The following is a 144,179-nucleotide window of genomic DNA, read 5'->3' as shown; positions in this document are numbered from 1 at the left end:
CGTGATTTAGAAAAAGCGGCTAACATGCAACATAAAGAAGCATGTTATGCTTACGGATTAGTAATGTTCGCTTCTCACCAAAGTGAGAACAAGAACATCGGGCTACAACTATTAAACAAAACGTTTCCACAAGTGACGGAGTCGATAATTGGGGTAAGAAATGAGGTTTTTAGATTATTACGGGACTGTTGGACATTACGTAACCCTCGTCCCTTTGACGACGTTACAACACGCTGTCTTATCAACGGCCATAACGGTTATGTTGCACAAGACCAAGGATGGGAAGTAGTCCTAGTAAAATCAGAATGCATGACTTGTTTCTGGACGTATGAATTACGTGTCTTTATTGCCTTTGCTGAACGACTTGTGTACTAGCTAGAATTATCTTCACAACTATCTTGTATCAAAGTTATTGTGTGCTATATTTCATGCTTTATGTAAAATAAGCGGTATTGTAAGTTTGTAAAATATTGTATAAAAGTTTGAACGCGAAATATTATTATAATCAGTTTTTCATATAGAATTGTAGTAGTTGAATTGTATATTAGCTACTAAGTATGAACTTAACGGGTAGGTACTACCCGAATTTAAACTTATAAAACGCTAATATGAAGAAAAAGCTTTTATAAATGAGTTCATATTATGCTACGAAATACTATTAACGACTCTTAATATTCTGTATGATTAACTTGTTCCATTTGACTATTTTGAAGGAAATGGCACCGACTACTCGACACACCGTGAATATGAATGAAGAGGAATTCCGTACTTTTCTAGCTTCAAACATAGCCGCAGTACAGGCTGCGCTACATACCAAGAATAACCTTGGATCTAGCAGTACAGGAAATCGTGTAGGATGCACCTACAAAGAATTCACTGCCTGCAAACCTTTGGAATTTGATGGAACCGAAGGACCGATCGGATTGAAACGGTGGACCGAGAAGGTCGAATCAGTGTTTGCCATAAGTAAGTGTACTGAAGAGGACAAAGTGAAGTACGCTACGCATACCTTCACAGGTTCTGCGTTAACATGGTGGAATACCTATCTAGAGCTAGTGGGACAAGACGATGCATACGCACTACCGTGGTCAGCATTCAAGCACTTGATGAACGAGAAGTACCGTCCCAGAACCGAGGTCAATAAGCTCAAGACAGAACTTAGAGGGTTACGAACCCAAGGATTTGATATTACCACGTACGAAAGACGATTCACAGAATTGTGCCTATTGTGTCCGGGAGCATTCGAAGATGAGGAAGAGAAGATCGACGCATTTGTGAAAGGATTACCGGAAAGAATCCAAGAAGATATAAGTTCACATGAGCCCGCCTCTATACAACAGGCATGTAGAATGGCTCACAAACTAGTGAACCAGATTGAAGAAAGAATTAAAGAACAGACTACTGAAGAGGCCAATGTGAATCAAGTCAAAAGAAAGTGGGAGGAAAACGGTGATAAAAATCACCAATACAACAACAACATCAATTACAACAATAATCGCAACAATTATCCCAACAATCGCAACATCAATCGCAACTACAACAAACGGCCCAACAATAACAACAACAACAACAACAGCAACAGCAACTACAACAATCATCCCAACAACAATAATAACCGCAACAACAACAACAATCAGAAGCAGTTATGCCAAAGGTGTGAAAAGTATCACTCGGGGTTCTGCACCAAATTTTGCAACAAGTGTAAAAGAAATGGTCATAGCGCGGCGAAGTGTGAGGTCTACGGACCAGGGGTTAATAGAACGAAAGGAACAAATGGTGTCGGAACGAGTAATGGCGGAGCAAGTAGTGTCGGAGCAAGTTATGCCAATGTAGTTTGTTATAAATGTGGAAAACCGGGCCACATTATTAGAAATTGCCCGAACCAGGAGAACACGAATGGACAAGGCCGCGGAAGAGTTTTCAATATTAATGCGGCAGAGGCACAGGAAGACCCGGAGCTTGTTACGGGTACGTTTCTTATTGACAATAAATCTGCTTACGTTTTATTTGATTCGGGTGCGGATAGAAGCTATATGAGTAGATATTTTTGTGCTAAATTAAGTTGTCCATTGACGCCTTTGGATAGTAAATTTTTACTCGAATTAGCAAATGGTAAATTAATTTCAGCAGATAATATATGTCGTAATCGAGAAATTAAACTGGTTAGCGAAACATTTAAGATTGATTTGATACCAGTAGACTTAGGGAGTTTTGATGTGATAATCGGTATGGACTGGTTGAAAGAAGTGAAAGCAGAGATCGTCTGTTACAAAAATGCAATTCGCATTATACGAGAAAAAGGAAAACCCTTAATGGTGTATGGAGAAAAGGGCAACACGAAGCTACATCTTATTAGTAATTTGAAGGCACAAAAACTAATAAGAAAAGGTTGCTATGCTGTTCTAGCACACGTCGAGAAAGTACAAACTGAAGAAAAGAGCATCAATGATGTTCCCATTGCAAAAGAATTTTCCGATGTATTTCCGAAAGAATTACCGGGATTACCCCCACATCGATCCGTTGAATTTCAAATAGATCTTGTACCAGGAGCTGTACCAATAGCTCGTGCTCCTTACAGACTCGCACCCAGCGAGATGAAAGAACTGCAAAGCCAATTACAAGAACTTTTAGAGCGTGGTTTCATTCGACCAAGCACATCACCATGGGGAGCTCCTGTTTTGTTTGTCAAGAAGAAAGAAGGTACATTCAGGTTGTGTATCGACTACCGAGAGTTGAACAAACTTACCATCAAGAACCGCTACCCACTACCGAGAATCGACGACTTATTTGATCAACTACAAGGCTCGTCTGTTTATTCAAAGATTGACTTACGTTCCGGGTACCATCAAATGCGGGTGAAAGAAGATGATATTCCAAAGACTGCTTTCAGAACACGTTACGGTCATTACGAGTTTATGGTCATGCCGTTTGGTTTAACTAATGCACCAGCTGTGTTCATGGACCTTATGAACCGAGTGTGTGGACCATACCTTGACAAGTTTGTCATTGTTTTCATTGATGACATACTTATTTACTCAAAGAATGACCAAGAACACGGTGAACATTTGAGAAAGGTGTTAGAAGTATTGAGGAAAGAAGAATTGTACGCTAAGTTTTCAAAGTGTGCATTTTGGTTGGAAGAAGTTCAATTCCTCGGTCACATAGTGAACAAAGAAGGTATTAAGGTGGATCCGGCAAAGTTAGAAACTGTTGAAAAGTGGGAAACCCCGAAAACTCCGAAACACATACGCCAGTTTTTAGGACTAGCTGGTTACTACAGAAGGTTCATCCAAGACTTTTCCAGAATAGCAAAACCCTTGACTGCATTAACGCATAAAGGGAAGAAATTTGAATGGAATGATGAACAAGAGAAAGCGTTTCAGTTATTGAAGAAAAAGCTAACTACGGCACCTATATTGTCATTGCCTGAAGGGAATGATGATTTTGTGATTTATTGTGACGCATCAAAGCAAGGTCTCGGTTGTGTATTAATGCAACGAACGAAGGTGATTGCTTATGCATCTAGACAATTGAAGATTCACGAACAAAATTATACGACGCATGATTTGGAATTAGGCGCGGTTGTTTTTGCATTAAAGACTTGGAGGCACTACTTATATGGGGTCAAAAGTATTATATATACCGACCACAAAAGTCTTCAACACATATTTAATCAGAAACAACTGAATATGAGGCAGCGTAGGTGGATTGAATTGTTGAATGATTACGACTTTGAGATTCGTTACCACCCGGGGAAGGCAAATGTGGTAGCCGATGCCTTGAGCAGGAAGGACAGAGAACCCATTCGAGTAAAATCTATGAATATAATGATTCATAATAACCTTACTACTCAAATAAAGGAGGCGCAACAAGGAGTTTTAAAAGAGGGAAATTTAAAGGATGAAATACCCAAAGGATCGGAGAAGCATCTTAATATTCGGGAAGATGGAACCCGGTATAGGGCTGAAAGGATTTGGGTACCAAAATTTAGAGATATGAGAGAAATGGTACTTAGAGAAGCTCATAAAACCAGATACTCAATACATCCTGGAACGGGGAAGATGTACAAGGATCTCAGGAAATATTTTTGGTGGCCGGGTATGAAAGCCGATGTTGCTAAATACGTAGGAGAATGTTTGACGTGTTCTAAGGTCAAAGCTGAGCATCAGAAACCATCAGGTCTACTTCAACAACCCGAAATCCCAGAATGGAAATGGGAAAACATTACCATGGATTTCATCACTAAATTGCCAAGGACTGCAAGTGGTTTTGATACTATTTGGGTAATAGTTGATCGTCTCACCGAATCAGCACACTTCCTGCCAATAAGAGAAGATGACAAGATGGAGAAGTTAGCACGACTGTATTTGAAGGAAGTCATATCCAGACATGGAATACCAATCTCTATTATCTCTGATAGGGATGGCAGATTTATTTCAAGATTCTGGCAGACATTACAGCAAGCATTAGGAACTCGTCTAGACATGAGTACTGCCTATCATCCACAAACTGATGGGCAGAGCGAAAGGACGATACAAACGCTTGAAGACATGCTACGAGCATGTGTTATTGATTTCGGAAACAGTTGGGATCGACATCTACCGTTAGCAGAATTTTCCTACAACAACAGCTACCATTCAAGCATTGAGATGGCGCCGTTTGAAGCACTTTATGGTAGAAAGTGCAGGTCTCCGATTTGTTGGAGTGAAGTGGGGGATAGACAGATTACGGGTCCGGAGATTATACAAGAAACTACCGAGAAGATCATCCAAATTCAACAACGGTTGAAAACCGCCCAAAGTCGACAAAAGAGCTACGCTGACATTAAAAGAAAAGATATAGAATTTGAAATTGGAGAGATGGTCATGCTTAAAGTTGCACCTTGGAAAGGCGTTGTTCGATTTGGTAAACGAGGGAAATTAAATCCAAGGTATATTGGACCATTCAAGATTATTGATCGTGTCGGACCAGTAGCTTACCGACTTGAGTTACCTCAACAACTCGCGGCTGTACATAACACTTTCCACGTCTCGAATTTGAAGAAATGTTTTGCTAAAGAAGATCTCACTATTCCGTTAGATGAAATCCAAATCAACGAAAAACTTCAATTCATCGAAGAACCCGTCGAAATAATGGATCGTGAGGTTAAAAGACTTAAGCAAAATAAGATACCAATTGTTAAGGTTCGATGGAATGCTTGTAGAGGACCCGAGTTCACCTGGGAGTGTGAAGATCAGATGAAGAAGAAATACCCGCATCTATTTCCAGAAGATTCGTCAACACCTTCAACAGCTTAAAATTTCGGGACGAAATTTATTTAACGGGTAGGTACTGTAGTGACCCGAACTTTTCCATGTTTATATATATTAATTGAGATTGATATTTACATGATTAAATGTTTCCAACATGTTAAGCAATCAAACTTGTTAAGACTTGATTAATTGAAATATGTTTCATATAGGCAATTGACCACCCAAGTTGACCGGTGATTCACGAACGTTAAAACTTGTAAAAACTATACGATGACATATATATGGTTATATATATAGTTAACATGTTTTTATTATAAGTATGTATCTCATTAGGTATTTTAACAATGAGTTATATACATAAAAATGAGACTATTAATTTAAGAAACTCGAAAACGATATATATAACGATTATCGTTATAACAACGTCTTACTAGGTACATATGAATCATATTAAGATATTGATACACTTGGTTAATTATGTTAAATGATAAGTAAATATATTATTAAGTGTATTAACAATGAAATACATATGTAAAAATAAGACTACTAACTTAATGATTTCGAAACAAGACATATATGTAACGATTATCGTTGTAACGACATTTAACTGTATATACATCATACTGAGATATATTATATATCATAATATCATGATAATATAACAATTTAAAATCTCATTTGTTAAAATAAACAATGGGTTAACAACATTCAACAAGATCATTAACCTAAAGGTTTCAAAACAACATTTACATGTAACGACTAACGATGACTTAACGACTCAGTTAAAATGTATATACATGTAGTGTTTTAATATGTATTCATACACTTTTGAAAGACTTCAAGACACTTATCAAAATACTTCTACTTAATAAAAATGCTTACAATTACATCCTCGTTCAGTTTCATCAACAATTCTACTCGTATGCACCCGTATTCGTACTCGTACAATACACAGCTTTTAGATGTATGTACTATTGGTATATACACTCCAATGATCAGCTCATAGCAGCCCATGTGAGTCACCTAACACATGTGGGAACCATCATTTGGCAACTAGCATGAAATATCTCATAAAATTACAAAAATATGAGTAATCATTCATGACTTATTTACATGAAAACAAAATTCCATATCCTTTATATCTAATCCATACACCAACGACCAAAAACACCTACAAACACTTTCATTCTTCAATTTTCTTCATCTAATTGATCTCTCTCAAGTTCTATCTTCAAGTTCTAAGTGTTCTTCATATATTTTACAAGTTCTAGTTACATAAAATCAAGAATACTTTCAAGTTTGCTAGCTCACTTCCAATCTTGTAAGGTGATCATCCAACCTCAAGAAATCTTTGTTTCTTACTGTAGGTTATCATTCTAATACAAGGTAATAATCATATTCAAACTTTGGTTCAATTTCTATAACTATAACAATCTTATTTCAAGTGATGATCTTACTTGAACTTGTTTTTGTGTCATGATTCTGCTTCAAGAACTTCGAGCCATCCAAGGATCCGTTGAAGCTAGATCCATTTTTATCTTTTCCAGTAGGTTTATCCAAGGAACTTAACATAGTAATGATGTTCATAACATCATTCGATTCATACATATAAAGCTATCTTATTCGAAGGTTTAAACTCGTAATCACTAGAACATAGTTTAGTTAATTCTAAACTTGTTCGCAAACAAAAGTTAATCCTTCTAACTTGACTTTTAAAATTAACTACACACATGTTCTATATCTATATGATATGCTAACTTAATGATTTAAAACCTGGAAACACGAAAAACACCGTAAAACCGGATTTACGCCGTCGTAGTAACACCGCGGGCTGTTTTGGGTTAGTTAATTAAAAACTATGATAAACTTTGATTTTAAAGTTGTTATTCTGAGAAAATGATTTTTATTATGAACATGAAACTATATCCAAAAATTATGATTAAACTCAAAGTGGAAGTATGTTTTCTAAAATGGTCATCTAGACGTCGTTCTTTCGACTGAAATGACTACCTTTACAAAAACGACTTGTAACTTATTTTTCCGACTATAAACCTATACTTTTCTGTTTAGATTTATAAAATAGAGTTCAATATGAAACCATAGCAATTTGATTCACTCAAAACGGATTTAAAATGAAGAAGTTATGGGTAAAACAAGATTGGATAATTTTTCTCATTTTAGCTACGTGAAAATTCATAAAAAATCTATTCCAACCATAACTTAATCAACTTGTATTGTATATTATGTAATCTTGAGATACCATAGACACGTATACAATGTTTCGACCTATCATGTCGACACATCTATATATATTTCAGAACAACCATAGACACTCTATATGTGAATGTTGGAGTTAGCTATACAGGGTTGAGGTTGATTCCAAAATATATATAGTTTGAGTTGTGATCAATACTGAGATACGTATACACTGAGTCGTGGATTGATTCAAGATAATATTTATCGATTTATTTCTGTACATCTAACTGTGGACAACTAGTTGTAGGTTACTAACGAGGACAGCTGACTTAATAAACTTAAAACATCAAAATATATTAAAAGTGTTGTAAATATATTTTGAACATACTTTGATATATATGTATATATTGTTATAGGTTCGTGAATCAACCAGTGGCCAAGTCTTACTTCCCGACGAAGTAAAAATCTGTGAAAGTGAGTTATAGTCCCACTTTTAAAATCTAATATTTTTGGGATGAGAATACATGCAGGTTTTATAAATGATTTACAAAATAGACACAAGTACGTGAAACTACATTCTATGGTTGAATTATCGAAATCGAATATGCCCCTTTTTATTAAGTCTGGTAATCTAAAAATTAGGGAACAGACACCCTAATTGACGCGAATCCTAAAGATAGATCTATTGGGCCTAACAAACCCCATCCAAAGTACCGGATGCTTTAGTACTTCGAAATTTATATCATATCCGAAGGGTGTCCCGGAATGATGGGGATATTCTTATATATGCATCTTGTTAATGTCGATTACCAGGTGTTCACCATATGAATGATTTTTATCTCTATGTATGGGATGTGTATTGAAATATGAAATCTTGTGGTCTATTATTATGATTTGATATATATAGGTTAAACCTATAACTCACCAACATTTTTGTTGACGTTTTAAGAATGATTATTCTCAGGTGATTATTAAGAGCTTCCGCTGTCGCATACTTAAATAAGGACGAGATTTGGAGTCCATACTTGTATGATATTGTGTAAAAACTGCATTCAAGAAACTTATTTTGTTGTAACATATTTGTATTGTAAACCATTATGTAATGGTCGTGTGTAAACAGGATATTTTAGATTATCATTATTTGATAATCTACGTAAAGCTTTTTAAAACCTTTATCTATGAAATAAAGGTTATGGTTTGTTTTAAAAATGAATGCAGTCTTTGAAAAACGTCTCATATAGAGGTCAAAACCTCGCAACGAAATCAATTAATATGGAACGTTTTTAATCAATACGAACGGGACATTTCATAAACCATGTTGCGGACATCCTCTTAATAACTTTCCAAATCTTGTCCATGCCTCATATAGAGTTTCATTTGGCTTTTGTGTGAATGTAACAATTTCTCCTTGAAGTCTTACGGCTTTAGATGCCGGAAAGAATTGTTTAAGAAATTTTTCAACTAAAACGTCCCATGTATCAATCGCCCCTTCAGGTAACGATTCCAACCAATCTTTGGCTTCTCCATTTAAAGTCCAGGGAAATAACATGAGATATATCTGTTCATCCTCAACTTCTCTTATTTTAAATAATGTGCAGATCCTATTAAAGGTACGAAGATGTTCATTTGGATCTTCCTTCGGTGCACCACTAAATTGGCATTGATTTGTTACCATGTGTAGAATTTGTCCTTTGATTTCATAATCTGGCACATTAATGTCTAGATGAGTAATTGCGTGACCTTGGCCAGTGCGTTTAGCTCTCATTCGGTCTTCCATACTTAAAGGTTCCAGATTTTCTATAATTGAATTTGTTGAATCTGAATCACTAAAGGATTCTGATTTAATGGTTCGTTCCTCAACAATCTCTGTTTGAATGATTGGTGGTTCCGGAGGAAAAATTAATGGTTCAGGATCTATGAATCCTCCCTGAATATTCTCCGAATTCTCAATTGTGAGGTCGGGTTCAAAAAATGGATTATCGGAAATTTGAATTGGAGTACTTGGTCGACTGGATGACGATTCTAAAGAAAAATCAACGGCGATAATATTAGCTAGATGTCTTGATCGAGTTACCGGTGGTGAACGTACAAAAGGTGGTGAACGTTTTACTCGGTGCATTCACTGAATATCCTATTAGTTTTTAAAAAGAAAGAAAAATTATATAAGTTATCCAATTCATAGACTTTTCTGATTTTGCCCACGTTTCGAATAGCCAAAAGATGCAGCAGAGGGGCAGGATTCGTTTGGTCTCAATATAATTGAGTACTGTTTGGCTCCAATAACCCGGTCCACTTACAAATCCAACTATTACTACGAACCAGAAAATTTTGATGTCTACCAATTTAACCACTTAAAATAAATTTTCGTAATTTAAAGAAATTTAGAGAAGAAGTAGAAAATTCTATGTCCTAAAAACTAGAATGGCGAGAAATAAGAAAGAAAAAGAGCGCGTCGGAATTAAACTTAAAATTGGAGAAATAAGAAAGAAAAAGAGTGACTTATAAAACTTTAAAACACTCGACTAACCCAACCTTATTATTATCACTAACTTAAAATTAAAATTGCAAATTGAGATTACTAATTGGAGTGATAATTGATACATAGGTAAAAGGCGTCGAAAAATAAAAATAAGAAAGTAGCGCGTTGAAACTTAAAAAGGAACTAAAAACTAAGAATTAAAAGTTGCGTATAAAAATATTAAAGCTTACAAGTAAAACTATATCCCAAATGGCAATAACTTAAAAAGGTACTAAAACTTAGAACGGCGTCGCAAAATTCTAGAGCACCTAAATCTTAGTCTAAAGAAAAAGCACTTAAGGGATTTTACGGCAAACCTTAAAAATCTATAAGTAAACACAAAATAAATATGGCAAAAACTATGACTTAAAACTAAATACGAGCAAAAAATACAAATATTATGCTAAAAACAAATAAAAAGGAACAAAATATAAAAATATACTAAAATTTGTAAAAAGTACAATTTTTATAAAAATATTATTTTTATATTATTTATTTAATAAAACTATTAATTTTATAAATTATAAAAACTAAATAAACTAAATATATAAATTAAATCTAAAAACTAAACTAAATAATAAATTAAGTATAACCTAATTAGGGTTTATATAAATAATTAATAATAAAACCGTATTGATTACTGTTTTCAGTCAGATGTGGCGTGTCAGCAGGGCTCATGCGATCGCATGAGTTCTAAGTTACCCAGTCATGCGATCGCATGGGCTAGGGTTTCGGGCCAGTGTCTGGGCTGCTACAGTACTGGACTCGAGTGTTTTTTTTTTTTTTGCTTTTTTTGTTTTGCTGTGTTGAAATAAATATATATAATATATTTTTATAATTTAAATAAAACTTATATTTTTATGAAATAAAGATAAAGAAACTTTTATAGAACTAAAATATTTAACAAACTCTTAAAAATATTTATATTTTTGTTTTTCTTTTTATATTTTAGAATATTTAAAACATATTTTTACAAAAGCGTATTTTTTTTTTATAAAAGTAAACTAAAAATTAAAAATCTTTTTTTTATATATATAGCGTTGCGCTTCCGGCTTTTAAGCTAGATTTGTTCCCCGACAGCGGCGCCAAAAATACTTGATGTTATGCGAGGTGTATATGAAATAGCTTATATTTTACTAGGAAAAACTATTAAATATGATACAATTTTTCACAAGATATTTATTTATTTATAGAACGGATATAACTAAACCTTGCTACAATACTTATAGGCAGTGTACCTAATGGTACAGTAGTGTAGTTTTTAGTAAGTCCGGTTCGTTCCACAGGGAAAATCTTTTAAACAAAGCTTAACGCTATATTAGTTTTAATTTATAAAAATACAAATATATATAAGTAATATTATTAATATAAAGGGGGGTTTTTACCGTTTAATGACCGGTTTGTCGATTTTAAAACTTTAGTCGCAGTTAAAACCTAATGTAAAATATTAAATAAATAAAAGACTTAATTTAAAGCGTAAAGTAAATAACGATAATGAAATTGCGATAAATAAAAGTGCGATAAAATAAACTTGCGATAATTAAAAAGTACGATAATTAAAAGTACAATTAAATACAATAACAATAAATAAAAGTGCAATAATTAGAAGAGCAATTAAATATGAAAATAAAGGAATTATGCTTATTTAAACTTCCGTAATCATGATGTTTGACGTGTTGATTTTAGTTTTATGCCCATGGGTTAATTGTCCTTTGTCCTGGATTATTTAATATGTCCGTCTGGTTTTTGTCCATAACAGTCCATCAGTCATAAATATAAAGTGCGAATGTCCTCATCAAATTATCCTTATACCCGAAGTCAAATATTCCAACTAATTGGGGACTTAAACTGTAACAAGGTCTTAATACTTTGTTTAATAATTACACCAGGATATCGACTGGGTGTAATCCAAGGTTTTAATATTTTGTTACCAATTATGCCAAGTGTCCTTGTACATAATTTCACCCTTGTTTTAATAAGTCCATAGACTATTAATCCATTCCCGTGTCCGGTTAAATGAACGATTATTCGTACATATAAATACCCCGCCCATCGTGTCCGATCGAGTATATATGGTTATTTATAGGTACGTCCAATTGTAAATCTTTATATTAAAATTAACAAACTATCATTTAGTTAAACAAATATAAAGTCCATTAATAGCCCATAGTCTAATTTCCACAAGTGTCGTTCTTTTGTCCAAACCCCAATTATGGTACAAAGAATAATTACCCAATTTTAGTATTTTTAGCCCAATATCATGATTACTTCGGCTTAAATACGCATAATAATAACTTAGCTAGGAGACATTAAATTAAAAAGGTTGAACATAACTTACAATGATTAAAAATAGCGTAGCGTTACACGGACAGAATTTCGACTTACACCCTTACAACATTCGCTAACATACCCTTATTATTAGAATTTAAAATTAAAAATAAAATTAATATATATATATATATATATATATATATATATATATATATATATATATATATATACGTTGAGAGTTGGATGGATGGATATATATTTTTGATGCACCAAACTGCGACTTTTATAGGCATGTGGGCTGGAAAAGGGCCTCATGCGATCGCATGGGCTTTGCCCTTCAAGGCCATGCGATCGCATGGCCAGCTGGGGAGGCTCAAAAGTCTTTAAAAACATGAGCTGCTTATTTATTTATTATATAATATAATATATATAATTAAATTTAATTATATATATTATATAATATTCTTGTACTCCGTTGACTTATAATTTTTAGTCCGTTGCGTCGAGCGTTGAGAGTTGACTCTGGTCCCGGTTCCGGATTTTCGAACGTCCTTGCGTACAATTTAATATCTTGTACTTTGCGTTTTGAATCTTGTACTCTTGTAATTCTGAGACGTTTCTTATCAATAATTGGAACCTCTTTGATTGTACTTTGTACTTTTGAGCTTTTTGGTCGTTTGCGTCTTCAATTCGTCGAATCTGTCTTTTGTCTTCACCTTTTATTATTTAAACGAATATCACTTGTAAATAGAACAATTGCAACTAAAAGCTTGTCTTTCTTGAGGGATAATGCTATGAAATATATGTTCATTTTTAGCATTATCACACCTCACCACCTTAAGACCACCACAAAACATCACCAATCACCACTTGTCGAGCTGTTTTTCTGTCGAGACCAAAACCATCACCAACTGAAGCTCCACCACCTCATTACCCCTACAACCTCCGTGAACCACCTACAACCACCATCAACTAAACAGTGGCTGCTATATATTCCTTTTTCTTTCAACTGCAGCTTCTGTTGTTTCTGATGGTAGCTAACGACGAAGAAAAAGACGAGGTGATGGAGGTCGATGACATGATGAGGATGATGGATGATCGTGATGGTTATGAGGTGATGATGAAGATGATAATGATCACGATATAGATGTTGATGCTCGATGATGATAGTTAAGAATGATGATGCAAGTTATGATGATGATCGTGGTTTTCGGTGAGTGTTACTGTTTCGGTTTACAATCGGACTGCACAACTTATATGTGTCTTTGCTACTGTTAAACGATGATGATGATAAGGGATTGTATATGATGATGATAAGGGATCGTATATGATGATGATATATCAATGATGACGTTATGAAGTTACTGTGTAAACGAGACAAAAGAATTAGATGAAAACAAGAATACGGGTTTCATATAGATATATAGTGAAATATTTTCAGAAATAAACACGCAGCTTAAATGGTTAGGAGAAGTGCTGGGCATACAGGAGATCGTGGGTTCAATTCTCGGACATGGCAAAATCTTTTTGTAAATAAAAAAAAAACAGATCTGTTGGGCCGCCAGTTTTGGTGATGGGCCGAGAGGTCTGATTAGACTGTTGGGTCGTAATTAAATTGGGTCGTGGAGTTAGTGTAGTGGGCCGTGATCCTGTTCTACTGTTGGGCTAGACGGGTTATAACTAAATCGGAGGAGTTTTATCCAGAAAATATTAGATGGCTAAATGGTTGGGTATATGGTTGTTAAGCGAGAGGTCTTAGGTTCAAGCCCTATTTGAGATGTTTCTTATTTCTTTTGATGAAAAAGCTTGAAGGTAGCCTAATAACTTTAATTATCGTTATCATTATCATTATTATTATTATTATTACTATTATTATTATTATTATTATTATTATTATTATTATTATTATTATTATTATTATTATTATTATTATTATTGTTATAATTATTATTGTTATAATTATTATTATTGTTATCATAATTAAGTGTTATTATCCCTAATACTAATAACATGCCTTTTATTATCAATAGTATTAGGATTATTATCATTTTTTTTTATAAATATTAGTATCATTATTATTATTATCACGAATAACATAAATATTATTGTCGATAATATCATTACTATTATCTATATGATTATCATTAATAAGTAATGCAACTTATTATTATTTTTGTAAATATTAGTAATTGTACCATTCTTAGTACTATTATTATTATTATTATTATGAATATGTTTAGGATTATTATTATTGTTATAAAACAATACAGGTTATTATTACTCTCACTAATATAAGTATAAATATCATTTTCGTAATTATTAGTTTTACTATTATTATTATTATTAACATATGTATCAATTTTAACAATATTGTTATTTATATTAGTATTATCAATATTAAGAAAGTTATTATTATTAGTAAATCATTATTATCAAAACTATCATTTCTGTTACAAATAACTATTTTGTACCTAAAATATACTTAATACATATATTATAATCATATTAATAGTTTATATACCACCTACCAATTATAATAACATTATTTATATAAATAATTATATATAACGAATTAAGAATATTTTCATATAATACTAACCATATATATATATATATATATATATATATATATATATATATATATATATATATATATATATATATATATATATATATATATATATATATATATATATATATATATATATATATATATATATAGAGATATATTAATATAACTAAATATATAGATGTTAAACATTTAAAATATATACAAAAACTAAATAAGTATAATATATAATTCAAGTTATAATATATAAACTTGTTCGAATACGGTTATACATTTTAATATATATACAAATGATATAGGTTCGTGAATCTGAGGCCAACCCTGCATTGTTCGATTCTGTTGTATACATATTTTTACTACAAAATATCGTTTGGTGAGTTTCATTTGCTCCCTTTTTAAATGCTTTTGCAATATATATTTTTGGGACTGAGAATACATGCACTGCTTTTATAACTGTTTTATGAAATAGACACAAGTAATTGAAACTACATTATATGGTTGAATGATCGAAATCGAATATGCCCCTTTTTAGTCTGGTAATCTAAAAATTAGGGAACAGACACCCTAATTGACGCGAATTCTAAAGATAGATCTATCGGGCCCAACAAGCCCCATCCAAAGTACCGGATGCTTTAGTACTTCGAAATTTATATCATGTCCGAAGGAGGATCTCGGAATGATGAGGATATTCTTATTTGTATATTGTGAATGTCGGTTACCAGGTGTTCAATCCATATGAATGATATTTTGTCTCTATGCATGGGACGTATATTTATGAGAACTGAATATGGAAATCTTGTGGTCTATTAAAATGATGGAAATGATTATTTATGTTAAACTAATGAACTCACCAACCTTTTGGTTGACACTTTAAAGCATGTTTATTCTCAGGTACGAAAGAAATTATCCGCTGTGCAATTGCTCATTTTAAAGATATTACTTGGAGTCATTCATGACATATTTCAAAAGACGTTGCATTCGAGTCGTTGAGTTCATCAAGATTATTATTAAGTCAATTATAGTTAGATATATTATAAAATAGTATGCATGCCGTCAACTTTCGATGTAATGAAAGATTGTCTTTTCAAAAACGAATGCAATGTTTGTAAAATGTATCATATAGAGGTCAAGTACCTCGCGATGTAATCAACTGTTGTGAATCGTTTATGATCGATATGGACTTCGTCCGGATGGATTAGGACGGGTCTTCACATGATCTCGTGTGGTTGCGGATTACTGAGGCTCGTGTAGTTCGGCCAACCTCGATGTTGTTGTGTTATTGAAGATAGTAGTCTCGTGTGGATGCGGATTTACTAAGGCTCATGTAGTTCGGCCAATCTTCATTTTGGTAGTTGGTTTTGGTATTAGGTTAAGGGGTTAACCTTGGACGTTTATATATTTATATATATATATATATATATATATATATATATATATATATATATATATATATATATATATATATATATATATATATATATATCGTCGTATTGTTGTGTTGTAGCTAACCCTCTGGGTGTAGCTAATCGGCGTGGTACATATCGTCGTTGGTATACTTACCTTGTTGTTATTATTAGCTTGTAGTATAGTGATCGTACGGTATGCTTAGCTTAGCTTGCCTTTATGCTTGGATGCTCCGGTATGCGTTATTTGTTTATTATTGTGTGGCATGTCCATTTTATGCATATATATGTATGTAGTATATTCTCACTCACTAAGCGTTAGCTTACCCTCTCGTTGTTTACATTTTTATAGATTGGCTTGGAGGTGGTGACTCGGGTAAGCGTGGGAACAAGTGGACTAGCGTAGTTTGCTTTAGAGGACATGCTTTTGGATGGATTAGGATTGGGTAGCGTATCCCCAATCACCATGCTCGGTTTTGTTGGAAATTAAAATAGTCGGGTCGTGTTTGCCTGTTCGGATATTTAAACTATGTAATAAAAGTTTTAAAAGTTTATTGAACTTATTATTGTGTTAAAGATGCTTTTGAAACATAAATGAGACCTAAATATTAATGTATTTAAGAAAAAAAAATTACGGGCCGGTTTAAATACGGGTTGGGTTGTTCCACTCCAGATGAAAACGACATGCTAATGAGGATTCGGGAGAGAATTAAGAGAAAGTATGCGAAACAATTGGAAGCTTCGGACGAAGACGAATAGTTTGATTATTTATTTTCCAGTTTTATTTTAATTAATGTCGTATTTTAATTATTGTAATTGTTTCCTAGTATTGTATTGTTTTTACTTTTTTAATAAAATTTTAATTTTATTTGAATAAGTATTTATAATTTAAATAATTAAAATTATTTGATTTTATAAAAAATAAGAATTAAAAATATTGAGTAAATATGTCATGGTTGGTAGTGTTTAGTTCTTAGTTAGTCATGATGAGGAGGAAGTGCTGATGTGACGTTAATGTGGCAGTTAGTTGTAACATCCTGAGTCCGGGTCTAGACGTATGATGACTATGTTGCCCTTATGTGTTATTAAATGAAATTTAATAATTATATATTTATAATTATTTGACTACTTGGTTGAGACTAATTTGTAACAAGGGTCACATAACAAGTTTGTTTGTTAAATTTGGACCCCGTTAGGGCTGCTTAACGAGGTGCGAAAGTTATCAGATAACCGATAAATACCCGTGTGATATGGGGGTGGGTTTTAAACCCATTTGGCGACTAATATTCTCCTGAGACTTATCATTTCCCCATTTGGATCCTAATCACACACACATACGTACACAAACACACCTTTTTCTCTAAATCTAGCTTTCGTTTCTTGTGGGTTTGCGAAAATCAAATTGTAGATTCACGTTCCTTGCGATTTCAGTAATCTAACAAGGTAATTACATAACGAATTCGTGTTCTAATTCATATGATATTTAGGGTTTTGTTCATAATGATAAGAAATGGGTTTTTGGCCTAAATCTTACATAAAATGTGTTTATACTTCTTAATTGATGTTAGACATACGTTATATACTTGTTATATGATGTTTGTATACCTTTAGATTAACCTAAAACAAGATGGGATCAATCTTGGGTGTGAAAATCTCAAAAAACTGGTTGTTGATACTGTTCTGACCCTCGGTACGAGGTGGGTACCACTTCGTACAAAGTGATGCCTTGTTGCAGGCGAAGAGGGGCCTCTTCACACGAAGTAGGTTTTCGTTCGCGCGAACGATCTATCAGATTTTTGGAAAATTGAAATGGCATTAACTTTCTAACCGTAACTCTATTTTGACAAATGAACTATCGTTGGAAACTCAATAAGATCTAATTTTCAATGGTATGTATTTAAAACACTAAATCAAACTTTAAATAAGGTTAAAAAGATTATAAACCTTGTATGTTTCGTTTTACACACGTATGGGAGTTACTATTGAAAGAGGGTTTGTGTAACTTGTCATATATGGGTTATACACTTATATGAGTTGGGTTTTTTGATGAATCTATTTATTCTTGTGAAGATGATGTGCTTCGTGCGAAGCCAGTTCCACTCCGTACGAACCCGTATCAATTCGTGCGAAGGGGTTTTGGTGAACCAAACCTGAACTGAAATGTCCCGTTCTTATTGATTAAAAACGTTCCATATTAATTGATTTCGTTGCGAGGTTTTGACCTCTATATGAGACGTTTTTCAAAGACTGCATTCATTTTAAAACAAACCATAACCTTTATTTCATCAATAAAGTTTTAAAATGCTTTACGTAGATTATCAAATAATGATAATCTAAAATATCCTGTTTACACACGACCATTACATAATGATTTACAATACAAATATGTTACAACGAAATAAGTTTCTTGAATGCAATTTTTACACAATATCATACAAGCATGGACTCAAAATCTCGTCCTTATTTAAGTATGCGACAGCGGAAGCTCTTAATAATCACCTGAGAATAAACATGCTTAAAACGTCAACAAAAATGTTGGTGAGTTATAGGTTTAACCTATATATTATCAAATCATAATAATAGACCACAAGATTTCATATTTCAATACACATCCCATACATAGAGATAAAAATCATTCATATGGTGAACACCTGGTAACCGACATTAACAAGATGCATATTTAAGAATATCCCCATCATTCCGGGACACCCTTCGGATATGATATAAATTTCGAAGTACTAAAGCATCCGGTACTTTGGATGGGGTTTGTTAGGCCCAATAGATCTATCTTTAGGATTCGCGTCAATTAGGGTGTCTGTTCCCTAATTCTTAGATTACCAGACTTAATAAAAAGGGGCATATTCGATTTCGATAATTCAACCATAGAATGTAGTTTCACGTACTTGTGTCTATTTTGTAAATCATTTATAAAACATGCATGTATTCTCATCCCAAAAATATTAGATTTTAAAAGTGGGACTATAACTCACTTTCACAGATTTTTACTTCGTCGGGAAGTAAGACTTGGCCACTGGTCGATTCACGAACCTATAACAAATATGTACATATATATCAAAGTATGTTCAAAATATATTTACAATACTTTTAATACATTTTGATGTTTTAAGTTCATTAAGTCAGCTGTCCTCGTTAGTAACCTACAACTAGTTGTCCACAGTTAGATGTACAGAAATAAATCAATATATATTATCTTGAATCAATCCACGAACCAGTGTATACATATCTCAGTATTGATCACAACTCAAACTATATATATTTTGGAATCAACCTCAACCCTGTATAGCTAACTCCAACATTCACATATAGAGTGTCTATGGTTGTTCCGAAATATATATAGATGTGTCGACATGATAGGTCGAAACATTATATACGTGTATATGGTATCTCAAGATTACATAATATACAATACAAGTTGATTAAGTTATGGTTGGAATAGATTTATTACCAATTTTCACGTAGCTAAAATGAGTAGTTTTTACCAATTTTGTTTTGCTCGCCATTTCTTCATTTCTAATCCATTTTGAGTGATTTAAGCAGCCACGGTTTCATATTGAACTTGACTTTATGAAACTAAACAGAAAAGGTATAGGTTTATAGTCGGAAATACAAGTTAAAAGTCATTTTTTAAAGAGGTAGTCATTTCCGTCGAAAGAACGACATCTTGATGACTGTTTTGAAAAACATACTTTCACTTTGAGTTTAACCATGATTTTTGGATATGGTTTCATGTTCATAAGAAAAATCATTTTCCCAGAAGTATAGATTTTAAATCAAAGTTTTTCATAGTTTTTAATTATCCAAACCAAAACAGCCCCCGGTTGTAACTACGACGGCGTAAATCCGGTTTTATGGTGTTTATCGTGTTTCCGGGTTTTAAATTATTAAGTTAGCATATCATATAGATATATATCATGTGTATAGTTGATTTTAAAAGTGTATTTAGAAGGATTAACTTTATTTGCGAACAAGTTTAGAATTAACTAAACTATGTTCTAGTGATTACTAGTTTACCACTTCGAATATGATAGCTTTTTATGTATGAAACGAATGATGTTATGAACATCATTACTACCTTAAGTTCCTTGGATAAATCTACTGAAAAAGAGGAAAATGGATCTAGCTTCAACGGATCCTTTGATGGCTCGAAGTTCTTGAAGCAGAATCATGACACGAAAACAAGTTCAAGTAAGATCATCACTTGAAATAAGATTGTTATAGTTATAGAAATTGAACCAAAGTTTGAATATGATTATTACCTTATATTAGAATGATAAACTACTATAAGAAACAAAGATTTCTTGAGGTTGGATGACCACCTTACAAGATTGGAAGTGAGCTAGCAAACTTGAAAGTATTCTTGATTTTATGTAACTAGAACTTGTAGAATTAATGAAGAACACTTAGAACTTGAAGTTAGAACTTGAGAGAGATCAATTAGATGAAGAAAATTGAAGAATGAAAGTGTTTGTAGGTGTTTTTGGTCTTTGGTATATGGATTAGATATAAAGGATATGTAATTTTGTTTTCATGTAAATAAGTCATGAATGATTACTCATATTTTTGTAATTTTATGAGATATTTCATGCTAGTTGCCAAATGATGGTTCCCACATGTGTTAGGTGACTCACATGGGCTGCTAAGAGCTGATCATTGGAGTGTATATACCAATAGTACATACATCTAAAAGCTGTGTATTGTACGAGTACGAATACGGGTGCATACGAGTAGAATTGTTGATGAAACTGAACGAGGATGTAATTGTAAGCATTTTTGTTAAGTAGAAGTATTTTGATAAGTGTCTTGAAGTCTTTCAAAAGTGTATGAATACATATTAAAACACTACATGTATATACATTTTAACTGAGTCGTTAAGTCATCGTTAATCGTTACATGTAAGTGTTGTTTTGAGACCTTTAGGTTAACGATCTTGTTAATTGTTGTTAACCCAAAGTTTATAATATAAAATGAGATTTTAAATTATTATATTATCATGATATTATGATATATTAATATATCTTAATATGATATATACATTTAAATGTCGTTACAACGATAATCGTTACATATATGTCTCGTTTCGAAATCCTTAAGTTAGTAGTCTTGTTTTTTCTTATGTAGTTCATTGTTAATACACTTAATGATATATTTAATTATCATACTATCATATTATATATAATATAACAATGTATTAATATGCTTCATATATATTTAGTAAGACGTGGTTATAACGATAATCGTTATATGTATCATTTCGAGTTTCATACGTCAATAGTCTCCTTTTTAAGTATATAACTTATTGTTACTATTTTTAATGAGATACTTGATGATCATTATATAATGTTAAACATATATATTTATTCATTTATGTATCATCATGTCATATACAACTTATAGCGTTCGTGAATCATTGGTCAAACTGGGTAATCAGACGTTTACAAAATTTCCGTTTCAATTAACCAAGTCTTAACAAGTTTGATTGCTTAACATGTTAGAAACATTTAATCATGTAAATATAGTTTTCATTAAACATATAATCATATAAAGGTTCGGAAAAGTTCGGGTCACTACATGAACTGTTTAGCTCCGTCGTACGAAGGACATGTTGTTCGTAAGAAGGAGGTGACCCACCCGCATGGATGGAGGGTATTCGTGCGAATGACTATCTGTTAGTTGTGTGATGTGATGATTCTGTTATGCCTGGTCTGTTATTGATACTGAGGCATGATTACTGACTTGGGTGTATTATTCTCAAGTGGAAAAAGTAAATAGAAGGCTCAGTAAAATTAGAACTTTGAGTGTCTTCTAGTGCTGGTAATCGGTGAGTAGAACTATTCTTTCTTTCGGATATTAGTATAGAGTAGCAAGTTGTGCTACCATGGTTATAACCACTTAGTTAAAATGCCCCGATTATATATATATATATATATATATATATATATATATATATATATATATATATATATATATATATATATATATATATATATATATATATATGTGTGTGTGTGTGTGTGGGTGTGTGTGTGTGTGTGTGTGTGTATATATAAATATATATTTATACACACACACACACACACACACACATATATATATATATATATATATATATATATATATATATATATATATATATATATATACTGTGTTGTTTGTATGACCGGATGTGCATATATATATATATATATATATATATATATATATATATATATATATATATATATATATATATATATATATATATATATATATATATATATACTGTGTTGTTTGTATGACCGGATGTGCACTAGTTGATTCAACCTTGATTTGTGAGGTTGGACTCAAGAGGTCAACCTTGATTTGTGAGGTTGGGTTCGAGTGTTACTATATGTGTAGTATAGCTTTGAATGATGCATACGTTGCGTCTTAATTACTATGCGAAGGAGACAGTAACATGAACTATCGGTAGACTATAGCCTGATAAGCTAGGGTTGCAGGCTCGTGCAAGCCGTCGATCTTCTGGGAAGGCGTATTTGTTGGTTGTAATTGTTGTTAGTTGTTAGCCATTGTTGTATGATTTGTTACTATATGCTAGTGCTGTTAGAGTAGTTTCATTCACTTAGCTTCGTGCTAATCCCCCACATTTTTCACTGCAGGTTGTTGATTATTTTGCATGCTATAGTTACGGGTGAAGATGAGCGGCTAAGGGTATGTTTGACAAACCATCGATACTCTAATGTCATATTTTGATGTTAAGACATTGTTTTGTAATAACGTAACACCAGTTATAAAATAATGTTGCGGTTTGAATATTAAGAACTTGAGTTTAATGAATAATTCTGTTATTGTTGTTTTAACTACTTCCGTTGTGATAAAAAAAAATGACGGTGTTACACTAGTACCGGTAAGAAAACTTGTAATGGTTGTGAGCACTCTAATTGGGTTATCATCAAATCTGTGGGCATTTGCGGGTCATTTGTGAGTCAAATGCAATAAACGGATTCTATAGTAAAGGATGGACCAATCAGGTTTCCTCATTATTCCCTAAATTAGTATTAGGATAAATAAATTGTTATTCTGAATGTAGACTAGGGCTGTAAACGAGCCGAACCGAGCCCGAGCTCGGCTCGTTTAATTTCAATAGAGCTCGAGCTTGACTCGGTTCGAGCCTAATTGTTTATGCTCGAGCTCGGCTCGTTTGATATTTTACAAGCTCGAGCTTGGCTCGAGCTCGATTCATTAGTCACATAATCATTTTTTTCTTTATATTAACTAATTTTTTTATATTTCAAAATTCATTATTTTTGTAATTTTTATCAACATATAATAAAATTTACTATTATTCTTTCGACTATTATTAATATATAATTATTATTATTATTATTATATAACTATATATTATAGTATTATTTAAAAATTAATATTTTGTGCCATAAATAAAAAGCTTGTTTAGGCTAGCGAATTTGTTCGAGCTCGAGATATGAAGCTTGAGCTCGGGCTCGTTACTAAACGAAAGTTCAAGCTTGGGCTCGAGCTGATTTTAGGCTAAAATCTCATTTCAGTTTGGATATTCTGAAGCTAGAGCCCGCCCGGCCCGGGTGTTTTGAACCGGTCATTTAATAAATAAAACCATGCATCACACAGCAAGGGTTCACACAGCACTTCACATATTCACAGTCTCGCATCACAAAATTTAGGGTTCTAACAAAAACATCTTCAATTCAAATTCTAAATAATAAAAAATGGCACTGGGATAGCAATCTCTTGATATACTCGGAGATCGTCAATCCGGTCAGGATGTTCGTACTCAGAACAGTAAGTTTTTAAAAATTTTAAACCCTAGTATCTGCATTTACAAAAAACATATATGTATGTTTATACATAATACACATATAATTAAATAATTTTTCGGTGTAGTTACTGCTTGTCAATCTGTTTCAAATATCGTGAAGACGTCACTTGGTCCTGTTGGACTTGACAAGGTAATTTTTCGACTTCTATTTTATTGATTTCACTCAGTTTCATTAGTGTTAACCAAGCTAGGTTTTAGTGTGTTTCGGTGCCCTAGATCGAAGCCAATATATATAGGTTTGATATACATCGTAAGAATAATTATACAAAATCAAGGTTTTGATCTGTGATCTAACATCAAGACATTATATATTTGACTTTAAGAGATGTATTACATCATTTAAATTAACATATGAAAAAGTTTCCTTTAATACGGTAGATGTATATTGCTTAAGAATGTGAGAGTATGAATAGTTAATTTAGTTAAAAATATGTTTGCCATCATTAGTATTCTAATTACATAGCTTCTGTTCACATCAAATTTGTTTACTTGATAGTGTGTTTAGTTGAAATTTTCAGTTTACTTGCATTAGATTCGATATATGGTTAAAATGCATGCAGTTGATTGTAGTTCATATGTGTTTGTGTATCAGATGCTGGTTGACGATATTGGGGATGTTACCGTCACGAATGATGCTGCTACAATTCTCAAGATGTTAGACGTTGAGCATCCAGCTGCAAAGGTGAGAATTAAATACAGTGGCGAATCTAGGATGAAAATACAATGGGGTCCCTCAAAAAAATTTCAGAGCTAATTATATTTTAAGGGTACTTTAGTGGTTGTTTAACTCAAAAAAACCCCAAATTTTAAAATTATATGGGGTCCTATAGTTGAATTTAGTGGTGTCCTATACAATTTGAAGAGTACATTGTATAAAAAAATTTCGAAGTAGTGGGGTCATCGGACCCCACAGCCTATAAGGTAGAATCGCCCCTGATTAAATATTGCATTTGTTGATCCTTTTTTTTTTTTTTTTTTTTTTTTGGTTATATTATTAAATCGTCTTTGTTATTGCGTGTTTGTTATGTTGGATGTATTGAAACGGGTCATACTGGGCACTCATGATGTTGGAACGGGTCATAATGGGCTGGAGGTTACAACATATGGTTTCATTTTCGCCAATAACTTCTGACCTCCATTACAACACAATACAGTCGTCACCCCCAAAATCAAGATATAAACACTGAATTAAATTAATTAAAACAATTAATCGCCTATAAATCGAGTCAAAAAATTTCTTTGTGTCAAACTGTTAAAGTTGCAATTTAAGATAGAGAATGAATTTATTTTAGTTTCATTTGCATCACATGAATGAGCTTGGATTCTTATCTATTCCATTATTCAAATAATATAATTAAAATTATAAGTTATGTATATTGAAAGAACAAAATGAAATTGTATATTTGTACATGACACTTTTGAATCTGTACTATTTATGTTTATCTAAACCTTGATTTAGAAGAGATCAGGGAATGAAAAATTAATAGTTAAGCTAAATTTGTATATCAGTATTATGTTTTTTTTTTTTTTTTTTTTTTTAGTTTTTGAAATGGCAAGTCTTGACCCAAACGTATCTTGACCCGTACCTGTTAGGACCTGAACCCATGTTTACCCAGTTCCCCAAACCCGCCCGCGTGGTCATTTTGCCACCTATAATTATAACTTATGGCTTTACAGGTTCTTGTTGAATTGGCTGAGCTTCAAGATAGAGAAGTAGGAGATGGCACTACATCTGCTGTCATTATAGCAGCTGAGTTACTCAAGGTATTATATCCAAGTGTATAATTCTTTGTTTTAACTTTGCATATGAAATATGAATATGATTATGAGGACATATATATGCAACTTGATTTGAGTCATGCTGAAAAATACTTATTGATGTGTTTTCTTTTTTAAATAATTTTGCAGGGAGCAAATAATCTTGTCAAGAATAAGATTCACCCATCTGTAATAACTAGATACAGAGTGAGTGTTATCAAATATATAAACCATTTAAGGCCAAATGCTTACCAACATTTCTGTACTCATGTTCATGTAATTTTTTATTTTATTTATTTTATTTTTATATTGGCAGCTTGCAATGATAGAAGGATACAAACATGTTGAAGAAGCGCTGGCTGTTAAGGTAATGCACTTTATTACTATTATTATTATCATAGCAATATATCAGAAAGTATATAACTTTTTGTTTTACATTTATATTTATTTATATTTGTATGTGTTCTTTCTTTTTTATAGGTTGACAAACTTGGAAAGGATTCTCTTATCAACTGTGCAAAGACAAGCATGTCTTCCAAATTGTTATCGAGTGACTCTGACTTCTTTGCTAATCTGGTATGCTTATTCTTTAAAATGGAAGTGTTTATGTAAAGAATATTCTTATTTTACCTGAAATTTTCATCATTTCATTTAATCTGATATTAGGAATAGAGGATTGCCTGGACATTGGGAGATACAAATTTGAGAGAAAAATAACTCTATTACTCACAAGAATAGATTACACGAGTATTTACAAAACTCTAAAAAAAAAACTCTCAAACTCACACATACTCTCAAGATTGTGATTACACTTCTCTGAGTGATTTGGGATGATTTACAACTGAGGTTTGCACCTCTATTTATAGCTAAGATCTTATAGCGGTAGATAGGTGTGAACGAGGAAGGTGACGTGTGAACGTGGAAGGTTGGCGGCCGTCACCGTTTTCAACTTGGCTACTTCCACATGGTGTTCAAAGAAGGCTACTTTGAACATCTAGAAGGTGGGCTTCTAGATTGTAGGATGGAAACTTTCAATTCTCCCCCTCCAGCCGAATCCACGAACATTCCAGTTATGTCTCTGCATAACTCCAATTTCTCTCGAGTCACCACCTTTGTCAACATATCCGCAGGATTCTCCTTTGTATGGATCTTCACTAGTCTTAACAGTTGTCGATCAATTACCTCGCGTATCCAATGATAGCGAATATCAATATGTTTTGTACGGGAATGGTACATGGAGTTCTTGCTCAAATCTAGAGCACTCTGACTGTCACAATGTACCTTGTACTCCTTTTGCTTGATTCCAAATTCTTGGAGATAACGCTTTAACCACAACATTTCTTTTCCAGCTTCTGCGGCAGCAATATACTCTGCTTCAGTTGTGGATAATGCAACACATTTTTGTAGTCTTGACTACCATGAAACAGCTCCCCCTGCAAAAGTGTAAATGAATCCTGAAGTAGATTTCCTACTATCAGGATCTCCGGCCATATCCGCATCTATATAGCCTTTCAAGATTGGATCAGCTCCCCCGTAACAAAGACATATCTTCGTTGTACCTTTAAGATATCTGAGAATCCATTTTACCGCCTCTCAATGCTCTTTCCCGGGGTTGGAGAGAAAACGACTCACTGTTCCCACCGCGTCAGGAATATCGGGTCTTGTACACACCATCGCATACATCAAACTTCCAACTGCTGAAGAATATGGTACTAAAGACATCTCCTCGATCTCTTCCTTGGATGAGGGACAAGAATTCTTGCTTAACTTGAAATGGTTGGCTAATGGAATGCTAACAGGTTTGGCATTGTTCATATTGAAACATGAAAGCACTCGTTCAATATACTTCTCCTGAGATAGCCATAACCTTTTATTCTTCCTATCTCGAGTTATCTGCATTCCCAAAATCTGTTGAGCCTGTCCTAAGTCTTTCATGTCAAAATCTGTTGAGTCTTTCATATCGTCTACATATAGTAGAAGAGCAACGAAATCTCCTTCAGAAAACTTCTGAATGTAGACACACTCATCTGCTGCAGTTTTCTTATACCCTTGACTCACCATGCACGAGTCAAACTTCTTGTACCACTGCCTAGGTGCCTGCTTCAAACCATATAAACTTTTCTTCAGCTTGCATACAAGGTTATCTCCTGAAACCTCAAAACCTTCCGGCTGCTCCATGTAAATTTCTTCTTGTAAATATCCATGAAGAAAAGCTGTCTTTACATCCATCTGTTCAAGCTCCAAGTTCATACTTGCGACCAATCCAAGTATGACTCTAATTGAAGTCATCTTGACTACTGGTGAAAATATCTCGTCAAAATCAATCCCTTTCTTCTGTTGGAATCCTTTGACTACAAGCCGTGCTTTGTATTTCACCACTTTTCTACTACCATCCTTTTTCAGCTTGAACACCCATTTGTTTTTCAGTGTCTTCTTCCCGCGTGAAAGTTCTACAACCTCATAAGTTTGATTTTTCTGCAGAGAATCCATCTCATCCTGCATTGCGAGCAACCATTTTTCTTTATCCTTATAAGTTACTGCTTCATGAAAACTCTCTGGTTCTCCATCTTCAGTAAGTAGAAGGTACTCGAATTATAGATATCTTCTCGATGGAATCCGACCTCGTTCAGATCTACGAACTTCTGGAACATTGTGAGGAGATCCACCATCATCTTGACCTTGTGATGGTGCTGGAACATCTGGCAGATGGGGTTGTGGTTCCCCCTGCTCAGCACCGTCATTTTCCTCATTATCTTCTACTTCTGGCATTTCTTCTTGCACTGAAAATTCATTTCTCATGAATGATTCCGTTGTTGCCTCTGGCACCTGAGCAGCAACATTTGTCTTCTGAGATATTGTGGGCTTTTCAATATCTTCTATTGTCTGGCTTTCAAGGAACACCACGTCCCTACTTCTAATCACCTGTTTCTCCTTTGGATCCCATAATCTGTATCCAAATTCTTCATCTCCATAGCCTATGAATATACAGGGAGTGGTTCTTGCATCCAGATTCTGCCTGAGCTCCTTGGATACATGTGTGTATGCCAAACATCCAAATACTCTTAAGTGAGAGTATGATGGATCCTTTCCAGACCAAAGTTTCTCCGGAACTTCAAAATTCAGTGGTACTGATGGAGATCGGTTGATCAAGTAACATGCGGCTCTGACTGCTTCTCCCCAGAATGGATTTGGAAGCTTAGCCATACTGAGCATGCTCCGAACATGTTCCATGATTGTTCGGTTCATTCTTTCTGCTATACCATTGTGTTGAGGGGTACGTGGAAATGTCTTCTCATGTCGGATGCCATATGATCTGCAATAGGCATCGAACTTCCTAGAAGAGTATTCACCGCCGTTGTCAGATCGAAGACACTTTAACTTCTTTCCTGTCTCACGTTCTACCATGACATGGAACTGTTTGAAGTAATCGAACACCTGGTCCTTCGTTCGCAAGAAGTATCATCGATAAACGTCAGAAAATATCGATTGCCGCCAACTGATTCAACCTCTAAGGGACCGCAAACATCAGAGTGCACTAGACTGAGTAACTCTGATTTTCTCGTTGAAGAGGAATTAAACGAGACTCTATGCTGCATACCAAACAGACAATGATTGCAAGGATCTAGCGCAGCGTCCTTGTCTACATTAATAAGCTTCTTCTTTATTAGGGTAGACAACCCTTTCTCACTCATGTGACCGAGTCTCTGTTGCCATAAATTTTGTGAAGCCTCCTTTTCTGCAACATTAAGGCTGTATGTGCAGATCTTCACATGAGTTTTGTATAGTGTGCCACAAATGTGTCCTCGAGCGACTATCATAGCGCCTCTTGACAATTTCCATGTGCCTTTACTAAAATGACTATCATAGCCCTGTTTGTCGAGAGCTACTCCGGAAAGTAAATTCAGCCGAAGATCTGGCACATGGCGGACATCCTTCAGAGTGATTGTGCTCCCGGAACTTGTCTTTATCTTGACATCACCAATTCCGACAATCTCAGTGGAACTGGAATTTCCCATCTTCACAGCTCCAAAGTCACCAGCTTTATATGTTGTGAAGTATTCCTTGTATGGAGTCACGTGGTAGGAAGCTGCAGTATCTACCACCCATTCCGTGTCTTCTCGTGAGACGTGAAGGCATGTCTCATCATGGGTTGAACAATAAGCTACCTCACCAGAGATAGTCACTAATGTTTCTCCACTCTTATTTTTCGGCTGTGAACTGCTCTGATGTTGTTCCTCTTTCAATTTGTAGCAGTTCTTCTTCATATGTCCCTCTAATCCACAATGATGACATTTATATAATGGTTTTCTGTTATCAGCAGACCTGCCCCTGCTCTTGCTTCTGCCTCTCCATTTGTTTTTGCTACTCATTCGTTGTCTCCCCCGATTCTCTTCGACAAAGGCATGGGTCTGATCTGTGCCCATGTCCTTTCTCCTTGCCTCTTCACTGAATATGGCATCCTTGACCATTGACATGGTAAGTTTGCCATTTGAAGCTGAGTTGCTGAGTGTTACGACCAGCGTTTCCCAGCTATCGGGAAGAGAACTAAGTAGCAATAGTGCCTGAACTTCATCGCCAAGAGGCATCTCTACAGACGATAACTGGTTGACCAAGCTCTGAAACTCACTGGTATGCTCGGCAACTGAAGTTCCACTTTTGAGCTTCATGTTGACTAAACGCCTCATCAACAAGGCTTTATTTCGAGCAGTCTTGGCCTGGTACATGTCCTCCAACTTTTTTCAAAGGGCATATGCATCTGTCTCTTGTGCAACATGGTGGAAGACAAAATTATCAATCCATTGACGGATCTGACCAATAGTTTTTCGGTTTGATTTCTTCCAATCTATCACTTTTGCGGAATCATGGTTTATACCCTTCAATTCAATAGGATCGAACAAATCTTTACAGCTGAGGAGATCTTCCATCCGAGGTTTCCACAACGTGTAGTTTGTGGCTGTGAGCATAATCATAGCTCTGGAAGATGATGTTGACTCTTCTGTAGACATTATCACCTTACAAATGATTTTTCAACACTAACGGGGTTGAATTTTAGAAAACAGATATTGTAACAACCCAACCCGTTAACCAACCAATAACGCGAAATAAAAAAAAAAATTTAAACAGGGCTGACCAGATGGGGTGCGCGGCGCGCAACCCCACATGTGCGCGGCGCACACAGGGCCTAGCAGCGCGCAACCCCACATGTGCGCGGCGCACACAGGGCCTAGCAGCCCGCAAGACCGAGCATGGCGATTGGGGATACGCTACCCAATCCTTATCAATCCAAAGGCAAGATCTTCTAAAGCAACTATGCAAGTCCACTAGCCCCCACGCTCACCCGAGCCACCGTCTCCAAGCAATCTATAAAAAATGTAAACAATGAGAGGATAAGCTAAAGCTTAGTGAGTGAGAATACACTACATACATATATATGCATAAAATGGACACGCCACACAAAATATCAAATACCGCATACCGGAGCATCCAAGCATAAAGGCAAGCTAGTCTAAGCATACCGTACAATCACTAAGCAACAAGCTAATAACATCAACCATGAAGTAAGGTCACCAACGATGATGTGAACAACGCCAAATAGCTACACCCGGAGGGTTAGCTACATCAAAACAATGCGACAGCATATATACATATAACAATATATAAATGCCCAAGGTTAACCCCTTAACCCAATACCGACAACCAAATATCCAAAATGAAGATTGGCCGAACTACACGAGCCTTAGTAAATCCGCATACACACGAGACTACTAACTTCAATAACACAACATCGAGGTTGGCCGAACTACACGAGCCTTAGTGAATCCGAACTACACGAGATCACTACCTCAATAAGATGACCGAACTACACGCGTCACCGTGAATCCGAACTACACGAGATTCACTTTCACAATTCAATAAGATGACCGAAACTACACGCGTCATCGTGAATCCGAACTACACGAGATTCACTTTCACAACATCAAAACCCTTCGCCATTGGGGTTATATCATTCACATCACAACCACGTGTGATAACGTTGTAATGACCCAAAATTTTCCGATCAAATTATACTTATAAGATTAATATTTACATAAATTAAACCATACCAACCTAATAAGCAATCCAAATTGTTGAGACTTGTGTTTTTGAAAAGAGTTTTACACAACGTTTGACCGTCCAATATGACCGATGATATCACGAACTATATAACATACGATAATTATACATTTGTGTATATATATGTATTTATATATATTTAACATGATCTATGGATGGTTTAACATCTCATTGTGTACTAATGACAATGAGTTATAAGTATATTTTGAAACTACTAACTTAAGTTTTCAAAACGATAACTATACGTAACATTCTTTGATATATATAATCTATAATGCTTATACATGTATCGTATATATAATGTATTTAATCACTTTTTAAGGACTTAAATACATAAAACAATATAAGTATATTCACAAAAGATAGCTATATTTGAATTCTCGTTCCGTTTCCTCAAGATTTCTATACGTATATCTAGGGTATATGTACCCGTATCAGACCCAGCTTCTATACGTATTTACTATTGGTATATACACATCAAATCAACATCATAATCAACATTATTACTGCCCTAGATATGAGGTAACTAGAATTTGTCAAGTAGTATGAATTATTAGTAAGAAAACAAAATTAGGAATCCTTTTCTTTCTTTATAAACTAAAAACGTTTTTATAAATGAACACCATTTCTTCACTCCATTTTCTCATACCTACACCCTCATTTCTCTCTCAAAATACTCCTAACTTCATACTTGATCATCTCCAAGCATTTTTCCCATCATTTAGCTTCAATTACAAGCCTTAAACACCATAATAAAACTCTTTCAAGAACACATCAAAATAACCACCCATTTGAAGAAGTTTACTTCCAACCTTTTGATCTAACTCCACCACTCTTTGATTCCAAGATTATTTCTTATCTTTTGCAGTAACTTTGTCCAAGTAACTTGAGGTAGTAACCTTGTTCATAATCTTATTCAATTCATATTCATATAGCTATCTTATTTTGTGGTATAAAATTTTAACAACAAGAACATAGTTTGAATGATTTCAAACTTGTTCGCAAACTAAATAGATCCTTCTAACATGACTTTTAAAACACTTCAAGACCTGTAATATATCATAATGATATGCTAACCTAACAAGATATAACTTGGTTTTACAAAGAACATCTTAAAAACTGAATCTACGTCGTCGGAGTGCAACCGGGGGCTGTTTTGGGTTGGATAATTAAAAACCATCTTGAAATTTGAATTGGAAGTTCATGTTTTAGAAAAATGATATTTCTTATGAATATGTTAACACATAAAAATTTCATGGTTTAACTCAAAGTGTAAGTATTTTTAGAAAAATGATCATTAAATGTTGTTTTTATGATGGAAAATGATCACTTTCATAAGTTTCACCAAAGTTTGACCTATAACCTATGATTTCGAATACAAACTAAGGTATTTTCAGTTCATATTCTTAAAATTTGACTCGATCCAAGGAAATGGCAAGTTGAACTAACAAAAACGGAGTTGTAATGAAGAAACTACGACTAAAATAAGATTGGGTATCCGAAGCTAGTTTAGCGACGAAAATATTTGGAGAAAAAGTAAATTAATCATATCTTTTCTAATTAATATGATATTTCATATATAATTACTTATGATTTGATTTTATATATTTCAGGACCACCCGTAAACAACACGAGAAGATTAATCATAAGACCTCATGATTGTACGCAACACGTCATTTGACAACACGGTACTTTATGTACGCAACACGTCATTTGACAACATGGTACCATGGGTCGAGATTAATTCTGATCAATACGAATACAATGGGGTCTTTATTTATTTTATTTAAACAACTAATTGTGGACCACTAACATCGGACTGCTAACTACGGACTAAGAAAATATTAAAAGTATTAAAAGTATATATATATGTAACGATTACTTAAAAAGAAAATATGTTGATATATTATATATATGGTTAGGTTTGTGATATCTATCGGAGACCAAGTCGAATTAAATACCTTCAAGGCAAAATGTGAGTTTCATTTGCTCCCTTTTTAATTGCTTTTGCAATATATATTTTTGGGCTGAGAATACATACGCTGCTTTTATAAATGTTTATAAAATAGACACAAGTACTTAAAAATATATTCTACGTTGAGTTGTACCACTGGCATATTTCCCTGTAGCTTGGTAACTACTATTTACATGGGTATTGTAAACGCGAATCCTGTTGATAGATCTATCGGGCCTGACAACCCCAACCGGACTGGACGACCAGTATTCAACGGTTGCACAGTACTTCGTTTTGGTGACTACACTTGGTACGGTGTAGTGAGATTTCATAATAAAGGGAATATTGTTGATTAAATGTTAAGTATGATTACCAAGTGCTCAACCACTTAGAATGCTTTACATACACTTGCGAGTGTATTATGTTTATGATTATGAAATCTTGTGGTCTATTAACATATTGAAATGATTGTTATGATAAACCTATGAACTCACCAACCTTTTGGTTGACACTTTAAAGCATGTTTATTCTCAGGTACGAATTAAGTCTTCCGCTGTGCATTTGCTCAATATAAGGACATTACTTGGAGTCGATCATCGCAATGGGACCAAATGTTGATGACTTCGTCCAGGTGGATTAGGACGGGTCCTTTCAGTTGGTATCAGAGCTGGATTAATGCCGTTTATTAGCGGGTTAATCGTAGAGGGGGTTCTCACAGTGTTACCTGTGACGAAGCATTGGCTCTTACTCCTCGCAGTCCCTATTAGGGTTGGCTGTACGTTGCCGAGAGGCGGGCCGTAAAATCAGTGTCTGAGGTACTCTCAGTGGTCACCAGGCGGTTAGCTGGGAAGGCACTGAGTGGGATGCGTCCCCACTGTTATTTCAGTTGGTATCAGAGCGGTGGTCGTAGCGAACCAGGTCTTGCATTAGTGTGTCTAACTAGTAGTTGTTAGGATGCATTAATGAGTCTGGACTTCGACCGTGTCTACATGTCAAAAGTTTTGCTTATCATTTCTAGTCGAAAATCATCTGCTTATCATCCTTAGGAAATTACCTGCTTATCATTCATAAGTCTAGACACATTTTACTACATTTACTGCATTGATAGTGTATAGACGAATTCTTATCTTAGCATATCTGTTATTGCGAACTTTGACTGATATCTTTTCAAAGATTCTCCGTAATTTACGGGATTTTGGTATTATATATACATATGTAAATTATGTATTGAAGAGTACCAAATCTAACTCCTATAATCTATTCCATACCAAAAATTCATTTTTCCCATTATACAAGATGGATTCCGCATCTAGTTCGAATTCTTCAGATTTCGACAGTTATGCCGATATGGATTTCCATTCGAGCTCCGAAAGCAGCGTCACCGGAATGGATCAACCAATTTCCCATCATCTATTCTGGATGAATTGGGGATGGGTTCGTAATATACTAAATCACTGGAGACAAGAAGAAGGTGATCCATTCCATCCACCAAATTGCCCTCTTGGCGATGAACCTGAAGCACTTACCGGCAAACCTATTCAAAACACCATTTTCTCTCTCATTTCTAGAGTATCATGTCACGATTATATACTATCCCATATTACAAATCTTGTTCATTCGCTCTCTCCAACCGCCAATCATCCCAGTGTACTAGCAGAAATTAACGAACTTCGCGCTCGCGTGACAGCTTTAGAGAACATGGTGCGAAGGTTGCAAATACCAGGAGCAGCACCAGCAGCATAATCAGCACCACCATCATTAACATCAACAATACCATCATCACCACTAACAAACAACATCCGCATCACACGTCTCGACATCATAATCTGTCCCACAAACATCAACATCATACGCACCATAGATACCAAGGAGTACCAACAATAATGAACGATGAAGTATTGATCCATAACCTCATTGATATTCTGCGAAGAATATGTGGTTTCAAAAAGTTTTAGAGATTTCTTATTCTAGCTCAAACCGAAAAGCTAATGAGATTAATATTATATTAACACATTAAATTCATGATTTCATCTGAAGAAAATATATATATGTATATATGTTTTCATAAAGATTGTAATTAAAAGTTCTTTTGTACAAAATAATAATGGTGAATTTTTTTTTTTAACTGGTAGGTAATACCCGAGGAATAATTAGATTTCATCTTAATAAGTTACATTGTACATTCGTCGAAGCTAATTCAACAGTCATTTACTATCCGACTTACAACCACTGATATACGTATCCGTTCATCGCAGAATAACCATTTTCATTCAATTTCATATTTGGATTTTGACTTCCCAGAATCCAACAAGTGGCATAAGAAGAAAACATATGACAAAATAAAATCTGTTAGAAACAAACAAATTAACTATGAAATTTTTTGTTAAGAATCCACGCTAACTGTTCCTAGCTAACTGATTACATTTTATTTATCGCAGTTTATTTATCGCAATTTAATTATCGCACTTTTATTTATCGTCATTTGATAATGCTAAAAACGAACATATATTTCATAGCATTATTCCTCAAGAAAGACAAGCTTTTAGTTGCAATTGTTCTATTTAAAAGTGATATTCGTTTAAATAATAAAAGGTGAAAACAAAAGACAGATTCGACGAATTGAAGACGCAAACGACCAAAAAGCTCAAAAGTACAAAAGACAATCAAAGAGGTTCCAATTATTGATAAGAAACGTCTCGAAATTACAAGAGTACAAGATTCAAAACGCAAAGTACAAAATATAAAATTGTACGCAAGGACGTTCAAAAATCCGGAACCGGGACCAGAGTCAACTCTTAACGCTCGACGCAACGGACTAAAAATTACAAGTTAACTATGTATATAAATATAATATAATATATAATTAATTATATTAATTATATATATATTATATATATAAAATAAATCGTCGGCAAGAAAGACTCCAAACATGGGTGAGCTGTAAAAGTAAACTCCGCGACTCGCGGAGTTTGAAGGCCAAAAATGCCGCGAGTCGCGGAGCCCCAATTTCAGAAACTCCCTATAAAGCTCGCGCATTCTGATCGTGATCATCATCTTTTTTCTCCTCATTCATACGTAAAATATATATATATATTTATAATTTATATTTTAATTTTAATTATAATTCTAATAATAAGGGTATGTTAGCGAATGTTGTAAGGGTATAAGTCGAAATTCTGTCCGTGTAACGCTACGCTATTTTTAATCATTGTAAGTTATGTTCAACCTTTTTATATTAATGTCTCGTAGCTAAGTTATTATTATGCTTATTTAAAACGAAGTAATCATGATGTTGGGCTAATTATTAAAATTGGGTAATTGGGCTTTGTACCATAATTGGGGTTTGGACAAAAGAACGACACTTGTGGAAATTAGACTATGAGCTATTAATGGGCTTTATATTTGTTTAACTAAATGATAGTTTGTTAATGTTAATATAAAGATTTACAATTGGGCGTCCCTATAAATTACCATATATACTCAATCGGACACGATGGGCGGGGTATTTATATGTACGAATAATCGTTCATTTAACCGGACACGGGAATGGATTAATAGCCACTAGAATAATTAAAACAGGGGTGAAATTATGTACAAGGACACTTGGTATAATTGATAACAAAATATTAAAACCTTGGGTTACACTCAGTCGACATCCTGGTGTAATTATTAAACAAAGTATTAAAATCTTGTTACAGTTTAAGTCCCCAATTAGTTGGAATATTTAACTTCGGGTATAAGGATAATTTGACGAGGACACTCGCACTTTATATTTATGACTGATGGACTGTTATGGACAAAAACCAGACGGACATATTAAATAATCCAGGACAAAGGACAATTAACCCATGGGTATAAAACTAAAATCAACACGTCAAACATCATGATTACGGAAGTTTAAATAAGCATAATTCTTTTATTTCATATTTAATTTCCTTTATTTTATATTTAATTGCACTTCTAATTATCGCACTTTTATTTATTGTTATTTAATCGCACTTTTAATTATCGTACTTTTTAATTATCGCAACTTTTATTTTATCGCACTTTTATTATTCGCAATTTCATTATCGTTATTTACTTTATGCTTTAATTTAAAGTCTTGTATTTATTTGGTTTTAACTGCGACTAAAGTTTTAAAATCGACAAACTTGTCATTAAACGGTAAAAACCCCCCTTTATAATAATAATATTACTTATATATATATATTTGTACTTTTATAAAAGTAAACCAATATAGCGTTAAGCTTTGTTTAAGAAAGATTCCCTGTGGAACGAACCGGACTTACTAAAAACTACACTACTGTACGATTAGGTACACTGCCTATAAGTGTTGTAGCAAGGTTTAAGTATATCCATTCTATAAATAAATAAATATCTTGTGTAAAATTGTATCGTATTTAATAGTATTTTCTGCTAAAATTTAATAGTATTTTATACCCCCACGCTACGACATCAAGTTATTTTTGGCGCCGCTGCCGGGGAAATCTTAAACGCCGGAAGCGCAACGCTAATATAAAAAAAAATTTAGTTTACTTTTATTAAAATTCGTTTTTATAAAAATACGTTTTAAATATTTGAAAATATAAAAAGAAAAATTTATATATTTTTAAAATTTTGTTAAATATTTAAGTTTTAGAAAGTTTCTTTATTTTTATTTTATAAAAATATAAGTTTTATTTAAGTATTTTGTTTTTATTTAAAACATAAAATCAAAAACCGAAAAAAAAAATATATATATATAATTCTAGTTTTAAGATTTTTATTTATAAAATTATAAAATATTTCTATTTAGATATAAGTTTTTATTATATAAATACTTTTATTAAAAACAGAAAATTAAAAACAGAAATTAAAAAAAAAAAAAAACGCGTAAAATTTCAAACTACTCCAGAGTTGAATTTTGGAACCCCACGACTCGCGGAGTTTGATGCTTTAAATACCGCAACTCGCGGAGTAATTCTGACACGCGACAGAAACCCTAAACTGCATTTATTACGGATAATTATTAATTATAATTATTATTAACCCTAATTATTATTATTATTATAATTAGTTTTATTTTAATTTAAGTTTTATTTAATTTATATTTTAGTTTATTAAGTTTAATTAAATTGTAAAATTAATAGTTTTAATAAATAAATAATATAAAAATAATATTTTTATAAAAATTGTACTTTTTACAACTTTTTGTATATTTTTATTTTTTGTCCCTTTTTAATCGTTTTAGCGTAATATTTGTATTTTTAGCTCATATTTAGTTTTAAACTTAGTTTTTGCCATAGTTATTTTTACTTCTAGATTTTTAGGCTTTGCCGTAGAATTCCTTAAGTGCTTTTTCTTTAGACTAAGATTTAGGTGCTTTAGAATTTTGCGACGCCTTTTTAAGTTTTAGTTTCTTTTTAAGTTATTTCCATTTGGGATATAGTTTTTCCTGTAAGCTTTAATATTTTTAGACACCTTTTACTATGTACCAATTATCATTTCAATTAGTAATCTCAATTTGCGATTATAATTTTAAGTTAGTTGTAGTAATAAGGTTAGGTTAGTCAAGTATTTTTAATTTTTATAAGTTTCTTTTATTTTTCCGTCACCTTTTATTTTTCAACCATTTTTCTTTTTCGACCTTTTTCGACGAACTCTTTTTCTTTCTTATTTCTCGCTATTCTAGTTTTAGGACATAGATTTTTATTCTACTTCTTATCTAAATTTCTTAAAATTACGAAAATTTATTTTAAGTGGTTAAATTGATAGACATCAAAATTTTCTGGTTCGTAGTAATAGTTAGATTTGTACGTGGACCGGGTTATTGGAGCCAAACAGTACTCAATTATATTGAGACCAAACGAATCCTGCCCCTCTGCTGCATCTTTTGGCTATTCGAAACGTGGGCAAAATCAGAAAAGTCTATTGATTGGATAACTTATTATAATTTTTCTTTCCTTTTAAAAACTAATAGGATATTCAGTGAATGCACCGAGCAAGACGTTCACCACCTTTTGTACGTTCACCACCTGTAACTAGATCAAGACATTTAGCAAATATTACCACCGTTGATTTTTCTTTAGAATCGTCATCCAGTCGACCAAGTACTTCAGTTCAAATTTCCGATAATCCATTTTTTGAACCCGACCTCACAATTGAGAATCCGGAGAATATTCAGGAACGGTTCGTAGATCCTGAACCATTAAACTTTCCTCCGGAACCACCAATCATTCAAACAGAGATTGTTGAGGAACGAACCATTAAATCAGAATCCTCTAGTGATTCCGATTCAACAAATTCAATTATGGAGAATCTGGAACCTTTAAGTATGGAAGACCGAATGAGAGCTAAACGCACTGGCCAAGGTCACGCAATTACTCATCCTGACATTAATGCGCCAGATTATGAAATCAAAGGACAAATTCTACACATGGTGACTAATCAATGCCAATTTAGTGGTGCGCCGAAGGAAGATCCAAATGAACATCTACGTACCTTTAATAGGATCTGCACACTATTTAAAATCCGAGAAGTGGAGGATGAACAGATATATCTCATGTTATTTCCCTGGACTTTAAAGGGAGAAGCCAAAGATTGGTTGGAATCGTTACCTGAAGGGGCGATCGATACATGGGATGTTTTAGTTGACAAATTTCTTAAACAATTCTTTCCTGCATCTAAAGCCGTAAGACTTCAAGCAGAAATTGTTACGTTTACACAGAAACCAAATGAAACTCTATATGAGGCGTGGACTAGATATGGAAAGTTATTAAGAGGATGTCCGCAACATGGTTTAGACACCTGTCAAATAGTACAAATATTCTACCAAGGATGCGACATCACTACAAGGAAAGACATAGATATAGCAGCTGGTGGTTCTATTATGAAGAAAACCGAAACTGATGCTTACAAAATTATTGATAACACTGCTTCCTACTCACATGAGTGGCACCAAGAAAAAGATATCATTAGATCATCTAAAGCAGCTAGAGCCGATTCTAGCCATGACTTAGATTCCATTTCCGCAAAGATAGATGCTGTGGAGAGACGAATGGAAAAGATGACTAAGGATATTCACTCAATACGAATTAGTTGTGAGCAGTGTGGAGGACCACATTTGAAAAAAGATTGTCTCAGCATTGAATTAACAATGGAACAAAGAGAGAATATTTCATACATAAACCAAAGGCCTGGAAATAATTATCAGAATAATTATCAACCGCCAAGACCAATTTACAATCAAAACCAAAATTATAACCGAAATATTCCATACAACAACCAACAAGGTCCTAGTAATCAACAAGTATCCAATAATAATTACAATCAGCAAAGACCTAATTTTCAAAACAAACCACCACAACAAACCGATGATAAAAAGCCGAATTTAGAAGATATGATGACGAAGCTAGTTGAAACTCAAACGCAGTTTTTCACATCTCAAAAACAAACCAATGAACAAAATGCTCAAGCATTTAGAAATCAACAAGCTTCTATTCAAAATCTGGAACAAGAAGTAAGTAACCTAGCAAGGTTAATAGGTGAAAGAAAACCGGGAAGTCTACCTAGTGATACAAATGCTAATCCCCGGAATGAAACAGCTAAAGCTATTACCACAAGAAGTGGTACAACACTTAAACCACCTGAAATACCTGTAACTTCTGATGAAACTATTCCTACTCCACAAGAACCACAACCTAATCAAGATAAGGAAAAAGAACCGGTAGTTGAGAAGGTTAATGAAGATAACACAGCTAAGGATAAACCTTATGTTAAACCATACCAACCACCACTTCCTTACCCGAGTAAAATGAAGAAAGAGAAACTTGAAGCCGAGCAATCCAAATTCTTGGATATGTTTAAACAGATAAATGTAAATCTTCCTTTCATTGATGTGATTTCAGGAATGCCTAGATATGCTAAATTCTTGAAAGATCTAATCTCAAATAGAAATAAAATGGAAGAACTCTCGGCTGTTACTATGAATGCTAATTGTTCAGCAGTGCTATTGAATAAGATACCAGAAAAACTATCTGATCCAGGAAGTTTCACAATTCCATGTTTTCTGGGTAGTCTTAGTTCAATAGAAGCATTGGCAGACTTAGGTGATAGTATAAATCTAATGCCGTATTCACTATACGCTAAACTAGACCTTGGAGAATTGAAACCAACCAGAATAAGCATACAACTAGCCGATAGATCAATAAAATATCCTAGAGGGATAATGGAGAACATGCTAGTTAAAGTTGGTACTTTAGTATTTCCAGTACATTTTGTTGTTCTGGACATGGAAGAAGATTCTCAAGTTCCTCTCATATTAGGAAGACCATTCTTAAACACGGCTAAAGCAATGATAGACGTGTTCGGTAAGAAATTGACCCTAAGTATAGAGGATGAGAGTGTTACCTTTTCAGTTGATAGAGCAATGCAACAACCACAATCTGCAGATGATACATGTTATTATATTCAAACTATAGATGCACATGCAGAATTATTAGAAGAATTTCCAGAATTACAAGGAACAGGAGAATGTTCTTTAGGAGAAGGTAATGAACCAATTGATGAAGCTGAAATGTTAGCTACACTTATAGCTAATGGATATGAACCAACAACAGAAGAAATTCAAATGCTAAAAGAAGAAGACAGATATCGATATAAATCATCGATAGAAGAACCTCCGAAATTAGAGTTAAAGCCACTTCCAAACCATTTGGAATACGCTTATTTACATGGTGAATCTAAATTACCTGTAATAATATCATCTTCTCTTACTAAAAATGAGAAATCACAACTCATTTCTGTGTTGAAAGCTCATAAACCAGCCATTGCATGAAAGATTCATGATATTAAAGGAATAAGTCCTTCGTATTGCACACATAAAATCCTTATGGAAGAAGGTCATAAAACGTATGTGAAACGCCAACGAAGACTAAATCCTAATATGCAAGATGTAGTTAAGAAAGAGATTATTAAACTGCTAGATGCAGGTTTAATTTATCCAATCTCTGATAGTCCATGGGTAAGCCCAGTTCAATGCGTACCTAAGAAGGGTGGCATGACTGTCATTACAAATGAGAAAAATGAGCTTATTCCTACTAGGACTGTAACAGGATGGCGTGTATGTATTGATTATAGAAAATTAAATGACGCCACCAGAAAAGATCACTTTCCCTTACCTTTCATTGATCAAATGTTGGAAAGATTAGCCGGAAATAGTTACTATTGTTTCCTAGATGGATTTTCCGGATATTTTCAAATTCTAATAGCACCCGAGGACCAAGAGAAAACCACATTCACGTGCCCTTATGGTACTTTTGCTTACAAACGCATGCCATTTGGACTTTGTAACGCCCCTGCAACCTTTCAAAGGTGTATGATGGCGATTTTTCACGACATGATAGAAGAATGCATGGAAGTATTCATGGATGACTTTTCAGTCTTCGGTGATACATTTGAATCATGTCTAGTTAATCTGGAACGAATGCTTCTTAGATGCGAACAATCAAATCTAGTACTTAATTGGGAGAAATGCCATTTCATGGTTAAAGAAGGCATCGTTCTTGGACATAAAATTTCAAAAGAAGGAATTGAAGTGGATAGAGCTAAAGTAGATGTAATTGCTAAACTTCCACATCCCACCAATGTTAGAGGAGTTAGGAGTTTTCTAGGGCATGCCGGTTTTTACCGACGTTTCATAAAAGATTTTTCAAAAATTGCCACTCCTATGAATAAACTCCTAGAAAAGGATGCTCCATTCATATTTTCAGATGAGTGTATCAAATCTTTTAATATTCTTAAAGAGAAACTCACTAATGCGCCGATCATGATAACACCAAATTGGAATCTACCATTTGAACTAATGTGCGATGCAAGTGATTTTGCAATGGGAGCCGTTTTAGGACAAAGGATTGAAAAACGATTTCAACCTATATATTATGCTAGTAAGACGTTACAAGGAGCACAAACGAACTATACAACTACTGAAAAAGAACTCCTTGCTATTGTCTTTGCTTTTGACAAATTTCGATCATATCTCGTTCTAGCAAAAACGGTGGTCTATACCGACCATTCTGCTCTTAGATACCTATTTTCAAAACAAGATGCTAAACCAAGATTAATCCGTTGGATCTTACTCTTACAAGAGTTTGATATTGAAATCCGAGATAAAAGAGGAGCAAAAAATCTCGCCGCTGATCATCTTTCTCGTCTTGAAAATCCCGAATTAGAAGTTCTAAATGAATCAGCCATACAAGACAACTTTCCTGATGAATATCTATTGAAGATAGATTATAAAAAAATACCATGGTTTGCAGACTATGCAAACTATTTAGTATGTGGATTCCTTGAAAAAGGATTATCGTACCAAAGACGAAAGAAATTCTTCAGTGATATAAAACACTATTTTTGGGAAGACCCACATCTATTTAAAAGTTGTCCAGATGGAATAATACGCCGATGTGTATTTGGAGATGAAGCTAGTAAAATTTTAAACCATTGTCACACAGGACCAACAGGAGGGCATTATGGGCCTCAACTAACAGCAAGAAAAGCTTATGATGCTGGATTCTATTGGCCTACAATTTACAAAGACGCACACCTTCTTTGCAAATCCTGTGATGCTTGTCAAAGGGCCAGAAAAATAAGTCAACGTGATGAAATGCCACAAAATGTCATCCAAGTATGTGAAGTATTTGACATTTGGGGTATTGACTTTATGGGTCCATTTCCAAAATCTCATAATAATCTATATACACTCGTAGCCATTGATTATGTATCTAAATGGGCGGAAGCACAAGCTCTCCCAACTAACGATGCACGAATTGTTGTCAACTTTTTAAAACGTCTTTTTGCAAGGTTTGGAACACCGAAAGCTTTAATAAGTGATCGGGGTACTCATTTCTGTAATAATCAACTTGAGAAAGTTCTTAAAAGATATGGAGTAACTCATAAAATCTCTACCGCATATCATCCACAAACAAGTGGACAAGTTGAAAATACCAACCGAGCCTTGAAACGTATTCTAGAGAAAACCGTAGGATCAAATCCGAAGGAATGGTCCATTAAATTGGAGGATGCACTATGGGCTTTTAGAACAGCCTACAAAACTCCAATTGGAACCACACCTTTTAGACTTGTTTATGGAAAAGCATGTCATCTTCCAGTAGAAATTGAACACAAAGCATTTTGGGCTTTGAAAACATGTAATCTTGATTTACATGAAGCTGGACGTCTACGATTAAGTCAACTAAACGAATTAGAAGAATTAAGACATGAAGCATACGAAAATTCGTTAATCTATAAAGAAAGAACGAAGAAATGGCACTATAAAAGAATAAAAAGTTCAAAAGAATTTAAAGAAGGAGACAGAGTTCTTCTTTTCAATTCACGATTCAAGCTATTTCCTGGAAAATTGAAATCAAGATGGTCTGGACCATTCATAGTCAAAAGAGTTTACCCATACGGAACGATAGAATTAATAAATTCAAATGGGATTGAATTTAAAGTTAATGGTCACAGAGTTAAACATTACATACATGGTCCGATGGAAGTCGACAACGAAGTTAATCACAATTTCGACACCACAGCTAACTAAGTGTGGGGAGAATCAAGTCTTTAAAGGATAATATGTATTTCTGTTAGAGTTAGATTGTCTGTTTTCATGTAGTTCTCGAAAATGGAACCCGAATGGTCTTTCCCTAGCAGACCCTAAAGAACTAGTCTTCTCCCCCCATTCTGAATTTTTATTTTTTTTAGGTTTTTACAAAATGAAGACTGCCTGTGAACTAAACCATGGTCTAATGCTACACGCTTTGATCACTAAACGAAATAATGACATACTACCGAGTGAACTAGTATCAGTAATCAGAGAAAGAATGGACGGAGTTAGAAAAGAATCCAGATGCGAAGATAATAAGTTACAATTTGGTAAAGGAAAATCAAAATCCGCAGCGAAAAGAAGAGCACGACACCTAGAACGATGTCACAAATGCGGAAAATGGTCACATGGAGGTAAATGTTCAAATAATCAAACCTATTCAAATACCGAATTTGTTACTTTATGCAGAGACGGACCGTTCATATGTTTAGAAGAAAAGACACTGAATGCTCGAGGTTACGCCTATGTAGCCATGGAAAACCAATTAAACCGACTATCTTATGAATGGGATAGATCATATAACTAAGAAATCTATTTCACAGGTAAGTCTGTACAGTTTTTATTTTTATTTTTATTTTTAACCTTTTGATAATAAACGCTAATTTGTTCGCTAAAAAGTATTAAATTGGTATTAAATAAAATTAGGTTTGGCGACCGAAATTATTGATATCATACAAAAATTTATTACATCACTGCGAAATTTAACGTTTATTCTTAAGGTATAAATATCTTTAATCAATCAACCCAAAATATTTCAAAAATTCGTCATGAGTTAAATTAGGTCTTGGAACCGAAATTACTTTACCGAAAAGAGGGGCGCATATTTTTGATAATATTTGATTGATTAAAGTGGGATAAAAAGCCAAAAAGATTTTTAATTTTATTTTTACCATGTTTTTAAAATTAATATATAAATCTTAAATTAATATTGTAAACTTTGTAAAAACAATATATTTAAAATTGAAATATTTGAAAAATTAATATAAGTTTGGTATGAATTTATAATATGAATTTTTAAATTAAATTTGGTGTGAATTTTTAATTTTTAAAATATGAATTTTTAATTTTATGTATTTCAAATTTTAAGTTTGGTGTGAATTTTTAATATTAATTTTGAATTTTATATTTAAGTTGTGTGAATTTAAAAACAAAAATTTACTTTATCTCATTAAGTTAAAAATATGATTTTTAAAATTCGTCGTAAGTTGAAGACTAGGTCTTTGAACCGAAATTGCTTTACCCGAGATAGGGACGAGAACTTTTATTATCATTATTTTTAATCTTATTGAATTAAAGTATGCCAAAAACATTAAAAAACCCAAAAATCTTAGCTTTTAAAAACAATCGCTACAAAAAGACAAATTTTAAAATTTTGTCGGAGGACGGACTAGGACATCGATCCGAAACGACCTCGTCCTAAATAACAAGGGAAACAAAATTTTAAATTAATTAATTAATTGTTTTAATTAGTATAAGATGTTAAAAAAAAAAGAGCAAACTCCGCGACTCGCGGAGTTTGAAGGGGAAATCTCCACGACTCGCGGAGGGACCAAAACCCAGAAAAAAAATAAAACGTAAAAAACTGATCAGTTTGAAACCACACACCACAAACTCAAAGAAAACTGCGAAAATAACTGCCGAAAAAACCCCAAAAACACCCCCAAAAATCACAATTTTTAACCGTTAATCACCAAATCTTTTACTAAAATCATGTTGAGAAGGATGCTATCAAGGAATTACTCAAGAAAAACGGTAAATTTCTACACCTAAACACCATTTAATCCGAAATTAGTGTTCTTGAGCTATTTTTTCCCCAATTTGATTTTGATGCTTTTTAGTAAAATTAGGCTTAAATTGTTTATGTATTATGCTTGTATAACCTAGATTGATGCTGTTTAACATGATTAGAAGCCTTAAACTTCAAATTTTGAGTAATCTAGGGTTTGTGTTCTTGAGCAAATTTGGGGCTTTTTGATATAAACAGGTTATGGCCGATTTTGTCATGAATTGTTGATAAATTAAGTAGTGTAACATGTTCAGGTAGTTAAATGATCCAAACTTTAAGCCTAAACATGATTTTGAGAATTAAAGTGGACTTTTTCAAAGTCTAAAATTCATGAACTTGATTTTTGAGAGATAATGCCATTTGAGACTTGTTTAATTGCTAGTAATGATTATTTTTGACATGTTATTTGAGTTGAATGCTTATGAACTTGGCGAACATTTTCGTATATGCTTATTTGAAAAAGTATAGATTTGATAAAAATGTGAAAATGAGCTTAAGTTTGATATAAATTGATCATGTCATTGTAATTATTTTGATTGATGATTTTGCCGACACTAATGCATATTTGGATGCACAAAAATTGTGTTTGATGTGTTTTGCAGACTGAAAGGGGTGAATCTTCATCCCAAGCCCGCAATGCTCCTGCTGAGAATGCGGAACAACAGGAGGTGGATAACTACTACAAGCAGGATATACCTCAACCAGTCATGACCTTTTCTGATATGCACTTGGAAGAGTTGCACCCGAACCTGAGATTTGACAGACTTTAGATAGATTATCCAAAATATCAAAGGGGTTTGCATACTCTTCATTCTAAGGTTGTTGAGGTACCTAGGGTCATAGAATGGGGACCCTTAGAAGCTGTAGAATTGGCCGGGCCAATTAGGGAATTACTTGTACAGAGGTATGGTAATTCTACTTTTAATGACTGGGTACATTTATTCACCATGCGTAGACCTGTATATAAAGTATGGTGTGAAGAATTGTTGTGTAGTATAGAGTTGAATGATCGGGTAGCTAGTTTAACCGATCGTTCTTTTATTAGATTTTTGTTAGGCGGTTCGATGCGCCACATGTCTTTACTAGACATGGCTCAGGCTTTACGTATATATACGCCTGAGGAGTTAGCATCCGCTGATTGTAGAGGGTTGATACTAAACGGTAGAAAGATAGATGAAAATTTTGATACACACGGTGTGTGGAGTCAAATGACAAGCCATCACCATTTCAAAGGGGGAAATTACTCTTATTTGGATATAGATAGAGCCGAATTAAGAGTGATTCATAGGTTTTTAGCTAATTCGATTACACAAAGGGGTAAAAACAAGGAAAAGGTAAATGAACAGGATTTGTTTTACCATATGTGTATTCGAGACCCACAAAGCGCTGTAAGTATACCGTATTGTGTGGGTTATTATTTATCAGCTATGGTTCGGGGGATGAGACCGCATAGCATAATAGGAGGTGGTATTTTTATTACTTTGATTGGTGAATATCTCGGTGTGGATATAAGTCGGGGGGATTATTAGTAGAAGAACCAGAACCCCGAGATACTATAGGTTTAAATGTATACCATGGTGCGAAAGTTTTGAAGAGGCGAAATAACGCCGCAGTACCATACCATGGTAGACATCCACAGGTTGAGAGAAACCAACAGCAAGGTAATGTAGGAGGGGGAATGAGATGCAAGAAATGCAAAGGTTTATAGCTTCTCAGGAGTACGAAAATGCTAGACAGAGAGCATTTGAAGATTGGCAAGTTCATCAGAACCAAATCATAGCTCATTGCCAACATATAGGTAGAAACTATATTCCTACACCGAAACTCATCTTCCCTCCCTGGTCTATAGAGATGCAGCCACCGTATCCTACGTATAACCCTGCCGAAGCATTCTATAGCACCTATGGTTATGCCTGGAACCCCTATTGGTATCAATATCATCCCTAGTTTACTTATTATATTATTTTTTTATTTTGTAATTTGTAATGATTGATACGTTTAATACTTTTGTTAATATTGTAATAGTTTTTATAATTGTCTAACTTTTATTCTTAGATTTTAATAATTTTTGAATGTGGGGTAATATACCAAACTTCAAAAATATGTATATATGTTTGCAGTTTATCTTATGTACACAACAGGGTAAAACAACGCATTTTCAAAGACTGGCATTAAGTTCAGCAAAAGCAACTAATTTTGACTACAAGATGCAAAATATATGTGAAATAACAACAAGGCGGAATGAACAAATGATGTGCACCATTTATCATTCAGCAAACAAACGCCAATATATTTGGAAACTTTGGTAAAAATTTAATCATTTTCACACAAATCACCCTCAATAATTTAAATTGTTACTGATTTCTTGCAAATGAGGGCATTGCAAGATCTTAAGTGTGGGAAGGGGTTAAATTCTTTCGGATTTTAAAATTTTTATCTTAAACACTTGGTTACCATTAAAAATACTAGTAAAGCAGTAGTTGTATTAGAATCTAGTGCTCTCTGATAATAAAGAACAGCCCTAGTCTTATATACTGACTACCCAATTCTAGTAAAAATTTTCAAAATTTTCAATTAAATGAACTCAAAATCATGTTTATACATATTTATGAACGATAAAACTAGGTTTTAACACCGAAATTATTGTTACCTCAAAAAGGACATAAATTGAGAAACAAACCAAAATGTTAAAATTCATTTAAAATGGAATAGAGGACGATAAAAAGGAAAATAAAAGCCAAGTGTGGGAAAATTTACCAAGTTATCTTAAACATATGTCACATATATCTGTAACAAATAACTGAAAATACTTTTGCTTTGGACTAAACTAAACTGTTTTACCCGATGAAAGAAAAGAAAAGATGGATCTACACGATGAATCAATTCCATCATTAAAAGGAAGTAAAGTCTTCCGAAAAAGACACGCGCTTCTTGATTTAGGTCATGAAGTTGTCGTCCAGACCAGCTGTAGGTTGACGAAAAATCGAGAAAAGTCATCACTAAAATCAGCAGGAAATCCACGGACCTCAGCATTAAACAGGGTCGCCAAGTGGTCAGATTTATCCTAACCATGAGAAGGATTTATCTCGTAAAATGGGGGGGCACCATGCAAATTAGCTGGATAAGACTAATGAATCAGATCCCCAGAAAGGATAATCTCCTTAAAGATTAAAAATCAGCTTTTAAGACTGATATTACTCAATCCTTGAGATTGACCTTAAAGATTGAGAATTACAAACTCATGGAATTCGATGATATCTAAACTCGAGCTTAAACGAGAAAATATTTTGATCAAAAATTACAAACCGATTTGTTTTCTGAAAACCCTATTTTCAATGCGTTCATTACCATTGAACGTAAAATCCTAGGAATTCACCTGGAATTCATTAGGTCACCTGAACCAAATCGGGTGTCAACCGTAAGAACGGTGGTTGCATAGTGGTCAAAGACAGGACCTTGTGCCATACCGAAAAATTATAAGGGTGAGCCTTACTATTGCTCCTACCAAGGATAGTAATTGCGTCCGACACGTTATAGACCATAATTAAAAGCATGTCAGGGGACATTGCCTTAACAGTTGCTTGTTCAACGCTTTCCTTTACAACCGGACGGTAGTTTACCAAAAGGTAATATACGGGACAAGTAAACTGGACGTGTTGCTTTCCAAATACAAGGTTAGCAAGTGGGTGACACAAAACCATAAGTTTTGAGCTAAAATTTTCAAATCTGAAACCCACCAAACCCACAAAAATATTTTGCAAACACCGGTAAAGGGTTATTCCGGAAAACTTATCTAGGGTAAAAACTAGATTTAATTTTCAAAAGATCAAATGTTTTCATAAAGATCCAATTTCCTTAATGGATCTAAATTTTTATAGTCATGTGGGACTGTAAACCATATCGTTACTACCATTGTTTATACCGCCGTATAGAAAATCACTGATGTACAAAGTGTGAAGAATAAAGAAGTGATTCTGGTATTTCAAGACGATATTGCTTGAGGACAAGCAACGCTCAAGTGTGGGAATATTTGATAATGCTAAAAACGAACATATATTTCATAGCATTATTCCTCAAGAAAGACAAGCTTTTAGTTGCAATTGTTCTATTTAAAAGTGATATTCGTTTAAATAATAAAAGGTGAAGACAAAAGACAGATTCGACGAATTGAAGACGCAAACGACCAAAAAGCTCAAAAGTACAAAAGACAATCAAAGAGGTTCCAATTATTGATAAGAAACGTCTCGAAATTACAAGAGTACAAGATTCAAAACGCAAAGTACAAAATATAAAATTGTACGCAAGGACATTCGAAAATCCGGAACCGGGACCAGAGTCAACTCTTAACGCTCGACGCAACGGACTAAAAATTACAAGTTAACTATGTATATAAATATAATATAATATATAATTAATTATATTAATTATATATATATATATATATATTATATATATAAAATAAATCGTCGGCAAGAAAGACTCCAAACATGGGTGAGCTGTAAAAGTAAACTACGCGACTCGCGGAGTTTGAAGGCTAAAAATGCCGCGAGTCGCGGAGCCCCAATTTCAGAAACTCCCTATAAAGCTCGCGCATTCTGATCGTAATCATCATCTTTTTTCTCCTCATTCATACGTAAAATATATATATATATTTATAATTTATATTTTAATTTTAATTATAATTCTAATAATAAGGGTATGTTAGCGAATGTTGTAAGGGTGTAAGTTGAAATTCTGTCCGTGTAACGCTACGCTATTTTTAATCATTGTAAGTTATGTTCAACCTTTTTATATTAATGTCTCGTAGCTAAGTTATTATTATGCTTATTTAAAACGAAGTAATCATGATGTTGGGCTAATTATTAAAATTGAGTAATTGGGCTTTGTACCATAATTGGGGTTTGGACAAAAGAACGACACTTGTGGAAATTAGACTATGAGCTATTAATGGGCTTTATATTTGTTTAACTAAATGATAGTTTGTTAATGTTAATATAAAGATTTACAATTGGGCGTCCCTATAAATTACCATATACACTCAATCGGACACGATGGGCGGGGTATTTATATGTACGAATAATCGTTCATTTAACCGGACACGGGAATGGATTAATAGCCACTAGAATAATTAAAACAGGGGTGAAATTATGTACAAGGACACTTGGTATAATTGATAACAAAATATTAAAACCTTGGGTTACACTCAGTCGACATCCTGGTGTAATTATTAAACAAAGTATTAAAATCTTGTTACAGTTTAAGTCCCCAATTAGTTGGAATATTTAACTTCGGGTATAAGGATAATTTGACGAGGACACTCGCACTTTATATTTATGACTGATGGACTGTTATAGACAAAAACCAGACGGGCATATTAAATAATCCAGGACAAAGGACAATTAACCCATGGGTATAAAACTAAAATCAACACGTCAAACATCATGATTACGGAAGTTTAAATAAGCATAATTCTTTTATTTCATATTTAATTTCCTTTATTTAATATTTAATTGCACTTCTAATTATCGCACTTTTATTTATTGTTATTTAATCGCACTTTTAATTATCGTACTTTTTAATTATCGCAACTTTTATTTTATCGCACTTTTATTATTCGCAATTTCATTATCGTTATTTACTTTATGCTTTAATTTAAAGTCTTGTATTTATTTGGTTTTAACTGCGACTAAAGTTTTAAAATCGACAAACCGGTCATTAAACGGTAAAAACCCCCCTTTATAATAATAATATTACTTATATATATATATATATATATATATATATATATATATATATATATATATATATATTTGTACTTTTATAAAAGTAAACCAATATAGCGTTAAGCTTTGTTTAAAAAAGATTCCCTGTGGAACGAACCGGACTTACTAAAAACTACACTACTGTACGATTAGGTACACTGCCTATAAGTGTTGTAGCAAGGTTTAAGTATATCCATTCTATAAATAAATAAATATCTTGTGTAAAATTGTATCGTATTTAATAGTATTTTCTGCTAAAATTTAATAGTATTTTATACCCCCACGCTACGACATCATCATTTAATTTCTGTAATTATTTTACGCACTTTAAATATCGGGACACGTATACAATGTTTTGACATATCATATCGACGCATCTATATATATTATTTGGAATCACCATAGACACTCTATATGCAGAAATGATCGAGTTCTCTATACAGGGTTGAGGTTGATTCTACAATAATATATATAGTTTGAGTTGTGATCGAGTCTGAGATGTATACGGGTCACGACACGTATTAATTAATTCGTATATTATATATTAAACTATATATGAATTATTGGACTGTTACTGTGGACTATCGACTGTGGACTAATGACATTGGACAATTAAAATGAATTAAAATATTGATTATAACATATGAAACTAAACATTTCTTCAAGATTGCCACTTGATTTCATCTTAAACCTCATTGTATCTCGACGATTACAATCAGCGTTCAAATCTATCATGATTCTTAAAAATACCTCAATCGAGAGGATAAACCAACCGCACTTCATCTATGGAAGAAAAGATTGATGCATATAGTTATGCACCTGAAAAACCCTCAGAAACTGAGTAAACGTTTGACACGTATATGTTCTAGTTCCTTTGACATTGTTATTACCGAAGATCGTTTTGCAATCCCTTTCCAAAGTAGCTAATTTTGTCACAGCTCCAGCAAGTCAACTCCGACTTTTCATCCGAAACAACTTTATTATAACCGCGATATATATGCGTACTCTTTATTGTTACTGGGGAACCTTTTATATTCCACAATATTACCATCAGCGATTAATCATTCTAAAAAAAACACAATTCTCCTGAAACTACCTCGATTTGATAACCGATGACTCAGATCAGTTAACTTTGAAAATGCTGACGAAGCAGCATGTTATAGATGATCTTAATGGCCAAAAGTTTGATGATAAAGAAAGGAGTGTTAGGAACGCTCGATAGAAAATTTAGTACCGAAAAGCGGATTATGCGAAACTATGAAGAAAGCCGTGGACAAATCACAAAGAATAAGTTTGCCTTCAAAGAATCCAAATGATTCTGTGCCTGCTGAAATCGTTAGCAAACATCTTATTTCTCATTCTAAACCTTCACCGACAAATCTTCTTCATCATCTATTGATATTAGAAATTCTAAGATATTCTCGTATGTTCTATTATAAATATCCTCCATATTTCTGGCGATATTTTCACAACTATTCTTATCTGAGATCATTTATCTCTCCGGAATATCTGCAACATAAAAGAAACTGTGTTAGTTTTTAAATTCTGAAACCTTCGAGTTTAAAATATGAATGTTTTGAAGTAGTGTTGGGAACTGAAGCATGGATTAGTATAATATAATGACACTTGATCAACGCCATTATATTACAGTAAGTTATGTTGAGTTTCTAATGAAGCATGATGATTCACAGTACCATCATCATGTGCCATTTACATGACTCTTACATTCTATCTAATCTCTAAACATATCAAGAGAATATTTTTCTGGATGACTCGGTCTTCTCCAGGGTATTCTGGTAATTTAACAAATTAAAATTGTTCTATTACCATTTTCTTCTTAGAGCATTAGCTATGTTCATTCTGAATTTAATATCTACGAATTCCGGACCATTACTCGCTTGACTCGAAGTCGGGAAGAGAAAACGAAAGCATGAAGCTCCGAAAAATAATGAAGAATATAAACTTCGATAATAACCCTGAAATTACAAACCGTGTATATCGATGCAGATAACAATATAGAGACACGGGAGAATTAGAAACACTATAAACACAAGAGTATAGTAGAAGTAAATAGATTCTTCTGGTGGTAGATGAAAAAGAAGAATGACAGATATAAAAGTTAGGAGTATATCAAGAATCAGGACTGGATGGAGCATATTGATGAATGCTTTAAAGTAATAATCAAGGGAGAAAGAATAGAAGGTGTGAGTCGTGGAAAATAAGGAAACGAAGGGATGAATTTATAGTGAAATATCCGACAGAGCAATCGAAACAGATTATTGCATATAATCAAAGAAGATCCTGATTTCCTTAATCACTAAAGAACCAAATCTTATTACGTAAGATTCTCTTTAAATCTCTTAAATCCCGAAAATCAATCATAACTACATCATCGGTTAAGACGAATATATTTTACTCATCTCACTCTTTTACGATAGTCTCATTTATATTCTTCGCATAATCGAATCGTTTTATCTACATTACTCAATGATGATAAAACTCCATTATCACCTTATATTTGTCATGAAAACCTTCTTATTTTTATCCATAACAACCTCTATCAAATTTCGGGGACGAAATTTCTTTAACGGGTAGGTACTGTAATGACCCAGAATTTTCCGACCAAATTATACTTATGAGATTAATATTTACATAAATTAAACCATACCAACATAATAAGCAATCCAAATTGTTGAGACTTGTGTTTTTGAAAAGAGTTTTACACAACGTTTGACCGTCCAATATGACCGATGATATCACGAACTATATAACATACGATAATTATACGTTTGTGTATATATATGTATTTATGTATATTTAACATGATCTATGGATGGTTTAACATCTCATTGTGTACTAATGACAATGAGTTATAAGTATATTTTGAAACTACTAACTTAAGTTTTCAAAACGATAACTATACGTAACATTCTTTGATATATATAATCTATAATGCTTATACATGTATCGTATATATAATGTATTTAATCACTTTTTAAGGACTTAAATACATAAAACAATATAAGTATATTCACAAAAGATAGCTATATTTGAATTCTCGTTCCGCTTCCTCAAGATTTCTATACGTATATCTAGGGTATATGTACCCGTATCATACCCAGCTTCTATACGTATTTACTATTGGTATATACACATCAAATCAACATCCTAATCAACATTATTACTGCCCTAGATATGAGGTACCTAGAATTTGTCAAGTAGTATGAATTATTAGTAAGAAAACAAAATTAGGAATCCTTTTCTTTCTTTATAAACTAAAAACGTTTTTATAAATGAACACCATTTCTTCACTCCATTTTCTCATACCTACACCCTCATTTCTCTCTCAAAATACTCCTAACTTCATACTTGATCATATCCAAGCATTTTCCCCATCATTTAGCTTCAATTACAAGCCTTAAACACCATAATAAAACTCTTTCAAGAACACATCAAAATAACCACCCATTTGAAGAAGTTTACTTCCAACCTTTTGATCTAACTCCACCACTCTTTGATTCCAAGATTATTTCTTATATTTTGCAGTAACTTTGTCCAAGTAACTTGAGGTAGTAACCTTGTTCATAATCTTATTCAATTCATATTCATATAGCTATCTTATTTTGTGGTATAAAATTTTAACAACAAGAACATAGTTTGAATGATTTCAAACTTGTTCGCAAACTAAATAGATCCTTCTAACTTGACTTTTAAAACACTTCAAGACCTGTAATATATCATAATGATATGCTAACCTAACAAGATATAACTTGGTTTTACAAAGAACATCTTAAAAACTGAATCTACGTCGTCGGAGTGCAACCGGGGGCTGTTTTGGGTTGGATAATTAAAAACCATCTTGAACTTTGAATTGGAAGTTCATGTTCTAGAAAAATGATATTTCTTATGAATATGTTAACACATAAAAATTTCATGGTTTAACTCAAAGTGTAAGTATTTTTAGAAAAATGATCATTAAATGTTGTTTTTATGATGGAAAATGATCACTTTCATAAGTTTCACCAAAGTTTGACCTATAACCTATGATTTCGAATACAAACTAAGGTATTTTCAGTTCATATTCTTAAAATTTGACTCGATCAGTGGCAAGTTGAACCAACAAAAACGGAGTTGTAATGAAGAAACTACGACTAAAATAAGATTGGGTATCCGAAGCTAGTTTAGCGACGAAAATATTTGGAGAAAAAGTAAATTAATCATATCTTTTCTAATTAATATGATATTTCATATATAATTACTTATGATTTGATTTTATATATTTCAGGACCACCCGTAAACAACACGAGAAGATTAATCATAAGACCTCATGATTGTACGCAACACGTTATTTGACAACACGGTACTTTATGTACGCAACACGTCATTTGACAACATGGTACCATGGGTCGAGATTAATTCTGATCAATACGAATACGATGGGGTCTTTATTTATTTTATTTAAACAACTAATTGTGGACCACTAACATCGGACTGCTAACTACGGACTAAGAAAATATTAAAAGTATTAAAAGTATATATATATGTAACGATTACTTAAAAAGAAAATATGTTGATATATTATATATATGGTTAGGTTCGTGATATCTATCGGAGACCAAGTCGAATTAAATACCTTCAAGGTAAAATGTGAGTTTCATTTGCTCCCTTTTTAATTGCTTTTGCAATATATATTTTTGGGCTGAGAATACATGCGCTGCTTTTATAAATGTTTACATAATAGACACAAGTACTTAAAAATATATTCTACGTTGAGTTGTACCACTGGCATATTTCCCTGTAGCTTGGTAACTACTATTTACATGAGTATTATAAACGCGAATCCTGTTGATAGATCTATCGGGCCTGACAACCCCAACCGGACTGGACGACCAGTATTCAACGGTTGCACAGTACTTCGTTTTGGTGACTACACTTGGTACGGTGTAGTGAGATTTCATAATAAAGGGAATATGCGACGTTGATTAAATGTTAAGTATGGTTACCAAGTGCTCAACCACTTAGAATGCTTTACATACACTTGCGAGTGTATTATGTTTATGATTATGAAATCTTGTGGTCTATTAACATATTGAAATGATTGTTATGATAAACCTATGAACTCACCAACCTTTTGGTTGACACTTTAAAGCATGTTTATTCTCAGGTACGAATTAAGTCTTCCGCTGTGCATTTGCTCAATATAAGGACATTACTTGGAGCCGATCATCGCAATGGGACCAAATGTTGATGACTTCGTCCAGGTGGATTAGGACGGGTCCTTTCAAACGTACACACAAAATGTGCACTTCACCAAAGGTGGTCAATCAAAACGCACAACCGTGCCAATTGGACCTATACACAAGTCCATCAAATCCACCTATATGTGAAGTGAGCTCTATAACCGAGAACCACTTCACCCGACCCGCACCCATCCTACACATACATATGCACATAGGATATTAACACTCACCTTGTCGCCTTGATGAATGTTTCCAAGTAATCCACGACTCGTCAATGGAAAGTACCTATTCCATTATCACAAATACAACAATACACTTAGAGTGGATTTACAACCAACTCAATTGGACACTTAGTGCAAATTAGACCAATTGCACTAACAAACACAAAACGCGTCCAAACTAACCAATAATCACTAACACTAGTGACAATGGCCCTAATATGCCAAATTAACCCAATCATAAGTGTAAAACACTTAAAATTCTCAAAATCACCCATAAACCCTAATTTTGACTCAATTCAAAATTAGTCTTTCAAACACACCAAATGGGTTCCAATACTTCCATAATCACTAGACCTAGTGATTAAACCCAATTTACAAGTCATAAACATGGCCAATTTGTTCACCAACCCAAAATCCACCAATAACAACAATAAACCCGATTACAAGCATCACTAAACTCACTTCAAGAGTTTAAATGGGTTTATCAACAATTTAAGTTCAAACCCTAACTCGAATATCTAAATCAAACAATGAAATTCGGAGTTAGAACTTACCACAACAACCAAAACGTAGCTAGGAACGAGGTGAACAACTTTAACACCCGGGACTTTGATCAATTCAAGCTCCTTCTTCACCAAAACCCCAAATTCTCTCACTAGAATTCTCCCTCTCTCTCTAAGATACTTGAGAGTGTTTGTGGATGTGAAATATGATCCAAAAGTGGATCTAAACCAGCTGATAAGGCCTGAGATCCGGCCTCAAGTGAAAAAGACCAAAAAGCCCCTCATTAAACTTAAAATAGAAAAAGGCAGAATTCTGTCGTTGGGCATGTGCGCGGTGCGCACCCATGTCTGGGCAAATTCTGACCTTTTAACTTTTACAATTTGCTTCATCCACTATACGAACATCATTTAAAACTCTGTGTGCCATAAATATTGGGGTCTTACAACTCTCCCCCACTTAGAATCGATCACGTCCTCGTGATCCTCGTCACTTAACCAAACGGACCATTCCACGGTCCTCAAACATAAGTCCCAAACCGACTTTCCTAGGCAACTCTTCCCCAATGAATCACCTCTAACAACTAAAATCGTTACCCGCAATTTATCACATCACAATTTCGAGCACTAAAACCTTACGCATTCCCTCACATCGGGAAAACTTAACCAATCTCTTACCGAGATATCAATCCCTTAGCGTACCCTTACCGAGTACAAGGCTAAAAGCAACCAAGTCTCAACCTAAGGTCAACAACCCGAAACGATGAAGACCTATCCAAACGAATCCTTACGGATAACACCAATCACTAAACATCCCTTGTAGTGCGTAATACGACCTATACACAACTACCGTAACTTCATAATCAAACGGTTAAAATCGATAGCGCTCAAAATGATCATGGCAACGCTAGATCCCAAGGTGTACAGAATCGACTATTGTCACACCCGTAACAACATGTGAGCGAAACACGGCTATCGCATCACTAAACACACAACATGGCCCTCACGACCCCACCATCGGTGTATAAAACAACCGATAGATCACACATCATGGTCCTAACAACCCGAGCCTAAACACATATGGAGGATGGTCGAAACAACCCGAACCTTAGTGAATTCGCAACAACCCGAAATTCACCAACCCAATCCATATTTCCCACAACAAAATGACCGCATAACCCGAGTCACCGTGAATACGTGCAAACCGATATTCACTACCTCCACCCCATAGTATAACCGAGGATGGCCGTACAACCCGAGCCTTAGTGAATCCGAACTACCCGACATTCACTATCTCAAACTATGAGTCCAACCAACAGGGACAATCATACAACCCGAAACATTGTGAATACGAACAACCCGATATTCACGTCCCAAACCACACACAAAGAATGGTACTCGCATTTCCCACCGGTACTCGCATTTCCCGATAATGTTATACCATGTCGATATAACACTACTCCCATCACAAATATCTATTAGTATACTTAACACCGCGTACACTAATTCCTCGGGTGGCACCTTAACACGTCGATGCTTCACCCCGGGTGGCGTCTTAACACGTCTACACTACACCCATAATGAAGTCAGCGGACCCCGAAGGTCATGCTTCACCAATATGACACTACTCCCATGATGAAGTCAGCGGACCCCGAAGGTCATGCTTCACCAATCAACGCCCTTTTTGGCCTCGAACAACAAGTAGCGTAACACCGCGCTCTGCTATGCCATTGTGAATCCTAACGGATACCACTACCATTCACACAATCGAGCAAGAATCACCTACATCGAACATAGGCACAAAACAATAATTCCCTAGAAGAGAATTCGACGCACACATCCCTTAGTCGAGGGATTTCACCTTGCTCGTCAAACACGTCCATTATCTCTCAACGAGATTACCACACTATCACCTCGGTGATAATTTACATCCAAACCATAAGTACAATTTAACCGAAATTGTACTCTACCACAAATCGACCAAAACTAGGTCCCAACACAAGTTTCAGATCTACCATAAGCATTATCTGAATCCTCACCCTAAGGTCTCCTCGTGCGGGAGTGCAATGAAATGTCCCGTTCTTATTGATTAAAAACATTCCATATTAATTGATTTCGTTGCGAGGTTTTGACCTCTATATGAGACGTTTTTCAAAGACTGCATTCATTTTTAAAACAAACCATAACCTTTATTTCATAAATAAAGGTTTAAAAAGCTTTACGTAGATTATCAAATAATGATAATCTAAAATATCTTGTTTACACACGACCATTACATAATGGTTTACAATACAAATATGTTACATCGAAATCAGTTTCTTGAATGCAGTTTTTACACAATATCATACAAACATGGACTCCAAATCTTGTCCTTATTTTAGTATGCAACAGCGGAAGCTCTTAGTATTCACCTGAGAATAAACATGCTTTAAACGTCAACAAAAATGTTGGTGAGTTATAGGTTTAACCTATATATATCAAATCGTAACAATAGACCACAAGATTTCATATTTCAATACACATCCCATACATAGAGATAAAAATCATTCATATGGTGAACACCTGGTAACCGACATTAACAAGATGCATATATATAAGAATATCCCCATCATTCCGGGACACCCTTCGGATATGATATAAATTTCGAAGTACTAAAGCATCCGGTACTTTGGATGGGGTTTGTTAGGCCCAATAAATCTATCTTTAGGATTCGCTTCAATTAGGGTGTCTGTTCCCTAATTCTTAGATTACCAGACTTAATAAAAAGGGGCATATTTGATTTTGATAATTCAACCATAGAATGTAGTTTCACGTACTTGTGTCTATTTTGTAAATCATTTATAAAACCTGCATGTATTCTCATCCCAAAAATATTAGATTTTAAAAGTGGGACTATAACTCACTTTCACAGATTTTTACTTCGTCGGGAAGTAAGACTTGGCCACTGGTTGATTCACGAACCTATAACAATATATACATATATATCAAAGTATGTTTAAAATATATTTACAACACTTTTAATATATTTTGATGTTTTAAGTTTATTAAGTCAGCTGTCCTCGTTAGTAACCTACAACTAGTTGTCCACAGTTAGATGTACAGAAATAAATCGATAAATATTATCTTGAATCAATCCACGACCCAGTGTATACGTATCTCAGTATTGATCACAACTCAAACTATATATATCTTGGAATCAACCTCAACCCTGTATAGCTAACTCCAACATTCACATATAGAGTGTCTACGGTTGTTCCGAAATATATATAGATGTGTCGACATGATAGGTCGAAACATTGTATACGTGTCTATGGTATCTCAAGATTACATAATATACAATACAAGTTGATTAAGTTATGGTTGGAATAGATTTGTTACCAATTTTCACGTAGCTAAAATGAGAAAAATTATCCAATCTTGTTTTACCCATAACTTCTTCATTTTAAATCCGTTTTGAGTGAATCAAATTGTTATGGTTTCATATTGAACTCTATTTTATGAATCTAAATAGAAAAGTATAGGTTTATAATCGGAAAAATAAGTTACAAGTCGTTTTTGTAAAGGTAGTCATTTCAGTCGAAAGAACGACGTCTAGATGACCATTTTAGAAAACATACTTCCACTTTGAGTTTAACCATAATTTTTGGATATAGTTTCATGTTCATAATAAAAATCATTTTCTCAGAATAACAACTTTTAAATCAAAGTTTATCATAGTTTTTAATTAACTAACCCAAAACAGCCCGCGGTGTTACTACGACGGCGTAAATTCGGTTTTACGGTGTTTTTCGTGTTTCCAGGTTTTAAATCATTAAGTTAGCATATCATATAGATATATAACATGTGTGTAGTTAATTTTAAAAGTCAAGTTAGAAGGATTAACTTTTGTTTGCGAACAAGTTTAGAATTAACTAAACTATGTTCTAGTGATTACGAGTTTAAACCTTCGAATAAGATAGTTTTATATATATGAATCGAATGATGTTATGAACATCATTACTACCTCAAGTTTAGTAGGTAAACCTACTGGAAGTGACAAGAAATGATCTAGCTTCAAAGGATCTTGGATGGCTTGAAAGTTCTTGAAGTAGGATCATGACACAAAAACAAGTTCAAGTAAGATTTTTACCCGAATTAAGATAGTTTATAGTTATAGAAATTGAATCAAAGTTTGAATATGAATATTACCTTGAATAAGAAAGATAACCTACTGTATATAATAAAGGTTTCTTGATCTTAGATGATTACTTGGAATGGATTAGAAAGCTTGGAAGTAAATTAGTAAACTTGAAGGGATTTTTGAAGTGTTCTTGAAGTGTTCTTCCTATGATGATTATAGCTTGATTCTTGAAGTGATTTTTGATGAAGATGATGATTAACTACTGGAAAAATACGTTCATAATAGTGTGTGTGTGTTGAGAGAGAATTAGAAAGAGAATTGGAAGTGAAATGGAGTGAATGATGAGTGGTAATTGGTGAGTGGTGAGTGGGGTTAAAAGGAGTTCTAGTTAGTTGACTAGCTCATGGTAGAAGTTAAAATTGATTAGTCATACATGACATAATCAAGAGTGGAATCCCATGCTAGTTCCTATTGGTATATACTCATAGTAAGTACGTTTTGAAGCTGTGTATAATATGGGTAAGAATACGACTAGAATTCTTGATGAAAGAAAAGAATGGAAAAGTAACTGTAACCATTTTCGTTAAGTATGAGTGTTTTGATATATGTCTTAAAGTCTTCCAAAAGTATTTTAATACATCTAAATACACTACATGTATATACATTTTAACTGAGTCGTTAAGTCATCGTTAGTCGTTACATGTAAGTGTTGTTTTGAAACCTTTAAGTTAACGATCTCAATTAATGTTGTTAACCCATTGTTTATTATATCTAATGAGATGTTAAATTATTATATTATCATGATATTATGATATATTAATATATCTTAATATGATATATATACATTTAAATGTCGTTACAACGATAATCGTTACATATATATCTCGTTTCGAAATCCTTAAGTTAGTAGTCTTGTTTATATGTATATAACTTATTGTTAATATACTTATGGAGATACTTACTTATCATAATCTCATGTTAACCATATGTATATCCATATATATATCGTCATGTCGTTTTTACAAGTTTTAACGTTCGTGAATCGCCGGTCAACTTGGGTGGTCAATTGTCTATATGAAACATATTTCAATTAATCAAGTCTTAACAAGTTTGATTGCTTAAAATGTTGGAAACATGTAATCATGTAAATATCAATCTCAATTAATATATATATAAACATGGAAAAGTTCGGGTCACTACAGTACCTACCCGTTAAATAAATTTCGTCCCGAAATTTTAAGCTGTTGAAGGTGTTGACGAATCTTCTAGAAATAGATGCGGGTATTTCTTCTTCATTTGATCTTCATGCTCCCAGGTGAACTCGGGTCCTCTACGAGCATTCCATCGAACCTTAACAATTGGTATCTTGTTTTGCTTAAGTCTTTTAACCTCACGATCCATTATTTCGACGGGTTCTTCGATGAATTGGAGTTTTTTGTTGATTTGGATTTCATCTAACAGAATAGTGAGATCTTCTTTAGCAAAACATTTCTTCAAATTCGAGACGTGGAAAGTGTTATGTACAGCCGCGAGTTGTTGACGTAACTCAAGTCGGTAAGCTACTGGTCCGACACGATCAATAATCTTGAATGGTCCAATATACCTTGGATTTAATTTCCCTCGTTTACCAAATCGAACAACGCCTTTCCAAGGTGCAACTTTAAGCATGACCATCTCTCCAATTTCAAATTCTATATCTTTTCTTTTAATGTCAGCGTAGCTCTTTTGTCGACTTTGGGCGGTTTTCAACCGTTGTTGAATTTGGATGATCTTCTCGGTAGTTTCTTGTATAATCTCCGGACCCGTAATCTGTCTATCCCCCACTTCACTCCAACAAATCGGAGACCTGCACTTTCTACCATAAAGTGCTTCAAACGGCGTCATCTCAATGCTTGAATGGTAGCTGTTGTTGTAGGAAAATTCTGCTAATGGTAGATGTCGATCCCAACTGTTTCCGAAATCAATAACACATGCTCGTAGCATGTCTTCAAGTGTTTGTATCGTCCTTTCACTCTGCCCATCAGTTTGTAGATGATAGGCAGTACTCATGTCTAGACGAGTTCCTAATGCTTGCTGTAATGTTTGCCAGAATCTTGAAATAAATCTGCCATCTCTATCAGAGATAATAGAGATTAGTATTCCATGTATGGAGATGACTTCCTTCAAATACAGTCGTGCTAACTTCTCCATCTTGTCATCTTCTCTTATTGGCAGGAAATGTGCTGATTTGGTGAGACGATCAACTATTACCCAAATAGTATCAAAACCACTTGCAGTCCTTGGCAATTTAGTGATGAAATCCATGGTAATGTTTTCCCATTTCCATTCCGGGATTTCGGGTTGTTGAAGTAGACCTGATGATTTCTGATGCTCAGCTTTGACCTTAGAACACGTCAAACATTCTCCTACGTATTTAGCAACATCGGCTTTCATACCCGGCCACCAAAAATATTTCCTGAGATCCTTGTACATCTTCCCCGTTCCAGGATGTATTGAGTATCTGGTTTTATGAGCTTCTCTAAGTACCATTTCTCTCATATCTCCAAATTTTGGTACCCAAATCCTTTCAGCCCTATACCGGGTTCCGTCTTCCCGAATATTAAGATGTTTCTCCGATCCTTTGGGTATTTCATCCTTTAAATTTCCCTCTTTTAGAACTCCTTGTTGCGCCTCCTTTATTTGAGTAGTAAGGTTATTATGAATCATTATATTCATAGATTTTACTCGAATGGGTTCTCTGTCCTTCCTGCTCAAGGCATCGGCTACCACATTTGCCTTCCCCGGGTGGTAACGAATCTCAAAGTCGTAATCATTCAATAATTCAATCCACCTACGCTGCCTCATATTCAGTTGTTTCTGATTAAATATGTGTTGAAGACTTTTGTGGTCGGTATATATAATACTTTTGACCCCATATAAGTAGTGCCTCCAAGTCTTTAATGCAAAAACAACCGCGCCTAATTCCAAATCATGCGTCGTATAATTTTGTTCGTGAATCTTCAATTGTCTAGACGCATAAGCAATCACCTTCGTTCGTTGCATTAATACACAACCGAGACCTTGCTTTGATGCGTCACAATAAATCACAAAATCATCATTCCCTTCAGGCAATGACAATATAGGTGCCGTAGTTAGCTTTTTCTTCAATAACTGAAACGCTTTCTCTTGTTCATCATTCCATTCAAATTTCTTCCCTTTATGCGTTAATACAGTCAACGGTTTTGCTATTCTGGAAAAGTCTTGGATGAACCTTCTGTAGTAACCAGCTAGTCCTAAGAACTGGCGTATGTGTTTCGGAGTTTTCGGGGTTTCCCACTTTTCAACAGTTTCTATCTTTGCCGGATCCACCTTAATACCTTCTTTGTTCACTATGTGACCGAGGAATTGAACTTCTTCCAACCAAAATGCACACTTTGAAAACTTAGCTTACAATTCTTCCTTCCTCAATACTTCTAACACCTTTCTCAAATGTTCACCGTGTTCTTGGTCATTCTTTGAGTAAATAAGTATGTCATCAATGAAAACAATGACAAACTTGTCAAGGTATGGTCCACACACTCGGTTCATAAGGTCCATGAACACAGCTGGTGCATTAGTTAAACCAAACGGCATGACCATAAACTCGTAATGACCGTAACGTGTTCTGAAAGCAGTCTTTGGAATATCATCTTCTTTCACCCGCATTTGATGATACCCGGAACGTAATTCAATCTTTGAATAAACAGACGAGCCTTGTAGTTGATCAAATAAGTCATCGATTCTCGGTAGTGGGTAGCGGTTCTTGATGGTAAGTTTGTTCAACTCTCGGTAGTCGATACACAACCTGAATGTACCATCTTTCTTCTTGACAAACAAAACAGGAGCTCCCCACGGTGATGTGCTTGGTCTAATGAAACCACGCTCTAAAAGTTCTTGTAATTGGCTTTGCAGTTCTTTCATCTCGCTGGGTGCGAGTCTGTAAGGAGCACGAGCTATTGGTGCAGCTCCTGGTACAAGATCTATTTGAAATTCAACGGATCGCTGTGGGGGTAATCCCGGTAATTCTTTCGTAAATACATCGGGAAATTCTTTTGCAATGGGAACATCATTGATGCTCTTTTCTTCAGTTTGTACTTTCTCGACGTGTGCTAGAACAGCATAGCAACCTTTTCTTATTAGTTTTTGTGCCTTCAAATTACTAATAATATGTAGCTTCGTGTTGCCCTTTTCTCCGTACACCATTAAGGGTTTTCCTTTTTCTCGTATAATGCGAATTGCATTTTTGTAACAAACGATCTCTGCTTTCACTTCTTTCAACCAGTCCATACCGATTATCACATCAAAACTCCCTAACTCTACTGGTATCAAATCAATCTTAAATGTTTCGCTAACCAGTTTAATTTCTCGATTCCGACATATATTATCTGCTGAAATTAATTTACCATTTGCTAATTCGAGTAAAAATTTACTATCCAAAGGCGTCAATGGACAACTTAATTTAGCACAAAAATCTCTACTCATATAGCTTCTATCCGCACCCGAATCAAATAAAACGTAAGCAGATTTATTGTCAATAAGAAACGTACCCGTAACAAGCTCCGGGTCTTCCTGTGCCTCTGCCGCATTAATATTGAAAACTCTTCCGCGGCCTTGTCCATTCGTGTTCTCCTGGTTCGGGCAATTTCTAATAATGTGGCCCAGTTTTCCACATTTATAACAAACTACATTGGCATAACTTGCTCCGACACTACTTGCTCCGCCATTACTCGTTCCGACACCATTTGTTCCTTTCGTTCTATTAACCCCTGGTCCGTAGACCTCACACTTCGCCGCGCTATGACCATTTCTTTTACACTTGTTGCAAAATTTGGTGCAGAACCCCGAGTGATACTTTTCACACCTTTGGCATAGCTGCTTCTGATTGTTGTTGTTGTTGCGGTTATTATTGTTGTTGGGATGATTGTTGTAGTTGCTGTTGTTGTTGTTGTTGTTGGGCCGTTTGTTGTAGTTGCGATTGATGTTGCGATTGTTGGGATAATTGTTGCGATTATTGTTGTAATTGCTGTTGTTGTTGTATTGGTGATTCTTATCACCGTTTTCCTCCCACTTTCTTTTGACTTGCTTCACATTGGCCTCTTCAGCAGTCTGTTCTTTAATTCTTTCTTCAATCTGGTTCACTAGTTTGTGAGCCATTCTACATGCCTGTTGTATGGAGGCGGGCTCGTGTGAACTTATATCTTCTTGAATTCTTTCCGGTAATCCTTTCACAAACGCGTCGATCTTCTCTTCCTCATCTTCGAATGCTCCCGGACACAATAGGCACAATTCTGTGAATCGTCTTTCGTACGTGGTAATATCAAATCCTTGGGTTCGTAACCCTCTAAGTTCTGTCTTGAGCTTATTGACCTCGGTTCTGGGACGGTACTTCTCGTTCATCAAGTGCTTGAATGCTGACCACGGTAGTGCGTACGCATCATCTTGTCCCACTTGCTCTAGATAGGTATTCCACCATGTTAACGTAGAACCTGTGAAGGTATGCGTAGCGTACTTCACTTTTGTAACGACCCGCACTTTTTCGATCGTTCTATACTTATAAGATTAATATTTACATAAATTAAACCTTACCAACATGATAAGCAATCCAAATTGTTGAGACTTATGTTTTCGAAAAGAGTTTTACACAACGTTTGACCGTCTAGTTTGACCGATGATATCACGAACTATACAATATATGATAATTATACGTTTGTGTATATATATGTATATATACATATTTAACATGATCTAAGAATGTTTTAATATCTCATTTTGTATTAATAACAATAAGTTATAAGTATATTTTGAAACTACTAACTTAAGTTTTCAAAACGATAACCATACGTAACGTTATTTGACTTAAATACTTATAACCTATAATGTTTATACATATATCGTATAAGTAATGTATTTAATCACTTTTAAAGGGCTTACATACATAAAACAATATAAGTATATTTACAAAAGATAGCTATATTTGAATCCTCGTTCCGTTTTCTCAAAGATTTCTATACGTATACCTAGGGTATATGTACCCGTATCATACGTAGCTTCTAGATGTATTTACTATTGGTATATACCAATAAAAATCTGCTCCTTAGCAGCCTTAAATGATTAAGAAACATGTGGAACCAACCATTTGTCAAGTAGCATGAATTATTTAGCAAGAAAACAAAGTTAGGTATCTTTTTTTTCCTTTATAACCTAAAAACGTTTTTATGCATGCACACCATTTCTTCACCCCATTTTCTCATACTTACACTTCCATTTCTCTCTCAAAATACTCTTAACTTCATACTTGATCATCTCCAAGCATTTTCCCCATCATTTAGCTTCAAAAACAACACTTAAACCTCATAAGAAAACCTTACAAAAACACTTCAAGAAATCCTTCCAAGAACACCAACTTACTTCCAATCTTTCATCCACTTCCATCACCCTTTTGGTTCTAGGTTCTTACTCCTCTTTTACAGCAACCTTGTCCAAGGAACTTGAGGTAGAATCTATGTTCATAACCTTATTCGATTCATATATATATAGCTATCTTATTTTGTGGTATAAAAGTTTAACAACAAGAACATAGTTTGAAAGTTTTCAAACTTGTTTGCAAACTAAATAGATCCTTCTAACTTAACTTTTAAAATACTTCAAGACCTGTAATATATCTTAAATATATGCTAATTTAACAAGGTATAACTTGGTTTTTCAAAGAACACCTTAAAAACTGAATTTACGACATCGGAGTGCAACCGGGGGCTGTTTTGGGTTGGATAATTAAAAACCATCTTAAACTTTGAATTGGAGGTTTATTTTCTGGAAAAATGATTTTTACTATAAATATGATAACACATAAAAATTTCATGATTTAACTCAAAGTATAAGTATTTTTAGAAAAATAATCATTTAAGGTTGTTTACATGATGGAAAATGATTAACTTCATAAGTTTCACTAAAGTTTGACTTATGACCTGTGATTTCGAATACAAACTAAGGTATTTACAGTTCATAGTCTTAAAGAGGGACTCGATCCAAGGAAGTGGCAAGTTGAATCAACGAAAACGGAGTTGTAACGAAGAAACTATGACCAAAACGAGATCGGATATCTAAGACTAGTTTAGCTACGAAAATAATTGGAGAAAATTAAATAAATCACATCTTTTTAAAATAACATGATATTTTATATATATGTACTCATAATTTAATTTTATATGGTTCAGGATCACCCGTAAACAATACGAGAAGATTAATCATAAGATCCCATGATTGTACGCAACATGTCATTTGACAACACCGGTACTTTATGTACGCAACACGTCATTTGACAACACCGGTACCATGGGTCAAGATTAATCTCGACCAATACATATACGATGGGGTTTTATTTATTTCGTTGGGGGTTTTATTTATTTCATTGCGGGTATATTAAACATCTAAAAATGAACCATTAAAATTGAATTACTAACAACGAACTGCTAACTACGGACTAAGGAATTATTAAAAGTATTAAAAGTATAACAAGTATATATATGTGACGTTTGTTTAAAAAGAAAAGGTATTGATATATTATATATGGATAGGTTCGTGATATCAACCGGAGACCAAGTCAAATTATATATATCTTCAAGACGAAAGTGAGTATATAGTCCCACTTTTAAACTCTAAATATTTCGGGATGAGAATACATGTATTTTATGTTTTACGTTATGGACACAAGTAACTGAAAATATATTCTACGTTGAGTTGTACCACTGGCATACTTCCCTGTAGCTTGGTAACTAATATTTACAGCGGTATTGTAAACGCGAATCCTGTTGATAGATCTATCGGGCCTGACAACCCCAACCGGACTGGACGACCAGTATTCAACGGTTGCACAGTACTTCGTTTTGTGACTACACTTGGTACGGTGTAGTAAGATTTCATATTAAAGGGAATATGCGACGTGATTAAATGTTAAGTATGGTTACCAAGTGCTCAACCACTTAGAATATTTTTATGAAAATGTTTATATATGAAATCTTGTGGTCTATATATATATATATTGCTGCCGGCACTAAACCTATATCTCACCAACTTTATGTTGACGTTTTAAACATGTTTATTCTCAGGTGATAATTAGAAGCTTCCGCTGCATTATGTTGAATTTGAGCAAGATCTTGCGTACGCATATATGTGTCAAAAACAAAACTGCATATCCAAGAACTTGTGTTGTAAAATATGCTAGAAATCGTGTTGTTATCATCATTTGTAAAGTTTGTAAGTCGAAGATTATCGCTAAACGATAATCATCTTTATTTCGTCCAAAGCTTGTATCAAAAATAAGAATCATGGTTTGTAATGTATAATATATATGCAGTTTTTCTTTTAAAAATGTCGCATATAGAGGTCAATACCTCGCAATGAAATCATACGTTATCTAACACGTTCTTACGGTTAAGGACGGGTTATGACATGTGGTATCAGAGCGGTGGTCTTAGCGAACCAGGTTTGCATTAGTGTGTCTAACTGATAAGTCGTTAGGATACATTAGTAAGTCTGGACTTTGACCGGGTCTGATTTAAAAACCATTGCTTATCATTGTTGGTTAAAATTTATATGTAAATATTATGTAGTACTAATGGGTTAGTTGTTGTGTGATAGATGTCGGGCTCAAAACTTGTTATCACATTCAGCGACTCCGAACCAGAATCTTCAGATGGTGTTCCAGTCATTAACCTATCCGATGACGAAAATAATATCTTTGGGGAAGACTCACAAATTCCGGATGAACCGACTATAGAGAACCCGGAAAGTGAACCCGAGGAGGAAAGTGAACCCGAGGAGGAAAGTGAACCCGAGGAGGAAAGTGAACCCGAGGAGGAAAGTGAACCCGAGGGGGAAAGTGAACCCGAGGAAGAAATACAGGAAATTACAAAAGAAGAGTTCGAACTAGGAAAGAAACGAAAGGCTAATGAATTAGAAAATTCAAATCCTGAGTTTAATAAGGATGATGTGGCACCAACTCCACTAGACACTACCACCCCTATTCCCGCTATTCCTATTCGTTCTATCCCGACATCCAGTTCTTCAGTCCCACAGCCAAAATATAGGCAGACAGCCAGGATAAGCGTTAAGCGATTCTTTGAACCTAAACGTCCTAGAAAATAGACCAAACGATGCGCTGCCGTATTAAACCATGGGATCATATAATGTTTTGTATAATATTATTAGTGTGGTTTGTTTAAAGTTCGATGTAAGATAAGCATATGTAAAATAGTGAAGTGTGAAATGCAATAATTTTCCATGGTTAAGTATTATTTAGATGGTAGTAATTGATTCTGTACTAAGCTATTAAGTATGGACATTAACGGGTAGGTACTACCCTAGATATAATTATAAAACGCTAATAAGAAGAAAAGGCTTTTATAATAATACCTGGTTCATATTATTAATAAGCTATAATGTACTGTAAATATACACTACATCTATAATATTCCATGTGAATAATTATTTTCTTTTCATTCTTATAGAAGAATATGGCGCGATTGAACCGAATGACGGAACAAGAAATCCAGGAACTCATCAATCAGCGAGTGAACGACAGAATGTTATGGGTCGAGGCTGCAAGAGGTGCTGCAGTTAACCCAAATCCTCGTGTGGGGTGCACTTACAAAACTTTTCAAGCTTGCAAGCCCTCATCATTCAGTGGAACAGAAGGACCGATCGGTTTAACCCGGTGGATAGAAAAGATGGAGACTGTGTTTAAAATCAGTGGTTGTGTTGAAAAGGACATGACCAAGTATGCATCGTGCACTTTACAAGATAGTGCACTCACATGGTGGAAAAATTATGTGAAGGCTGTAGGAGGAGATGTAGCTTATGATACTCCGTGGGAAGAATTCAAAACAATGTTAATCAATGAATATTGTCCAAGGAACGAGGTTAGGAAGTTGGAAGATGAGTTACGAAGTCTGAAGGTTATTGGTACTGAAATCACCAACTACAATCAGCGATTCATGGAATTAGTTTTGCAATGTCCTGAATTGGTTCCAACCGAAGAACGGAAGATTGAAATGTACAAAGATGGTTTGCCCAAAAAGGTCAAGGCAAATGTTACAGCATCGAAACCTAAGACAATTCATGAAGCTATAACTATGGCAAACGAGCTAATGGATCAGGTCATCATGGATAAGAAAGTATCCAATACTGATGTGAAGGTATCAGGTAACAAAAGAAAGTGGAATGGAAATTATGATCGAGGTAACCAACAACAATCTTTTAAGAAACAAGAAAACACGCAAGGTGCGGGTAGTGGTTTAAGCTTTGGTTATAAAGGACAAAATCCTTTATGCAACCGATGCCACAAACATCACTCTGGTTACTGTAATGTGGTATGCAACAAATGTAATCGAAAGGGTCATCTTGCTGAAGATTGTAGGGCTCTCGTTACAAATACAAATGGTACCAAGACTCCTGCCACCAATGCAAATAGAACTGCTTTGGCTACCATTACTTGTTTTGGGTGTGGAAAACAAGGTCACTATAAGAGCCAGTGCCCGAATCCAGAGAAGAATATCGGACCTGCACGAGGGAGAGCATTTGTTATTAATGCTAGAGAGGCGTGTGAAGACCCGGAGCTTGTTACGGGTACGTTTACCATTAATAACTTATCCGCATCTATTATATTTGATACTGGTGCTGATAGAAGTTACGTATGTAGAGACTTTCACGCTAAATTGAATTGCTCATCATTACCTCTAGATGCTAAGTACATGATTGAGTTAGCTAATGGTAAACTAATTAAAGCCGATAAAATTTGTCGTGATTGTAAAATAAATTTAGCCGGAGAAACGTTTAAAATTGACTTAATACCCGTAGAATTAGGAAGTTTTGATGTAATAGTCGGCATGGACTGGATGTCCAAAATAGGAGCTGAAGTTGTGTGTGCCAAGAAGGCAATTCGCATTCCTCGTAAGAATAAAACGCCCGTAATGATTTATGGAGAGAAGGGTAACTCAAAGCTAAAACTCATTAGTTATTTGAAAGCTCAAAAGTGCTTGAAGAAAGGGTGCTATGCTATCTTAGCACATGTTAATAAAGTCGAAAAGAAAGAAAAAGAGAAGTGCATCAATGACGTGCCTGTGGCAAGAGATTTTCCTGAAGTATTTCCGGAAGAGTTGCCGGGATTACCTCCATTTAGATCTGTAGAATTTCAAATAGAGTTAGTACCAGGAGCTGCACCAGTGGCTCGTGCTCCATATAGACTTGCACCGTCCGAATTAAAAGAACTTCAAAGTCAGTTAAAAGAATTACTAGACCGTGGATTCATACGACCAAGTACTTCACCGTGGGGAGCTCCAATTTTATTCGTCAAGAAGAAAGACGGATCTTTCCGAATGTGTATAGATTATCGTGAATTAAATAAGTTAACTATCAAGAATCGGTATCCACTACCGAGAATTGACGACTTATTTGATCAACTCCAAGGATCATGTGTGTACTCGAAAATTGACCTAAGATCGGGTTATCATCAATTACGTGTCAAAGAAGAAGATATACCGAAAACTGCTTTTCGGACACGCTACGGTCATTACGAATTTTTGGTCATGCCGTTTGGATTGACGAATGCGCCAGCTGTATTCATGGACCTCATGAATCGAGTTTGTAGTCCATATTTAGATAAGTTTGTTATCGTTTTCATTGATGATATTCTTATCTATTCCAAGAGTGAGCAAGAGCATGAACAGCATTTAAGGTTGATATTAGAGTTATTGAGAAAAGAACAGCTATATGCTAAATTTTCTAAATGTGCTTTCTGGTTGAAAGAAGTGCAATTTCTTGGCCACATTGTTAGTAGCAAAGGAATTCAGGTTGATCCAGCAAAAATTGAAGCCATTGAAAAATGGGAGACTCCTAAGACACCAATGCAGATACGCCAATTTTTGGGTTTAGCCGGTTATTATAGAAGGTTTATTCAAGATTTTTCCCGAATAGCTAAGCCGTTGACAGCGTTAACGCAAAAAGGGAAGAAATATGAATGGACTTCCGAGCAGGAGAGTGCATTTCAATTACTGAAAAAGAAGTTGACTACGGCGCCTATTTTATCATTACCAGAAGGGAACGATGATTTTGAAATATATTGTGACGCTTCGCGACAAGGTTTTGGTTGCGTTCTTATGCAACGGAAGAAAGTTATTGCATACGCATACCGACAATTAAAGATTCACGAGCGGAATTATACGACGCATGATCTAGAACTGGGAGCAGTCGTGTTTGCATTGAAGATATGGAGACACTACTTGTATGGGGTTAAATGCACTGTGTTTACTGATCATAAAAGCCTTCAACATATTTTCGATCAAAAACAGCTGAACATGAGGCAACGTAGGTGGGTCGAGTTAATAAACGACTATGATTGTGAAATTCGTTATCATCCCGGGAAAGCGAATGTGGTGGCTGACGCTTTAAGTAGAAAGGAACGAGAACTAATTCGAGTACGAGCAATGAACATAAAAATTCGCATGAATCTCAACTCACAAATCAAAGAGGCTCAACGAGAAGCTCTTACTAAAGAAAACATAGGAAATGAAATAATGAAGAAGTATGGGAAACAACTCATTATGCGGGAAGATGGAATTCGATATTTTGCAAACCGTATTTGGGTACCGAAGTTGGGTGGATTAAGGAAGTTGATATTGAATGAGGCACATAAGACAAGATACTCGATACATCCTGGAGTTGGAAAGATGTACCAAGATCTTAAGACACATTATTGGTGGCCTAATTTAAAGACAGACGTTGCAACATATGTTGGGGAATGTTTAACTTGTTCCAAAGTCAAAGCTGAACACCAGAAGCCGTCAGGGTTACTTCAACAACCAGAAATCCCAGAATGGAAATGGGATGGTATTACCATGGATTTCATCACGAAGTTACCTAAGACTGCCTGGGGATACGACACCATTTGGGTGATTGTTGATCGTCTCACCAAGTCTGCACATTTCTTGCCTATAAAGGAAACGGATAGAATGGAGAAACTATTACGATTGTATATAAAGGAAATTGTTTCAAGGCATGGAATACCTATTTCCATTATATCCGATCGTGATAGTAGATTTACCTCAAAATTCTGGCAATCACTACAGGAGGCACTAGGAACTCGTTTGGATATGAGTACCGCATATCATCCGCAAACCGACGGGCAGAGTGAAAGAACGATTCAGACTCTCGAAGACATGCTCAGGGCATGTGTGATCGACTTTGGAAACGGATGGGATAAGTATTTACCGTTAGCAGAATTCTCGTATAATAATAGTTATCATGCGAGCATTAAAGCTGCACCATTCGAAGCATTGTATGGAAGGAAGTGTAGATCTCCTATCTGTTGGAATGAAGTAGGAGATCGACAATTAACTGGTCCCGAGATCATACACGAAACGACTGAGAAGATAGTACAAATTAAGGAGAGATTGAAAACAGCCCGTAGTCGCCAAAAGAGCTACGCCGATGTCCGAAGGAAACCATTAGAGTTTCAGATCGGTGACATGGTTATGCTAAAGGTGTCACCTTGGAAAGGTGTGATACGTTTCGGTAAAAGAGGTAAACTGAACCCAAGATATGTAGGCCCGTTCAAGATCATTGAACGCATTGGACCGGTAGCTTATCGACTCGAGTTACCGCAACAACTCGCCGGAGTACATAATACATTTCACGTTTCGAATCTTAAGAAGTGTCTTGCAAAGGAAGACCTCACCATTCCTCTTGAAGAAATCCATGTCGACGAGAAACTACAATTCATCGAAGAACCAATCGAAATCATGGATCGTGAAGTTAAACAGCTCAAGCAGAGCAACATACCGATCGTTAAGGTTCGTTGGAGTGCTAGAAGAGGTCCCGAGTTTACGTGGGAACGAGAGGATCAGATGAAACAAAAGTATCCACACTTGTTTCTCGATGACGCAAAATAGGTACAATTTTAAAATTTCGGGACGAAATTTATTTAACGGGGAGGTAATGTAACGACCCGCACTTTTTCGATCGTTCTATACTTATAAGATTAATATTTACATAAATTAAACCTTACCAACATGATAAGCAATCCAAATTGTTGAGACTTATGTTTTCGAAAAGAGTTTTACACAACGTTTGACCGTCTAGTTTGACCGATGATATCACGAACTATACAATATATGATAATTATACATTTGTGTATATATATGTATATATACATATTTAACATGATCTAATAATGTTTTAATATCTCATTTTGTATTAATAACAATAAGTTATAAGTATATTTTGAAACTACTAACTTAAGTTTTCAAAACGATAACCATACGTAACGTTATTTGACTTAAATACTTATAACCTATAATGTTTATACATATATCGTATAAGTAATGTATTTAATCACTTTTAAAGGGCTTACATACATAAAACAATATAAGTATATTTACAAAAGATAGCTATATTTGAATCCTCGTTCCGTTTTCTCAAAGATTTCTATACGTATACCTAGGGTATATGTACCCGTATCATACGCAGCTTCTAGATGTATTTACTATTGGTATATACCAATAAAAATCTGCTCCTTAGCAGCCTTAAATGATTAAGAAACATGTGGAACCAACCATTTGTCAAGTAGCATGAATTATTTAGCAAGAAAACAAAGTTAGGTATCTTTTTTTTCCTTTATAACCTAAAAACGTTTTTATGCATGCACACCATTTCTTCACCCCATTTTCTCATACTTACACTTCCATTTCTCTCTCAAAATACTCTTAACTTCATACTTGATCATCTCCAAGCATTTTCCCCATCATTTAGCTTCAAAAACAACACTTAAACCTCATAAGAAAACCTTACAAAAACACTTCAAGAAATCCTTCCAAGAACACCAACTTACTTCCAATCTTTCATCCACTTCCATCACCCTTTTGGTTCTAGGTTCTTACTCCTCTTTTACAGCAACCTTGTCCAAGGAACTTGAGGTAGAATCTATGTTCATAACCTTATTCGATTCATATATATATAGCTATCTTATTTTGTGGTATAAAAGTTTAACAACAAGAACATAGTTTGAAAGTTTTCAAACTTGTTTGCAAACTAAATAGATCCTTCTAACTTAACTTTTAAAATACTTCAAGACCTGTAATATATCTTAAATATATGCTAATTTAACAAGGTATAACTTGGTTTTTCAAAGAACACCTTAAAAACTGAATTTACGACATCGGAGTGCAACCGGGGGCTGTTTTGGGTTGGATAATTAAAAACCATCTTAAACTTTGAATTGGAGGTTTATTTTCTGGAAAAATGATTTTTACTATAAATATGATAACACATAAAAATTTCATGATTTAACTCAAAGTATAAGTATTTTTAGAAAAATAATCATTTAAGGTTGTTTACATGATGGAAAATGATTAACTTCATAAGTTTCACTAAAGTTTGACCTATGACCTGTGATTTCGAATACAAACTAAGGTATTTACAGTTCATAGTCTTAAAGAGGGACTCGATCCAAGGAAGTGGCAAGTTGAATCAACGAAAACGGAGTTGTAACGAAGAAACTATGACCAAAACGAGATCGGATATCTAAGACTAGTTTAGCTACGAAAATAATTGGAGAAAATTAAATAAATCACATCTTTTTAAAATAACATGATATTTTATATATATGTACTCATAATTTAATTTTATATGGTTCAGGATCACCCGTAAACAATACGAGAAGATTAATCATAAGATCCCATGATTGTACGCAACATGTCATTTGACAACACCGGTACTTTATGTACGCAACACGTCATTTGACAACACCGGTACCATGGGTCAAGATTAATCTCGACCAATACATATACGATGGGGTTTTATTTATTTCGTTGGGGGTTTTATTTATTTCATTGCGGGTATATTAAACATCTAAAAATGAACCATTAAAATTGAATTACTAACAACGAACTGCTAACTACGGACTAAGGAATTATTAAAAGTATTAAAAGTATAACAAGTATATATATGTGACGTTTGTTTAAAAAGAAAAGGTATTGATATATTATATATGGATAGGTTCGTGATATCAACCGGAGACCAAGTCAAATTATATATATCTTCAAGACGAAAGTGAGTATATAGTCCCACTTTTAAACTCTAAATATTTCGGGATGAGAATACATGTATTTTATGTTTTACGTTATGGACACAAGTAACTGAAAATATATTCTACGTTGAGTTGTACCACTGGCATACTTCCCTGTAGCTTGGTAACTAATATTTACAGCGGTATTGTAAACGCGAATCCTGTTGATAGATCTATCGGGCCTGACAACCCCAACCGGACTGGACGACCAGTATTCAACGGTTGCACAGTACTTCGTTTTGTGACTACACTTGGTACGGTGTAGTAAGATTTCATATTAAAGGGAATATGCGACGTGATTAAATGTTAAGTATGGTTACCAAGTGCTCAACCACTTAGAATATTTTTATGAAAATGTTTATATATGAAATCTTGTGGTCTATATATATATATATTGCTGCCGGCACTAAACCTATATCTCACCAACTTTATGTTGACGTTTTAAACATGTTTATTCTCAGGTGATAATTAGAAGCTTCCGCTGCATTATGTTGAATTTGAGCAAGATCTTGCGTACGCATATATGTGTCAAAAACAAAACTGCATATCCAAGAACTTGTGTTGTAAAATATGCTAGAAATCGTGTTGTTATCATCATTTGTAAAGTTTGTAAGTCGAAGATTATCGCTAAACGATAATCATCTTTATTTCGTCCAAAGCTTGTATCAAAAATAAGAATCATGGTTTGTAATGTATAATATATATGCAGTTTTTCTTTTAAAAATGTCGCATATAGAGGTCAATACCTCGCAATGAAATCATACGTTATCTAACACGTTCTTACGGTTAAGGACGGGTTATGACATGTGGTATCAGAGCGGTGGTCTTAGCGAACCAGGTTTGCATTAGTGTGTCTAACTGATAAGTCGTTAGGATACATTAGTAAGTCTGGACTTTGACCGGGTCTGATTTAAAAACCATTGCTTATCATTGTTGGTTAAAATTTATATGTAAATATTATGTAGTACTAATGGGTTAGTTGTTGTGTGATAGATGTCGGGCTCAAAACTTGTTATCACATTCAGCGACTCCGAACCAGAATCTTCAGATGGTGTTCCAGTCATTAACCTATCCGATGACGAAAATAATATCTTTGGGGAAGACTCACAAATTCCGGATGAACCGACTATAGAGAACCCGGAAAGTGAACCCGAGGAGGAAAGTGAACCCGAGGAGGAAAGTGAACCCGAGGAGGAAAGTGAACCCGAGGAGGAAAGTGAACCCGAGGGGGAAAGTGAACCCGAGGAAGAAATACAGGAAATTACAAAAGAAGAGTTCGAACTAGGAAAGAAACGAAAGGCTAATGAATTAGAAAATTCAAATCCTGAGTTTAATAAGGATGATGTGGCACCAACTCCACTAGACACTACCACCCCTATTCCCGCTATTCCTATTCGTTCTATCCCGACATCCAGTTCTTCAGTCCCACAGCCAAAATATAGGCAGACAGCCAGGATAAGCGTTAAGCGATTCTTTGAACCTAAACGTCCTAGAAAATAGACCAAACGATGCGCTGCCGTATTAAACCATGGGATCATATAATGTTTTGTATAATATTATTAGTGTGGTTTGTTTAAAGTTCGATGTAAGATAAGCATATGTAAAATAGTGAAGTGTGAAATGCAATAATTTTCCATGGTTAAGTATTATTTAGATGGTAGTAATTGATTCTGTACTAAGCTATTAAGTATGGACATTAACGGGTAGGTACTACCCTAGATATAATTATAAAACGCTAATAAGAAGAAAAGGCTTTTATAATAATACCTGGTTCATATTATTAATAAGCTATAATGTACTGTAAATATACACTACATCTATAATATTCCATGTGAATAATTATTTTCTTTTCATTCTTATAGAAGAATATGGCGCGATTGAACCGAATGACGGAACAAGAAATCCAGGAACTCATCAATCAGCGAGTGAACGACAGAATGTTATGGGTCGAGGCTGCAAGAGGTGCTGCAGTTAACCCAAATCCTCGTGTGGGGTGCACTTACAAAACTTTTCAAGCTTGCAAGCCCTCATCATTCAGTGGAACAGAAGGACCGATCGGTTTAACCCGGTGGATAGAAAAGATGGAGACTGTGTTTAAAATCAGTGGTTGTGTTGAAAAGGACATGACCAAGTATGCATCGTGCACTTTACAAGATAGTGCACTCACATGGTGGAAAAATTATGTGAAGGCTGTAGGAGGAGATGTAGCTTATGATACTCCGTGGGAAGAATTCAAAACAATGTTAATCAATGAATATTGTCCAAGGAACGAGGTTAGGAAGTTGGAAGATGAGTTACGAAGTCTGAAGGTTATTGGTACTGAAATCACCAACTACAATCAGCGATTCATGGAATTAGTTTTGCAATGTCCTGAATTGGTTCCAACCGAAGAACGGAAGATTGAAATGTACAAAGATGGTTTGCCCAAAAAGGTCAAGGCAAATGTTACAGCATCGAAACCTAAGACAATTCATGAAGCTATAACTATGGCAAACGAGCTAATGGATCAGGTCATCATGGATAAGAAAGTATCCAATACTGATGTGAAGGTATCAGGTAACAAAAGAAAGTGGAATGGAAATTATGATCGAGGTAACCAACAACAATCTTTTAAGAAACAAGAAAACACGCAAGGTGCGGGTAGTGGTTTAAGCTTTGGTTATAAAGGACAAAATCCTTTATGCAACCGATGCCACAAACATCACTCTGGTTACTGTAATGTGGTATGCAACAAATGTAATCGAAAGGGTCATCTTGCTGAAGATTGTAGGGCTCTCGTTACAAATACAAATGGTACCAAGACTCCTGCCACCAATGCAAATAGAACTGCTTTGGCTACCATTACTTGTTTTGGGTGTGGAAAACAAGGTCACTATAAGAGCCAGTGCCCGAATCCAGAGAAGAATATCGGACCTGCACGAGGGAGAGCATTTGTTATTAATGCTAGAGAGGCGTGTGAAGACCCGGAGCTTGTTACGGGTACGTTTACCATTAATAACTTATCCGCATCTATTATATTTGATACTGGTGCTGATAGAAGTTACGTATGTAGAGACTTTCACGCTAAATTGAATTGCTCATCATTACCTCTAGATGCTAAGTACATGATTGAGTTAGCTAATGGTAAACTAATTAAAGCCGATAAAATTTGTCGTGATTGTAAAATAAATTTAGCCGGAGAAACGTTTAAAATTGACTTAATACCCGTAGAATTAGGAAGTTTTGATGTAATAGTCGGCATGGACTGGATGTCCAAAATAGGAGCTGAAGTTGTGTGTGCCAAGAAGGCAATTCGCATTCCTCGTAAGAATAAAACGCCCGTAATGATTTATGGAGAGAAGGGTAACTCAAAGCTAAAACTCATTAGTTATTTGAAAGCTCAAAAGTGCTTGAAGAAAGGGTGCTATGCTATCTTAGCACATGTTAATAAAGTCGAAAAGAAAGAAAAAGAGAAGTGCATCAATGACGTGCCTGTGGCAAGAGATTTTCCTGAAGTATTTCCGGAAGAGTTGCCGGGATTACCTCCATTTAGATCTGTAGAATTTCAAATAGAGTTAGTACCAGGAGCTGCACCAGTGGCTCGTGCTCCATATAGACTTGCACCGTCCGAATTAAAAGAACTTCAAAGTCAGTTAAAAGAATTACTAGACCGTGGATTCATACGACCAAGTACTTCACCGTGGGGAGCTCCAATTTTATTCGTCAAGAAGAAAGACGGATCTTTCCGAATGTGTATAGATTATCGTGAATTAAATAAGTTAACTATCAAGAATCGGTATCCACTACCGAGAATTGACGACTTATTTGATCAACTCCAAGGATCATGTGTGTACTCGAAAATTGACCTAAGATCGGGTTATCATCAATTACGTGTCAAAGAAGAAGATATACCGAAAACTGCTTTTCGGACACGCTACGGTCATTACGAATTTTTGGTCATGCCGTTTGGATTGACGAATGCGCCAGCTGTATTCATGGACCTCATGAATCGAGTTTGTAGTCCATATTTAGATAAGTTTGTTATCGTTTTCATTGATGATATTCTTATCTATTCCAAGAGTGAGCAAGAGCATGAACAGCATTTAAGGTTGATATTAGAGTTATTGAGAAAAGAACAGCTATATGCTAAATTTTCTAAATGTGCTTTCTGGTTGAAAGAAGTGCAATTTCTTGGCCACATTGTTAGTAGCAAAGGAATTCAGGTTGATCCAGCAAAAATTGAAGCCATTGAAAAATGGGAGACTCCTAAGACACCAATGCAGATACGCCAATTTTTGGGTTTAGCCGGTTATTATAGAAGGTTTATTCAAGATTTTTCCCGAATAGCTAAGCCGTTGACAGCGTTAACGCAAAAAGGGAAGAAATATGAATGGACTTCCGAGCAGGAGAGTGCATTTCAATTACTGAAAAAGAAGTTGACTACGGCGCCTATTTTATCATTACCAGAAGGGAACGATGATTTTGAAATATATTGTGACGCTTCGCGACAAGGTTTTGGTTGCGTTCTTATGCAACGGAAGAAAGTTATTGCATACGCATACCGACAATTAAAGATTCACGAGCGGAATTATACGACGCATGATCTAGAACTGGGAGCAGTCGTGTTTGCATTGAAGATATGGAGACACTACTTGTATGGGGTTAAATGCACTGTGTTTACTGATCATAAAAGCCTTCAACATATTTTCGATCAAAAACAGCTGAACATGAGGCAACGTAGGTGGGTCGAGTTAATAAACGACTATGATTGTGAAATTCGTTATCATCCCGGGAAAGCGAATGTGGTGGCTGACGCTTTAAGTAGAAAGGAACGAGAACTAATTCGAGTACGAGCAATGAACATAAAAATTCGCATGAATCTCAACTCACAAATCAAAGAGGCTCAACGAGAAGCTCTTACTAAAGAAAACATAGGAAATGAAATAATGAAGAAGTATGGGAAACAACTCATTATGCGGGAAGATGGAATTCGATATTTTGCAAACCGTATTTGGGTACCGAAGTTGGGTGGATTAAGGAAGTTGATATTGAATGAGGCACATAAGACAAGATACTCGATACATCCTGGAGTTGGAAAGATGTACCAAGATCTTAAGACACATTATTGGTGGCCTAATTTAAAGACAGACGTTGCAACATATGTTGGGGAATGTTTAACTTGTTCCAAAGTCAAAGCTGAACACCAGAAGCCGTCAGGGTTACTTCAACAACCAGAAATCCCAGAATGGAAATGGGATGGTATTACCATGGATTTCATCACGAAGTTACCTAAGACTGCCTGGGGATACGACACCATTTGGGTGATTGTTGATCGTCTCACCAAGTCTGCACATTTCTTGCCTATAAAGGAAACGGATAGAATGGAGAAACTATTACGATTGTATATAAAGGAAATTGTTTCAAGGCATGGAATACCTATTTCCATTATATCCGATCGTGATAGTAGATTTACCTCAAAATTCTGGCAATCACTACAGGAGGCACTAGGAACTCGTTTGGATATGAGTACCGCATATCATCCGCAAACCGACGGGCAGAGTGAAAGAACGATTCAGACTCTCGAAGACATGCTCAGGGCATGTGTGATCGACTTTGGAAACGGATGGGATAAGTATTTACCGTTAGCAGAATTCTCGTATAATAATAGTTATCATGCGAGCATTAAAGCTGCACCATTCGAAGCATTGTATGGAAGGAAGTGTAGATCTCCTATCTGTTGGAATGAAGTAGGAGATCGACAATTAACTGGTCCCGAGATCATACACGAAACGACTGAGAAGATAGTACAAATTAAGGAGAGATTGAAAACAGCCCGTAGTCGCCAAAAGAGCTACGCCGATGTCCGAAGGAAACCATTAGAGTTTCAGATCGGTGACATGGTTATGCTAAAGGTGTCACCTTGGAAAGGTGTGATACGTTTCGGTAAAAGAGGTAAACTGAACCCAAGATATGTAGGCCCGTTCAAGATCATTGAACGCATTGGACCGGTAGCTTATCGACTCGAGTTACCGCAACAACTCGCCGGAGTACATAATACATTTCACGTTTCGAATCTTAAGAAGTGTCTTGCAAAGGAAGACCTCACCATTCCTCTTGAAGAAATCCATGTCGACGAGAAACTACAATTCATCGAAGAACCAATCGAAATCATGGATCGTGAAGTTAAACAGCTCAAGCAGAGCAACATACCGATCGTTAAGGTTCGTTGGAGTGCTAGAAGAGGTCCCGAGTTTACGTGGGAACGAGAGGATCAGATGAAACAAAAGTATCCACACTTGTTTCTCGATGACGCAAAATAGGTACAATTTTAAAATTTCGGGACGAAATTTATTTAACGGGGAGGTAATGTAACGACCCGCACTTTTTCGATCGTTCTATACTTATAAGATTAATATTTACATAAATTAAACCTTACCAACATGATAAGCAATCCAAATTGTTGAGACTTATGTTTTCGAAAAGAGTTTTACACAACGTTTGACCGTCTAGTTTGACCGATGATATCACGAACTATACAATATATGATAATTATACATTTGTGTATATATATGTATATATACATATTTAACATGATCTAAGAATGTTTTAATATCTCATTTTGTATTAATAACAATAAGTTATAAGTATATTTTGAAACTACTAACTTAAGTTTTCAAAACGATAACCATACGTAACGTTATTTGACTTAAATACTTATAACCTATAATGTTTATACATATATCGTATAAGTAATGTATTTAATCACTTTTAAAGGGCTTACATACATAAAACAATATAAGTATATTTACAAAAGATAGCTATATTTGAATCCTCGTTCCGTTTTCTCAAAGATTTCTATACGTATACCTAGGGTATATGTACCCGTATCATACGCAGCTTCTAGATGTATTTACTATTGGTATATACCAATAAAAATCTGCTCCTTAGCAGCCTTAAATGATTAAGAAACATGTGGAACCAACCATTTGTCAAGTAGCATGAATTATTTAGCAAGAAAACAAAGTTAGGTATCTTTTTTTTCCTTTATAACCTAAAAACGTTTTTATGCATGCACACCATTTCTTCACCCCATTTTCTCATACTTACACTTCCATTTCTCTCTCAAAATACTCTTAACTTCATACTTGATCATCTCCAAGCATTTTCCCCATCATTTAGCTTCAAAAACAACACTTAAACCTCATAAGAAAACCTTACAAAAACACTTCAAGAAATCCTTCCAAGAACACCAACTTACTTCCAATCTTTCATCCACTTCCATCACCCTTTTGGTTCTAGGTTCTTACTCCTCTTTTACAGCAACCTTGTCCAAGGAACTTGAGGTAGAATCTATGTTCATAACCTTATTCGATTCATATATATATAGCTATCTTATTTTGTGGTATAAAAGTTTAACAACAAGAACATAGTTTGAAAGTTTTCAAACTTGTTTGCAAACTAAATAGATCCTTCTAACTTAACTTTTAAAATACTTCAAGACCTGTAATATATCTTAAATATATGCTAATTTAACAAGGTATAACTTGGTTTTTCAAAGAACACCTTAAAAACTGAATTTACGACATCGGAGTGCAACCGGGGGCTGTTTTGGGTTGGATAATTAAAAACCATCTTAAACTTTGAATTGGAGGTTTATTTTCTGGAAAAATGATTTTTACTATAAATATGATAACACATAAAAATTTCATGATTTAACTCAAAGTATAAGTATTTTTAGAAAAATAATCATTTAAGGTTGTTTACATGATGGAAAATGATTAACTTCATAAGTTTCACTAAAGTTTGACCTATGACCTGTGATTTCGAATACAAACTAAGGTATTTACAGTTCATAGTCTTAAAGAGGGACTCGATCCAAGGAAGTGGCAAGTTGAATCAACGAAAACGGAGTTGTAACGAAGAAACTATGACCAAAACGAGATCGGATATCTAAGACTAGTTTAGCTACGAAAATAATTGGAGAAAATTAAATAAATCACATCTTTTTAAAATAACATGATATTTTATATATATGTACTCATAATTTAATTTTATATGGTTCAGGATCACCCGTAAACAATACGAGAAGATTAATCATAAGATCCCATGATTGTACGCAACATGTCATTTGACAACACCGGTACTTTATGTACGCAACACGTCATTTGACAACACCGGTACCATGGGTCAAGATTAATCTCGACCAATACATATACGATGGGGTTTTATTTATTTCGTTGGGGGTTTTATTTATTTCATTGCGGGTATATTAAACATCTAAAAATGAACCATTAAAATTGAATTACTAACAACGAACTGCTAACTACGGACTAAGGAATTATTAAAAGTATTAAAAGTATAACAAGTATATATATGTGACGTTTGTTTAAAAAGAAAAGGTATTGGTATATTATATATGGATAGGTTCGTGATATCAACCGGAGACCAAGTAAAATTATATATATCTTCAAGACGAAAGTGAGTATATAGTCCCACTTTTAAACTCTAAATATTTCGGGATGAGAATACATGTATTTTATGTTTTACGTTATGGACACAAGTAACTGAAAATATATTCTACGTTGAGTTGTACCACTGGCATACTTCCCTGTAGCTTGGTAACTAATATTTACAGCGGTATTGTAAACGCGAATCCTGTTGATAGATCTATCGGGCCTGACAACCCCAACCGGACTGGACGACCAGTATTCAACGGTTGCACAGTACTTCATTTTGTGACTACACTTGGTACGGTGTAGTAAGATTTCATATTAAAGGGAATATGCGACGTGATTAAATGTTAAGTATGGTTACCAAGTGCTCAACCACTTAGAATATTTTTATGAAAATGTTTATATATGAAATCTTGTGGTCTATATATATATATATATTGCTGCCGGCACTAAACCTATATCTCACCAACTTTATGTTGACGTTTTAAACATGTTTATTCTCAGGTGATAATTAGAAGCTTCCGCTGCATTATGTTGAATTTGAGCAAGATCTTGCGTACGCATATATGTGTCAAAAACAAAACTGCATATCCAAGAACTTGTGTTGTAAAATATGCTAGAAATCGTGTTGTTATCATCATTTGTAAAGTTTGTAAGTCGAAGATTATCGCTAAACGATAATCATCTTTATTTCGTCCAAAGCTTGTATCAAAAATAAGAATCATGGTTTGTAATGTATAATATATATGCAGTTTTTCTTTTAAAAATGTCGCATATAGAGGTCAATACCTCGCAATGAAATCATACGTTATCTAACACGTTCTTACGGTTAAGGACGGGTTATGACAACTTTGTCCTCTTCAGTACACTTACTTATGGCAAACACCGATTCGACCTTCTCGGTCCACCGTTTCAATCCGATCGGTCCTTCGGTTCCATCAAATTCTAAAGGTTTGCACGCAGTGAATTCTTTGTAGGTGCATCCTACACGATTTCCTGTACTGCCAGATCCAAGGTTATTGTTGGTATGTAGCGCAGCCTGTACTGCGGCTATGTTTGAAGCTAGAAAAGTACGGAATTCCTCTTCATTCATATTCACGGTGTGTCGAGTAGTCGGTGCCATTTCCTTCAAAATAGTCAAATGGAACAAGTTAATCATACAGAATATTAAGAGTAGTTAATAGTATTTCGTAGCATAATATGAACTCATTTATAAAAGCTTTTTCTTCATATTAGCGTTTTATAAGTTTAAATTCGGGTAGTACCTACCCGTTAAGTTCATACTTAGTAGCTAATATACAATTCAACTACTACAATTCTATATGAAAAACTGATTGTAATAATATTTCGCGTTCAAACTTTTATACAATATTTTACAAACTTACAATACCGCTTATTTTACATAAAGCATGAAATATAGCACACAATAACTTTGATACAAGATAGTTGTGAAGATAATTCTAGCTAGTACACAAGTCGTTCAGCAAAGGCAATAAAGACACTTAATTCATACGTCCAGAAACAAGTCATGCATTCTGGTTTTACTAGGACTACTTCCCATCCTTGGTCTTGTGGAACATAACCGTTATGGCCATTGATAAGACATCGTGTTGTAACGTCGTCAAAGGGACGAGGGTTACGTAATGACCAACAATCTCGTAATAACCTAAAAACCTCATTTCTTACCCCAATTACCGACTCCGTCACTTGTGGGAACGTTTTGTTTAATAGTTGTAGCCCGATGTTCTTGTTCTCACTTTGGTGAGAAGCGAACATTACTAACCCGTAAGCATAACATGCTTCTTTATGTTGCATGTTAGCCGCTTTTTCTAAATCACGAAGTCCTATATTCGGATATACTGAGTCAAAATAATTTCTTAACCCGTTGCGTAAAATAGCATTTGGGTTCCCCGCAATATATGCGTCAAAGTAAACACATCGTAACTTATGGATTTCCCAATGTGATATCCCCCATCTTTCGAACGAAAGCCTTTTATAAACCAAGGCATTCTTGGAACGTTCTTCGAATGTCTTACAAACTGATCTCGCCTTAAATAGTTGTGCCGAGCAATTCTGACCGACTCTAGACAACATTTCATCAATCATGTCTCCGGGTAGGTCTCTTAAAATATTGGGTTGTCTATCCATTTTGTGTTTTTATACTGTAAAATAGACAAGAGTTAGATTCATAAAAAAAATACTTATTAATACAAGCAATTTTTACATATATCATAAAGCATAAGCACACTATATTACATATATTACACCACACAAATACAACTATCTTATTCCGACTCGCTCATTTCTTCTTGTTCGGTTTTGGTTCGTTTTGCCAAGTTTCTAGGGATATATGATGTTCCCCTAATACTAGCCGTCGTTGTCCACATTGGTTTAGAAAAACCTGGTGGTTTAGAGGTTCCCGGGTCATTGTTACAACTTAAGGACTTCGGGGGTTGACGATACATATAAAGTTCATCGGGGTTGGAATTAGATTTCTCTATTTTTATGCCCTTTCCCTTATTATTTTCTTTTGCCTTTTTAAATTCAGTTGGGGTAATTTCTATAACATCATCGGAATTCTCGTCGGAATCTGATTCATCGGAGAATTGGTAATCCTCCCAATATTTTACTTCCTTGGCGGAAACACCATTGACCATAATTAACCTTGGTCGGTTGGTTGAGGATTCTCTTTTACTTAACCGTTTTATTATTTCCCCCACCGGTTCTATTTCTTCTTCCGGTTCCGATTCTTCTTCCGGTTCCGATTCTTCTTCCGGTTCCGACTCTTCTTCCGGTTCCTCTTCGGAACTTGTGAATCAGTCCACGAATCATTCCAATTTACATTTGACTCTTCATTATTATTAGGTGAGTCAATGGGACTTGTTCTAGAGGTAGACATCTATCACATAATATCAAACACGTTAAGAGATTAATATATCACATAATATTCATATGTTAAAAATATATAGTTTCCAACAAAAATGTTAAGCAATCATTTTTAAAGAAAACACGGTCGAAGTCCAGACTCACTAATGCATCCTAACAAAATCGATAAGACACACTAATGCAAATTTTCTGGTTCTCTAAGACCAACGCTCGGATACCAACTGAAATGTCCCGTTCTTATTGATTAAAAACGTTCCATATTAATTGATTTCGTTGCGAGGTTTTGACCTCTATATGAGACGTTTTTCAAAGACTGCATTCATTTTTAAAACAAACCATAACCTTTATTTCATAAATAAAGGTTTAAAAAGCTTTACGTAGATTATCAAATAATGATAATCTAAAATATCCTGTTTACACACGACCATTACATAATGGTTTACAATACAAATATGTTACATCGAAATTAGTTTCTTGAATGCAGTTTTTGCACAATATCATACAAACATGGACTCCAAATCTTGTCCTTATTTTAGTATGCAACATCGGAAGCTCTTAGTATTCACCAGAGAATAAACATGCTTTAAACGTCAACAAAAATGTTTGTGAGTTATAGGTTTAACCTATATATATCAAATCGTAACAATAGACCACAAGATTTCATATTTCAATACACATCCCATACATAGAGATAAAAATCATTCATATGGTGAACACCTGGTAACCGACATTAACAAGATGCATATATATAAGAATATCCCCATCATTCCGGGACACCCTTCGGATATGATATAAATTTCGAAGTACTAAAGCATCCGGTACTTTGGATGGGGTTTGTTAGGCCTAATAGATCTATCTTTAGGATTCGCGTCAATTAGGGTGTCTGTTCCCTAATTCGTAGATTACCAGACTTAATAAAAAGGGGCATATTCGATTTTGATAATTCAACCATAGAATGTAGTTTCACGTACTTGTGTCTATTTTGTAAATCATTTATAAAACCTGCATGTATTCTCATCCCAAAAATATTAGATTTTAAAAGTGGGACTATAACTCACTTTCACAGATTTTTACTTCGTCGGGAAGTAAGACTTGGCCACTGGTTGATTCACGAACCTATAACAATATATACATATATATCAAAGTATGTTTAAAATATATTTACAACACTTTTAATATATTTTGATGTTTTAAGTTTATTAAGTCAGCTGTCCTCGTTAGTAACCTACAACTAGTTGTCCACAGTTAGATGTACAGAAATAAATCGATAAATATTATCTTGAATCAATCCACGACCCAGTGTATATGTATCTCAGTATTGATCACAACTCAAACTATATATATCTTGGAATCAACCTCAACCCTGTATAGCTAACTCCAACATTCACATATAGAGTGTCAATGGTTGTTCCGAAATATATATAGATGTGTCGACATGATAGGTCGAAACATTGTATACGTGTCTATGGTATCTCAAGATTACATAATATACAATACAAGTTGATTAAGTTATGGTTGGAATAGATTTGTTACCAATTTTCACGTAGCTAAAATGAGAAAAATTATCCAATCTTGTTTTACCCATAACTTCTTCATTTTAAATCCGTTTTGAGTGAATCAAATTGCTATGGTTTCATATTGAACTCTATTTTATGAATCTAAACAGAAAAGTATAGGTTCATAGTCGGAAAAATAAGTTACAAGTCATTTTTGTAAAGGTAGTCATTTCAGTCGAAAGAACGACGTCTAGATGACCATTTTAGAAAACATACTTCCACTTTGAGTTTAACCATAATTTTTGGATATAGTTTCATGTTCATAATAAAAATCATTTTCTCATAATAACAACTTTTAAATCAAATTTTATCATAGTTTTTAATTAACTAACCCAAAACAGCCCGCGGTGTTACTACGACGGCGTAAATCCGGTTTTACGGTGTTTTTCGTGTTTCCAGGTTTTAAATCATTAAGTTAGCATATCATATAGATATAGAACATGTGTGTAGTTAATTTTAAAAGTCAAGTTAGAAGGATTAACTTTTGTTTGCGAACAAGTTTAGAATTAACTAAACTATGTTCTAGTGATTACGAGTTTAAACCTTCGAATAAGATAGTTTTATATATATGAATCGAATGATGTTATGAACATCATTACTACCTCAAGTTTAGTAGGTAAACCTACTGGAAGTGACAAGAAATGATCTAGCTTCAAAGGATCTTGGATGGCTTGAAAGTTCTTGAAGTAGGATCATGACACAAAAACAAGTTCAAGTAAGATTTTTACCCGAATTAAGAGAGTTTATAGTTATAGAAATTGAATCAAAGTTTGAATATGAATATTACCTTGAATAAGAAAGATAACCTACTGTATATAATAAAGGTTTCTTGATCTTAGATGATTACTTGGAATGGATTAGAAAGCTTGGAAGTAAATTAGTAAACTTGAAGGGATTTTTGAAGTGTTCTTGAAGTGTTCTTCCTATGATGATTATAGCTTGATTCTTGAAGTGATTTTTGATGAAGATGATGATTAACTACTGGAAAAATATGTTCATAATAGTGTGTGTGTGTGTGTGTGTTGAGAGAGAATTAGAAAGAGAATTGGAAGTGAAATGGAGTGAATGATGAGTGGTAATTGGTGAGTGGTGAGTGGGGTTAAAAGGAGTTCTAGTTAGTTGACTAGCTCATGGTAGAAGTTAAAATTGATTAGTCATACATGACATAATCAAGAGTGGAATCCCATGCTAGTTCCTATTGGTATATACTCATAGTAAGTACGTTTTGAAGCTGTGTATAATACGGGTAAGAATACGACTAGAATTCTTGATGAAAGAAAAGAATGGAAAAGTAACTGTAACCATTTTCGTTAAGTATGAGTGTTTTGATATATGTCTTAAAGTCTTCCAAAAGTATTTTAATACATCTAAATACACTACATGTATATACATTTTAACTGAGTCGTTAAGTCATCGTTAGTCGTTACATGTAAGTGTTGTTTTGAAACCTTTAAGTTAACGATCTCAATTAATGTTGTTAACCCATTGTTTATTATATCTAATGAGATGTTAAATTATTATATTATCATGATATTATGATATATTAATATATCTTAATATGATATATATACATTTAAATGTCGTTACAACGATAATCGTTACATATATGTCTCGTTTCGAAATCCTTAAGTTAGTAGTCTTGTTTATATGTATATAACTCATTGTTAATATACTTATGGAGATACTTACTTATCATAATCTCATGTTAACCATATGTATATCCATATATATATCGTCATGTCGTTTTTACAAGTTTTAACGTTCGTGAATCGCCGGTCAACTTGGGTGGTCAATTGTCTATATGAAACATATTTCAATTAATCAAGTCTTAACAAGTTTGATTGCTTAACATGTTGGAAACATGTAATCATGTAAATATCAATCTCAATTAATATATATATAAACATGGAAAAGTTCGGGTCACTACATGCAACTCCCCCACTTGGAACTACGTTCCATATCCACAACTCGTGCTACTGTACAATGCTACCAAAGGTAGACTTTACCAACAATTGGGTTCACACGACCCATCACCACATTTTGCTCCAACCTTGAGTATACTAAGGATCTTAACCTATCCTTAAACACTTCGAACGAAAAGTGTACCACAAATTACACAAACTATACTCTCGCAATCATCTAATTGTCTTAGTTTGTCAAATTTCACCCATGTACCTAAGGGTTTCACTTCGGTACCCTAAGTACAATGTAACCGCAATACAATCGGAGTCGAACACCACGCTAGTAGGTATAAAAGAGGCACCTAATGTCGCGTCACGTAGACTCCTTTACCAACATTCATCGAGATCAACACTAGATTTCTCGGGTTTCATCCCACCCGTCGAACCTCATGGTCCATCAACTTCAACACTAAAGAATGCTTGGTTGCACCAAGTCTTACGCCCTTCGCCCGACAATCAAACGTCACCATAGGGTACTTCCATTAGGAACGTCACCCATATTAATAACATGCACAACACAATGCATCTAATAAACTCAAACTCAACGGTGCATAATAAATAATCAAAGGACATATTTATTAAAATGAAACGTACCTTAACGTCTCCTTGCGACATTCGCCGCCGCCAACTCGGGACAATCCGGCTTGCGATGTCCCTCTTTATGACAATAGTAGCACATTCCGTCATCACTTCTCGACATTGTGCATTCCCATAACTTGTGGCCCCTAACACCACAATTGAAACATCTAGGCGTACGAGAACTCGTCGAACCTTTCTCCACATTACCCATACTCGTACTTGCGCCCTTAGTTTTCTTACTTGGAGCACCATACGAATCGACCCTTCTCTTACTTGAAAGCTCCCCAACCTTCGATCGCGAATATGATTCGAAACCCCTAGCCATGTTGAATAACTCTGCAAATGAGTTCACTTGGCCTACACTAATTTTGCCATGCAACTCATCATTCAAAGTCCGATAGAAATCTTCCATCAACATCCGATCATTCCCAATATACTCCGGGCAAAAACGAGCCTTCGACATAAAGGTCGTCTTTAGAGTATTCAAGTCCATCGATCCTTGTTGCAAATTTCGCAACTCATTTAACATTTCCGACAAATCGGCTGAAGTTCGGAACTCCTCGAAGAATTCCTTCTTAAACTCGTCCCACGACAACACCATTAACGGTTCACCACCGACAAGATCAATCTTACCATCCAACCAATCCTTTGCCCTACCCCACAACAAACTAGTAGCAAATCTTGTCCTCTTCTCGGGAGGGTATTCAATCGTGCGAAAACACCCTTCGACATCCGAGATCCAAGTTGTGCTTATCAAAGGATCCGGTTTTCCGTCGTACATCGGGGGTTTAGTCCTCATGAAGCTCTTAAGACAATGCTCCCTTTCACCACTACTCCAAGATTCGGAATACTTCCTATCCATTTCTTCTCGAAACGCACTCATTTGCTCCGCAACGGCGGCCGCAACTCTAGCGTTAAACTCCAAATCATTCGTCTCGATCCCGTTTCCCGTCGCCATTCTAAGGAATGCAAAGCGATTAGATCACGAACGTATAAACCACACACACAACACCGCCCCATCTTGCTAAACACTCGTCGTACATCACTTGTTAGACACGATTTGCACCCGTAATAAGGTTTGCAAGTCCTTATTACGCACACACGCCGTATTGACTCGTTAGTACAACGACCGCCTCGCTCGATGATATAAACAATCACAAACAAAATCCTACGCGATATAAGCACACGCAAGAATTATCATCACAACACAATAACATATTAATAATATCCGAATTACTAATATAAACGTTAGTCCACCTATAAACAAGGCACTAACTATAACCCATTCCGACCCGTACTCCTACAAGTCCCGCAACAAATTAAGCACACACAAAAGTCTAAGTCTAGGCACCTATCTCAAGTCACCTAAATCCCTTAGACCATACTCTAATACCACTTGTAACAACCCAACCCATTAACCAACCAATAACGCGAAATAGGCGCGCACAGGGCCTGGCAGCCCGCTGTCCATTTTTTTCAATTTTCGTGAAAAGATCTCTTGCTTCCCGACACTTTTAGATCAAACGCTTTTCACAACATTTTATATTAGTTAAAACTAACACGTTCCAATAATAAAATGAGTTTACGAGACCTGGCCCACATCGGCCGTTTTACGACTTTTGTACGAAATACAAGTTTTCAACCACATGACTTTTAACACAAAAATAAAGACCGAGCATGGCGATTGGGGATACGCTACCCAATCCTAATCAATCCAAAGGCAAGATCTTCTAAAGCAACTATGCAAGTCCACTAGCCCCCACGCTCACCCGAGCCACCGTCTCCAAGCAATCTATAAAAAATGTAAACAACGAGAGGGTAAGCTAAAGCTTAGTGAGTGAGAATACACTACATACATATATATGCATAAAATGGACACGCCACACAAAATATCAAATACAGCATACCGGAGCATCCAAGCATAAAGGCAAGCTAGTCTAAGCATACCGTACAATCACTAAGCAACAAGCTAATAACATTAACCATGAAGTAAGGTCACCAACGACGGTGTGAACAACGCCAAATAGCTACACCCGGAGGGTTAGCTACATCAAAACAATGCGACATCATATATACATATAACAATATATAAATGCCCAAGGTTAACCCCTTAACCCAATACCGACAACCAAATATCCAAAATGAAGATTGGCCAAACTACACGAGCCTTAGTAAATCCGCATACACACGAGACTACTATCTTCAATAACACAACATCGAGGTTGGCCGAACTACACGAGCCTTAGTGAATCCGAACTACACGAGATCACTACCTCAATAAGATGACCGAACTACACGCGTCACCGCGAATCCGAACTACACGAGATTCACTTTCATAATTCAATAAGATGACCGAAACTACACGCGTCATCGTGAATCCGAACTACACGAGATTCACTTTCACAACATCAAAACCCTTCGCCATTGGGGTTATATCATCCACATCACAACCACGTGTGATAACGTACACACAAAATGTGCACTTCACCAAAGGTGGTCAACCAAAACGCACAACCGTGCCAATTGGACCTATACACAAGTCCATCAAATCCACCTATATGTGAAGTGAGCTCTATAACCGAGAACTACTTCACCCGACCCGCACCCATCCTACACATACATATGCACATAGGATATTAACATTCACCTTGTCGCCTTGATGAATGCTTCCAAGTAATCCGCGACTCGTCAATGGAAAGTACCTATTCCATTATCACAAATACAACAATACACTTAGAGTGGATTTACAACCAACTCAATTCGACACTTAGTGCAAATTAGACCAATTGCATTAACAAACACAAAACGCGCCCAAACTAACCAATAATCACTAACACTAGTGAAAATGGCCCTAATATGCCAAATTAACCCAATCATAAGTGTAAAACACTTAAAATTCTCAAAATCACCCATAAACCCTAATTTTGACTCAATTCAAAATTAGTCTTTCAAACACACCAAATGGGTTCCAATACTTCCATAATCACTAGACCTAGTGATTAAACCCAATTTACAAGTCATAAACATGGCCAATTTGTTCACCAACCCAAAATCCACCAATAACAACAATAAACCCGATTACAAGCATCACTAAACTCACTTCAAGAGTTTAAATGGGTTTATCAACAATTTAAGTTCAAACCCTAACTCGAATATCTAAATCAAACAATGAAATTCGGAGTTAGAACTTACCACAATAACCAAAATGTAGCTAGGAACGAGGTGAACAACTTTAACACCCGGGACTTTGATCAATTCAAGCTCCTTCTTACCAAAACCCCAATTCTCTCACTAGAATTCTCCCTCTCTCTCTAAGATACTTGAGAGTGTTTGTGGATGTGAAATATGATCCAAAAGTGGATCCAAACCAGCTGATAAGGCCTGAGATCCGGCCTCAAGTGAAAAAGACCAAAAATCCCCTCATTAAACTTAAAATAGAAAAAGGCAGAATTCTGTCGCTGGACATGTGCGCGGCGCGCACCCATGTCTGGGCAGATTCTGACCTTTTAACTTATACACTTTGCTTCATCCACTATATGAACATCATTTAAAACTATGTGTGCCATAAATATTGGGGTCTTACAGATATCACTGTTACGTCCGGAACGGTTGAAAATGGTGGAATAGACACTTCGCGGCTCAAATTTCACTTACGGGGCAAAATTATAATTTGTTATAAACTTTAGGGACCAAAAATGAAATTCTGAAAATTTCCGGGACCAAATTGTAAAATTTCAGAATTGCTACGGTACTGCTACAGTACTGCTACAGGAACTTGCTACAGTACTGCTACAGGAACTTGCTACAGTGCCGCCAGCTGCTACAGTGAATTGCTACAGGACTGCTACATTGAATTGCTACAGGCCTTTCTTCTCCGGCGAAAATTCCGGCACCGGTCATCTTCTCCGGCGAGATTCCGGCGAGTTGACCAAACTTTGACCGCGTTTTCTGTACTCGTTATAACTCCGTTTAAGTCACCATTTTTTGCGTTGGACTCGGTTCGACGAGACGAATCCAATGGTACACTCAAAGTTGAATTTTGAAAAAACTTCAGAAAACCCAAAACTCGATCAACGTCTCTAACCTGGCTCTGATAACACTTGTTAGGAAGAGAGGATCGCCTGGACGTTGGGAGATACAAATTTGAGAGAAAAATAACTCTATTACTTACAAGAATAGATTACACGAGTATTTACAAAACTCCAAAAAAACTCTCAAACTCACACACACTCTCAAGGTTGTGATTACACTTCTCTGAGTGATTTGGGATGATTTACAACTGAGGTTTGCACCTCTATTTATAGCTAAGATCTTGTAGCGGTAGATAGGTGTGAACGAGGAAGGTGATGTGTGAACGAGGAAGGTTGGCGGCCGTCACCGTTTTCAACTTGGCTACTTCCACATGGTGTTCAAAGAAGGCTACTTTGAACATCTATAAGGTGGGCTTCTAGATTGTAGCGATGGATAATTAAAGTCTGTAGCTTACAATTAGCAAACTTTTACATTCTAAGACTGGAGAAATAACATCCACTGGTTACGTATTTAGGTGGTTGAAGCAGTACAATCCGTTAAAATGACAAATGCGCGGGGTGAAATCAAATATCCAATCAAGGTTTGTTGTTGATATCATCGTTAGTATATTTTTCTTTGACTTAATAATTTCTGACTTTTTGGTTATTAGGGAATTAATATCCTAAAAGCTCATGGAAAAAGTGCTAAAGAAAGCTACTTGATGAAAGGTTATGTTCTTAATACCGGCCGTGCAGCACAAGGAATGCCAATGAGAGTTTCTCCTGTGAGGATCGCGTGTCTTGATTTTAATCTTCAAAAGACGAAAATGCAATTGGGGGTTCAGGTTTTAGTGACCGACCCTCGAGAGTTAGAAAAGATCCGTCAAAGGCAATTAAACTAAACTTATCAATTTCTTGTATTTGTAGCTACAAATTTTATAAACAAATACTTTACAGAGAAGCTGATGTGACTAAAGAACGCATTGAAAAGATTTTAAAGGCGGGTGCTAATGTTGTTTTAACCACAAAGGGAATTGATGACATGTCACTTAAGGTAAGCTTGCATATTTTGAAGTAAAAACCCCCGATTACTCCTTTTTAAGAACAGACCGATCCGATTTTTCAAGATCTATTTAATTAATCGGTCAATGTTGGTTAATAGGTCAAAATCAGATTTGTTGGTCAAAGTCTGTCAAAGTCAAAAATGGTCAACATATTAACATGAATGTTAACTTAAATTTTTGAGTTTTTGAACAAATGAACGATTATGTTTATCTTTTTAGACAATTATATTAAAGTTTATGTTTATGGTTTTCTTCTATAATTACACATAATTTTGAAACTTATTAATTAAATATATGAAAACTTCAATCTGATTAATCCTCAAATTTCTGATTACTCCTTCCAAAGTCTACTCTCGAGTAATGAGTTTTGCATCCTTGTTTTGAATGATATAATAATGTTTGTTGAACATATTCCAAGTAAATCAAATTTCTAATGATTTATTTTCTTTTAAATCAGTATTTTGTGGAGGCTGGTGTGATTGCTGTGAGACAAGTGCGTAAGGAGGATTTACGACAAGTTGCCAAGTCAACAGGTGCAACCGTGGTTTCAACGTTTGCTGACGTGGAAGGAGAAGAAACATTCGATTCATCGTTCCTAGGATACGCAGATGAAGTAGTGGAAGAACGCATTGCCGATGATGATCTCATACTAATTAAAGGAACTAAAACAACAAGTGCAGTATGTGATCTTAATCATTTCAAGATTCAATTAAAGGATGTCATATTTTATCTTAACTGATTCTTTTATGTGATAATTTTGACAGGTTTCTTTAGTTCTAAGAGGCGCTAATGACTATATGCTTGATGAGATGGATCGAGCTTTGCATGATGCTTTATGTATCGTCAAAAGAACCCTTGAATCCGATTCAGTAATATCTCCACTTATCGTTATAAATTATAAATATATATAAAAATATAAATAATAATAGGTAAAATATCACGGATGGTCCCTGTGGTTTGGTCCCTGTACTTTTTCCATCATGGATGGTCCTTGTGGTTTGCACTTGAATCACCGATGGTCCCTGTGATTTTCCATCATGGATGGTCCTTGTGATTTGACATACGGACCATCCCTGACAAAAAATGCAAACCACAGGGACTGCCGGTGATTCAAATGCAAATCACATTGACCATCTTTGACCGAAAAAGCACATGGACCATGAGTGTAATCCGATACAAACACAGGGACCATTTGTGATATTTTGTCTATACATTATATGTATGTATATATACGTATGTCTATTAACGTGTGGTAATATATGTTTGATTAGGTGGTTGCAGGTGGAGGTGCAGTTTAGGCTGCATTATCTGTATATTTAGAAAACCTTGCTATTAAAGGTGCAACTGATTTCGTAGCCAAATTGCAAAAAACTTTGGGATCTTTTGAACAGGCGGCAATAGCCGTATTTGCTGAATCGTTGTTGATTATCCCCAAGGTTTTGTTTGGTCAAATGTCAAAGTTTTTAATTTTAATGCTATTAAAGGGTACCATTAAAAAAAAAGCCTGTTATAACATCAACTTTTGTATTCAGGTTCTTGCAGTAAATGCTGCAAAAGATGCAACTGATTTGGTATCCAAATTGCGTGCATATCATCACACTGCACAAACGAACAAAGATAAGAAACATCTTTCTAGGTAAGATTTTTCCTTGGAGTCGATTATAACTGATAATTTTTATACATCGTTTTGGATTTTAATATTTTATTTTAGTTATGATTTTTTTATATTTTGTTTTTTGGTTGTAGCATGGGTCTGGATCTAGTGAAGGGTACAGTCCGTAACAACTTAGAAGCTGGTGTAATAGAACCTGCAATGAGCAAAGTTAAGATACTACAGGCAAGTTATTTGAGTATTGTTAGATTCATAATATTGACAGGGGGCAGTATTTTTTTTTTTAACAGCGAATTTGGGATCACCCGAGGGGGACTTAACCACCCGTTGCGATCATCTCCCGTTTCGACTATGCCGATGCAGTGATATTAACCCGCCCCCTATCGCTGCCCAGGAGGAAACCTTGAACCGATCCAAGGGCACGGCCAAGTAAAACCCCCTCTCCCCTTTACCCCCCCCCCCCAACACAATGTGGGAAAGGTGTCATGGGTGGATCCTTACATGGCAGGGATAGAATTGCATTAATTGTTGCCCTGAAGTGGAGTCGAACTCCTGACCTCAAGTGTGTTAGAGGCAGGCCACTACCACTCAGGTACAACTGCAATCCTACAGGGGGCAGTATTGACCCATTTACTCTTATGAGTGGGTCGATTTAAATTATGTATTCTACCTAACGTTTCAGAAAGGGTATTAACAAAATCTTTGTAAATGAAACATTTCAAGCGATTGAAAATTGGTGGTTTCTAATGCATACATCTTTTCCGAATGATTATAGTCAAGAAAATAGAATATTATTGAAATAGTACAAGACTTTAATCATGCTTAAATAATTCTGGTGTAATACTTGATTTGTAAGAAAAATTGTGTTGTTTTGTAACAGTTTGCAACTGAAGCAGCTATAACTGTACTTCGAATTGATGGCATGATCAAGCTTGTTAAAGATGAGAATGACGGTTAAGAATAGTTTTTTTTTTTTTTTTTTTTTTTTTTTTTTTGAAAGGGTATAACTGAAGTCGTTGGGCCATCGTTATCTGCGCGCTTTATTTATTTATTTATTTTTTGGAAAAATTTGATGATATGACGTTTGTAGTGTAAGACGCGCAATGTTCAAGTAGATGTAGATCAAGGGTAATTAGAGTTGGATTTTGAGACGGTTTTTGTTTTATGTCAAAACTTGTTACGGTAGCTGAGAAACCTTTTAGTTCTCAGAGAGTCCCTGCATTTTGCTAGTATTCAATTATTTATCTTACTTTGTTATGAGTTTTAATGTTTGCTTTTGAATGGAAGTTTATTTATTTATTATTTCTGAATATTCTATAAATATATATTGCAACAGATGGAAACATGTGTACAGCAGGTAAATGGGTTCGAATTGAACCCTTTGATGATATGAAACTAACACATACAGTATTACAGTATTTTATTTACATATACTCAATGGTTTGCCGTAGCTTTTTGATCATCCATTGCTATCAAGTTTCCACTTCTAAATGTCATCACCACTCTTTAGACAATATTCTTTCTAAAATGTGACTACTTTTAGTAATAATATACTCTAAAGTAGCTACAGTTAAAATACTTTACTATTCGGTTTTATGTAGGTGTTTAGTTTAGTGGTATGATGCCTTTGTCCAGTTCAGTTTACCATTTTGTTTATGGCCTCGTATGATTTGATTCATTTTGTTTCGGTTTAGATGATATCTATTCTGTAATGGCTCGGTTAGTATTAGCTAGATCTAGTCTTTGGTTGTGGCTCTAGCAAGTTTTCTGTTAGCGAGCCATTTTGTTTGGTTTGGTTGTATCGGTTCAAAAGGTTCATTCATTTATTTATGAAAGTATTCTAATTTTTAATAGTAATCGTTATTTTAGTATAATTAAAAAAAAAAAAAAAAAGCTTATGTGATGACAAATGTTTACCAGTGACAGCTTTACATATGCAGCAAAAAATTGACTTGTTTCACAAGAACAAAAAAAATTTAGAGGTTTAAATAGGCAAGTAATATAACGTTAACCATATCAAAATTTGTAAAAGTTGCAATTTTAATACAAAAACACACCATGATATTAGTCAAATTTCTATGTTTATTGCATTAGAAGTTCACATTTTATGTTTTTTCTTATATAATGAATATTTATTTATTATCTTCTATAAATTTATTTATATTTATGTATATATCATTTTTTTTTTTTTTTGAAAAGCAGAAAATTTATATTACTCGAAACATCAAATGTACATTATACAGATTTTCTCGAAGCAAAAGGATACCGAGCTAGAACCCTATGCCTAATACATTATCACATCATCTATATACAATTACACATATAACAAAGAGTTTGGGTTGCGTAGTCAAACATGCCAATCAATCTTTCTCGCTTTGAAACGCTTCGCGACCCAATCATAGCTTTTGACTTGGATTTCACTAAGTGCATTCGGAGGGGTCCACGACTTCTTCATGAAGGACATTTGATTCCTATTCCTCCAAATTAGATAACAAGAGACCCACTCCACCGCTTGCCATAAGATGCTACCCAAATCGGAACACGACGTAAGACAAAAACCGCGCAAAAGATTATCAAAGGATAGATTGGCCGAATCCAAACCCCACCACTCTCGAACCTTTTTCCATATAATTCGGACATGTTCACACGAGAGAAGAGCATGATTAACCAATTCGATCTCATTTCCGCAAAGAGGGCAAAGAGTAGAATGAACATCAACTCCCCGCTTATCGAGTTCGGACAAGACAGGGAGTCTTTCCTTTTTTGCCCTCCAAACGAACACCTCCACCTTTTTTGGAACATAATTATTCTTCATTGTAGCCGAATTTGCACCATTAGTACCATATGTTCTTGACATAATAAGCTTTGTTAAGTTTTTTGTTGAGAACAAACCATTTCCGCTTAATTTCCAAGAAAAAGTATCTTCTTTCTCCGGATTTATTGTAATCGCTGTCACCAATCCCATAAGCTCGTCAAATTCATCCTTCGTACGTCCTGCTAAACTTCGTGACCACTCCCAACATGCTATGGTCGAACCTGATCCGAGATCATACAGCAGCCGATTAGAAACGAGAGCTAGGGGGTTTGATTCGAGCCTCACTAACCTCTTGAAAATCTCCTTGAGCGGTTTATCTTTTAGCCAAGCGTCTTCCCAAAATCTTGTCTTGCACCCATTACCAATCTTTCTCTCGAATGAACTTGTAAATTCAACGCCCATGTTATTTATCTCGAATCCTGCTTTGACAATTGATAATGCTAAAAATGAACATATATTTCATAGCATTATCCCTCAAGAAAGACAAGCTTTTAGTTGCAATTGTTCTATTTACAAGTGATATTCGTTTAAATAATAAAAGGTGAAGACAAAAGACAGATTCGACGAATTGAAGACGCAAACGACCAAAAAGCTAAAAAGTGCAAATTACAATCAAAGTGGTTCAAATTATTGATGAGAAACGTCTCAAAATTACAAGAGTACAAGACGCAAAACCCAAAATACAAGATATTAAATTGTACGCAAGGACGTTCGAAAATCCGGAACCCGGACTAGAGTCAACTCTCAACGCTCGACGCAACGGACTAAAAATTACAAGTCAACTATGCACATGAATATAATATAATATATAATTAATTCTTAAAATTATTTATATATTATATTATTATTTAAAACCGTCGGCAAGAAGCAAACAACAATATGTGAGCTGGAATCCCAGGCCATGCGATCGCATGGCCTGGAAGAGTTAATTTCATGCGATCGCATGGCTGAAAAATTCAGCCCAAGTCCTATAAATGCAACGTTTTTTGGCCGAAATATTGACATCTTTATCTATCTCTCTCAAACGTGTATATATATATATATATATATATATATATATATATATATATATATATATATATATATAATTTTAATTTTAATAATAAGGGTATGTTAGCGAATGTTGTAAGGGTGTAAGTCGAAATTCTGTCCGTGTAACGCTACGCTATTATTAATCATTGTAAGTTATGTTCAACCTTTTTAAATTAATGTCTCGTAGCTAAGTTATTATTATGCTTATTTAAGCCGAAGTAATCGTGATGTTGGGCTAAATATTAAAGACGGGGTAATTGGGCTTTGTACCATAATTGGGGTTTGGATAAAAGAACGACACTTGTGGAAATTAGACTATGGGCTATTAATGGGCTTTGTATTAACTAAATGATACCTCGTTAATTTAATATATAGACTTATAATTTGACATATCTATATATAACCACATACGCTTGACTGGTACGGTGGGCGGGATATCTATAAATACCAATAATTATTCATTTGACCGAACACGGGGATGGATTAATAATTAATAGACTCGTTGAAACAGGGGTGGATTACATTCAAGGGTAATTGGTGTAATTGTTAACAAAGTAGTAAAACCTTGGATTATACGCAGTCGATAACCTGGTGTATTCATAAAACAAAGCATTAAGACCTTGTTACAGTTCGAATCCCCAATTAGTTGGAATATTTGACTTCGGGTATAAGGATAATTTGACGAAGACTCTCGCACTTTATATTTATGACTGATGGACTATTATGGACAAAACCGTATGGACATATCAAACATTCCAGGACAAAGGACAATTAACCCATGGTACTAAACTAAAAACAATACATCAAACATCATGATTACGGAAGTTTAAATAAGCATAATTCCTTTATTTCATATTTAATTGCACTTTTAATTATCGCACTTTAATTTATTGTCATTTTATTTATCGTACTTTTTAATTATCGCAATTTTATTTATCGCACTTTTATTTATCGCAATTTCATTATCGTTTTTTACTTTACGCTTTAAATTAAGTTATATTTATTTTTAATATTTTACATTAGATTTTAACAGCGACTAAAGTTTTAAAATCGATAAACCGGTCATTAAACAGTAAAAACCCTCTTTTTATAATAATAATATTACTTATATATATATATTTATATTTATACAAATATAGTTTTAAAAAAATATAGCGTTAAACTTGGCGAGTTCCCTGTGGACGAACCGGACTTATAGTGCGTTTGTTTACCTCTTAATGGAATGATTCAGCACTGAATGCTGAACCATTCAGCATTCAGTGCGTTTGTTTCTGACCTCTGAATGACATATGATGCTGAATGGTTCAGAATTAAGCTCTGAACCATTCAGAGCAGAAACAATCTCTTAACCATTAAGAGCCTAAATTTTTTGTAATATTGTTCTGAAATCATATCCTGATCACTTAACTAACAAGTATATTAAATTTTTTATTAATGTAACACGTTAATAAGGTAGTTTTACTCAGTTTATATCGTTCATTTTAAATGATTATCAAACAGCTTACTTTCATTCAGAGCAAACTTTATTCAGATGCTCTGAACCATTCAGATTCTGAACCATTCAGCACTAAATCATTCAGTTTTATCAAACGCACCCTTACTAAAAACTACACTACTGTACGATTAGGTACACTGCCTATAAGTGTTGTAGCAAGGTTTAGGTATATCCATTCTATAAATAAATAAATATCTTGTGTAAAATTGTATCGTATTTAATAGTATTTCCTTGTAAAAATATAACTATTTTGTATACACCTCGCATAACATCAACAATATTACTCCACAAAGAATTGTTAGAAACATTATTCCCACCAGAAAAAAGTAGTCCCGAATCCCCATAAATGCTTTTAATAACCTTAACCCACAAGAAAGTGGTTTCGGTTAAGAACCTCCACCACCACTTGCCAATTAAGGCTAAATTTTTACAATTTAAGGAACCCAAGTTAAGTCCGCCATCCGCATAAGGGCGAATGACATCATCCCATTTTACCAAAGAGATTTTTGTGTTATCACCCGACCCGCCCCAAAAAAAAATTTCTTCTTACACACTCGAGTTTTTTGAGCACTGAGGGCGGGGCACAGAAGAGCGAGAAAAAATACAATGGCAAGCTATTTAGAACCGTATTCACAAGAGTTAAACGTCCACCAAACGAAATCGTACGCGCTTTCCAATCCGACCGCCTCTTTTCAAATTTTTCTATCACCGGCTTCCAATTTACAAGTTTTTTCATATTAGCACCAATGGAGAGCCTGAGATATGTCATTGGAAAAGATCCCGTTTTACACCCAAACAAACTAGCCATAAGATCCACTTCATTCTTATCAACGCACACCCCGAACAAATTACTTTTACCATAGTTGACTTTTAATCTGGAACTAAGTTCATAACATTTTAGGAGCTTCATAAGATTCTCAATGTTCTCAAAGCTCCATTTGCCGGAAAAAATGGTGTCATCCGCGTATTGTAAATGGGATATACGTACTTTATCATGACCAATCTCAATGCCTTTAAAAAGATTTTTTGACACCGCCGACTTAGCCAACCAATTAAGACCTTCGGCCGCAATGATGAAAAGAAAAGGCGAGAGAGGATCGCCTTGTCTAACACCTTTCCCTAGTTTAAACTCCTTAGTGGGGGAGCCATTAACTAAAACCGAAATTGATGCCGAATTAAGACATGATGCAATCCACTTTCTCCATTTAGCACCAAAACCCATCAACACCATCATCTCATCTAAGAACTCCCAATTAATGCTATCGAATGCCTTCTCAAAGTCAACTTTGAAAACCATGCTTTTTAAATGCTTGTTCTTAAGAAACTCAATGGATTCATTTGCCACAAAGACACCATCAATGATGTTTCTCCCTTTAATGAACGCGCTTTGTTCGAAACCAATTAAATTTGGAACCACCTTCTTAATTCGATTAGAAAGAATTTTCGCGATGATTTTGTAGAAACTACCAATAAGACTAATCGGCCGGTATTCATTCAAACTCACCGGGTTAGCAATCTTCGGAACAAGAGTAATGAAAGACGAATTACAACCCGGAGATATGGTACCCGTTTGCTAAAAGAACAGGATAGCCTCAACCAAATCCTCTCTAATAATGGACCAAAACTTTTTGAAGAACCTCATGTTAAAACCATCGGGTCCCGGGGCTTTATTACTTGCGCAATTTTTTAAAGCATCCCAAATCTCCTCCTCATCAAACTGCAACTCAAGGTTATTTGCCTCCTCTTGTGTAAGCCTGAAGCAATCTGAGAAGGCCTCATTTGCATGAAGAGTAGGCCCAAATACAACAGTAGCAGGTGGGCCGCCAACATGGAAGGCCAAGGAATCAGGCAGATCATTTCTGGACATAGAACCAGTAGCCGGGCCAAACACTCCAGGCCCAATAGGCCAAACACCTGGTCTGTGTTGCTGTTAAGTCCAGCCCGTGAGACAGAAGCCACAGCAAAGAAAGAACGGAAGCTAGGCCTGACACTTTTATTTGCAGAGTACATTTTTTGAAAATGTCCGAACACTGCTTCCTTAACAACCATTGGATCTTCACACCAAGTGCCATTAATGTTAACTCCACGAAAATTCCTTTTGCTATTTTTCCTTCGGATTGAAGCATGGAAAAACTTTGAATTTTCATCCCCTTCCAACGCCCATTTTAATCTCGCCTTTTGTTTTAACATATTCGATTTAATGTTTTCCTTCTCCACCCAATGACGTCTACACTCCAACCATCTATCTCAATCTTATTCCGTAAGGTTAGTTGATTCGGCTTTTAACTCCCATTCCATGGCTTCCCTTTTATAAGCTTCAATCTCATCATCAAGAGTTCCGAACTTTTTTGAGCTCCAATCTCTCAAAGCCCTTTTGACATTTTTTTAATCTATCTCTAAACATACAATCCTTTCTCGAGCCCCTAATTAGATGTCCCCAAGCATCCATCACAATTTTATCCACTTCCTCATCATTGAACCATTCATCAAAGACTTTAAATGGTTTTGGGCCATAGTCGACATGCTTATCTCTTAAAACCAAAGGGCAATGATCCGAAAGATGTCTATCTAGAGCAATTACCGAGAGATCTTCCCATAAATTAACGAAGCTATTATTTACAAGGAATCTATCAAGCCTACTAAACTTCAAGCCATCATCACTAATCCTCGTGAATTTTCTCCCATTAATATCAATTTCAATCAAACCATTCCTTATGATAAATTCATTGAATCTATTCGCCCGACTTTGAATAAATTGAGAATTAAGTCGATCCTCCGAAGCTCTCACCTCATTAAAATCACCAACAAGTAGCCACGATGTATCAACACTTTAAATTAATCCTTCTTGGGAATCCCACAAGGCCTTTTTGCCCCGATCACTATGAGGACCATACACATTAACAATAATAGATTCAAATCCCGACGTTATCCATTTACCTCTTATTGCCAAGAAGTTATCACACCCGGTACACTCAATAATATCAAAGGCATTAGAATCCCAAATGACCAACAAACCACCCGATCTACCTGATGCTTCTTTTTGGACATACCCGAAGTTGGAACACCCCCCCCCCACACACAATGTAGTAATCCATCTATCATCTAAAGTACCGCACTTAGTTACCTGAAAAACTGCTATGCACGGTTTTTCTTTTACACAAATGTTTCTGACCTAACCGAACTTCCCCTTAACCGCGAAACCTCGAACATTCAAAGACAAAACCTTCATAAGGAAATAAAAGGAAACGAAGCAGAAACAATAAGGGGACTTACTGAGATACAGAGGGAGGCTAATTCAGGCCAATTTGCTCCCCATAACACCTCAGCTCATCCATATTTATGGATCTGGAAGAAACACCAGATTTGTTCTTTTTCGCAGTCTTCTTTGCTCTAAAACCACAACCTTTACACAGGTATCTAGATGCATCACCACAATTGACTCCCACTCGAGCCCTATTCTTCAATCTCATAATCCTGGATGACGCCTTATAATTACCCATTGTTCTCCAGTAATAATTATTACAATTAGAAACCTCTGCTGTCTTTGATCCCTTACAATCGAAAGATTTCGAAATTCGACCCCCTGTTGTTGATCTTTATTCAAATCACGACTTCTTTTTGGAATCTTACCTTTGTCCTTTCTCCTGCTAGCCTTCGCCTTTTCTCCTTTTTCGTTGTGCTCATCAATCGAAACTTTCACCCTAAATTCCTCGCCATTTGTCTCTGATGAATTAGAATCCTCATTCACACAGGTATTTGCATCGATGTTTTTATAATTGACCCCTTCTGCTCTAGCAATTGAGTGTGATGTCCCAAATCGACCAGATCCATTGGGCCCATCGTTAGGCCCAAGCAACCCATCATCCACATTTTGTGACTTGCCCATCGGCCAGGTTCCCTCTTTATTAGGCCCATTCCAGTTATTTAAATTAGGCCCAATTCCAAAGGTATCCGACCCACATCCACCTTGCCTTGGCTCTTCAGTCGGTATGTTGGATGTAATTTAAGGGTTACTGCAGCATTTAATGCAATTGTGCGCGTGGGTATCACATGAAACGTCTTTAGGGTTCCCAATATCACTTTTTGCCTTGGAACCAGAAACTTTTCCCAACAAATCTTCATCTGTCTCGTTCACCACAAAATCATCATTGATTGCGTTGTTCCCCACAAAAGAGGACCCTTCATCTTCTATGTTAGCAGTGTCACCTGTCGCCGGATTGCAAGTATTTTCCGGCAGCACCTCATCTTCTGATTTACAATCATCCTCATCATCAGCCATATCACTATCCTGGACTATGTTATCTTCATTTTCACTGTTAAGACACCATTGAAAAGGCTGAATTCATCATCATCTTTATGACGATTGTTATCTTGACCCATATCACATTCATTATCGGAGACAAAATTATCTGAGTCGATATACTCTGACCCATCACTTGAAATATCATCCGAATTATACCAGTGTTTTTTCGGATTATGTTTGCAACCACAGACCTTGTCCACAGCACCATCGTCCACCACCTCTTCCTTTACATTAATGAAGTAAACCTTTGACTTGTAGATAAGTTTAATAGCATCGTTTACGATTGCTGCCTCGTTTAGTTTAACAAAAACCCTACCCTTAAGCAAACTTTGATTTCCTTTAAACTCGCAATTCTCCATGATGTATGCTACTCCCCACCATTCCGCTATAGATTTGAAAGTTTTTTCTGACCAACAATCAAGACGCTAAGCCCTTTGAGTCGCTTCACTTCAGCATCTTCATAACCTTCTTCCTTAAGAATTGACTCCAAATTTCTGAAGACTCCATTGTTCCTGGCTTCTCCAACCACTGCTCGGTTTAGTGGATCGTTGTTATCAGGGTATTCATTTTCTCGAACTAAAACATATTTATTTTTATCAATGCCACCATTCTTATCTTCCTCATTCTCATGTTTTTTCCTTTTTTCATTCAGCCTATCTCTCAAATCGTCTCCTCTTCTTCCGTTCCCAAAAAAATCTGAGAATTTCCTTCCATCATGAAAACTGTTGAACTTCTGGTTGTTTTTCTCAGGCTCCGTCTGTGCATTTGCATTTAAAAATTAGATCAAAAGCGTACGATTTGATTACCTTCTCACGTAAATCTTCTACGAGTATACATGAGTACCAGTGTGTCGTATGCTACAAAAGTTTAGAACCGTTAAACCGTCCATCTTTCTTTAAAAAGTATAAATTTAAATATAGAAAATATTAAGTTAAAAAGACAAAGAACAAAATTAAAGACACACATGATACAAAGTATATAGCGAAAAAGGGTCCACAAATACATTTTAGTGTAGTAATAAATAAAATTTGAATTTTACTGTATAATAAAAAAAAATTGATTGCACCTGATCCACTTGTCACGTATCCATTTTTTGACCAGCGAAATTTTTATTCAATACTAATCTAGTCGTTTAATTATAAATAAACTTTTACTAATGGATACGTGACAAGTAGCAGGTCATATTATTTTTTACCAGAATTTGTTTTGCAGGTATTAGGGAAGAAAAAGGTGATAAAAAAAAATGTCACATAAGTAATTTTACCGGTTGTCATATTGTATATATATATACATTTGAGCAAAAGTGAGTTACTATTGATAAATGTAGCCCACTTTCATGCTTAGAGGAGCTGTACGTTCATCTTAAATCGCCGTACTCACTAGCGCCATTTACTAACAAATGTCTAACAACCCAAACTCCAAGGGCTAAAGTAAAACTTACACATTTCTAAATAAAAAAACTTATGTAACACCCCGTTTTCCCTCATACGTGTCCTAAGGTACGTATTTAGTCTTTAGAACGTTTATACTTGTTTGTGTTGTGACTAAATGCTTTAAGAGTTGAGTTTGGGGCACCTTCTGGCAAACTGTCGCGTCTAGATGTGTCTTGTCGCGTCTGAGGATGTCGCGTACCACGACAGGTGAGGTTGAAACGCGACGTTGGGTGAGCCCATGATTTCTGATCAAAATATCGCGTTTTAGGGATGTGTATCGCGATCTGGGATGTCGCGATCCGCGACGTGTTGTGTTGAAACGCGACAACTTCTGAAAACAGCCTTCTGTCCGTTTATCACGTTTGAAAAATACGTGTCGCGTTGTGGAGTCGCGAAACGCGATCTGGTGTCGCGATACGCGACGATGGTCGCTGAAATGACTTTTAAGTCCAGATTAAATGGCATCTTTTGGGGGTGTTTTAGTCTTTTCACTTATGGACGGTTTTAGATCTTCAAAACTGATGTAAGGGTTATCTAAACTTCATTTATCACTTCTTCAACTACCCAAATTAAATCTAGAGAGAGAGTGTGAGTTTTAGTAAAAGAGAGCTTACTTGGAGAAGAATTGAAGGAGACCAAATCTCACCCGAGTCCAAGTTTTAAAGGTGTTCCCTACGTCTCTAGCTACGTTGTGATAGTGTTGGTAAGTCTTAACTCCGTGTTTTGAGTTTTAATTGATTTATGGCTAGGGTTTGTTGATTTGAGACTTGTAAGACCCTTGGGGGTTAAATGGGTGAATTTGGGTTAAATTGATGTAAGAAAACCCTAAGGCTTGGAATCTAGGGTTTGGTCTCGTGTTTTGGTATTTGCAAGTGTTAATGGTGTTGTTAAATCACTAATACACTTGTGTAATGTTGAAAGATTGTAAATGGATTCAAGTTTGACCAATTTGTGAGTCTAACTGTTAAAATGGGTCAAATGGGTAATAATGTTGACCTAGTTGGGCAAGATGGGTATGAAACTACCCTAAATGGTGTTAGTTATTGTTATGGGACTTTAATCACTAGCTTTTAGTGATTGATGATGAGTCTTGGCTTTAAATGGGCGGTTTTGACATAAATGAGTCATTTAATGCAAATGGGTCATTAAATGCACATGCGTTAATTGTTGGTGATTAGTCCAACAAGTTTGTGTATTGAATGTGTACTTAATGTATTAGGTACTTGCTTTGAAGCTCGCGGGTTGTTTAATTCGTCACCTAGGCGATAAGGTGAGTGGAATAATTATACGTGTATGTATATAATGTATTTATTTGTGTGGTGTAAAATGTGGGCTAGTCGCGGTGTTAAGACATCACATTCTACATGACGAGTGGGTTAGTCGCGGTGTTAAGACACCACTCCGGAATTAAGGACATGTGGGTTAGTCGCGGTGTTTAGACACCACATTGTTGTGAAGGGTGGATTAGTCGCGGTGTTAAGACACTACCCGGGGGTTAGTGATATGCGGTGTTAAGTACACTAATGGATGTTGTGAACTCCGATGGTCTTTCGCGAGTACCATTCCCTCGTACGATTGGTTAACCATGGTTGTGTGAAACTTGTGTTAGCATATTAAATTGTGAACTATATGCTATTGGTATTGCTAGCTTATTGTGAATTGCGGATATTTAGTTTATGCATAATGTTTGCATGGTTGTTGAATTGCTAGCTTGTATGCGGTATTGTGTAAGTGATTGCAAGTAAGTAGGTTATATATGTAGATGTATAATTATTGCATTCACTAAGCGTTGTTTACCCCTCTCGTTGTTTACATTTTCTAGGTACAAGTATGGAGAAGGGTAAAGGGGTTGCCGAGAATTAGATATTCCCATGTTGGTTGCTAGATGAAGCTTTTGGAAGTCGACCTAGTGTTTTGAGTAGTTTAGCCCCAAACCATGCTCGAGTGTTGTTTAAATTAAAACTATCATTTTTATGGGTCGAACTTGTATTACATTTAGTTAAGGGCCTTCGCGCCTATTTGTAAACATTAACACTTGTTGTATATTAAACGGGTTGTATGAAACGGTTTACATCATGTGACCATTCGAATGGCGCGTAAATAATTTATTATATTAAAAAAAAAAAAAATTCGAGTTGTATATGGGTTGGGTCGTTACAACTTAAAAAAAACTCACCCAAATCTTTAACGGATCACATCTTCTCGCTCGCCATGCGTTAAATTTGTCCGAAACCACGGTTCAACTCGAATTAATTTTACGAACACAACGCAACTACCTATACACAAAATGGAAGCTTTTCAAAAAACGCTAAATATCTCGGACTACTATTCATACACATTGTTTTTTTTTTATATTGTTTTCCCTTAGTGTCTGTTCTGGCCTTCTGCTGCGAAGCGCGGGGCTCATTTACTAGTTTGTTTACATTAGAACACATTTTGAAACTTTATGACTTGCATTGGTATTATTTCGGATATATAACCTACAATGAAAAAAAATGAAAAGTATATAGGGTGTGTTTTGACGAAAGTAGCTGGAGCTAGAGCTTATAGCTGGAGCTAGAGCTTATGAGTAGGAGCTGGAGCTTATTTTTGAAGCTGGTAGCTGGAACTTATTATTTTTTATAAATGTTTGGTAAACTAGCTGGAGCTTATTTTTCAATTCATAAGCTCTACTTTTTTTCATAAGCTACTACAAGTAGCTTATTTTTTCAGAGCTTATGATTTTTATAAGCTCTACTTTTTTTGTCTACCAAACGAAGCTTATGACTTGGAACTTATTAAAATCATAAGCTCAAGCTCCCATAAGCTTTCATAAGCTACAATAAGCTACGCGCCAAACATACCCATAGTCTAATTATGGCTTAACCCTAACATTAACACGGAGTATTATATACAAACTATATACACAAATCAAGTCACCAATGCATATATTGTTTGATCCCAATAAACCCATCAAAGATCTTTATATCAAAATTTAATCTTTTTACCCAGAATATTGATCACAAACAATGTATACTTTACCTCTATTCACATAAAAACGATCACAAATGATCAACAAAATCACAAAATTTAAGTAAAGGACGAAACAAAATGATAGTTATATAGATAAACAATACGAACAACCCTTTCCTTAAATAGACACAAATCGACTCCTTCGATGACTCTTCGCATGGTGGTGGCCACGACCGCTTCCAAACGTCACCGGATCAAACCTCTTCAACCTCTCGGCCTCTTTAGGGTTAATCACACACTCAGAAGGCGGCGTTTTGTACCTTCTTTTATCATAACAATACGAATATTGCATATGTTTCTTTCTAAAACTTTCCATTTTCGTCCTTTGTGAAGGTGTGATGCCCGTAGGAATTCCGTTTTCACATTTTAATGACGTGAACTCAACGGGGTCCACAGTGCATCCGTGAAGAACGAAGTTGGAAAACTCGGCAATGTAAGGGGCGTATTTGTAATTTACCTTGTATTTGCCTCCATTTGTAGCCCAGTCGGAAGCATCCCATATTGTTGCGTATAAAGTCATCGGCTTTGATGGAAAGTCTCCGCCCATTGACTCCGTTCGTTTAATCTCTCTTATCGCAACATCATCAACATAAAATCTAAAAAAAAGGATCAGATCATGTAATAAGTAGTTGTACTGTATGCATAAATAGTTGCATCATCATGGTAGATGTATCAAATATTGCGAGCCATATTTAATATATCTGAACTTTGGGAATAATGAAAATATTGGAGAATATGCAGGTGATGTTATGAATGTTGATAACAGAGATATGTCACTATTTCTATACAAAAAGATAACCATTTTCTTCTATAACTGCATGTAATGTATCACAAGAACAATTATACCTGCAGCTTTAAATGGTAAAAAAATGATAATTTTATGGTCTGGACCATTTACCATGTTTCCTACATATGGCCCATAGCAACAACCCATAAAGTACCTTGATATCATGACATTGATAATACATTATATGCTTCAGGTTGATTTTTCTTTTTCTTTTAAAAAAAAAAAAAAAAGAATCATAACAAATTGATCAAAATTGATGTAAAGAACAAGTCATTAGCGCTAAGTGCACTATCACTTGAATAATTGTAGTTGTACCAAATTTAATTGGTGTCTAACAAGCAAGCTTGCATAAATCGCAACTCGAAGAGTACCCGGTCGGGAATTTTTAGGGTGTACTCGGCAACTCAGGGAGTACTCGGATGTTGACCAATTTTAACTTTGGCCGATTTTCCATGTAATCCGGAGTAATCCCGAGTTTTGACCGAGTAATTGGGAGACTTTTTTTGCCGAGTACTCACCGATTAATCCCGATGTTCGGTAAACAAATATTACTTTTGTGTACTTCATTAGCATGTTTGGTGGGCCATGGTTGCAACATTTCCTTTCACAAAAGCTTGTATGCTATAAAGAATGGTTTTTTTCCAAAGTAAAATCATGTCAAATTCAGAAATGTGAAAAACTTTTGCAGAAAGAATGTAAGCCAGCTAGAAACAGACATCCATCTTGAGTTTTTCTTTTGGGTAAAAATATCTAAGTTAAAATTACCTTTATGCCCCCTCCCTCACAGACTGCCAATACAATAACAATCTATTTTATTATATATTAATATAATATATATATATATATATATATATATATATATATATATATATATATATATATATATATATATATATATATATATATATATAATGAGAAAATGGTAACTTACATAATGTGAGTGTGAGTCCAAAGGATGCTATATTGATGGAAATCATCAGTAGGATCAAACCAAAGACCATATCTTTCTTCTCTGCCAACATTTGTGCTTCCATTACCATAAATATTTGTCTGAATCCTCCATTCTTTGCCTCTGATATTACCCAAGAACTCAAAGTCTATTTCATCATGGTTTTTCTCAAATATATCTCCATTTGACATCTACAAAAAAAAAAAAAAAAAAAAGGAAAAAAAAAAAAACTTAATTAAAAGGGTGTGTACAAAGTCTCAATTTCTTCCCCCATATAAACAAAATGCATCTAAAAGTTTGCATAAAAAACTTCAATTGTAGTCAAAAATATAATAGAACATTACTAATTACTAATAAAAATAAAAATAGGTTTTTATTAGTGATAACACTAATAAGGGTTGTGGTTGACAACTTAAAAACATGAACAAATTACTTTTAACACCTATTTGAAGTACAAATATATAACGTTTTATTTGGGTGCAAAAACAATTTTAGCATGACCCAACTACCAACCACAATTCTAATGAAATTATTTCGTCAACAAAGCATTGAAATTTAGCATCGACTTTAGACGTGGAGACACAAATTGAATTCCCATAGTCTATAATTTTTAAGCCTTGCCTAAGTTATTTATAGTTGTGGACTATAATTAGGTTTTGAATTAATGATCACAAACAAGCTAGCAAAAAGATAAAATGGTCTACCAAACTTATGAATAAAACAATGCTTTCATTTAAGACATCCTTAAAAAGTGTCAAATTTCTTGTAGTTGAGGGAGTGTAACTACAAGTTGACAACATTAATGGAAAAGAAAAATCAAAAGTGTATAATTTCTAAAAAGATTACGTAACTAAAATCGTTGGTTTATCTGAAGTTATAAGTTATAACCAAGGTTGAAAAGTCACTAATTAGCCAATCAGACGTTGACCAACTTTGACTTTAAGCGTATATAACCTACTTCGACCGAGAAAAACTGACTTTGAAGTGATAAATCTGAATTGGAATTTTGACAATTTTGACCGAATAAACCGACGAAGTCAGAGACTACTAGGACTAGTCGAACTTTTACAACCATGGTTCTAACCAAAAGATATATTTATACAAAAATCAATAATTCACTTAAAATATGGACAGGAGGTATCAATTGTAACATAACTCCAACCTAATAATATTAAGAAAGTAAAAAACATGTAGACAGAATTTATTTAAAATAAGAGAATTAACTCCTTAAAAGTAGTGATACTAGTATTATTTACTGTTTAAATAAACAAAAGGGACAGTTATCAAGAAATGAGGGGCAGTAATTAATCCATTTTTATAACCTTTTATCAAACTTCAATGACAAAAAGGCAAAACATTTGTCCAAGAAGCAAGTAATCCAAAATTATTTATTTTATAAAAACCTTTTAAAAAGCAATCTAGTACTACCTTTAATATTTACCAAATCTAGTAAAATTAATACACTAATACTGTATTGGTTAATTGTTTTTCTTCATTTGTGTTCTTAAAAACTTAACTTCATCATTCAACATAAAATTTTGAAGCACAAACTATAAACTGAATTTTCAATAGTTTAATTAATGAAATAAGTCAACAACAAAATTGCAATGTTTTCTTGCAGAATATAATGAAATTTATTGACTTTTTTTCCAATTAAAAAATACCAAAAATATTTTTGGTAATCAAATTAAATACAGAAAATTTATAGCCTTGCACACAAGAGTAAATACGAAAAAAAAAATGGAGTAAATTTCAATCACAATTTATTTCCTTTTATTACAAATTTTCTTAAATAATTGTCAGTGAACGATGCATTTACTTTACATTGTAAATCAACACAAATATATTAACAAAATATTATCTTATCTAAAACAAAAATAAGTAAACTGTTTATGGCATCAAAGTTTGCAACTTTATTTGATATATCTAAGAAAAAAATAAAATAAACACATTTAAAGCTTAAAAAAACACTCAAACAAAATTAAATACACAAAAATAAAACATTTTGGTCAAGATTAATATTAAATAAAACCTTTTTTAATCATCCAAATATGAAAATTATTATCCTTTTCCAATGTAGAACACCCAATTAATCAAAAAAAAAATATTAATTAACAAAATAATAAAAACTTACATAAAAAGCAACAACAACACCAGCAGTATAATCAGCAGGAAGCTTGATTGAAGCACTGAAGTATCCATGTTGATAAAGGTCTTGTGACACAAATCCAGAACCTGCACATTCATATTGTTATACATTTATTTATTTATTTATTTATTTATTTATTTATATTACTTAAATAAATATAAATATGTGGATAAAATTAAAAAAAAAAATCAATAAAGAACAGAACCTGTTCTTTCATCTAAAGACAAGTGAACTGATTTTCCATCTCTTAAAACAATTAAATTATTATCACCAAATAAGTGAGAGTAGCCTTCTTCAAAGGATAAAATAGGCAGATTGCCATTATTATTATTGTTACTGATACATGTAACACCATTGTAATGGGTTAAAATTATAAAAACAGAGGATAAAAAGAAGATGAAATGCAGACTCTCCATATGCATAAGGTACAAGTCAGTAATGCATAAAAATTGTAGCTTTGAAAAATGTAAAATTTTTATGAAGAGAGATGAAGGTGAAGAGCAGAGAGCAGTGGGGGGTTTTATCGGTGATGAGAGAGAGCTCTGCTAGGTGTGAGCTGTTCATCATTTTGGACACATTTCCATCATTATTTTTTAATTTTAATTCTCAATAATCGTTTTTTAATTGGAGCTAATGATTTATTTGAGAGGCACTCGAATTATTATTATTATATTTATATTTAATATTTATTTATTATTTAATAATATACTGTAATTGTTATAAAATATCTAGATTGTGTTATAAAATATCTAGATTGGATGTTAATTTTATTATTATTATATTTCTTGCATAGTAATATTTTATACTATAAATAGACATGTATGGTAACCATTTAAGGTGCACCATTTCTCTTGAAATATCAATATCAATATTTCTTCTCTCCTTCTTCTCTCTTTTTCTCTCTTTGTTCTTATAACCATTAAAGGTAGTTATAAGCCTACTGAATTATAACACGTTATCAGCACGAAAAGCTTAGTGTAATTAAAAGATATCTCAAACGATCACGAATCACTAATCAAGGTATGAAATTATTAATAATTTTCAGACTCGAATATATCAAATTTTGGACTACTAATATTTATATTCATGTTATTTAAGTTATATATGGTCGGTTATACCACCTGAATTATATTTTCTGTAATCTAACTCTTATTAACTTCACTAACATTTATATTTATGTTAATAAGACCTCATGATTGTACGCAACACGTCATTTGACAACACGGTACTTTATGTACGCAACACGTCATTTGACAACACGGTACCATGGGTCGAGATTAATTCCGATCAATACGAATACGACGGGGTCTTTATATGTTATCTAACATTTATGATTACTTATGCAATTAATCATTATTTATTTCATGCATACTAATGTTTATTCTTAAATTTATAATTTTAAAAGTTAAAATAAAAAAATAGTTTGTATTTTTATTAAAAGTAAATCTTAAAAGTTAAAATAAGAAAAAGTAGTTTGTACTTTTATTAAAAGTAAATCTTAAAAGTTAAAATACAAAAAGTAGTTTGTACTTTTATTAAAAGTAAATCTTAAAAGTTAAAATAAGAAAAAGTAGTTTGTACTTTTATTAAAAGTAAATCTTAAAAGTTAAAATACAAAAAGTAATTTGTATTTTTATTAAAAGTAAATCTTAAAAGTTAAAATAAGAAAAAGTAGTTTGTACTTTTATTAAAAGTAAATCTTAAAAGTTAAAATAAGAAAAAGTAGTTTGTACTTTTATTAAAAGTAAATCTTAAAAGTTAAAATAAGAAAAAGTAGTTTGTATTTTTATTAAAAGTATATCTTAAAAGTTAAAGTAAGAAAAAAAAGGGGATGGTAAAATGGAATAGTTTTTTTGTCAAAAATGAAGTATTGAAAATGAAGTGGTCTCCTTCTATAACTAAAAAAAAAATATATACTTTTATCAAATGAATTTTTTTTGTGGTCGACAATTTCAAACACGAGTCCGTGTTTAGTTTATCAAGAATATCTCTTGCTTTGGTGAAAGGTCACGATCACGATATCAGGTGTTGTGAAAGAATTAAAAAATTGGTCAAGTGGCCTTTTAAAAAACTAGAAAAAAAAATTTAAACAAAAAGTTTTTTTTTATATATTTATAATTTACGGGTAACGTAAAAAAAGGAAGTTTTTTTTAAAAAAAAAAAAACAAAGAAAGTGTTTAAATGAGTTTTACAGAAAGGGGGAAAGCAAAGTAAAAAAAACTTTTTTCCAAACAAAGGTAAATGAAAGTAGGACTTAATACAAGAAAAAAGTAAACATCTCCTAGACGTGATAAAATCTATCAATGATAAGTATTAGACTTGATGAGCTAAATGTGACAAAAATGTTTCAACATGTCTTATGTTAATTTTCTAAAATAAGTTATTATTATTCCGAGTTTAACACATATACATATGTTAATTAAAAACAACCTTTTTGTTCTTATGTAGTGTTGGGTTGCAATTTTGGTTGTATGTCATAATTCCATCCAGTAGAGTGACAATAGAAAACTTTTGATGATAATCAATAAAAAACTTTTTTCCAAACTTGTCAAATGTTTTGTTAAAAACGTGACCGTTGAAAAAAGGAGGTTGAATAATAAAACTTAAAAAACAAATTATTTTTTTAAGAGTGTGCATCAAAATGGCCCGTTTAATAATGGGGAGTAAAAATATAGTCAAATTGTTTCAACGAACAAGGGTTCAATTGGATGTCTCTTAAAAAAATCCACGGGTACGGGTGATGGATCCAATGGATCCGCATCCACGACCCGCGGGTGCTATCCCTAATTGTGACAAGTACAAATCAACTAAAAGTCTAAAAAATAAATGCTCTTATAGGGACCAAATGTTCACAATAATTGCCTAAGCTAGATATGAAACAAATAGTTCATAAAAAAAAAAAGGTCGTTGTACGTTTTCGGGATGATAGCCGAAATACACTTACAAAAGTAGGTCAGCCGTCAATTCTTTATGGCCATATCAACGTAGATCAATAAAATCATTTATGGTTTTGATAAAAGATTAATTAAAAATTAATTGTTTTTTTTGGTCTTGGATTCTCGGTAACAAAAGCAAAGGTTGTTTTTGGTTGCCACAACAAACAAGACAGAGGTTGTTGACTTTTGTTGTTAAACATGGCACAAGTGAACAATAACAATAGATTATTGTTTTTGAAAAGAATAATGATGCGTTAATTTTATTGTATAAAATAAAATTAAAGAAAATGGTTTTCATTGATGACTATGAACAAACGCAAACAAAGTGTTTGTGGTATTTGGTGATTAAAAAAAGTGCATCTAAAGCTTCTACTGAAAATAATATGCATCTAAAGCTTCTACTGAAAATTAATGTGCAAGGTACAACGTATAACTATATGGTCAAATTCATTTGAGCCTTCGGAGTCACAAGTATATGATGTATATATATATATTACTCAATTAACAAAATAGTAAATCTAAATTAATTTATATGAATAGTAAAACGAAATTAATTAATTTACTATTCACATAAAAAAGCGCATATGATAAAAAGCGCATCGCATATGATAAGCGCATATGATAAAAAGCGAATATGATGAAAAGCACAACGCATATGATGAAAATCGCATATGATTAAAAGCGCATATGGTGAAAAACACAGCGCATATGATTAAAAGCGTATATGGTGAAAAGGATATATGATAAAAAAAAAACACATATGGTGATTTATAAAAAATAAAAAAAAACACATATGGTGATTAATGGAAAGCACATATGGTGATTAATGAAAAGTATATTGTGAAAAAGAATTACAAATATTTCTTGAAAGAATTCAAGGTAAGATATATGAACCAATTCATCCATCATGTGAACCATTTTGATATTTCATGGTTCTAATAGACGCATCTAGCGGATGGTCTCATATTTGTATGTTATCAAGCCGTAATATGGCATTTGCAAAGTTTCTTGCACAAATTATTAAATTGAGAACACATTATTCTGATTACACCATTAAAAGGATGAGACTTGATAATGCTGGTGAGTTAACATCTCAAGCATTTAATGATCATTATATATCTACAGGGATTGTTGTTGAACATCCAGTTGCTCATGTGCATACACAAAATTGGTTTAGCTGAATCAATAGATAAACGCTTACAGCTAATAACTAGACAATTGATAATGAGTACAAATCTCTCAATATTTATATGTGGACATGTAAATTTACATGCTGCGACATTAATTCGCATTATACCATGTGGAAGTCGTAAATATTTTCACTTAATACTTGATTTTGGCCAAGAGCCAAATATTTTCTACCTTAAAACATTGGTTGTGCAGTGTATGTTCCAATTGTATCACCACAACACAATAAAATGGTTCTTCAAAGAAAGATGATAATATATTTTGGATATAAAACATCTTCAAACATAAGATATATTGAACCCATGATGGGTGATGTTTTTACAGCACGTTTTGCTGATTGTCATTTTAATAAAACATTGTTCTCTAGATTAGGGGGAGAAATAAAAATAAAAAATAAAATGATGCTTCATGATGTGAACATCAATTAAGGTATATTGAACTCGCACAAAAGAATGTGAAACGAAAGTTCAAAAATAATGCATATGCAAGAACTTGCAAATTAATTACTTTATGCATTTACAGATATAAAAAAGTGACTAAATCATATATACCAGCGATAAATGCTCCAGCTCGAACTGAAATTCCAAAAGCTGGCAATAATGTCACTGTTGAGTCTTTGCCACGCATCAAACGTGGAAGATCAATTGGTTCCGAAGATAAAAATCCTCGAAAAAGAAAATCAGCTGATAATGAGGTAAGAGAAAGTGTTCAAGAAGAACCACAAATCAATATTCCTTCTGCAGAGGATATTGATAAATGTAAATACTAAAATTGCGATAAATTATGCAATATTATGGAACCGAAATGAAACTAAAATCTCTATGAGATATTTTCATATAATGTTACAATGACATCATGAATAAAGATGATGATCTGGAACTAAAATCTGTCATTGAATATACAAAATGGACATGATTGAGCTCAATGGAAAGGAGCAATAAGAGCTGAATTAGAATCGCTCGATAAAAGAAAAGTTTTCGGATCAATCGTTATCACTTTTAAAGATGTGAAACGTATAGGATACAAATGAATTTTTATCCGAAAAGAAATGTGCAAATGAAGTTACAAGGCAAAACTAGACTTGTAACTCAATATTTCCCACAAAGACCAGAAATGAATTAGGAGGAAAAATTATCCTCCTGTAATGGATACAATTACTTATTAGATACTTAATCAACCTGGTAGTTATTTAAATGCATCTCATGAATGTTGTTACTACTTATCTGTATGGATCACTTAATAGTGATATATATGAATATACCTAAAGGGTTAAGGTATCATAAGCATCTAATGTAAAACCCAAGGGAATATATTCCATTAAATCACAAAGATTTCTAAGTGGGTTTATACAAACGGGACGTATGTGGTATAACCGATTAAATGACTACTTGATAAAAAAAAGGGTATAAATATAAACTTATTTTGCACGTTTGTTTTATAAAAACAATGTTCGGATATGAGATCGTAGTTGTTTATGTCAATGTTCTTAACATCATATGAACAAATAAAGAGATCTATGAAATCATTCAACTTCTAAAGAATTATTTTGAAATGAAAGATCTTGAAAAAACCAAGTATTACCTTGGATTGCAAATTGAGCATATGCCTAATGGTTTACTTGTACATCAAACAACTTATACCGAAAAGATTTTAAAACATTTTTTTTAAAGACAAACTCATTGTTGTTAGATCACTCAATATTGACACTGATCTATTTCATCCCTGCGAAGATCATGAAAATTTTAACAGATCGGAAGTTCTATATTTTAGTGCAATTGAGGTTCTTATGTATCTTATAGATTATACAAGATCTGACATTTCTTTTGCAGTTAATTTGTTGACAAGGTTCAGCTCAGCCCCTACCAAAAGACATTGGAATGGGATGAAACAAATAGTTTGATACCTTCGGGGAACTACTGATTTATAATTATTTTATTCTAACAACTCGAAACAAGATTTGTTTGGTTATACAGATGCAGATTATTTATCCGATCTACATAAAGCTAAATCTCAAACTGGATATGTATTCCTAAATGGAGGCACCGCAATATCATGACGTTCTCAAAACAAACACTTGTTGCAACATCATCAAATCATGCCGAAGTGATTGCATTACATGAAGCTACTCGGGAATGATTTTAGTTAAGATCAATGATACAAATCATTATTGATTCTTGTGGACTAGAACGCTATAAAAGCGTAACAACTATCTATGAAGATAATACAGCTTACATAATACAAATGAAAGAAGAGTATCAAAAATGACAGAGCAAAACATAAATGCTGACGAGGCGCTAAAGCTATAAACGGTCTTAACGGTCATAAGTTTGATGGAAAAGAATGGTATATTGGTAAGGCTCAGAAAAAGACTGAAAGGGAATAGGAACTGAAACAACGGTTTGAACAAACCATGAAGGAGACTGTAGACAAATCACGAGGGCCAAACTTGTACATAAAAGATTTAGATGATACAGTTTCAGATGAAAACCTCAGATTTTTCTCATATACTCAAGATATCGTAAAAGACAACCAGATTAAAATGAGATACGTTCAATCAACAACTCTGCTGATCTTTATACCAAAGCACTGCTAACTGCTATTTTCAGAACACACGTTCATAATATTGGCATGAGGCATGTTCAGAAGATGTAACAACTCAGGCGTTGCCTACTTGAGGGGGAGTCAACTTTATGCTGCACTCTTTTTCCCTTAGCTAAAGTTTTATCCCAATGAGTTTTCTTTAGCAAGGTTTTTAACGAGGCAGTACTAGTTATTCTCTAATAAAATTGTCATCCAAGGGGGAGTGTTATAAAATATCTAGATTGTGTTATAAAATATCTAGATTGGATGTTAATTTTATTATTATTATATTTCTTGCATAGTAATATTTTATACTATAAATAGACATGTATGGTAACCATTTAAGGTGCACCATTTCTCTTGAAATATCAATATCAATATTTCTTCTCTCCTTCTTCTCTCTTTTTCTCTCTTTGTTCTTATAACCATTAAAGGTAGTTATAAGCCTACTGAATTATAACAGTAATATATTTTTCTTACACACTAAAATGCGCTTCAAAATTATGTCGTTCTACTTATTAAAAAACTCAAAATGCCATTTTTCTCCTAAAAGCGTATCCTATTAGTGCTTTAAACCTAGATGTATCCAGCTGGTTCTCTGCCTAACTACGCTCTAATCTTCACCTAATTCTCTTCAGAGATGGTTCTTTCTCCATTTGGATTTCTTGGTCGATTTTTCACTCCCCCAATTTCTATTCTAATCCAATTTTGTAAGATCGAATCATGTGGTAACGTTTAAAGTTACGATTACCATTTGATTGTTGTTTGCGATCACCGTCGCAAATTGGGGTGTAAAGTGTTTGAATCGTTTGTTACACAAGATTGAGAATTAGGTTTCGATGAGCTTGGGAAGAAAACTTTTTTTAATTGATTGGAGAAACGATGTTACAGAAATAGGGATGGCACCCGCGGGTAACGGGCACGGATATTTAATATCCGCGACCCGCCCGTCAAGATTTTTTTACACGTGGGTACCCGTTTACCCGCCAACGGGTAGATTTTTGTGCCCGTACCCGCGACCCGCGAATAATTATGAATATATATGAAAAAAATTAAATCATATATTATATGTATGCGGGTAAACGGGTATACCCGCAGGTAGCTCAAACGGGCATCACGGATTGACAGGTCGGGTTTTATATGATTTTGAGACTGTATTATAAGAAGTGTAATCTGGTTGTGGTGACAGGGACGTTGGTTCTCGATTTAGAAACCTTTCAAGATTGACCGGAGTTGGTATGGTTTGTTGTTAGTAGAATTCCAATAAGAAGATAGCCTTGTGTGTGATGACCCGGAAATTTTCTATCAAATTTAAACTTTAATCTTTATATGTTCCCGACACGATAAAAAAAATCTGTAATGTTGAGTCTCGAAAGTTTTGAAATCTATATCCATGTAATCAATTACCCTTTGACTATGCTCGACGATTCACGAACAATTGTGTGTATATACATATGTAAATATACTTATATATATATATATATATATAAATAAAAATAAATATAAATGTACAGATAACATTTTAAATTAATAAATTACACTTAATCAATTGAAATTAAGAATGAAAAATAATAATTAGAATAATAAAGATATTATTAAACTGAATATATATAAATATATACATAATATTATATGAATTCCATTAGTAATTATTATATGATAACATTTATAAAATATTGAAGATTCAATAGATGAATTCCTATGATAAATGAGATAACTATTAAATGTTATATATATGTTACTATATATATGTCATAATTAAAAATATGTAATATTAAGTTTGATTACTGGTTAAAAATATAATTAAATATAATAGTTACTTCCAATATTTTTATTAATATTAATATCAATATTAGTATTATTAATCTTATTATTGTTATTATTGTTATAATTAAAAATTCTAATAATTGTAATGTATGATTATCAAACAAAAGCTAAGAATATAAGTATTATTATAAGAATGATTTAAAGTTATAATCTAATTATGATTTAAATTAAAATTATCATTTAGTATTATTATTTTCATTCTTATTATTATTAGTATAACTTTTGATAAAATTATTATTAATACTATTATTATTAGTAATTCTATTATTATCAAAATTAATAATATTAATGGATTTAATTAATAAATTCATATCTGTAATTTATTTAATATAATATAAATGCAGATATCCTTCTTATATTTATGTAAATACAGATACAATCATATATGAGTATAGATATATGCATATGATATAAATACATATATATAATGATATATATATACAGGTGCTGTATATTAACCTGTTTTATTACACCTTCAAGAACCATATTAAGTTTGATTACTGGTTAAAAATATAATTAAATATAATAGTTACTTCCAATATTTTTATTAATATTAATATCAATATTAGAATTATTAATCTTATTATTGTTATTATTGTTATAATTAAAAATTCTAATAATTGTAATGTATGATTATCAAACAAAAGCTAAGAATATAAGTATTATTATAAGAATGATTTAAAGTTATAATCTAATTATGATTTAAATTAAAATTATCATTTAGTATTATTATTTTCATTCTTATTATTATTAGTATAACTTTTGATAAAATTATTATTAATACTATTATTATTAGTAATTCTATTATTATCAAAATTAATAATATTAATGGATTTAATTAATAAATTCATATCTGTAATTTATTTAATATAATATAAATGCAGATATCCTTCGTATATTTATGTAAATACAGATACAATCATATATGAGTATAGATATATGCATATGATATAAATACATATATATATAATGATATATATACACAGGTGCTGTATATTAACCTGTTTTATTACACCTTCAAGAACCAAAATCAGTTTCCTTTCACTATCAAACTGTTTTTGAATTTTTTTTATGCCTGCAAACGAATCAGATTCATATCAATATCTGCTTTTGATTTTATATTGTTTATTTCTGTCCTTCCTGTCCACCATTTTGTACCCGATGAACCCAATTTCTCAATACCAACAAACTGCTCAAATCAATTTTTACTAACTCAATTATATAATACTAGTACCACTAAAGGATAGGAGTAAAAACAGAAAATAAATAAGAACACATTTTTTTTTCTTTCACTGCCATTCATTCTTGCTCGTGAACATCTCTCGCCCAAAACCAAACCACTATCGTCATCACCACCACAACTAACCACCACCTCTAACACATGAACACGCAACCACCACCTTCAATTTTTTTTTGTTTCTTTCCGTTGACCAAACACAAGAACTCAAACAACCATTAACACACCATCATTTCACTACTGTTGCTACAACTGCGTTTGCTTCTGTTTTGTTGTTTTTAATCAAGTACCACCTTCGTAAATCACCTTTATTAATTGATTCCTTTTATTGATGCTACTTACATTTACTGTTTATGAACAAACCCTACTGCTATTTTTTTTCTTCTTTCGAAACCACCATTATAACCATTTGATATTTTCTGTTTTCAACCGAACCCTCATTGTTGTCTGACCCAATCTGCTATACTATTACTGTCTGCTGTTCGAAACCAAGCTGTAAACACCCTCAAGAAAACCGTAGCTACTGCTGTTAATTAGTTACTTTCTGTATGGATTTATAACAAGGTGGAATGAGTGAATCATGTGCACTTTTCTAAAAGTTGTCAACATGGATACTTAAAATATTAGTTACAGCATTTTCCAATTATGCAAGTGGAATGTAGTGGGAACATGATGGCCGACACTTTTGATTAGCAAATGATTACCCCACTTATCTTCTTCATTAGTGGGTTACACATTGACTCATTGATAAATGGTGCAAGTGATAAAAATAGTTAATAAAGAGCACACATGTCACGATCCAGGTAATTTTGTTACTATCGTGGACCAAGGTGGGATAAGGATGCTGTGTTGATATAATGATAGTTGAACCGAGTTATAACATAAGATATTTAGATGATGGGCGATTAACATGATAATGATGATGTTACATAACTAGTGGCGAAGAAAAAAGGGTAGGATTTGATAAATCTGTGTTTGATATGAAGATCAAATGAGAAATTTAAAGATGATGATTTCGATAGAATTGTAGGATGATTATAATTAGGATTAGGTGTTGATTAAAGTTATGATACGATTTGAAGATGATGATGAACGAAACCTAATGTTACCTTCGACTGCTGCTACCAGATACGAGTGCTATATATTTTTTTTTATTTTGGATCGATGTGTGAGGTTTAAATGAACTTGTTTATACTAGGGGCCATAATTTGTTGTTGGGCCGAATTTGCTTTTGGGCCGAAATCTGTTTTCTGGTGGACTAGTTGTATGAACTTGAAGAAAGGAAAGGTTTAAATAAATTAGATGTGGGTTTAATCAAATGAAACGAGGCAGCGGGATGGTTGAGTATTGATTCGGGGTTACGAGAGGTCGTGGGTTCGAGTCCGGTTTGGGACATTTCTTTTTAGAAAAGCATTATGAGGTTGTTTTCAATTCTTAAAAAAAAAAATTATTATTATTATTATTATTATTATTATTATTATTATTATTATTATTATTATTATTATTATTATTATTATTATTATTGTTATTGTTATTGTTATTGTTATATTTATTATTATTAGTATTAGGTATTATAACCATTATTATTATTATTATTATTATTATTATTATTATTATTTATACAAGTATTAAGTATCAATTATTATTATTATTATGATTAGAGTTACAATTACTGTTATTATTAAGTATTAAGTATTATTATTATTAATAACATTATTATTATCCTCATTAGTATTATTATTATTAAAGATTATTATTTTTATAACTATATTATTATTATTATCATTATTACTTTCATATTAACAAATTTATTATAACAAATAAATACTTTCTATAGAAGAGTATATTATGTACAACTACCTCAATACATCTAATTGTATACATATATTAAGATTATTTATATAATAGCTACATATAACAAATTGTTGATTTGTGATATAATATTAAACATATGTATATATAAAACTATATAAACATTAACTATATTAAATATATACAAATTAAATATATAAGATATATAATTTAGGATATAATATATAAATTATTCGATTACGATTATATGTATTAATATACATATGAATGATATAGGTTCGTGAATCCGAGGCCAACCCTATACTTGTTCAATGTCGTCCTATGTATTTTTACAACAAAATACAGTATGGTGAGTTTCATTTGATTCCCTTTTTACTCTTTACATTTTTGGGACTGAGAATACATGCGCTTTTATAAATGTTTGACGCAATAGACACAAGTACCTTAACTACATTCTATGATAGAATTATCTGGGATTGGGGTTGATTATTATGACACGCATTAGTCCCCGATTTCCGTTAGAGCGTGTGAGCTCCCGAGCCGGGTGGATGGTTTATTATTCATGACATTTTGGCACCGGTTGTCCTATATTTTATAAACATGTGTTCAGCCGTGGGTTGTAAAGACTGGCACAGAGGTTCTATATTTTGAAGGCACATGTATTCAGCCGTGGGGGTGAAAGACCGGTACAGATGGTTACTATTATATTTTAAATTCTCACCAGGTGTTCTTCATATGAAAGATATTTTTTTGTGCAGTTGGAATGGGACTTCTGCACGTTTTATAATATTTAAAATCTTGTGGTCTATTAAAATGATGAAAATGAAATGATTACTATAAATTGATGAACTCACCAACCTTTTGGTTGACACTTGAAAGCATGTTTATTCTCAGGTTTGAAATAAATCTTCCGCTGTGCATTAGCTCATTTTAAGGATATTACTTGGAGTCTTACATGACATATTTCAAAAGACGTTGCATTCGAGTCGTTGAAGTTCATTAGAGATTATTATTAAGTAAATGACGGATTAGGTCATTTATAGTTTGGATATTATGAAATGGTATGCATACCTGTCAACTTTCGAAGAAATGAAAGATTGCCTTTTAAAAATGAATGCAATGTTTGTAAAATGTATCATATAGAGGTCAAATACCTCGCGATGAAATCATATGTAATGTTCTCGTCCATATGGATTTGGTCGGGGCACTACAGGTGGTATCAGAGTGGTGGTCTTAGCGAACCAGGTCAACATTAGTGTGTCTAACTAGGAGTTGTTAGGATGCATTAGTGAAGTCTGGACTTCGACCTAGTAGTTGGTAGGTTATATTAATGAGTCTGGACTTCAACCTGGTCCGCATATCAAAAGTTTTGCTTATCATTCTTGTCAAAAATTATCTGCTTATCATTCTTAGTCTAGACACATCTTACTGCATTGATTGCATGAATAGTATATAGACAAATTTATATCTTAGCGTATCTGCTAATCCATATCTTAACGTATCTGTTACTGTAGCCTTTATCTGACACGTTTCCTTAATTCCCTTCGTAATCTACGGGATCATCTGTACTATGTATAGGTATTCTATGTAAATAGAATATCATCCGATATCCGAAAATCATTTTATATCGAAAAATCCTTTATTCAATCGTACGCAATGGAACTCACAACTAGTTCAAGTCCCTCGGATTCCGATATGGAGTCCCACTCCAGCTCTGAAAGCAGCGTCACCAGAATTAAACAATCAATCAGCCATCCTCAATTCATCTGATGAGTTCGTAGTCTACTCAATCATTGGAGACAAGAAGAAGGCGATCCTTTTCACCAACCAAAATCCTCTCTTGGCGATGAACCTGAAGCACTCATCGGCGAACCAATTCGAAACACCATTGTCACTCTCATTTCCGAATATCTTGCCACGAACATATCATGTCTCATATTCTAAACCTTATTCATCCGCTCGTTCCGACCGACAATCATCCCGGAATAATAGAAGAAGTCAACGAACTTCGTACCCGAGTTGTAGCCGTGAAAAGTGTGGTGCAAAATGTACCAGCTTCAGCAACATTACCGACATCAACAACATCACCAACAACAACATCCGCATCCCAAGCCTCAATATCACAATCTGTTCCACGAACATCAACATCATACGCACCATGGATACCAAGGAGTACCAACAGCAATTAACAATGAAGTATTGAACCATAACTTCGTTAATATTCTGCGAAGAATATGTGGTTCCTAATAGTTTTAGAGATTACTTATTCTAGCTCAAATCGAAAATCGAATGAGTCTAATATTATATTGACTCAGTAAATCCAGAATTACATCTGAAAAAAATATATATGTATATATATTTTCATAAAGATTGTGATTAAAAATTCTTTCGTACAAACTGTTAATGATGAAAGTATTTTAACGGGTAGGTAATACCCGAAGATTTCTTAAGATTTCATATTAATAAGTTACACTGTACATTCTTCAATTCAAATTCAGCAGTCATTAACAACACTGCTCAAATTCACACATATGCATATCCGTTCACCAAAGAACAACTATTTTCATCCAAGTTCAATTTCATATTCGGATTTTGACCGATCAGAATCCAAGTCAAGATTTGACAAGTGGCATAATGAAGAAAACATTTGACAGAATAAAATTTGTTAGAAACAAACAAATTAACTATGAGAAATTTTATTAAGCATCCACGCTAACAAAAATCCTAGCTAACTGTGGACTAATCAACTGAGGACTACCAACAGTGAACAATTAAAATGAATTAAAATATTGATTATAACAGATGAAACTAAACAATTCTTCAAGTTTGCCACTTGATTTCATCTTAAACCTCATTTGTATCTTAACAATTACAGTCTGCGTTCAAACCTTTCATGATTATTGAAAATACCTCAATCGAGAGGATGAACCAACCGCACTTCATCTACGGAAGAAAGGATTGATGCATATAGTTATGCACCTGAAAATACTCGAAAACTAAGTAAACGTTTAACACATATCGGTGCTAGTTCCTTTGGCATTGTTATTACCGAAAATAACTTCACAATCCCTCTCCAAATTAGCAAATTTTGTCACAGCTCCAGCAAGTCAACTTTGACTTTCCGTTCGAAACAGCCTTATTATAACTTTGATATATATGTGTGCTCTTTTATTGTTACCGGGGAACCTTTTATATTTCACCATATTACCATCAGCGTTTAATCATCTAAAAACACAATTCTCCTAAAACCACCTCGGATTGATAACCGATGATTCAGATATCGTAGCATTAAATGCAGAGGAAACAGAAAAATTGTAGATGGTCTAAACGGCCAAAAGTTTGATGATAAAGAATGGAGTGTTGGGAACGCTCGATTAAAAACTTGGTACTGAAAAACGGATTGAGCTAACCATGAAGGAGACCAAGGAAAAATACAAGGACCAAACCCTATATTCAAAGAATCCAGGTAATTCTGGATCCAATGAAATCCTTAGAGAAGATCCTGCTCCGAAGTCATGTTAAAATCTTGCAAAAAATCTTTTCCTTATCAACTTTCGAACTTAGAAATTCCAAAATATCATCATAAATATCTTCGATACTTCTGAAGATATTTTCATAAATATTCTCGTCCGAAATTATATACCTCTTCGTGCTATCTGTTATACATTATATTGGAAATTTCTGTAAAATCTAAGTATAAACTATGAATGTTTTTGAAGTAGTGTTGGGAACTGATGTATGAGTTAGTATAATATAATGACACTTGATCAACGTGATTATATTACAGTAATTTATGCTGAGTTTCTAATGAAACGTGATGATTCACAGTACCATCATCATGTGCCATTTACACGACTCTTACATTCTATCTAATCTCTAAACATATCAAGAAAATATTTTTCTTGATGATTCGGTCTTTTCCGGGATATTCTGGTAAGTTACTAAATCAAGATCGTGCCATTACGATTTTCTTCTTAGAACATTAACTATGTTCATTCCGAAATCCATAACTACGAATTCTGGATCATTACAAGCGATGCTTAATCACAAGAAGAAGAAACGAAAGGACAAAACTATAAATAGAAATTGGGGTATAAATCGCAGCAAATAGAAGAGAACATTAACTGTGGATGACAATGATTATAGAAGACAGAAGCAGGGACATCGAGATATAAGGGAAAATATAAAACCCAACAACCACCCAGAAATTTTAAACCGTATATGTCGATGCATATAGCAATATAAAGACACGGTAGAACTAGAAACACTATAAACCCAAGAGTGTAGTAGAAGTAAATAGATTCTTCTGGTGATAGATGAAAGAGAAGAATGACAGATATGAAAGTTAAGAGTATATCAAGGATCAGAATGGGGTGAGCATATTAACAAATACAATAAAGTATGAATTGAGGAGAAAGAAGAGAAGATGTGAGATATGGAAATAAGGAAACGAAGGGGGTGGATTTATAGTAAAATATCCGACAGATCAATCGAAACAAATTATTGTATTTAATCAAAGAAGATCTTGATTTCCTCAAATCGGCGAAGAACCAAATTTTATTACAAAAATCTTCTTTAAATCCCATGAATTCCGGAAATCAATCATAAATACGTCATCAGTTAAAACGATTCTACATTTACTCATTTCGCTCTTTTATGATAGATTCACTCATACGCTTCGAGAAATCGAATATTTCTATCAGTATTTCTTAATCATGATAAAACTCTATGTATTAGCTTATATTCGTCATAATAACATTCTTACTGTTAGCCATGACGACCTCTATCAAATTTTGGGACGAAATTTCTTTTAACGGGTAGGTACTGTGATGACCCGGAAATTTTCTATCAAATTTAAACTTTAATCTTTATATGTTCCCGACACGATAAAAAAAAATCTGTAATGTTGAGTCTCGAAAGTTTTGAAATCTATATCCATGTAATCAATTACCCTTTGACTATGCTCAACGATTCACGAACAATATATACATATGTAAATATACTTATATATATATATATATATATATATATATATATATATATATATATATATATATATATATATATATATATATATATATATATAACTAAAAATAAATATAAATGTACAGATAACATTTTAAATTAATAAATTACACTTAATCAATTGAAATTAAGAATGAAAAATAATAATTAGAATAATAAAGATATTATTAAACTGAATATATATAAATATATACATAATATTATATGAATTCCATTAGTAATTATTATATGATAACATTTATAAAATATTGAAGATTCAATAGATGAATTCCTATGATAATTGAGATAACTATTAAATGTTATATATATGTTACTATATATATGTCATAATTAAAAATATGTAATATTAAGTTTGATTACTGGTTAAAAATATAATTAAATATAATAGTTACTTCCAATATTTTTATTAATATTAATATCAATATTAGTATTATTAATCTTATTATTGTTATTATTGTTATAATTAAAAATTCTAATAATTGTAATGTATGATTATCAAACAAAAGCTAAGAATATAAGTATTATTATAAGAATGATTAAAGTTATAATCTAATTATGATTTAAATTAAAATTATCATTTAATATTATTATTTTCATTCTTATTATTATTAGTATAACTTTTGATAAAATTATTATTAATACTATTATTATTAGTAATTCTATTATTATCAAAATTAATAATATTAATGGATTTAATTAATAAATTCATATCTGTAATTTATTTAATATAATATAAATGCAGATATCCTTCGTATATTTATGTAAATACAGATACAATCATATATGAGTATAGATATATGCATATGATATAAATACATATATATATATAATGATATATATACACAGATGTTGTATATTAACCTGTTTTATTACACCTTCAAGAACCAAAATCAGTTTCCTTTCACTATCAAACTGTTTTTGAATTTGTTTTAAGCCTGCAAACTAGTACGAATCAGATTCATATCAATATCTGCTTTTGATTTTATATTGTTTATTTCTGTCCTTCCTGTCCACCATTTTGTACCCGATGAACCCAATTTCTTAATACCAACAAACTGATCAAATTCAATTTTTACTAACTCAATTATATAATACTAGTACCACTAAAGGATAGGAGTAAAAACAGAAAATAAATAAGAACGCATTTTTTTTTTCTTTCACTGCCATTCATTCTTGCTCGTGAACATCTCTCGTCCAAAACCAAACCACTATCGTCATCACCACCACAACTAACCACCACCTCTAACACATGAACACGCAACCACCACCTTCAATTTTTTTTGTTTCTTTCCGTTGATCAAACACAAGAACTCAAACAACCATTAACACACCATCATTTCACTACTGTTGCTACAACTGCGTTTGCTTCCGTTTTGTTGTTTTTAATCAAGTACCACCTTCGTAAATCACCTTTATTAATTGATTCCTTTTATTGCTGCTACTTACATTTCCTGTTTATGAACAAACCCTACTGCTATTTTTTTTTCTTCTTTCGAAACCACCATTATAACCATTTGATATTTTCTGTTTTCAACCGAACCCTCATTGTTGTCTGACCCAATCTGCTATACTATTACTGTCTGCTGTTCGAAACCAAGCTGTAAACACCCTCAAGAAAACCGTAGCTACTTGATGTCAAAGCTAAGGGTATAAAATACTATTAAATTTTAGCAGGGAATACTATTAAATACGATACAATTTTACACAAGATATTTATTTATTTATTGAATGGATATACTTAAACCTTGCTACAACACTTATTGGCAGTGTACCTAATCGTAGAGTAGTGTAGTTTTTAGTAAGTCCGGTTCGTTCCACAGGGAATCTTTTTCACAAAGCTTAACGCTATATTAGTTTAAATTTATAAAAATACAAATATATATATATAAGTAATATTATTATTATAAAGGGGGGTTTTTACCGTTTAATGACCGGTTTGTCGATTTTAAAACTTTAGTCGCAGTTAAAACCAAATGTAAAATATTAAATAAAAGACTTAATTTAAAGCGTAAAGTAAATAACGATAATGAAATTACGAATAATAAAAGTGCGATAAAATAAACTTGCGATAATTAAAAAGTACAATAATTAAAAGTGCAATTAAATACAATAACAATAAATAAAAGTGCTATAATTAGAAGTGCAATTAAATATAAAATAAAGGAAATTAAATATGAAATAAAAGAATTATGCTTATTTAAACTTCCATAATCATGATGTTTGACGTGTTGATTTTAGTTTTATGCCCATGGGTTAATTGTCCTTTGTCCTGGATTATTTAGTATGTCCGTCTGGTTTTTGTCCATAACAGTCCATCAGTCATAAATATAAAGTGCGAGTGTCCTCGTCAAATTATTCTTATACCCGAAGTTAAATATTCCAACTAATTGGGGACTTAAACTGTAACAAGATTTTAATACTTTGTTTAATAATTACACCAGGATGTCGACTGAGTGTAACCCAAGGTTTTAATATTTTGTTATCAATTATACCAAGTGTCCTTGTACATAATTTCACCCCTGTTTTAATTATTCTAGTGGCTATTAATCCATTCCCGTGTCCGGTTAAATGAACGATTATTCATACATATAAATACCCCGCCCATCGTGTCTGATCGAGTGTATATGGTAATTTATAGGGACGCCCAATTGTAAATCTTTATATTAACATTAACAAACTATCATTTAGTTAAATAAATATAAAGCCCATTAATAGTCCATAGTCTAATTTCCACAAGTGTCGTTCTTTTGTCCAAACTTCAATTATGGTACAAAGCCCAATTACCCAATTTTAGTAATTAGCCTAACATCATGATTACTTCGGATTAAATAAGCATAATAATAACTTAGCTACGAGACATTAATGTAAAAAGGTTGAACATAACTTACAATGATTAAAAATAGCGTAGCGTTACACGGACAGAATTTCGACTTACACCTTTACAACATTCGCTAACATACCCTTATTATTAGGATTAAAATTAAAATGAAAATTAAAATATAAATTATAAATATAAATATTACGTATATAGATAGAGAGATTGATATATATTATGTTTTTTTTACGATCAGAATGCGCGAGCTTTATTGGCAGTTTCAAAATTTGGGGCTCCGCGACTCGCGGCCCTTTTCTTCTTCAAACTCCGCGAGTCGCGGAGATCGTTTTTACAGCTCACCCACATTTGGCTCTTTGTTTGCCGAGGATTTATTTTATAAATATAATATATATATAATTAATATAATTAATTATATATTATATTATATTTATATACATAATTAACTTGTAATTTTTAGTCCGTTGCGTCGAGCGTTGAGAGTTGACTCTGGTCCCGGTTCCGGATTTTCGAACGTCCTTGCGTACAATTTAATATCTTGTACTTTGCATTTTGAATCTTGTACTCTTGTAATTTCGAGACGTTTCTTATCAATAATTGGAACCTCTTTGATTGTATTTTGTACTTTTGAGCTTTTTGGTCGTTTGCGTCTTCAATTCGTCAAATCTGTCTTTTGTCTTCACCTTTTAATATTTAAACGAATATCACTTGTAAATAGAACAATTGCAACTAAAAGCTTGTCTTTCTTGGGGAATAATGCTATGAAATGTATGTTCGTTTTTAGCATTATCAAATATTCCCACACTTGAGCGTTGCTTGTCCTCAAGCAATATAGTCTTGAAATACTAGAATCACTTCTTTATTCTTCACACTTTGTACATCAGTGATTTCTATACGGCGGTATAAACAATGGTAGTAACGATATGGTTTACAGTCCCACATGACTATAAAATTTAGATTCATTAAGGAAATTAGATCTTTATAAAAACATTTGATCTTTTGAAAATTAAATCTAGTTTTTACCCTAGATAAGTTTTCCGGAATAACCCTTCATCGGTGTTTGCAAAATATTTTTGTGGGTTTGGTGGGTTTCAGATTTGAAAATTTTAGCTCAAAACTTATGGTTTTGTGTCACCCACTTGCTAACCTTGTATTAGGAAAGCAACACGTCCAGTATACTTGCTCCGTATATTACCTTTCGGTAAACTACCGTCCGGTTGTAAAGGAAAGCGTTGAACAAGCAACTGTTAAGGCAATGTCCCCTGACATGCTTTTAATTATGGTCTATAACGTGTCGGACGCAATTACTATCCTTGGTAGGAGCAATAGTAAAGCTCACCCTTATAATTTTCCGGTCTGGCACATGGTCCTGTCTTTGACCATGCTATGCAACCACCGTTCTTACGGTTGACACCCGATTTGGTTCAGGTGACCTAATGAATTCCAGGTGAATTCCTAGGATTTTACGTTCAATGGTAATGAACGCATTGAAAATGAGTTTTCAGAAAACAAATCGGTTTATAATTTGATCAAAATATTTTCTCGTTCAAGCTCGAGTTTAGATATCATCGAATTCCATGAGTTTGTAATTCTCAATCTTTAAGGTCAATCTCTAGGATTGAGTAATATCAGGCTTAAAAGCTGATTTTTAATCTTTAAGGAGATTATCCTTTCTGGGGATCTGATTCATTAGTCTTATCCAGCTAATTTGCATGGTGCCCCCCATTGTACGAGATAAATCCTTCTCATGGTTAGGATAAATCTGACCACTTGGCGACCCTGTTTAATGCTGAGGTCCGTGGATTTCCTGCTGATTTTAGTGATGACTTTTCTAGATTTTTCGTCAACCTACAGCTGGTCTGGACGACAACTCCCTGACCTAAATCAAGAAGCGCGTTTCTTTTTCGAAAGACTTCACTTTCTTTTAACGATGGAATTGATTCATCGTGTAGATCCATCTCTTCTTTTCTTTCATCGGGTAAAACAGTTTAGTTTAGTCCAAAGCAAAAGTATTTTCAGTTATTTGTTACAGATATATGTGACATATGTTTAAGATAACTTGGTAATTTTTCCCACACTTGGCTTTTATTTTCCTTTTTATTGTCCTCTATTCCATTTTAAATGAGTTCTAACATTTTAGTTTGTTTCTCAATTTATGTCCTTTTCGAGGTAACAATAATTTCGGTGTTAAAACCTAGTTTTATCGTTCATAAATATGTATAAACATGATTTTGAGTTCATTTAATTGAAAATTTTGAAAAATTTTACTAGAATTGGGTAGTCAGTATATAAGACTAGGGCTGTTCTTTATTATCAGAGAGCACTAGATTCTAATACAACTACTGCTTTACTAGTATTTTTAATGGTAACCAAGTGTTTAAAATAAAAATTTTAAAAATCCGAAAGAATTTAACCCCTTCCCACACTTAAGATCTTGCAATGTCCTCATTTGCAAGAAATCAGTAACAATTTAAATTATTGAGGGTGATTAGCGTAGAAATGATTAAATTTTACCAGAGTTTCCAAACATATTTGTGTTTGTTTTCTGAATGATAAATGGTGCACATCATTTGTTCATTCCGTCTCGTTGTTATTTCACATATATTTTTCATCTTGTCGTCAAAATTAGTTGCTTTTGCTGAACTTAATGTCAGTCTTTGAAAATGTGTTGTTTTACCCTGTTGTGTACATAAGATAAACTGCAAACATATATATATATTTTTGAAGTTTGGTATATTACCCCACATTCAAAAATTATTAAAATCTAATAATAAAAGTTAGAAAATAATAAAACTATTACAAATCCAAAATAAGTACTAAATGTATCAACATTACAAATAAAATAAAATAAAAAACTAAGTAGACTAGGGATGATACTGATACCAGAAGGGGTTCCATGCATAACCATAGGTGCTATAAAATGCTTCGGCTGGGTTATACGTAGGATACGGTGGTTGAATCTCTATAGACCAGGGAGGGAATATGGGCGATGGAGTAGGAATATAGTTTCTACCTATATGTTGGCAATAAGCTATGATTTGGTTTTGATGAACTTGCCAATCTTCAAATGCTCTATGTCTAGCATTTTCATACTCTTGTGAAGCTATAAACCTTTGCATTTCTGCCATTTCATTTCCCCCTCCTACATTACCTTGCTGTTGGTTTCTCTCAACCTGTGGATGTCTACCATGGTATTGTACTGCGGTGTTATTTCGCCTCTTCAAAACCTTCGCACCATGGTATACATTTAAACCTATTGTATCGCGGGGTTCTGGTTCTTCGACTAATAATCCCCCCCGACTTATATCCACACCGAGATATTCAGCAATCAAAGTAATAAATATACCACCTCCTATTATGCTATGCGGTCTCATCCCCCTAACCATAGCTGATAAATAATAACCCACACAATAAGGTATACTTACAGCGCTTTGTGGGTCTCGAATACACATGTGGTAAAACAAATCCTGTTCATTTACCTTTTCCTTGTTCTTACCTCGTTGTGTAATCGAATTGGCTAAAAACCTATGAATTACTCTTAATTCAGCTCTATCTATATCCAAATAAGAGTAATTTCCCCCTTTAAATCGGTGATGGCTAGTCATTTGACTCCATACACCATGCGTATCAAAATTTTCGTCTATCTTTCTACCATTTAGTATCAACCCTCTACAATCGACAGATGCTAGCTCCTCAGGCGTATATATACGTAAAGCCTGAGCCATGTCTAGTAAAGACATGTGGCGCATCGAACCTCCTAACAAAAATCTAATAAAAGATCGATCGGTTAAACTAGCTACCCGATCATTTAATTCTATACTACACAACAATTCTTCACACCATACTTTATATACAGGTCTACGTATGTTGAATAACCGTACCCAATCGTTAAAAGTAGAATTACCATACCTCTGTGCAAATAATTCCCTAATTGGCCCGGCCAATTCTACAGCTTCTAATGGTCCCCATTCTATGACCCTAGGCACTTCAACAGCTTTAAAATGAAGAGTATGCAAACTCCTTTGGTATTTTGGATAATCTATCCAAAGTCTGTCAAATCTCAGGTTCGGGTGCAAATCTTCCAAGTGCATATCAGAAAATGTCATGACTGGATGAGGTATATCTTGTTTGTAGTAGTTATCCACCTCCTGTTGTTCCGCATTCTCAGCAGGAGCATTGCGAGCTTGGGATGAAGATTCACCCCTTTCAGTCTGCAAAACACATCAAACACAATTTTTGTGCATCCAAATATGCATTAGTGTCAGCAAAATCATCAATCAAAATAATTACAATGACATGATCAATTTATATCAAACTTAAGCTCATTTTCATATTTTTATCAAATCTACACTTTTTCAAATAAGCATATACGAAAATGTTCGCCAAGTTCATAAGCATTCAACTCAAATAACATGTCAAAATAATCATTATTAGCAATTAAAAAAGTTTCAAATAGAATTATCTCTCAAAAATCAAGTTCATGAATTTTAGACTTGAAAAAGTCCACTTTAATTCTCAAAATCATGTTTAGGCTCAAAGTTTGGATCATTTAACTACCTAAACATGTTACACTACTTAATTTAGCAACAATTCATGACAAAAATCGGCCATAACCTGTTTATATCAAAAAGCCCCAAATTTGCTCAAGAACACAAACCCTAGATTACTCAAAATTTGAAGTTTAAGGCTTCTAATCATGTTAAATAGCATCAATCTAGGTTATACAAGCATAATACATAAACAATTTAAGCATAATTACACTAAAAAGCATCAAAATCAAATTGGGTATAAAATTGCTCAAGAACACCAATTTTCGAATTAAATGGTGTTTAGGTGTAGAAATTTACCGTTTTTCTTGAGTAATTCCTTGATAGCATCCTTCTCAACATGATTTTAGTAAAAGATTTGATGATTAACGGTCAAAAATTGCGAATTTAGGAGTGTTTTCTCGGGTTTTTGCGGGTTTTATCGCAGTATTTTCGTGGGTGTTGGGTTGGGGACTGATCAGTTCACGTTTTTATTTTTTTCTGGGTTTTGGTCCCTCCGCGAGTCGCGGTGTTTGACCCTTCAAACTTCGCGAGTCGCGGAGTTTGTATTTTTTTATATATATATCTTATACTAATTAAAACAATTAAGTAATTAATTTTAAAATTTTGTTTCCCTTGTTATTTAGGATGAGGTCGTTTCGGATCGATGTCCTAGTCCGTCCTTCGACAAAATTTTAAAATTTGTCTTTTTCAAGCGATTGTTTTAAAAGCTTAGATTTTTGGTTTTTTTTAATGTTTTTGGCATACTTTAATTCAATAAGATTAAAAATAATGATAATAAAAGTTCTCGTCCCTCTCTCGGGTAAAGCAATTTCGGTTCAAAGACCTAG

General features: G+C 34.0%; 1 protein-coding gene and 1 pseudogene across 1 annotated transcript; one reads left to right on the top strand and one right to left on the bottom strand.

The window, feature by feature from the left end:
- The first annotated feature begins 23,951 nt into the window (after nucleotides 1-23,951).
- On the top strand, nucleotides 23,952-102,347 carry LOC139862454 (T-complex protein 1 subunit alpha-like; annotated as a pseudogene).
- Nucleotides 102,348-115,419: 13,072 nt separating this feature from the next.
- On the bottom strand, nucleotides 115,420-119,894 carry LOC139862405 (probable xyloglucan endotransglucosylase/hydrolase protein 28). Its single transcript, XM_071851005.1, has 4 exons — nucleotides 119,570-119,894; nucleotides 119,350-119,450; nucleotides 117,198-117,406; nucleotides 115,420-116,075 (listed from the first exon to the last, which is right to left on the bottom strand). The coding sequence occupies exons 1-4, from the start codon at nucleotides 119,784-119,786 to the stop codon at nucleotides 115,598-115,600; spliced, it is 1,005 nt and encodes a 334-aa protein (XP_071707106.1). The 5' UTR covers nucleotides 119,787-119,894; the 3' UTR covers nucleotides 115,420-115,597.
- Between the last annotated feature and the right edge of the window lie 24,285 nt (nucleotides 119,895-144,179).

Source organism: Rutidosis leptorrhynchoides, chromosome 8 (genome assembly GCF_046630445.1).
Source record: "Rutidosis leptorrhynchoides isolate AG116_Rl617_1_P2 chromosome 8, CSIRO_AGI_Rlap_v1, whole genome shotgun sequence".
Taxonomy (NCBI): Eukaryota; Viridiplantae; Streptophyta; class Magnoliopsida; order Asterales; family Asteraceae; genus Rutidosis; species Rutidosis leptorrhynchoides.
This window is presented reverse-complemented; position numbering and strand designations above follow the sequence as displayed.

Excerpts from the sequence above, each read along its gene's own strand:
- LOC139862405 (XM_071851005.1), bottom strand. The coding sequence starts at position 119,786 with ATGCATATGGAGAGTCTGCATTTCATCTTCTTTTTATCCTCTGTTTTT. Across the intron at positions 119,451-119,569 it reads GTCTTTAGATGAAAGAACAG|GTTCTGGATTTGTGTCACAA; the intron begins GTTCTGTTCTTT and ends ATGAATGTGCAG. Across the intron at positions 116,076-117,197 it reads TGGACTCACACTCACATTAT|ATTTTATGTTGATGATGTTG; the intron begins GTAAGTTACCAT and ends CCTTTTTTTTAG.